We start from the raw sequence: 144179 nt of genomic DNA, 5'->3' as shown, positions 1-144179 counted from the left end.
AGGTTGTGCTTATAAGAGTTGCTAGGTTAACAGAAGTTTAGCAGAGTGTTTGTATTTCTTCTCCTCACCTCACCCTGAATGACTAAAAAACTTTTTTGTTCACAGGTATTTAAAGATGAGCTGGAAGGCCTGATTCAGGATCAGATGACGAAGGGCAACAACCCCACAGGTCTCCTGGCTCTTAGACAGATTGCTGACCTGGTCATGGCAAATACCATGGGAGGAGCTGGCCCCTTGACATCACCCATCAGTGAGTTTTAGAGTGTGTGTTTGTGTGCGTGTGAATGCCTCCATCTATCTCCCTTCAGTCCTGATTGTCATGCAGTGTGTATACTCTGTCTGTGTGCATTATGCAGGCTGAATATCTTTATTGCCAGAAGCTGAATTCTCAGGCTCTTGTGACTCCAAACAACCCTGAAACAGCAGAAAAGGCAGAAAGTTGTTGACAGCATTCTTCATTGTCAACGTTTCTATTAAGAGCCCCCATGACCAGTCTTGGTAATGAATTACAGCCGTTTGCAATGCTAATTATGTTAGCATAACCTCTATGCCTTATGTTTCCGGGGAGGTCACAAAGCAGCCTAGAGCAGAAAAGTTTGACTGTTGAAACTGTAAATGTTTGGAAAATGTCACTTTAGTAAAATGTCTGAGAAGTCACTGAGGCAGACATGCTCTTTTAAAAGGCTAAAGTGGCTGTAAAAGATAAAGCCTTTTATCATTAAATGGCCTTATATGGTATTACAGTCCAAAAATATCCTTCTGTTTCTTGATGGGAATTCTAAGAAAAGTCTTTTTTAAGCTTCAGCTGGACAGACTCCCTGGGATGTTTTAGCTTTACATGTTGTGGAAGCAAGCCATGTAAACATCCGTGTAGATGTTTTAAAAAAACCCAAAAAACAAGTTCTGTGTTTGTAATGCATAGCAAGTTACCAGTGATGTTATGTGTTGTGGCAGGTTTTGGGATGGTAACTCCAGTCAATGACTTGTACGGCATTGAGTCTCCATCGTTTGCTAAGGGGGAGAAGCAGAGTCGCTGCAGGCTGGCCAGCCTCTACAGGCTTGTTGATCTCTTCAGCTGGGCTCGTTTTACAAGCTCCTACATCACTGTGAGTACAACTTCACCATCACGCTCCATTGCACATCTGATTACATATGCCACGCAAGGCTTGTGTATCTTTGTGTGAGCTTTGTGCTCTCTAGCTGCTGGAAGGCCTGAAGGGGAGTACATCTGCATTTTCAGAATCCATATATTATTTATGGTTTAGAAAAGTCAGTTTTGTGGATGTGAGTTTCCCCAATAGTGAGAATTCTCACTGAAATAGGTGATGAACACCTGAGATAACAAGATGTAAAACACGTATTTTCCCTAAAGACAAGGCTTAGAAAGTCAGCTTTTGAAGCTTTCAGAGTGAAGGGATGTTTCCTCTGTGGTTGAGAGTTTCCTGTAACCTTGAACAGGTGAGATATGTCTCTCAGCTCTAAGTAACAGCTAACCCAATTTAAAGAGCTTTTTTTTAATGTAGAGATTAGGTCTCCTGTGGTCTTGGTCTTTTTTAAAGGTGCAGTATGTAGAATTTAGTGGCATTTAGTGGAACAGACTAGACAGAAATGGAATATAATATGTATAAGTATTAATATGTGTGTTAATAAGTGTTAATTAGTGTTTAATCACCTGAAAATAATAATTTTGTTTTTGTTACCTTTGAATGCTCCATGTATATCTATATAGGGAGCAGATCTTTTTACACAAAGTCATGTTTCACCAACATGTTTCTACAGTAGCCCAGGATAGACAAACCAAACACTGAGATAAACATTCTAGAGAGTTTTTCGACTGTCATGGCCACTGCAGATTCTCCTACACACTTGAAAGGAGAGGGGTATTCTGATGGTTGCTAGATGCCACTAAATCCTACACACTGGTCTTTAAGAGACATTTTGACCCTGGCAAGAATGTATTAATGGGGGAAAACACTGCAGCATTTCTCCAGTGGATTAACACTGTTTTTACATCACAAATGTTTCTTAATGTTGGATTTTTACTTATGTTATCCATGTTTTTACCTAGATATGTTTTGGATTTTATAATATGTTGCTTTTGTCTTAGGTGCGTGTCAGTAAGGAGCAGGATCATGTTCTCATTAATCCACGAGGTTTGTCTTTCGCTGAGGTGACGGCAGCAAATTTGGTAAGAACAATGTCTATCTGTGTGTGTGCCATCATTTTCCAATTTTCCAGTCATGAGTCAGAATGAATTGTCACAGTGTTTTGGTACTTATGCTCGGATCCGTTTTTTAAATTCATGTTGAAATGTCATGCATTGTCATTATAAATCCATTAAGTTAATACAATAATTTTCAAAATAGAAGTAAGGAATAGGTACTGGGGAATGTTTGTGACTTTTTACTGGAGATGGCTAGGCATCTGCAAGTGATAATGTATTGTTGTCAGCTATATCTGACACTGATAGATGTGAATCAGTTCGCTGAGGTTTCTAGATGGATTTAATAGTAAAGGCTAAAGTTTTCAAAGATGATATTTCTTGGCAGTTTCTCACTTACACAGACTACCATTCAACATACTCTAGCTCTCTGTTGTAAGTTGTCATTTGTCTCTATTCATGTACTCTGAGCACATTATAGTCTCTTCAGCAAAGACATTTTTTAATGAAGTGACAAGAACCACTAAAAATGAAACCATCTTAGCCTACACTGTATACTGTATGTCAAACATACACGTTTTCATAAAAACGTAGTATGCAGTGCCTCATTCAAGTGATGAAGATAAAGCTATTTTGATCTGAATCAAGGTAATTTCCAATAAAACAGCATCACTTGCAGATTTTTATTTGTATTTTTAAATATAAGATGTGAACAATGTTTGACTGGTAGTTTGGAGTTTGGATGTGGAGTGATGAAGACTGGAGCACATGGTTCTAGGTAGTCAGAACTTTTAATAAGGGGCTCCTCATGCTGCAATTTTGCTCATTAAAAAGTTTTAACAATAATGGTCTGTTCTAGACCTCATTAGTCCACATCCTGTCACAATTGTCCTGTCTGATGAGACACTGTTTTGAGATTTGAGTTGGCTGATGTGCAGAGATTCCTTAGTTTGGAGAATCAGTTTTTGTCTCTAAATGAATGGCATCAATATAGATGTGTGGTTTCATGTTTTTGTTTATTGATTCAGTCATATGTAAGCGTGTATAGGTTAATATTTAACATTTCTATTCTATGTTCTGAACTAATATTGAGTTGGTTCCTCGTTTTAGCGGCTGCTGCTTCACTACAGTAGCAACAACTACTACTGTAACAACAACTGTAGTAGACTGCCAGCTGACCTCCTTCTCTAACATTCTGTTTTATTTTCTAGGTGAAAGTAAACATGATTGGTAATGTTGTGGACCAGGGTGCTACTGATCTGGGTATTGACCATTTTGGATTTGCTCCTCATGCTGCCATTTACTCCATGCGCCCTGATGTGAGATGTATCATCCACATACATACCCCTGCCACAGCTGCTGTAAGTGTGCTCCAGGCTAATAATATACGAGCTTCGACTTAATCAAAGCATAAAAACTGCTGCTAAATGCTTATTTTGCACCAGAGGAAGAAGGCTGAATTAAAAGTAGCCCCCTGCATGCCTAGCTATTTTAGATGCAGACACCCTGTAACGCATTTTTTGCCCTTTCCTTTGAAGCTCGGCAGTAAAATGCACAGCACATGATGAACATCGCTGTGTTGAGTTTTTATTTGTGCCTGATAGCAAAAATGTGCCACCATTTAGATGTCAGTGAGTCACAGTTACTGTTGCTTTTATCCCATGTTAACAGGTGTCCTCGATGAAATGTGGAATCCTGCCCATTTCCCAGGAGGCTTTGCTTCTGGGAGACGTGAGCAGCTTTGGTTACCATGGCAGCCTAGATAATAAAGAGGAGAAGGTGGTGTTTCAGAAAGCTCTGGGCCCTACTGCCAAGGTACTGTCAAACCAATGGACTCCATTAGTGAAAGGCTCAATTTCACATGAGATGTACAGTAAATTATTCTGTATGCACAACAGGATGTATATGAGGCCGTTTGTAAACTGCTGGTTAATATAGATAAATTAATACTGTATACGTTCTTACATAGAATATATTATACAAATGTACTAAAATTGAATAACGTTCTTTTGCCAACTGAAGTCATTGAGGCACTGCACTAATTTTATAACTGATGTTTAATGACTACTCAGCATATAATGTATTAATGTATTTCAGACTCTAGAGGAAAGTTTCACAAGTCTGATAATGGTGATGTCACGGGGATGAAGGTTATTTGAGCTTTATGATAGAAAGCCTGTGTTACAGACAGAGGGTGTGGAGTTTTAAAGATATGCACCTTTATTAGGCAGGGATGTCATATCAGAGTTATTGTAATTACAAGTTTCTGACTTTAAAATAATGTATATGTTGATGTATGTATATGTTTGTAATTACAAACATATACATACTACTTAAATAATACTTACATTTGTGAAGCTCAAGTGTTTCCAATGTTTTGCAGGTGATGATCCTGAGGAACCATGGGCTGCTTGCTCTGGGAGAAACAGTGGAAGAAGCTTTTCATTATGTGTACCACTCCCAGCAAGCATGTGAAATCCAGGTATTAAAAGCTTGATTTGTACTATTGATATTACCTCTACTCAATTTTTCAATCTAATTACACCATTCAGGCTACAGCAATATGTAGACTTGAATGGGGCCTTGATACATATTTACACATTGATGGGTTAACTACATGTGTATAAATCATACATATAATTCTTCACGTTTTAAAAACATGTTTCCTGTTTAAACAAACCAGTAAGACCTGGTTGCAAATATCAAAGTGGAATCAAAGCTGATGTCTGACATACAGTATTGTTCAACAAAGTCAGATATGTGGTAAAGAGCTCTGTTCCCAGTTAGAACAGGTGGAACCCTGTGGTGTTACTGACACACACCTATTGTTTTGTGTCAGGGACTCGCTGTGGGTGCTTTTTCAACATCCAGCTGTGTCTGGATTGTGTTTGTTTTTGACACATATTGACAGCTCAGGTCACATATGATTACAATTCTTTAAAGTTGCCGAACCAAATGTGTGAGCAGAATTTGTGCTGCATGATCATTTTCTAATAACTTCAGCAGTATTAATCATTTTGTTATCAATTGCTGTTGTTTAGTTGAATGCTTTGAGGTGTGCCGGCAGCACGGACAACCTCGTGCTCCTGGACAGAGAGAAGTTTAAACCCCTGACCCAGGGAGTGGCTGCTGCCGGGGTGGTAATCGACAGTGAGGTCAAGTGGAAAGTGGGCGAGGCAGAGTTTGAGTCCCTTATGAGGATGCTGGACAACCTGGTGAGTGAACCCTAACCTGTGCCCTTTACCCATGATGCTCTGAGTTTCCTGTCTCTAAGGCGCTTCCTCGGGAAATGTCTGATTAGGGAACACAATGAAGCTATATGTGTGGGTTTAAAAAAATAATCTTACTTCAAAAATGTGTGATTGAATCATATTTTTGTATTGTACATGTCTCTGTGTTACAATTTTTCACTACAATAACAAACTCATGTAACTATTGTCAGACTGTGTCTGTGGCTAACATGTTGTCCAATGGTCTTGTTCTACCCTCAGGATTTCTGTGCTGTGCTGCATGTCAGTCAGTTAGAACTGTGCTTTTCTTACCACACTACTAATAACCAGGGCCTGACATGCTCTGTGGACACAGAAGATGTCAGATTATGTCTATATGAGTGTGCTTCTAGTTAACAACTGTGGCTGAAGAGGGCTGCAGCTGTTTCAGCTCTGTGTGATCATAGCCCTCCCACTCTCTCAATCATAGCTTCCAGATGGTAAGGCATGCTGTGGGCAGTTACAGCCACAGACCACACAATCACTTAGTGTAAAGACTCTAGTGCACTCAATTTTGATATCAGATTTGTTGTGTTCGCTAAGTGCAAATGCACACACACACACTACAGCGGGACGTCTGTCTGTCCATGCCAGAAGGTGGAGTTTGCTAGTTGTGCCGAACGCCATGATGTCCGAAATGATCGCAATCGTTGAAATCCAAAACACACAACAAGAGCCCTGGCTGCTCTAAAGGTCACAGCTAATAATACAAGAGGAAGAGGATGATTTGGAACAGGCCCTGTGTTTACAGCAGCAACAAGACAAACATTTAAAAAAGGACATGCTGTGTCACTTTTTTAAACCAAACGATGAGATTAAATGGAGAGATAATTATTTAAAAGCAGATGAGTGTCAAGTCAATGAGCTAACTAAAGTAACCACTTTCATTCATAAAGTAATGTTGCCCATTCATTATATTCAAAAAGCTGTCCAACACATTGAAAAAAACAATCAACAGCACCATAATCATTGCATCAGAAATGAGGTATTTCAATGGTTCAATTGATGTATTCTGTATTTTGTGTATGGGCCATGATTCAGACCCAAACACATAGTAATCAGGGGGTGTTTTGTTCTTTGATCAGAACAACCTACATGCAATAAGTGCAGCTACTCACATGACACTGCTAACCAATTAGCGATTGCACATTGGGGGCACTGAACAGTTCTGCTAAAAAAATCTCTGACAAGCTCTGCCTGTGACCATCAAAGCCCAATGCAGAGATTTCTTTTCAGTGTAAAACTTGTCATATGGCCTGTGAGAAAATGGCAGTTTTGGTTTTGATTGTAGTGCTGGACTGCCAGCTTCAGACTATACTCTGCTCTCACTGCGTGTTCCCATCAGTGGTTTTTGAGTTGTCTCTCCCTGTCTTTGATGTATTGTTAACAATGCACTCCTTCAAACCAAAGTTTTATCTTTTCCCTCTGAAACTGGTCAAGTCTGCAAAAATGATGTTTGTATATGCAGCATTGTTTAAATATTTAGAAGCACTGTGGAAGTGGATCTTGGGTGGCCCGTGCATCCTTTAAATTCTATATCTTAACAGTTGATACAGCAAGTTTATTATTGAAAAGTTTGTGAGGGAACAATGAATGACATTGCAGAATACTGCAGACACTTCTGGCAAAGGAAAATGTTGTTTTAGATAACTATTCCTCTCTGTGTGACCTTCTAGGGATACAGAACAGGCTACTCTTATAGGAACCCCATTGTCCGTGAAAAACCTCGGTCCAAGAACGATGTGGAGATCCCTGCCACAGTGTCCGCAGTGCCACTGGAGGACAGTGAGCTGGGTCTGCATAGCCCCTTTAAGTTTATGGTGCAGAAACAGCAGAGAGAAAGGACTCGGTGGCTTAATTCACCCAACAGCTACTTAAGGGTCAGTGTTCCTGAACAATCACCCAGCGGAGATGTCAGCCCCAGGACCAAGACAATGGTGCGTTGAATTTCTGTTACACTGTAGCATGAAATTTAATAATCTAACTCAAAGTGCTTTGGCCTCAGAAGGAAACTGTGAGCTCGGAAGCTGCTGTTACTTTATATTAGCCTGCCATCCTGTGGCCAGTTTGATAAATGCATGTTTTTAATGTTGAGTGTTGAAGTTTTCCTTATCAATCTATTTTTCTTTCCTCAGTGGATGAAGTCTTCACAGCCAGGAAACAAAATTGGCACACCAATAAAGATTGAGGACCCTAACCAGTTTGTCCCACTTAACACTGATCCCACAGAGGTTTTGGATAAGAGGAACCGGGTGAGTTATATCATCAACATGTTATAATCCTGGACAGCAGAGACTCAAAAAGATGTTTTACTCATTCTTACATACTTTCATCTCATGATTAATCATGATTGGAACTGTTATTTAAAAACATCACACATATTTTTGCACTTAAATACAGTATAGTGTATGCAGTATACTGATTAGAGACACAAATATGTTGCATTTCATACAGAATCACTCATACAGTTGAAGATTTAATCCATTGAAGAACTGTGCAGTTATTTGCTGAGTGTGTCTTAAAACAATAGTGAGGTGCCCGAATTAAAAAGAATTTTGCATGGAAGAGGGCTGTAGATTTGTCCCCTATCATTTACATGGGCATTATGATGGATCTATAGTTTCATATGAACAGGTTGATTAGATGATTACGGCAAGAACTCTCACTTTAACGTATCGAAACTGTAAACTGGACCTCTACTGTGCACTTTTTGTACCTCTGTTGTTGTTTTTATTATATTTTATTCTACTTCATTCTATTTCCCTCTGTGCATTAATAAAGTTATCTATCTATCTATCTATCTATCTATCTATCTATCTATCTATCTATCTATCTAAAGGACTGTATATAATGTCAAAGATATCTGAATCAGGTTTAATATGATTTTGATGAAATTATTTGTTCAGATAAAAGAACAGCACAGAGGTGACTTGATGACTTCCGGACCAAAGTCTCAGTTATTAGCAGGCATTGCAGTGGACACCATACCAGGCCCAGTGAGTATATTAACCATCACACTCTCAGCACTGCATCATACAGAATGCATCACTCTATTTTAGACATAAACGTTCTCCCTGACCTTATTGTTCCTTTGCTCTCCTCTCTGTCAGGCTTTCATCATTGAGGATGAAGAGCATACTCGCTCTCTTCCGCCCAACCCGTTCAACGAGTTCACAGAGAAGGTGCTTGAGGAATACAAGAACATGGTGGAAAAAAGACAGCAAGGCCAAGACGGTACTCATTGCAATCCCTCATACACTGTCTGCACAGAAAACCTCTTCTTAGTGTAATCCTACTTGGGCTTACACGGGGTCATATCTGATAGCATCCCATGTAGATGGTGTGCATCTGATGTTTTGAAGATAATCCTTTGCGGTCATGTAAGGTCATGAAAGAAATTGACATACAGAGACAAAGCAAATCTCGTGGGACATGATCTGACATCATGAAGCAAGGCCAGCATAAGAACAAAAATGGGAGTCTGGGACCCATTGCTGATTTCTGTAGGAGTGTGAATCAAAAACTGGTTTGCCCCAGCAGACATTATTGTATGGGAATATGAATTGAAATCTGGGGCTGATGCTATTATGTGATGGTTTTCATCCTTACAACTTGTAGTTGTATGTGCTCTACAAGTTTGCTGTACACACTTTATCCTCATAAAAACACTGTTGTCAGCTTGTAATCCAGGAAGTTAATTAGTTCAGTCAGAGTGCTTGGTTCCTGTCCGGAGGAAATGTGGGAACTAAGTTCACTACAATGAGGAGATTCCTGAATTCCTGCTGAGTTGTAAAGTCGGCTCTGATAATAAAGATTAATGAAATGTAAACTGGGCAATTGTTCAGTGCCTTCTGCAAACAGGAAATAAGTGCAGGTCTCAATGACACATTTTTCATCTAAGCATCACTTACCAGAACATACCGACTATGATGAATAACTGACCTCATTTTTACAGACGATGATGATGCCACTGATGCAGATGAGATGACAACATTTGATGGCTCTACTATCTCCCTTTCTCTGTCTCCCATCATGACGCCAGCTAAGCAAGGTAATAAGCTAATCAAGAGCTATTTAAAGGTTTCCGTGCAGTTGCTTGTTTATATGTTGTTTTTATGTCAATATGTACGTTCAAAGGACCTGAAATACCTTCAAATGTGATAGATCGCAGGCTACCTTCTCCACATCCCTCTCCGCTGACTTGGTTTAATCTGTTGACAGACGCAATACCCAATGGGAAAGACCACTTGGCGGAGCTGGAGGAGGATCTGAGCATCGAGGTATCCAAGCTGAGCGTGAGCACTTCGGAAACGGTGGAAATATCCATAACAACGAATGAGAAGACGGGAGATGCACAGACCCCAGAGAGCCAAAGCAAGTCCCCCAAGAAAAAGAAAAAGAAGTTTCGCACACCTTCATTCTTGAAAAAGAGCAAAAAGAAGGAGAAGGAAAAAACAGAAGCCTGAGTGCATTAACTGTAAGAACGATGTGTTTTGCTAGGAAAACAACTGAGTTGCCTTCTTAATTTTCAGTTTGTCGAAGGGAAGTTCATCATTTAGTCAGAAAGTCTCCCAGGACAGTGTTGTTTTTACATCCTGCACATCCTCCCTCATTCACAGCTATTATTTCATGTGAAAGTCTTTCCAAGATGTGCCAGCAGATGGTAATATGGATGTGTTTTCTTTTTCCCCTGTGAGAATATGTGATTGACTGCTCCTGAGGGCTCAGTGAAATGAAATCAAATGAAAGGTAAAGGGGGGGGGGGGGGGCGTATTTGTGGGTGTTTTTACCCATATTTTTTAATGGGGTTAAAAGTCATGGATACATTAGATTTGGGCCTGTTTAGTGTTTGTGATTTTCTTTTCTTTTTGCACAAATTCATTTTTGAATGTATACTGAAAGATTGTGAGATTTAACACCAGTAGTGTAACAGTGTCTGAACAAAACCAGTATTACACAACATTTAGCCTTCCAAGAAGTACGATTTGTATCTGAACATGTTCATAGTTATACTATCTTGTAATAATATGTCGGTTTATATTATAGATATTACATTATAGTGTTTGATGATTTGATAGTCTACATATTTACTTTACATACTAACCTTTATACTAAACATGCTGTGATTGATGATACAATAATCATTCATGTTGTTTTTACATTTATGTCAGTGGCATTGTTCCCATGGTTGCTGCTTTATTGTAATTGTGAGAAGGAATTGACTGTGACTGACAGAACGAGCTCAGCAAAGTGATGATCCTTGCTTATTGATGGTTTTGAATGAGAAGTTTCGACTTTTACAGAATATTTCAATTTCTGTTGGGATGGGAGCTGACAAGCCTGAATCACAGGAAGTTTAGTTGAACATGATGGATGTTTTTGACTAATTTTGTCCAAATATTCGGTTGATGGCAATATGCTGTGGAAAGCTTTTCTGTGTAGCCACTGTTATAGATTGATATAAAAATATATTAGAGGATCATATATTTACATCCCAGTCAATAATGTGAATGATTTGTTTTGACCCAACGGGAGTGAATTCTTTGCCTTTGTACATAATTTGTATGTGTGAAGTTATTTTGTTACGTTAAACCAAATGTTAGACAATGAAACATAGAAATGTGACAGTACAATCTAATAACATTTTAACACTCCTTTTTATCTTCTTTTTTTTATCCACCGTAATGAAGCTCCTTATTTACTGAACATGCACCACACAATGTGTTTACAAATGATGTAAGTTGTGTACCTAGTGCTCGTATTTCCTCTGTGTTTACATTGCTATTTGTATTGCCTGGGTTTATCCACAGTGCTTTACATTACAGTCACCTGGCCTCAAAGTCAGTCCTTTTAAAATTGCCTTCCAGTCTGCCTGATGTAATAAAAGCTGGGATATGTTTCCATAAGAGTTTTATTGCCCTCTTGCTTATTGACTGAACGATATTTGATCTTTAAACATGAACAAGCTGTTGGTTATTTATTCATTTATTCCACAACACGCAACATTTCATTGTTGTGTGAAAGTCCAGCCAATCATATCCAGCTCCAGGAGGCAAACCGACACCTCCGGTATGAAATAAAGCTTTTTTTAACGAAACTATCCATACAGCTTCCCTCTTTTTAAAAAACAGCAGCGTCCCCCTAAAACAATGCACTCCGTTCAGTGATAATTGAGCGTGTGAAGCTGTATAATCAGTCTTCAGCCATGATATGAATGGGTGTTGTCATGGTAATCCATTGAGAGGGGGCAGTGGAGACAAAGAGGGGATTTGGTGTCTCCAACAGGTGTTCATGTAGGGGGGGGAGTGACAGGATCAACACCTACACCACCCCCATCCTATACACCTCTGACCTAAGATGAAAAGGAAAAGCAGATTGGGTCAAAAGTTGTGCATTTGATTAAATGTAAAAATTAAAAATAATAACATTATATTTTTAATAATATATTAGGATTTGGTTTTAGAATTGTAAAGTAGGAAAATATATATTAAGATTAAATTGTGCATGGGAATTAGATTTTGATGAGTTGTCTGGTTTATTTTCTATGGAAATGATCTCAAAAGCAATGCCAGCACCAGGACCAGGCTCCAAACTTGTTACCTCTAACAATCCCTTACAATGTGTGGATGACAAAGCTTAGTGCTGAGCTCTTCCTTAGAACTGACAGTGCTAAGGAGAGGACGGAGCAGGTGACACACGTCTGGCCTGCTGGAGTGTCCTTCTGCTGTGACCTCGGGGCAAAGTGCAGCCATTGTTTTAAAACAACAGGGGACTACACAATGCTTAATCTGACACCCTCATCTTACAGACCACCAGCAAGTCAGACAATAGCATCAAGGCTATATCATGATGGATAGATGGATAGATAGATAGATAGATAGATAGATAGATAGATAGATAGATAGATGGATGGATAAACAGAGAAAAAGTCTTCGTACTCTCCCTTTCATTAAAACCAATAATGCCTTATACTCCCTGCTGTGTGAGACCCGGCGTGGGATGTTTGGCACATTCTTTCGTAAACACACACACACACACACAGACCAGCACCGTGTGACTTTGCCTCCTCTGTGACAGCCGAGCCACTGGTGTAATCCTCAGGCTTTTCAGATTACTCCAGTTGGGGTCACATTCTACACCAACCTACAGCGGGTCAGCTTTCAACACTGTCGCTATCAGTGTGCCGCACGCACAGCCACTCAGTCTGCACACAAGCCTCACAGCACAGATGAGCCTTTTCCTGGTGTAATACTGTCAGTTTCCATCCCTCCACTGAACTCTTTGTCCATGTCTGACTATCTATCTGCCCTATTGAGTGCATGGTTTGCATTGGCAGAAGATGATGTTTGACTGTACTCGAAAATTGTGGTTTTATGTGTTTGGGGATGCTCCAGTAATAAGAAACATGCATATTTTAAAAAATAGACTTCCTTTTTTAAGGTTTTGTAAAGCCCCATTTGCATTTGCACTAAAATTAGTGTCTCTGTTCCAGTGTCCAGATCAGGACCGTCTGTGTGTGTCAGGCCTTGCCAGGCGGCTGAAATAGACTCCATGGGAGGGTGTACTCTCTCACAGGCGTCCGTTACAGGCCTGGCCACATCTGCAGCGGGCCAGCCATCTGCACCCATTGTCTCAGAGGCACAACACAGCCCTGCACGCATGGCTGGCCTCGTAAAGGCAGGCCCTTTCCCCTCTGTCCTCCTCCACCCCTCACAGTCTGGGGGTGGGGTGGGGGGTGGGGGGGGTGGGGGGGTGACTTCTTAATCAGTCAAAGAGACATCAGAGGTGGACTTCAAGATAGCAGTAAAATCAATTTCAAGGTTAGTTTTTCTAATGGACAGATAACTTAAAAGTTTATAGCTACGGATGGGTAAATAAAGTGTGGTCACTTTCACTATTAATGAGCCGTTTCCATTCTGACAACATAATTCTAGTGGTTTCTTACTTTCTTGTTATCTCACAGTTTACGTGGGGAAATTTAAAAAATGCACAACGTACCCAGCGAGGTTTAAGTTAAATCAAAAGACTTGAAGAATGACACTGGGCTTAGTGGGGGCCAAAAAGAGCTCAAACTGCCTCTACAATCACCTGTATGTATTAGACTCACGTCCATGTGAAACCTCCTGAATAGCAAACAACATTATGCACAATTGAATCTGTGATTTACATTATTTACAGTAATTATCATCCTTGCACTGAATATTGCATTTGCATCCATTGGCAAATAATCCATCATAGTGACCTAGTGTAGTAATTCTGTGTAGTAGTTTGGTGGCTAGACAATCATTTCACTACTGTGTGTTATATTCCTTTATTCTTGTGTGTATTGGTGTTTTATTGTGCCATATGAGCTGCTGGATATCTAAATTTCACTCAGATCAGTAAATCTATCTATCTATCTATCTATCTATCTATCTATCTATCTATCTATCTGAAACACTACTGTATCTTTGGGATGCAGCACACAGTAAGCAAATCAACTTAAAGTACCACTTCAGACACCTGAATGCAGCATATTGAATCATTTTTTTCCCACTGGGACAATGACTGTGGAAAATTGTGATATCAAGAAGAATCTAATCACTCTAAACTCATCCAAATAACAGAAATGGACAAAATGTTACTTACAGATCAAAATACATAAGAGTAAAATCATTGTGCTTTCTAAATTAAAACACTGAGGCCCCTCAGCAACACACAAGCCTCAGGTGATTACATATTTATAACTGAGACAAACCCTGGCAGCTGTTCCTGATTATGCAGGTTGTACTATTGATCAGACCTGATACTGTTTACTACCATGTGGTCTAAATGACTTAGACTTTTTAAAGTCACACACATTGAGACATGGCCTCACTGTGCACAGATGTACAGCAGCTCATATTTGTCCCAATGAGTCAGTTTAAATCTCCACTGAAATAAAGCAGCATTGCTACAAATGAATCAGACATGATTCTTCTAATGTCACCGTGACATAAGTGTGTTATTTGTTGCTCTAGTGCAGTATTGATAATGAGGATTTATTATGGCACGGTTGACAATGAATGCAATGTGCATGCGTTAGTGGGAGGGATTATCCACCAAGTAGGGCAAGTGGCTGAGGCTAAGGACTGCAATTCCATCCAGCCTAGTTCATTTCAGTCATCCGCTCAGTGCACAGACGGGACAGGGAGAACAATTTCAGCGCTGCTTATTTTGTCTAACCCCCCAACACATAACAAAAACAGCCTAAAGTGAAAATGGTAAAGTACATGCGACAGCTGAAACCCGAAGAGGTCCTGTCGGAGTCTGATGCGTCCACGGACCAGCAGGATTTCGGAGAGATGTCCGACTATTCTTTCAGCGACGTTTTATACTCCAAATGTTCCGCAATGGACCAAATCGGCACTTTTATGAAGAACGTGCAAGTGCTGCTCGATGCAGCCAATTACATAGAAAATATCGAGAAGAACAACGGAAGTAAGTAAACAAGGGCTGTTGGGATATTAACACGTAATGCGCCGAGCAGACAACAATAGAGGCGAAGACGACAAAAGACGCGCAGCGGACAGAAGAACTGGCCCGACAGCAGCTGAAACTAACAGGCTGATGGAGCAAACACACATATAAAAAAACACCAACATTTGAAGAGAAGAAGGGATATTTGCTACATTTGGAAATCAGGAAGCAATGGCATCGCCTGAGACAGATTTTTTTTTTTTTTTTTTGCAACAATAGCCTGCAGCTAAATTATCTGCTCCCATTTAAACTGGTCTGTGCAGCCCAGAGACTTGCAGTGCATTGATTATTTTTATTGGGCCTGCATATGTGCACATATAGGACAACACATGCAGACATTTATGGATCATTTAGACTCCAAATTTCCCATTTAGCCTAATTTGCAATCGGTTTACTGCACCTCCTGTCAAAATTGTTCCTTTAAAATAACACATTCGCTCAAAATATCGCACTAAAGGACCCCGCTGCGTAATATATCAATCATGATTTAGAGGTTTTATTTTTATTGTTTCAAGATCGACATTTCTAATTCAAAGCCCAGCTATCGCTTTCAGAGGCAGCTGCGCTTCCTTGTGTGTGTTGTTCACATGGTTTCCACATGGAACAAATTGTAAAGTTCTCATTGGTCAGGACACATGTTCCCAGTGTTAGAGTCACTGCAGATAACCAATGAGACGCAGGTTCATGTCTGACGTCGTATGTTACTGGGAGGGAGGGTTCATGGGATTTGTAGGCTTTTTTTTTTATAAGCAACAGGAACAATACTTCTGAGTAGACTAGTTGACTTCAGAGGACTTAAAATGTGTTTTGATTAAACAATATCAACTAAAGACCCACTTAGAGACTTTTTATATTTAATACTGGCTGTTGTGAATAAGAACATAATGACATATGAACACAGGATACTACATATCAGCTACATCCTAAATGTTGATCATAGCAGAACAAAAATGCATGAATGTATTTGTATTAACATTTTCTGAGATGGGTAATCTGTCTGATACACTGAGTTTAAGTTCTTAAAATTTAATTCCTCGGATGTGTTGCTACTGATTAAGATGTCATTTTGAATTTAGGCCAAATGAGGTCACATCTATCATGCAAATCCAAGCCTGGGTGAAGCTGTTCACTTGTAGCATATGTTTAAAAACTTAATGTATGTAATCCTCTTTATCTTTTTCATCATCAGAATGTGAGCATGGGTATGCTTCAACATATCCTGCCAACCAGACTACACATTCACAGAAACAGCGAAAATTCAAGAACAGGAAACTGGACAATATTCATAACAGGTAGGTTAAATGTACAGCATTAAGATCCTTAACCAAAATGTTAACGTGATGGTGTAGTAGAGGTGAATAATGATCATATTTGTCTTTATTTATGCATGTATTAAAATCATTCTCCCAACATGTTTGGTGGACATTCTAGTGTGTGATTTATGTGTCAGTTTGATTATTAGTATCATATTATCAATACTGCAGCATGATTTTATATAACTGTTGTATTTGTAGATTGTATAATATGTTGTATTCTCCATTATTAAGATGTGCATTACAGTTTTCTTTGTATATGTATGATCTCAACAGGTCTGCACACAATGAACTGGAAAAAAATAGGTGAGTAAAACAAGATTCATGTATGTTTCTGACACATATGAACAGTATCTAAGTCATCTTAGATTTACACTTCAGTGCAAGTTTTCATGTTACATATTTTGTTCAAAAGGTAAAGTAATTCTTAATAGAAGAAAGAGAGATTTTCTCCTTTCTTTAATGTGCTGTGGCAAATGAGGTACACAGGGAGTTTATCTCAAGAGCCAGCTGTCTCAAAATTGAGCTTCAAGCTGATAAACCCAAAACTTTATCCATTCTGCTGTGTTTGCATATCTTGGTGCCATGCTAAATATGTTGACCATACTATTTCAAAACGAGATGCACCGTGGGCCTGTGAACCAGCTTATTGTCGTCACAGGACCTCTGAAAAAAGGACATTTTTATCAACAACTTGGAAATTCATCTGCTGTGTAAGATAGCAGTGTGCACTTTGCAAGGCAAATTCAAAGGGAGGTGTAATGCAGCCTCAGTTGCAGCAGTGTTCCAGGAGGACATGCAGACATTTCCCCAGTCAGCAAATGGGAACCGTCTGTTTCCAGACAACAGGGCTCCTTCCTGAAAGATTCTCAGCTGCAAATCTAAAAGCAGCTTGCGTCTACTGCCGCAGGATGAGGTAGTCTTTTGCTCTGGGCAGGAAACAAAAATGTCAGGATATATTTATCCAAACATTAAATGTTCAGGTAATAAAAAAATCTAACTGTGGTTGGGAGAATTTTGGTTTAAGGTAGGTAGTGATTGAAATTGAATCTTCAGGAAGACGGCTTATTTCATATTAGACAGTTTTTTTTCTTTATTACAAAATGGTGGCCAATGCAGAGAGAAGCGATGACATCACAACTTGACCTATATTTCACTCCATTATTTGAAAGGATAGTGAGTGTCCTTTGCCAGTTTCTGCATTCATTCAGACCACAGGCCCAGAGGCCTTGTTGAATCAGAAACAGTATCGGGCTGACGTCAGCAGCTTTTAAATCTGGGCCCAGACAGATCCATATGTAATTGCAAAGGAGTCAAATGGTGTTGTTAACCAGCAAAATTGATAAACAGATAAATCAGGTGCCCGAATACCTTGACTGTTACATTGCTCATCACAGATGGATTAAAGGTATCATAATAAGAATTGATCTGGGCCAATCAAATACTTGTTTGCCTGGTCTATTAGAGTGCTAATCAAATTGGATAAGTAGGAAATATAATCTGACTAAATCAGGATCAGCGCAGCAGACAAGAATACATTAGTCCGGGAATGTATCTTTCAGTTTTCTTTTGTGTACAAGTGCAGTCAATAAAGCCGTGCCACTTGAAGAATCTTGCATAGTGCACATTACTCCGTGTTGGAGAAATGACTCTTCTTGATTGCGTCTCTTCCCACAGACGAGCACATCTCCGCCTGTGTTTGGAGAGGTTGAAGTCCCTCATCCCTCTGGGACCAGACTGCAGTCGGCACACCACATTGGGACTACTCAACAAGGCCAAAGCACATATCAAGGTGTGGTAGTCTTTGAGACAGCCCCTGTAGTATGGTACCATCATGGAATTAAGGCATCATGTTTGTGCTCAAAAGTAATGATGTAATCCATTCAGCCATCGTTACTTTAGTTATTTACAACCTATTATTACATGTCCAAATGGCATCAGTGAAAGGGGCCTATTACTTTTGATGTCTCATAATTGTATTTGAAATGAAAACAGGCAAAAAGCAAAAGAAAATGTGTGTCACTGCATCTCTCAGAGATACCTTAAGATGGTAGAAATATGGCTGCTCCCTAGAGTAAAAACATATTGACAGCACATATAGATGTACAGGACTACACAGGATGACTTTGATACATAAAGGAGGGTCCTAGTCTCCATCTGAATCCTATGTGAGACCCAATGTGAATCCATAGTGAGGACTTATAAGGCTCACCAGTCAATAGACTGTGTTATAATTTTAGAACAAAATTGTATTTTAGTATCAAAGCTCTCATTCTTGGTGGCCCCACAGTCTCCGGTTTCTCCTCAAGGTACAAACTGCTGTGCTGCACTGATACTTTACTTTTCATCACTGCAGCTGCACATTCCACATAAAAAGCTTTAATAATATATTCACTTCAGCCTGAATGCATTTGAACTTTAGAAGTCTATACATTCTTAGGCGTGTTAGGATGAAAAGGTATGTTGATTAAAATTATAACATAATTTCTACTTATTCTATAACCATTGCTGACATGGTATAACGAGCAGAGAGAAGTCTGGATTTTCTTTTTTTTTTTACGTCTTTAAACTTTTTCCGTCAATTCCATGTATAATGTAAAGAGAGAAGACACGTAATTCATGGAAAACTACATCTAATTTGATGTTAAATCATCATAGGATTTGAGAGGTTAGATTAGTATTGTGATATTATGGTGGCTGCATGACAATTTCAATTTTGCACAGTTTTGAACAAATCTATAGTTGGATCTTACCAGTATTACCCTCAGCAAGATTTGTATGCAAGTCTTTGATTGGGTCCTTCACAGTTGTGGATCATGTGAGAATAGTACACTGACCACTAGTCTTAAGAGCACCAGATTTGTTTGACCTGATTGACCTGAATGTGTCAGAATTAAATGATAGGGGCAAAATAATCCTGTTGTGTCAAAGCATCCAGGATTCAACACATTGGTTCCCCTAATGGCTGCAATCGAAGCCAGAGAAGTTTTTTTTTTAAATACAGGTTTTTGTAGAGTCTAGTCTACAGGTTCCAGCATGTAAGTAGTTGGGGATGATTGAGGGCTGCAATATGAAAGCAATCCTGGCAACAGTCTGTGGGAGTTTATCACTCTGGGGGATAATGGATAAAGTACCTATGATGTCAACTGTTGACTTTGGACTTGGCTGTTTGAAGTCCAGGAAATGTGATCTGTGAATGCTGCTCTGTTGTAGTTTTGGAACTAGAGGTTGTTTAGTATGAGTAAAAGGGTGGAGAGATGCAGTCACAATGAAACTCACGACCGCAGGAAGGAAAAAAACACACCCTGTTTCAAGCTACAGGAAAAGCTGGGATAGGCGCTACTGTATTTGGATAGAGGAAACACTGACCAAAGCCCATTCAGAAAACAACCACTTTAATGTTATTTTTGATCATACAAACCTCCTCAAACAATCCTAAACACCTGCAGCTTTTTTCTAATCAGACAAAAACATCTTTAGTTATAGTTCAAGATGTCTGATTTCATTCAATTATCTCCCCAATGACACAGTTATTTAGAACCAACACTGGAGATGTTAAAGGTAATGAACCATGCTTTGCAACTTATGCAATACACCATATGTCAGTATGAAAAACTACAATTGTTTTTTTTTAATTGAATTATAAAAAGTTGTGTGTAATTTGACCTGCTGTTTCTAAACATTGTAATAAGTCTTTGCCTTTTAATATCCAGCTGCAAAGGCACCACAAGAGTTGCCTATCTTTTTTCCACCAGCAGTAAATCTTGTACAGCAATTGGCTTGCAAGCAAATTGCTAGGACGTATTGCTGAGCTACAGTTCAATTAATCAGCTATTTATGGCACAATCAGATGTGATGAGTGGTTTCAAGTGATTAGATCCTCTTATGATTATGGAGGTTCATAGTGCACGACACATACTTTTAATGAGAGGCTTGTGTATGTATGAGTTATACAAGCTGGAAAAGACAGGAACACCAACACATTGGATCCACACACGCTTATAGTCTTGATTTTCTTTCTACATACCAACACAACAAACTCTTATGCATTTCCCTCTTTTCAGAAACTTGAAGAGATGGATCGGAGGAGTCAGCACCAGCTGGACAACCTGGAGAGGGAGCAGAGGCACCTGCAGAGGCAGCTAGCTCAGCTGCAGACTATTGGAGAGAGGGAGAGAGTCCGTACAGACAGCCTGGGTTCCAGGATGGACTCTGACCGCTCAGAGTCTGACAGAGGTAAACTCAGAGCTGTTATCTTTTATCAAAACCAAATGTATTTGCTAAAAAATAATATTTTTAACATCTACACTTTGAGAAAGAGAAATAATGTTGAATATTTAGGCTGGCATGATTCAAAAAGGCTTTTGAAAGGATCTGGTTAATGACAGTTTGTCTTTGTGTTTGAACAGAGGAGATTGAAGTTGATGTGGAAAGCACTGAGTTCTCCCATGGAGAAATGGACAGTGTAAGCACCAGTGGTGCAAGTGACCTGGATGACCACAGCAGCCGGCTGAGCTCAGCCAGTGATGAGGGCTACTCCACTTGCAGTCTAAAACTGGCCTTCTCTGCTTAAAGCACCAGCCTATACTTTTACTTCAGCTGCAGTCTTTTATGGCTTTCAACTTTCAAAGTACCAGCCTACAGCTCCATTTACCCTCGCAGTTTAGGTTAACTGTCCTCTGAAGAACAACCAGCCTCAATCCCACCTTTACCTGAAAAACGAAACGTCTTCTCCACCCAAGAACCAGCCTTAAGTTCAACTCAGTCTAAAAGTTTAAAATTACCTGCTTCTAAAAGCATCAGAAATATTTTACACAGAAGCATCAAATTTAACTTCTCTGGCAATATACAGTTTCAACTTAAAACAGTCTCCTGAATGTCCTTTTTCCTGTTACCAGCTTGAATAAACCATACCTGCACTCAATACTGATCCTGTTCAGAACCTGTAGAGGATGATCACAACGGTGTCAAACACTGAAAGAGCAACTCTACCTTTAAACACGTTGATCCTCTGAAACCAGCAAAAAAAACAACAACAAACAAACAAACAAAAAAAAAAAACTACAGAATAACCCCCAATACCAGCTAGAAGCTCACCATGGTAAGGTTTGCTCCATTTGCCTTGTACAAACATTGCCCTTTTTTCTTTGGATAACATTTATTTATCCAGATGGCACTTCTTGTCTGTGTACAAGCCAGTGGCAAGGGCTACAATGTCTGCATTCCAAAATGTTTATTACACTTCTATGACTTCTGCTTTAGGACGCACCACCGTCATCGATCCACGTGGCGTCCCTTTTCTTGACTGAAATACAGTTGTATCCAAACAGGTGGTGTAGTCCACCCTTGTTATTCTAATTTATTTTGCATATAATTATAGTATTTATTTTTGGTATATTTAATTGTACTGTAGCTAGGTCTTGGTCATGCTTGAATGAAATAAATTACCCATAAATAATAACTTTCCCCCCCGTTTTTACGATGTTTACCAAAATGACTTGACATAATTGTACTCACCACTGACGCATATGCAGTGCTACATGTTTAATACATTACTCAATGGCGTTTTGTTGAAAGAAAGACACATCTCTTTCACACTGTGCGCAAATACAATGACAGTTTTATTTAGACAGTAATAAGCTATCTCACACTTGTCCAAGCACAAGGCTAAAGCAATAACGCGTCTAGTTTTATCATATCGTTAATGTTGGCTGTGTTTAGCACACCGGTCTGTCCGTCCAAACACCAAATTGTAGTTTGCTAGTTTTACACTTGCTACAGTAGTGATATGAGTTAATAATCAGCAGTAAAAATGTAATTCATTAAGAAAAAAAAAAACTTTTAAAAAAAACTATGGTGCATGTGTATTGAATGTAGCCTTTCTAATCATGTTGTAATGTGCTTTGGATTGACAAGTCTTAAAAAATGTCTGTAGCATGAACAAGATTAGCACTACAGAGTACTAATTTTGGTTTATACTTCAATGTTTAATACTGTATATTTTTTGTATTGTAGCAGAAAAAGTCCAAGTTTGAATCCTTGAAATTTGGAGACTTCCCATTATTAACTATAATGTCCGTTTGACACATAGGGTTGCACTGCTGACCTGTTCTAATCCATGAAACCAAATTAGACATTTCAATATGACCATTTATCTGCATTCTTCTGGTACAAGTCCTGAGTAGATCACCACCAAATTGTGTCTTAATATGGGTATATGACTCTTGCACAAGTTCCTTGTTACAGGTCTTTTTCCCCCCCCAACGTGCTTGGGAAATTATAAAATGCACTATGAAAAAGACTTTTGTTAAGGAAGTATGTCAAAGCACACCCCAGAATGTTTCCTCCTGTGCTTAATCAGCCATCCAAGGTGACTTTTTTGCAAAACATATGCTGCTGGTCCCCTGCTAATACTTTGTTACAGTTCCTGATAACTGTCCCTGGAATCTTAATAAACCTCTACCACCAAGACATAAACCAGTACTGTTTTTATTTGTGGAGCTTGTCAATATTTGTCATGTTTTTAACAGGTTTCTGGTAGTAAACTGACATAATGTAGTTGTTGTCCATCATTAATGTGGTAAGACTGTTCATTAAAGTATCCTGAGCTAACAGAGCTGAACATTTCCAACAAGAAAACTTCATGGTGGAACAGTTGCAAAGCGAATGCTCATGATATGGACTCATTGATTATACTACAAGTCTTCACTGCCACCTACAGGAACTGACAGAGCCACTGTGTAAATATCATGTAAAAACAGTCAAAATGAGGTGGAAGCAATTATTTATAAAACTGAAAACAAAACAATGTTTATTTTACTGTTATATATATATACAGAAATTAAAATGTAAATTCAGCCATTTCAAATTAACACCATTATTAATGTTCATACTCGCCAAGAACTGGTCAGCGTTTAAAATCCAGCCTCACATTTACACACCAAATCTCTAACTGTATAGTTATACACATTTTAGCAGGTATTTGGCCTCTGTGGAGTCTGGACACAAACAGCAAACTCTACAGCTTTTCTAAAGACCACTTCCTGTTTTTCGTACGTAACAGGTCACCTGGTTCCAAAGCAGGAAAAAAAATCCTGACTATTTGGATATTTTTGTTCTACCTACAATAATATTATAGGAAAACTACATCAACATTTCAAACGATAGTGTGCAAGCAATTCCTTTCAAAGCTTTCTTTACTTGACAAACTTAAATCATGTATAAACACAATGGAAAGCACTGATACAGCTGGTGTACAGTGGGGTTATTATATACAGAATATATTAGGTCACTGTGGCATTAGATGTCTGACGTTGTATTTTGACGTGTCATGGTATTGGGTCATTGGCTTGTCTGCAATACCACATGTGCCCACTCCCACCTTTCCATTTACGCTCTCTGGAGATGCAAATATGCTCCTCTTCACCTAAAAAAAAAAAAAAAAAAAAAAGCAAAAAAAAGTCATTAATACTGGTGACAAATATCAAACAACTGACTACTGGACTGCTTTTGTAGGCGTATATTACACGCAGACACATACATATTCTTCCAGCAGCAATTTACAGACAGTGTGGCACCAGTTTCAGGTTACACAGTCGTGCAGTCTTGTAGAACATGTCTGTATGTAATATAGCATGCAGCAGGAAGGACATGGAGCGAATGAGCTGGTGGGTTAAACACCTGCTCCTGCTTTGATGTCTGTCAACATTCCCAATCAAATGTGTGCAACTGTGTGAATTCACACTTTGGTTTGACTCCGTTTTATCCAGTGAACTTAATTTTAATGCTAGAAAGCCAAACTGCTACAAGTTCAGCTGGGTCTCACTTCAACACACTTGTTGAAATGAAACATGTGTTATCCACATCAGGAAACTGTTAACCATGCCGCAAAGGTCCCGAATCGCATTGTCAGTGGCTTTTTTAACTGCATTAAAGCCATGACATGCCATAAAACTAATTAAAAACCCAAACTGCAGGGTCTTTGCAGTAGTGAGCATATACCTTAATCAAAATAAATGTATCATATGTAACAAAATTGCTGCCAGTCTATCTTTCACTTGTGTATTTACAAATATATTGTGAAGTTGAGTTTTTACAAAAATGGCTTCTCAGACAGACTTTGTTTTAATGGATTTGGCTTTTTAACCATGTTTTTGCACAATGACTCCCCCCCCCCTCCCTCCCCCCGGAAGAAAAGGCACTCACCTGTCCTTTCTTGTTCTTTGAGTAGGCTTTGTTGTTGAACTGTTGCCACTTGGACTTTTGTTCCTCCCTCTCTTGCTCCAATTCCTTCATCCTCTGTACCTTTTTCTGGGCTTTTTTCTTCTTGTACTCTCTCTGCTCTGCTATCTGCTCTTTCCTAGACAGACAAACAATGCAGAGAAACATTTAATCCTGCCATGATGTACAGCCGTAGTCACAAAACATGAGAGAAATCATTATTGAATGCTTCCATCAGTAAAAGCTCTAGACTTCTGGGATCTGAGTAAAACTTTGGCCGTAAATCAAAAGATCTTAGTTCACTGTTAATAGGTCCAGCCAAAAAAAGTCTTCGATTTGTAACAATACAACACAGATTTGTACTGTCTATGCAATATTGGATCAAATGTTTTGATTTTAAAATGTTATTGACCAACCAAATATCAAATACATACACCTACAAAAATCCAGCAAGTGACTTAATCAAGCACTGATTTAATCAAGTGACTATTGTCCAACGAAAATGAACTCCATCAAATCGATGTTTTATTTTACATATAATGCTACTTCCAATTCTGTTCTCACTGATGCTAATTTCTAAGACTTGTGGATATAGATCATTCTAATTTGCGGTTTTTAAAGTCTGATTACACAGTGAAAGTAATTCCAGTAGAACATATAGAATTATCCTTAAAATGTTATAAAACTTCAGGCAGAAATGTGTATATATGCACATTAAATGAGTGAGAAAATATTTTCTTGTACATACTTTGATTTGGGCTTCCCATCGTCATCGGGACGTTTCCCCTCCTCTAGTACTTTGAGGTTCTGCAGAGGGATCACTTCAGCATTCCCGTAGCCAGTGAAGGTAACAGCTGCAGTGTCGTTTTCTCGGTCTATCTCCTCAATCTCAGCCTCATACACCCTGTCAAAGAATCACGTCTGTAAGCAGGTGAGTATGAGTCAAAGACTCAAGCTCTAATTCATAAGCAAAGTTTAACATAAATATTCAGTGATTAGTAATTCAGTGCAATAGGCCTATAATGGCGCTTTTCCATTATACAGTTCTAGCACTACTTGAATCTACTCGGTTTGGTACCAGGTACGTTATTTTCCATTACTTCATAGTACCTCCTCAACATGGACGGGGTCGTCCAGCTCTCACTGGACCCTCTCGTCTGCCACCACACACAAAAACCACGGTGTAACCATCTTAACTTGTGCGAAACTCACTGTGACTATTGTTACCGGTATTTAAAAATGGCGGGTTTTCATTCTTGTGTGGGACATCGAGCTCATGACTCAACACACTCTGACCAATCAGTGGCCGGCGGGCTGTCAGCGTCACATTGTAGTATCGGCTCGGCTCGCATGGAACCTCGCCAGAGCAGGTAGTAAAAAAGTACCAGGTACTATCCCTAATGGAAAAGCAAGAAAAACGAGTCGAGTAGCGCTAGAACTGTATAATGGAAAAAAGAACAGAAGCAGCTAGGCATGTAAGTTGGTTCATTTGTCCATACCGTACTGACTTGAAATAATTGAGAACAGTGTTAACCCTAACCCTTCTACAGTGACCAAATAAATCATGTTTTAGAGTGTGTAATGTTCCCAGAGCATCTTGGCAGCTCAGTTGACTAGAGCTACTATGTATTATTTAAACTTTATGACTGAATCCAGTCCTTCTAGTTAATCTCCACCAAGTTCTGTTTTGTCACATTTTGCCCTTTTTTAAAGGCCCAGGCAAGAAACAGGCCTTTCTATTTACACTTTGAGTAACACCCTAATACCTTAAAGGCTGATAACATTTTAGTGCATCAATATTTATAAAGGGGTACGAGAAGCATTCAGTGATTTAATTTGAATGCAAAGTTGTTATACTTTTGTTAAAATAAATTAAGTGGGGTGGTTCAGTCATATGTTTACTATCGACACAGTAGTAGATAACTCAAACATAGAGCATTATGAACGGATGTTGCTGCATGTAATATTTTCATAAGAGGCTGGTGACACTCACTGTCCGTCCTGACTCCACACAGCCAGACACCTGTCCCCCAATTTCCAGACGTGCTTCTGGGGGACAGTATCTGAGCCATTGGCACTGGAAGCACCCTCAGTGGGCTGTGAGGTCAGAAGGTCTTTTGTCAAATCTATGACTTCCTGCAAGGGGGGAATAACAATCACATGTTAGTTGTTCATACAGAGCATAAAAAAATCCCATCCCTTCCAGCACACACAACAAAAGATAACGCTTGTGAGGTCTCATTCAGACAAACCTGTAAGTCTTTTTGGAGTTTTAGGAGGTCTTCATTCTCTTGGTCGGTAGATAAAGCGACTTCTACTTGCTGCAGTTGTGCTTTGTAGCTATTAAGCTGTTTCATCAAGTCGTCCGACATCTGAGTAAAGACACGGGATGCAATTTAATATAACAATCATTAATATAACAATCAGCTCGTTGAATCAACACGTGTACGATCAATAAATAAACATCTTCAGGTAATGAACTGTGGTTAGCTTGGATTAGCATTAGCCTAGATACACACATACACTCGTATAGTTAAAATGAACAGCAAAAACTCACGACACCCGTGTCTATTAACACACATACAAACACAGCAGTTATGTGCTAATACAACCTTCTCGCTTACTTAAATCGCTCAGAAAGATCCCTCGGCCCTTTTTCGTCGACGTAATTTTCAACGTAAGCTAGCAACGGCGGCTAATGCTAGCTACTAGCGGGCCGGGGGCAACCATAAACACAAAGGGACAAGCTACAATCTAAACACACTAGTGTTCGTGTTTAATCTTACCTCGGTATGAATGTGTCTGATCGATAAATACTGTGATCATTCAAATCTGAACTCAATAATTCGCCAAAGCGTTTGCTGAGGAGAACAACAGTGCTCTCTCCTTCCCCCTCCGTACACAAATTGCTAAGCGGAAGTCCCGTACACGACTTTTCTCGCGATATCGTTGCTATCCGCATACCCAGCGGCCCTGTCATAGAGGTAGTATACTGTATGAGCCCTCTCTAAATACAGTCACGGTGCACCTGTGCAAAGTAATTTCATCCAATGTGATAGCTCTTCCATAAATTCTACTTTCTTTTTTTAAAGTTTAGACATTTTCAGTTTTTGTTGATATAGACAAAAAGGTGATAATTCTACTCTATCTTTATAACTGAAACTAATTATTAAAGTGTGCATTAATCTGTTTTTGTCGCTCAGAGAGCACAACGCTTGCAATGGTTACCCCTTTAAAACAGAATTAATATCTGTAACCTAAAGCTTAGTTTTAGTATTTCAAAGAAATAAACACAACCAGACTGGGCCGAGGTTGGTAAATGGGAACAACAACCTACTGTCCTGCGTGCCATGACAAACACGCATTATTCATGTATCAATATTTGTACATTTTTCTCTTTTTCTCTCTTTTTGTGAAATGATACTGTTTAGTTTTACATCCTCATGTGATTTATTTATTTATTTAAAGGTTTAATGATCAGGGACAATGCACATTAATAAAACATTTTAACAAATGTAAACATGCCAGAATTAGCCAAAAGGCTATTTTACATCTGCTGTCCCTGGACTGATGTTAAGTAGTCACCCTAAAATAATATAAAAAGATTTAGTTTTAAGCATGCATTAAAAAATAAGAAGACTAAATCTGAATAAAGATTAAAAAGCAGAAAACAATGCAAAAATCCATACATACACACGCAAGCTAACAAAGACTCGGCTCAAACATGAATGAATGGTGATGAATAATAGTGTGGTGAATAAATGTCATTAAGTCATTATATGTGTTCTGAGTGCTAAACATAACAAGCCATGCATGCTGCTCGGGATGCTTGTAACTACTTTATACTACTACTTCTCTTTGGTCCTGTTCTTACTGTATTCAGATATTAAAGCTATTTCTCTTTTAGGATAGATCTCAACATTTTGTCAATAAAAACAAAAAACATAACATATACAGCAGTGTGTTCTTTTAATCAACTGTAATCTAATAGACAGATATTACTTCTATAAATCAAAAATATTGTCAATGTCATAATCAGCCAGTGGTTTCAGGGTATGAGAGCAACACCAAATAGCTTTTTAATCTCAGTAGCAGATGAACCCCGCCCATTCCCATTCTCACTGAAGTGGAGCCAGCATCACAGATACGTCAAGCCCATATAAAAGACGTACTCTCCACTTCAGCCACAACAGATGAAAAGATCTGCCTGAGCCAGCACTGGTTTTAATGTAAGCCTGTTTTGTGATATGTCTACCAAGGACTTAACTGCAAGTTTTTTTCTTAAAGGTTGGTGAATGAACAATTATTTTTAAAGAATATATCGATATTTTAAATTATTTGACGTGAAACTGGGAATATATTTCCCTTGATTCCTTTCACTGTTTTTTATGTACAGAAACATTTCTTTCTAAATTTTCCAGCTGATGTCCATTTTTCTCATTGACAGAGAAGAAAGAAGTACAGATTTCTTCCAACAATATCTTACAGGGAACAAAATGAAAAGACTGATGCTGTTTTCTTGAATGGATGCAATTAAGAGACTGTTCAGACAATATCTTCAACACCACAGCTCATCCTGATGGGTTGTATTAACTTCACGAGCATAAATGAGACTTTGCCTGGCAGGCACCCTTATACTGCACTGACCTCTGTACCTCTGACGATCCTGGTGGGTATCCTCATTCTGCTAACTGTGTTTGGCAATGTCATGGTAGTAATTGCTGTGTTTACAAGACGAGCCTTGAGACCACCTCAGAACCTGTTTTTAGTCTCTTTGGCATGTGCAGATATCCTGGTTGCCACTTCAGTGATGCCTTTCTCTTTAGCTAATGAACTGATGGGTTACTGGTACTTTGGGAAAGTCTGGTGTGAAATCCACCTGGCTTTGGATGTGCTCTTCTGCACCTCATCAATCGTTCACCTGTGCGCCATAAGCCTGGACAGATATTGGTCTGTCACTCAAGCAATTGAGTACAACCAGAGAAGGACACCACGCAGGATTAAATGCACAATCTTCATAGTTTGGGTTCTCGCAGCCATAATTTCATTCCCTCCTCTGATCACTATGACGAAGGACGAGGGTAAAGAGGACAGCCCTGAATGTAATGTAAATGAGGAAAAATGGTACATCATATTCTCGAGCACCGCCTCCTTCTTTGCACCCTGTGTCATCATGATCATGGTGTATGTTAGAATCTACCAGGTTGCCAAGAAAATGACAAGAGCCCCTCCAGGTGAAAGGCAAAGAGAAAACGAGAACACTAAAAACACAAAGTGTAATTTGGACCCTGTAGAGAGAAAAAATGGAGAAGGGAGGAGTGTGGGAGCGGGGGAAGGTGGAGAGATCAACACCGTTGATGTGGATGAAGAGCCCTCCTCATCTGATGAGAATGAAATCACCCTATGTTCCCTGAAGAAGAAGAGAGTTATGCGAACGGCCAAAGTGACTCAGGTGAAGCCTGGAGAAATCTCTTCAAAGCCAGAGGCACAGCCCTGTGTGAGCGCGAGCAGGTGGAAAGGAAGGCAGAACAGAGAGAAACGCTTCACATTTGTTCTGGCTGTGGTCATGGGAGTGTTTGTTCTTTGCTGGTTCCCCTTTTTCTTCACATACACTCTCACTGCTGTGTGTGACACATGTTGTGTCCCAGAGACATTGTTCAAAATGTTTTTCTGGCTCGGTTACTGCAATAGCTCACTAAACCCTGTTATATACACTATTTTTAATAATGATTTCAGGAGGTCTTTTAAAATGATTCTTTGTAAAACAGACACAAGAGGTTTATAAATAAGATTTGTTTGTGTTCATTTGAAAGAAAAATCCATGGCCATCTATCATCATCATACCTGTATAACTAATAAATGAAAAACATATCTGAAGATATCTATTGAATACTTGTGTTTTGTGTATCTCCATGTCAGTAAATGGTTATTTTGAAATATTTAATCATGCAGAAATTGTTAACCAAATGTTATCTAATGAATAATCTTATAGTTTTATAGCATGATTGATGGTATGATTTAAACACAGAAAAGAGAAAGCTCACATCCTTTAAATAGAAAACCGTGACAGTGAAAATGTGATAATGTTGGTAATGTAAAGGCAGATGTTTAAGGCTCACATCACAGTATTTATCAGCTTTTCAAATTGACAGTGGATTATCTATTGGAATGCAAGAAAAGAGTCCCTAATGTTGTGTAATATGTTATAAACACTGTAAATCCACTGAAACTTCAATAGTGTGTAAACAAACATGGATAATAATTTCATTTTGACTGAAAACTACACAATGTGCTCTCTGTAACTTCCCTGAGAATAAAAGAAAGTACAGATTTAGACAAGCAGATAATTGTAAATGCTATTGCATGGCAGATTTAAAAAGATATTTATCTTTGTAAAACAATACAAACAAAAACAGGAGCACAAAAACCAACTGTATCTAAAAATGTGTTATCCCCATACCACCAACTATCCCCTTCTCTACTAACAAGCACAAGAACAAGGCAATTATATGAAAAGAAAATTATGCCTGGGAGGAATGGGTGGAACAACAATATTGAAAGCAGTTTATCATGAATTATAGCCCTTCATATCAGGATATCATTAAATCCTCCCCTGGAGTCAAACAGAAATTGTGTAGCACTAGAAATATGAGTGGCTGCTGCAAATTACACAGTGACTTTAATATCCACACAAGCTTATCAATGTGTTGTGTTCCTGGATCGGGTCTGTTAGCTTTTCTTTAACAAATAGAGATTAAGATACATATATATCAGTGTGTGACCCTGAAATACAGTAAAAGTACCATAAATAATTGATTTAACTTAGCAAACATTTCCACTAACCACTGTTCATATATTCCGTAAATAACAGAGTGATTCCCATGACTTGGTCTCTGGGACTCTCATGTTTTGAGATTCCTGTGGTACACATGTTTGGGTTCAACCATGTCTCTGAGTCTTAAAATACATCTATTACTTACCACAAATGGTAAATCATAGACCTAGTATATTGCTGATCGAGTTCCCACGAACAATCTGACACAAGAAATATTAGAAAACATTGGTATTTGAGGCTTTGTGGCACGGAGAATTTACTCAAGATAAATCTGTGTCCGCAAGGCTGTTAAATCATTGCATGGTTGTGTTAGAACACGGATACTGACATATAAACTGTACAGGAAAAGTCTGCTATAATAGCACTTGAAATGAGTGATTGCTGTAATTAAAAAAAAAAAAAAAACTCCAGCTGATTACTGCAGTGGTTGGACCAGTTTAGCAGAAGTACAGTAGGTGTTTTAATGCTGAGTAATCAACATTATATAACATTTAGAATAATTGGATTTCCTTCAAACATTTTGATCCACAGCACATCAATGTGTCTTGAAAGATTTAAGTTCATTGATTGCCAGCTGAATGCATTCTTTAACTACAATGACAACTGTAGTTAAGCTTGAGCAGCAGGGTGCAAAGCTAACAATGTTAAAGCAAATACAAAGATGGAAAGATTAAATAGAGTACCCATTGCATTACTTATCCTCAGAGAATAATGAAGCAGTAAAGATCAGCAGTCTTGGCGGGCAGTATCTCATATTTAGTTAGTTAAATGTAAACTGCAAAAACACTGGGACATATGGAATTAATCACGTTATATTGAATGTATGTTTCTGTGAATATAGTCTTTAATCTTTAGTGCGTCACTCCACATGGTTGTAAATTATGGTTGGTTGCGAAATGTAAACAGTTGGTTACTATTGCTATTCTCAGTGTGTCACACAAACACACACACACATGCACAAACTTTCTTGTCTGCTCACACAATGATTTATCTCTTCCTGTAGGGACCATTTTAGAGCAACACGATTTATACTTATGACACCACATCTTATAAAACCATAGCTTTATAAGCTGCTTCTGGCAGGAGTTCCCTCAACCTTCATACACCTCCATTCAGTCTTCTCCATTTCCTTCTAATTTCACCCACCTGCAACTCAATAAGTGCTTTTTAAAGCTGCTGGTCATGTATCTCAAAAAGGCTGGTGACCTAAAGCCAATTAAAGACCAAAGAAAGCAGTCTGCGTCCCAGACATACTGCAGTTGTCAAGGCAGGAGACCAGACAGAGGTATGTAGACCATACTAATAAGTTTAAATCATAGCTAGTGATGACTAGAGTGACTTTAATTGAATGTTGAGTCATTTATTAAGGATTGAATACAATGCATCATAAACACTGGGGTATAGAATACTTCCTCCCTCTTTAATTGATAAGGATGCTAGATAATCAAATTATATTCGGATTGATGTAAGCAGCAGGAAGATCCAGTTTAATGTGCCTCATGCAATCACACTCTCTTACTCTCTCTACTCTTTCTGCTTTGATACTCAATGAGAAATCCTAGTTAATCTCTAGATTTTGAAACAGCATTACATATTGAATTAGCATATTTCTAGCTGTCTTAGTATGCAGGCGATGTCTGCATTATTGCAAGACATAGTAATCTTGAAATGACCGACCAGGTTCTAGTTTCCCAACAGCATCTTAAGGCTAAAATGACTGTAAAAAACATTTTAAGAACCTTCTTAAGCTTAAGAGGTATTTACCAAAAGCATCAGAACTGAAGGCCCTCTTACAAATGATTGTAGATTCATCAATAGGAAGCTAAAGCCACCTTAACAAGCTCTGCAACTAGCAGAAGGAACCAAAAACTGATTTTTTTATTTAAGTTTTCATGGTTTTCATTACAGTTTTAAGTTCATACTTTTATCACGAACACTGATGTTCTTTGTTTTATGATGTTTGATGTAGAATGAACAGTTTTGGTGTTTAAATTAAGAAGAAACATAAAACCAACACAAAGGAAAATTAATTTAACAATTAATCTGCCAGTTTGTATCATCATCAACCTGTCCCTCTTCTTGCATAATATATTCATTTCTTCATAGCTGAAGTGCCATTTCCCCAGTGATGATGCAAATGTAAATAGGATAAGAAATTTAAGAACATTAGTGGAAACACTCTACTTCTAAGATGAATTGTTGTCTGGAAACAAGGCCATGTCAGGCCTATTATTACTGACCAATTAGAAGATATTTTGATTTCCAGCCTTTGAGACAAGGACTATTGTGATCTACGCTTCTGCTAGTAGGTTCTTTTATTGTTTTATCTCATCACAAAAACAGAACATGCTCTTCTGAAAAAGTCTCAAGACCCCAGGGGAACGAGGGCCTCACTGGGAGTTAAAGAAGCCAGAGCACATTGATGAAGTGGAATTTACCAAAGATAACAAACGTATCAACAAATGGAAGTTCATTCTCTGGGGATAAGCAGCATAGTCTCTGCTCATTCATGCTTTCTTTTAATTATATCTTTAACTTTGCTCTGTTTCTATATACCACAGAAAAAGATTGTTCAATTATTCATTACAGATTCCTTTCTTCAAGCTAATTAGTTGTGTTAGGAGAAAGCTTATTTAAAAAAACAATCATCAGATTAAGCTAACATGAATTTATTTCACAATGGCTACCACATTTACCTAATTAATATGACTTTAGCTCAGGCCCTGCTGTTTTGTTTCAGATTGCAAAAAATCTATCTATCTCTCTCTCTCTCTCTCTCTCTCTCTCCCTCTCTCTCTCTCTCTTACCAGGCACCCCATTTTTGTGCACAAGCCTGAAAATAATGTACCCAAAATGAGAAGGTTCTTCAACCCTTTTGATTATAACTATAACCCATGTCTCATTTAAATGGTAAATCTTTAAATTTTACAACCAACAAGTCAAAATGAGTCTAAGTGATCCTGACTTTAAGTGTGTGAGAGAGAGACACAAAATGAGAGATGGCAATGGGTTGAAAAGATTAGAAGTTGAACTATAAATAGTCCCAAAATATGAGTTTTAATATTTTCTTTTTAGAAATCAGTCAAAATATACTAAACATTTAATAAGAAGTTGGTGCTAGTATACATTCTAGCGCTAATGAGGCTAAAAACACTGATTCTTCTCATCTACAGTATGGATGCTCTGCCCTCTGTGAAACTGCATGCACCAACTGCAGCAATGCTTTCTATGCTCTGCAGTGAGTCCTTATTGATAATATATTAAGCTCATGCTCTGGACAGTATAATTCCTCCTCAGTCATCTTGTCCTGTCTGTGCTATCAAACTCCAGTCTGGCCTTTTCTTTTCCTCACTCACAAGCTCCCCCACAGTTGACCCTTTCACAGCAATAAGCTCCTGGATGACATCAGGTACACACACATGCTTGCACAAAGTAAACACAACATCAACTCTCGATCAAGCTAACCATTATTGTACTTTATCTTTCCTCACAAGCCAGCTGTTCTGGATAACAATCCATCCCTCAATAAGCTGTCAGTTAACACACATAGAGCAAGCTGTAACACAACTGCTATGTCTCTATGGGCTCGCCACTTCTCCTTTTCCTGCCTTTTCATCCCTGCCATCTATTGTGAGAGTGTCAACATTGTCTTTTTTTTATCTCTTTTTGACAGGGTCTCAGGCAATAAGGGAAATATAACGACATAGACACATTTGATTATATGAAGTGAGAATGCGACCTGATTACATCATGCACATCAGTTAAACTCAGTATTTTGAATTAAAAATCATTTCTAAGGGTGTCAGCAGGTTGCAAATGAACTTCTGTATATTTATAAATGAAATTCAATTTTCCAGTTGAGATAATAGCCTGTTTATTTGTACATAAAGGATGAACATTTCTAAAAAGATGAATTAAAGGAAATCTGAGCAATGTAAAGCACACTCTATGACTTTGTATTTACTTTTGACATTGTATTAAATACTACACTAAAATAACACTTGAATTTGAATTGAAACTTTAAGGGCATTTAAGTGACTTCATTTTTTATTTAATAGATATTTCCAAGTTTCTCAAGCATGTTGGTCGAGTGGTCCTGCCTGAGCACATCACTTCCAAAGATGAAGAGTAGTGGTTGTGGTATGTGGTATGTGGTACTACTACATACTTTAGTAATGCTATTTACAGCGTTTCCAAGTTCCTTTCTTGAGTGCATTTCTTATATTCATGCATTCCTCAGTGATTTCATGCAGATGTTAAAGTACAAATCTTCAAATGATCCAGTGTTACAATGTTAACCTCTGAGATCAAACTTTATCTCTATAATGATTTGTAAAACTCAGAGATGTAATTATTCATTCATCTCACATGCAAAATATTTGATTCCCCTGCCGCAATCTTTCAAACATTAATGTTTTATAGGTGTCATTAATCTGATTGATTCAATTATTGGTGTCCTCAAATTCTAATTGAACTCATGATCAAATATAGTTCACAAGGGCAACCTTTCTATTGGTTTCTAGAACACATTTAAACCATGTTGACCAGACAGACAACATATTATTAGCCAATCAGCATGTTTGACAACATATGAACAGACTGCAGCTGGTGTTTTTATGATATGAGTTTAAGCAATTTGCTGTGATGGATAATTGACTTACATAATTGAATAATGGTGTATAATGAGAAACAACATAAAGAAACACTGACATGGTTAACTTTAACATTTGACTGTTTTGACTGAAGCAATCATAACAGGATGTGCTATTTTAGTGGCAGTGATGAACTTGATAAAATGACATCAGCTCCTTTTGACAAAGGAGTTCAATGTTTTAAGTGAGTGAGGACAAATAGTGTTGTACTCTGTTTTAAGTGGATATATCTTTCACAGAGTACTTTTGGAGACTCTGTGAGGTATTGGAGGAAGTTTTTCCAGGGAAGGACATATGGCTGCTCTTCTTGATGGTAGCCTGCATGTGGACATGTGGACTGTACATCCTGTACAGTAACAATAAACATATTACCAGAGTCCAAAGACATTTTTAAAAGATTGAAGAGTGTTTTACTTTGCTCTTGTGAAACATCTACCACTGACCTGGCATAGGCATCATTTCATTCATTGGCTGTTCCATCATGTGGCTGATTACAAATGTAGAGATGAGCTTCCAGCTTGAATCTGGAGTGGATATCAGTCTTCCCTGTGTTTGTGTTAACACTGTTCACTCGTTGATAATAGATTTTCTTATTATTATTTTACCATTTTACATAATTAATTAGTAGTCTGTTTGGCATGGATGTCTTTTTTTCTTTTTTTCTGCCTTGAAGGCAATACCTCTGATCAGTGTAGATTATCTGTGATAATCAGGGATAGACTTCCAGATGTTCATTTCTGGTGTAATTTAATGGCCTGGAGGCGGGTGACTTCCTCCTTTTGGGCTTTGGTCCATTATAAATTATTAAAATGTAAATATTCTCTGTCACCATCCTACCAGTTTCTCCAAATCCTATTTATCTTAAACTAATTGTCTATCTACCAGTATTAGGTTTTTATATGGACAGATACACATTCTTCTTTTTCAAAGGTTTAATCTCTGATTTGATCATTTCCTTCGGATTCTGTGTAATAAAGCTTTGGGTTAAATCATACAGCATACACGGTGGCAGACATGAAATGGCAAATAGGATGATGTAACAATGTAGGGGTATTATAACACTGCACAATGCATTTATTGTAACACATATGCCATCTGTTGAAAGCATTTTTGTAATTAGGGTTGAGATGTGGAACAGAACAAAACATTCATAACATGTAATAAAATTATATTGTCCCCATCATACATTCAGACAGCACTACGTGGAAGTCTAAACAATTTACACCAACAGAATTTAATAATATTTGATATTACCTGTGACAAATATGTTATCGATTTTGGATTCATATATGTAATTTTAGCTGTTGTTGAATATCATACATGTATGCATTGTTGATTAAATCAACATGGTATTTTATTATTTTATCATACTACATTGAACAGTGTTGAACATAATACCTTCAGAAGGCTTGATAATAAGCATATTTGTTTGTAGAATATATAAAATCTATCTGGTATCTGTCTGGCTTATGATTGTGTTCCCAGGTGTTATACCAAGGATATATTTTTCTCCACTGCTGGAGTGAACTGCTTTTGTTTTCAACTTAATCAATGTGTATCTCTATCCTTCAGGCTATGGATGATTCGACTATTCTCTCAATCAACTTTGTGATCAAATAAAGACTCACTGTTCAGAGTAAGCACAATGTCAATACTCACCAATTGTTCAAAACAAACAGCATACAGAAAAATAGGACTGATTGTAAAACAGAACCCTGAAGCACAAAAGGTAATTTCGTTCATTTTTCTTATTTGTACTAGCTTGTTTATTAATGAGGATAACTGAAAAAATAACTTTTTTAAAATGTTTTACCAAAGTTGTTTATTTCAGTTTTTGAAATAATCAAGTAAGCTCCAAGTAAACCATGGTCTGCCAGGAAGGAGAACACATCCCAGAATAATAACCCACCTCAATTTTAGAAATAATTTAATTTTGCAAGAATAATCAGTCATACGAATCTCCATGGTTGTAAACATAATTAAATTTGTCGGCCTCACATTTGGAGTCACCTCCTCAAGAAAGCATGAACAATGAATGCATGTTTTATCTTGTCAAAACAGGGCACATTGTTAGTCAGTTGTGTAATAGGTGTAGCGCATTAAAAGAAGTCAACAGAAACAAGATTTTGCTTGGTTCATATCCAACTATGCTCCTTCGGTCAGAATGCAAACAAACTCTAAAATAACAAGTAAATACATAAAACATTCATTTATTTGTAAATAGCAAGACGGTGTTGGGCACTGATCAATACTCTGATCAATACAGCTAAGAGACCTAAAGAAATTTCAAGGAAGTGCATTGAAAAGATATAGTATATCACATTAACCACAGTACATTTAGGTAAAATGATATATTAATGTGCTTAATAACTAAGTCCTTAATACCATAGTATATTGTAAGTAGCTTACTCACCGACCACTTCATTAGGTACAACTGTGCCATCTAATTTAATCCAATACAACAACTCTGCCATAAATTCTACATTTATGAAGCTTATATATTTTCAGTTTTTGTTAACATTGTCAGAAAGGTGATAATCCTACTTTATGTGTATTATTGGGGTGGTGGTGGTGGTGGTGGTGGTGTACTGAGGTGCATTATATTGAATGTTGATTAGAATATTTTGTTCATTCCATTACTTTAGGGGGGCAAAATATTACAACATTAGCCTATATATTATAACACTTTTCAACATAATGCCCTCCAGTACACCTTATCACCTTTCTGACAGTGTCAACAAAAACTGAACATGTAGAAGCTTCATAAAAGTAGAATGTATGGCAAAGCTGATGTATTAGATTGCATTAGATTGCACAGGTGTTCCTTATATATTAGCTGTGTGAGTGAGTGTATATTCATTATCTATGCTCTGATCAATAGCAATTGAGAGAAGGGGGAGTGTGCAATGACTGCCATCTGCAGACAAGTGTGTAAAACTACTTCTATAAACTGTTTTATCATTGAGGATGCCTCTCCAGTGATAAAAGGGTTAGGAAGGTTAACTTGGAAATATAATAGATTACAGATTACTAGTTACTCTATTTAAAATGTAATACATAATGTAACTATTTCAATTACTTAATCAAAGTAAGGTAACTTATTACATTTGATTACTTTTCTTTTCTAGATAACAAATGTTTTTAGCTGTTAGGGTATGTGTACCCATTAAGCCCACCAAAATCAGTTCAGGTGTTTTTCATGGATACTGACATGATTTATAAGGGAAATCATTTCTTATAAAGCAAGATTGATCTCTGAATGAAAATGTATTAATTCATGTAGATTTTGAAAAATAAAGATATTTTATGTAAAAAGTCAAACGTCTGACATGGTAATTGGTACTGTGACACCACTGAAGCCAACGCGTGCTCCAAATAAGCCCACGTCATGATTTATTTACAAAATATTAAAAAAAATGTTTTCAAAGAATGAAACAGTAAACATGTTAAATATTTTGAGGAAAACACTGTCTTCCTGAGCAAAATCTTAAAGGTCTGACTTCAGATGTAACCCCCTTTGTAATCAACATTTTCATAAGTCACTGTAATTTAACTCCACATTGTTTCTCAACACTGGATGATAATTATAATGTTTTAACCTCTTCCTCCCCAGGCCTCTGGCTCAGGGTCCTGCTCAAAAATGACATCATCACAACATGAATATAGTAGGCTATATCTCTGCAACTACAAGGTCTATATGAATAATATTGATATCATAATAAAGGTAACACTTGTGAGATACCTGTAGAGGTGAAAGCATTAGCATATATGTTACTGGGTCAGACTAAATGAAGATTGAACACAGCATAAAATAAGTATTTGATTTTCGCCTGACTAAAATTTACATTTTTAGAGGGAATAACACCTTATGAATTATGTTGATATAGCCAAAAAAACCTGTTGAAACTGTAACATAAAACTAGTATGAGACTTGGCAAAACATGTTTATGATTATTGCTCAAGGTGCACGATGCGCGTGCACTCCCAGCCAATCAGCTTCGAGATAAACAAAATATTGCGTCATCGTTATTGTGGTAGCTCCAGCTGCTGACACAGATTTCGCCACCATTTCGTTTACATTCAGGCCTCTAAATATGCAAAAACGAGCGGACCAGCAAGAGTACACCGGTGAAATGTCGCTTCAGAAGGACTGTTCGTCTGACGAGAGTTTGCAAGGTGAAGTATAAACAACACAAGAGCTCACCAGTGTTGATGCTAGTGGCTAGTCGAGGGTAAAGAGGACACGTACTTAAACTAATGTTAAATCATCTAAGCTAACCCTATGGAAAGCTTGAGCTTGTGAGTCTTACTAGCTACATTAAAGCTTAACGTTACTACATTAGTTTATCGACCTACAAGACGTGAGGAGCATAAGAGGACAGCCCATTGTCCTAGTTATAACGAGGCTTATGCAACGTTACAACATGTAAATGCCTTCAAGCCTGGCACAGTCTGTGTCTGTTGTTGTCCTAGTCTAATTAGGCCAGCGATGTCGTACCTCATACACATCAAGTTTCCTGTGTGAAGATTATGTGTTTGATTTAAGGTTCCTGGGTTGAGCTGCACTTCAGTAGCACTGGTTCTCAAAGTAATAGTCACCATGGCAGCCAGGAGCAGATCCCCACGTCCAGCCAGGAGGGAGACCTGCTGGAGAAACTGCTTCTGGATGCACAGCACGAGTCAGGAAGATCCAGCTCCAAAGGAAGCTCTCAGTGCAACAGGTCTGTGAGGGGAAGGAAGCACAGTTTGTGTCTCTTTTGTGCGTTGTGTAATACAAACTGTCAAGAAGTTGTGTTGTCAAATATTGAGTGGCCAAAGTTTGCCTTAAATGTTGCCATGCCTTGTTCTTCACAACAGCCCACTCAGAGCACAGACCCCCCTTCTTGTGTGGAGAGGCTCGGAGGGAAACAGCTCACAGGTACATTTTCTGAAGTCACAAACCTTTAACAAACTCTATTTATCAAAGTGGAATTCATTAAAAGTGTAGCTGTTGTGTAGTGTAAGGTTGTTTTGATTTGGTGCTTTTAGTCAGATGAAGACTTCCAAGAAAGAAGACGGGAAGTGGAGATGATGATGAAGAAAAATGCTGACTGGATCTGGGACTGGTCTAGCCGACCTGAGAACAATCCACCAAAGTATGTAGCAACCAATAATATGGTAACTCTTAGTATTTGGTAGTAATTTATTTTATAATTTCAGTAGGGTTATTTTAATCAATATCATTGGGGTAATATTTAAGTTAAATGATATAACAAACAGTAGATGACTATATACCATGTGACAACAAGCCTAAATCTTAACCCTACTGCCTAAATCTTTTACAAATATTAGCCTCAATATATTTATTTTATGCAGTGATTGAAATTATTTATAGAAATTAGAGTATGGAGTCTGTGTGAACAGAGGTGCCAGTATGACATTAAACTGCTGGCACTCATTGAGTTTAATGTATTCAGAACAATGAAAAATAAATGTGTTCCTCTGTAGGGAGTTCCTGCTGAAGTACCCTAAGCGCTCGACCTCCCTCAGCATTAGGAACACCAGCGTCATGAAGAACGGAGGTGTTCTCTCTGCTGACTTTCTGAAGCTTTTCCTTCCCTCATTAATCATTTCTCACATACTTGCTGTTGGCCTAGGGTAAGCAACATGATTTAATCTCTAACTTTGGCAATTTGACAGTGTATCAAAAACTTAAACCACTTACAGGAACCTCTTGACACAGCTGCCATACATACATAAACCCATACATTTTGACTATATAAAATGTATGTATGTTTACGTTCATAAGTTAAAAAAATGTTTTTTATTTCTTAAAAAATCTTGCTTGAAAATGTAGACCTGCTTAGAAACATCACTGATGTAAACAGACCTTTAATTGCAGCAACACAATATGAATAATTAAGTGGTTATCGAGTGTTAGTTCCTGTATTAAAATATCTATCAGTCAATTTGAGAGGGATGGCAATTCACATCTTGTGTTTGTATTTGTGGTGATGGGGTGAAGCTTTTATTTTTAACAAGATCATATATTGTTCTGTTAATAATCTTTGATGGTACATCCATCAAACAGAAAAGCTGATAAAGTTTATAAAAAAAATCAAGTTAAAAAATCCCCAAAACAAACCATGAAAATGATGATTGCTCAATGGATTGGTGGGATAAGGAACTGGACAGGAAACCATTGGAAAATTAGTTAATTACTAGTATGCTCAGAATTATTCTTAGTGATTTGTGGCCAAAGCACATAATCATATTTAATACCAGTAATATTTCTAGAGCACTACTCCAACACCATGTCTTTTCATCTGTGATTGTTATTTCCAGTTAATAACCTAATGTTGTGATGTAGGTATCACAGCCCAGCTTCATTATTCAATATTTGTATTGAAGAATTCTCTAATTTACAGCTTTTTGTTCTTCATCTTGATTCCTACACCATTTAACTGTACACATTTGTCTCTCCCTTTAGGATATATATCGGGAAGCGCCTAACCTCCCACAACACCTACTAGTAGGATGGTGATGTGTTGTGACACCATCTTACATTCACCATCTTGGCATGCCTTAAAATGTGACTTTCTATACATCAAGGGAGATGTTGTGATGCCACACAGTCCAGTTTGACTGAGTGTCCCACACCAGCACAGAGCATTATCAGTCACTGTTGGTTCATAGCGCCTCCTCTTGAACACAACAGTGACCTGTCCTCTGCTCCGTGCTCTCATCCCTACTGTTCGCTGCTTCCTGCTCCTTAAATCTGCACGTTTGGGAACTGGTATTTTTATTGCCTTTTTCTTTTTGCAATGAGAAATCACTTTTGATTTTAAATGATAGTCAGTTGATGTTTTTCCTGTTTTTTAGATCAGGTAATTGTCTTGACTTGTATTTTTAATTTTATGCTCAAGGGATCATTATCTTATGTCAATAGTGACTGCTCTGTTACCAATTGCTCAGTGTGTGACATTGTAAATTGTGATTATGTGAAAATCAAACGTTAGCTTTCACAGATGTGGTCCATTTTATTCGTCCTGAACAAAATAAAGTTTGAAGCATGTGTGTGGCCTTGATGAATTCACAAACCAGTAAAGAATACGCAAAAATATAGAACTGACAATTTATCAAAGGAAAAGACAACATGCAGATGAACACAATTCAAATTTTATTGAACTTTGGTCAAAATAATAAACAAGTGAATACATTGCCACCATGTTAGGAATCAATGGACAAAGACAATGCATTATTATGTGTTTTAATGTCATCAGTATATGTTTTGTGTAGTCAACCTTCATTTCTGCATTCACAACTACGGAGATAAGGTCCACATTTGCAATACGCGGTTCAAATTTGAGTGACATCCCTAATAAATGAATAAGGGCACATGTATGAGGCCTGTCTGAATTTCCTACTTACTACATGATTCGGAGGCACTATATCACATAAACTGTATGTGTGCAATTTTTCCTCCTTAATGTGTTTTCATAGACAGCCACATATAGCAGCAGTATATGAGGACATAACTCTATAAAATAGGATTTACAAATAATGCACATGAGGTTTGTAAAACGTTTGGGGACATAACTTGTAGCTGTCACTGATAGAAGTAGGTATTAAGGCTGCAGATTCCCTTTGTCGTGGGCCCCATTTTGTGCCATGTGGTTTCCAGTCTGCATTCTAAAACATGGTCAAAAACTAGAAGTTAATGTCTTGACACAAACACATTATCAGTTGTCTCCAACAGTGGTTCAGGAACTGGTAGCCCCAAATGGTATTTCCATAAACAAGTTTGCTTGAGATCTGCTCAAAAGACAGTGGTGTGACTGGACATTTTCCACCTCTCTACAACATAAAAACATGCAAAGCAATAAACATGTTTTAATACATACTTCTAAATTTAAAAACACATCTGTAGTTTTAGTTTCTTTTATTATGTGGATGACAAGGTGTACTTGAGTAGATACAGTCAGTGAAATTATGTCACCGTATTGACTGGGATAAAGTAATAGGAGGGAGGGGAAGAAAAGAAACAAGTCCACTTTCCAAATTCATGGCCTCACCCACCAGTAGTTTGGCCTGAATACATGGCCAATGGGGGAATGTTACAGTTAGGCTTATTGGCCATTAATCCGTGCTTCAGAGGGCCCAAAATCTTTCAAATGGTGTTAACAACTTTGACAAGACGTCATTTTTAGGGCTTCCAAGAGTTCTGTCGTTAAATCATGAAATGAAGGCTTAAAATGTCAACACAAACACCAACGTTCAAGAGTTTGACCTCTAGGGAGTGCCATTCCGTCAATTAGACCCAAATTGGGCTTTCTGGGTCATGGGGGCATGTTGATTGCCCTGATGCCAAAGGCAAAAACAACCTAAGCTCAGACTCAAAATAAAACAGGCCTATGGATCAACCTCCTGTGGCAAAAAAAGTAGACACGTGCTTTCGAATTCTTCACCAGGAGGACAACGAGGCTGTTTCTTCTTATACAGATAGACAAGTAGTAGGCTTAACTACACAGGTACGGTAAAAGCCCTATCCTCTGGAACCCCAAATCTTCTAGTTGATTTTGTCCTGGAAAATGTACAAGTTGTTGGTGGCTGCCACAGCTATCACGTTATCTTTGGGGTGCCAGGCAGTGTGGAGGATCTTCTTGTTGAAGTCTAGGCTGTCCACGCTGATTTCATCTTTCTTCCTTTTGCCACCGGTGGACACTTTGCGTGGTTTGAGGGTAGCCCGTGGTTTGCTGCTCTCCCGGGACGCCTCCAGTGTGATGTCCCGCCTGGTGTTGCGGTCGAACATTCGGAAGAAGTTGTTGTAGGAGCCGGTCATGATGGCACTAACGGACAAAAGGAAAATAAAACAGATTGTCAACACGTACTTGCCATAAAACCCACAATGTCACCAGTGATTGATGTATTGATTCTATAATCCAGGAACACTATCCCAAAAACTATAAAATACATGATAAAAGAAACTGCCCACAGGCCCGTAGCATGTGAAATGCAATCCTATGCTGGAGCAAAGATGCTTACCTGTCACTGCCATTCCAGCAGCACTCGAACTTGTCAAAGATGCAGTCATTTTCATACAGGGAGCAGAGTTTGCTGCGCAGGTATTCATGGACCTGAAACAAAAAGTATTATGTAACATAAATATTCACTTGAGCCTAATTTGTTCATTTCTATTTATATCATAAAAAGGCAAAAAACTGTAAAAGCTAACACAACACTTGGCCTGAATATTTCACTTGTATGTAGTAATCTTATTACAGTGAATTGCAGGCCAAGTCACAACCAATGAGACTGCTATTTGTTTAACCATTAATTACAAGGATCTGATCTGTCTGTGTATTTTGTATTTCATTACTAATTCACCATGGAAATGTTCATATAAGCCTGATGTGAATATTATGAATTGAAACTAAATTGGATAATAGGAAGACAAATATACATCTGCAGGTGAGGCGTAGACCTCTGCACAAAATATAGCGTAACTTCTCATTATGACTGTATTCTTTATGGAAAGTCCTGACATAGTGGAAATTGTGGACTGTAAAGATCCCAAAGACAAACACATGGTTAATAATTGAAGTCGTTACATAACAGAAGTGTGTTTATGCACCTGATACGTCTCCACTGGCCTGTTCTCCATGTTGAGGTCCCAAACTTTGACGGAGAGGTAGTCACGTGTCATCATATAGCGTCCGCTGTGACTGAACTTCACGTCCGAGATGGAGGAGATGATCTCAGAGAAAAAGGATCGGCTGCTTGGATCCTCAGGCTCCTCAAAGACTGACAAAAGAAACATTCTCACATTTGTTAATTCTAAAAATCAGGAGTTTGTTGAACTACAATCATTTAGAATAACAAAATCTTAACAAGAACATTACTGTGCAAAATGTATCAGGTCAAAAAGTGTCACAACCCTATGTTTTTTAACTACATGCCGTTTTTTCCACATACATTACAAAGACTATCAAAACAATGATCGATTAATTCTCCACTAGTAGACAAATTAATTGAATTTACATTGCGGCGCCACACTAAAGGTACTTACACTTTGAGTGCCTATCGCAGAGTGCCGCTGCTCGCATGTCACAGAGGCGGATGGTGCCTTTGCTACTGCTGTACACAAATACATTGCATTGGTGTGGATGGCACTCAGCAGCTGTGATTACTTCTGTCAGTTCCTCCATGTTGGCGGGCTTGATGTCTACAATATCTGGGAACACACTGTTAAGGAACTAGCAGTCTAATGTTTCAGGGTGATACAATACAGAGACAATTAGCCTTTAAGCCATAACATTTCTGCTTGCTGATGAAGAAAAAGGATACTAAAACTTCTGTCTGTGATTTCCAAGTGCCATAGATTTATTCTTAGGTCATCTGCGGAGAGGTACGTTTCGTGATCACTATTTACAGAAATGGAATTAATGTGATAGGTGTGCGCATTTGCAAAGATCCTCCGTGGGCTTGCTTCTACCATGAGATCCATTGGCATCAGTACTGGTACCTGAAACCCACAACATGCACCTTTTTAGATAGGATTTTAAAAGACATCTTCAAAAGCCATGATCAAAAATGAGAGCAGTCCTACATAAAATTAAACATACCCGTAAAGAGGTGATTCTAAAGGGGTCTCTGAGTCGTCCATCTTCATCTTTCAGGTTGTAACCTTCTGCTCGTTTATCTCTTTCACTTATCTTCCACAATTTGATAGTTTTATCTGACCAAAGACAAATAAAAAGGTTGTTCAATTTCTGATAAAAACCATATGATCAAAATTTATTAAAAAAAAGAAAAAAAGAGTAAGGTCTTACCATTTGTCGAAAGTAGAAAGTGAGCAGCATTTTGTTGGGGAAGCCATCTTATTTTATTTATTTTTTCCTCGATTTCTAAACTTTTCAAATAGTCAAATTCTGGCTCATGACTCTGAAAAGTGCTATAGACGTTGTACTCCCCGCGCAGGTGTGGACGATTCTTAGACTGAAAAAAAAAGAAGTGTGAAAATGTTAAGACAAAAAACATAAAACATCTGTCAGTGCACCGTTGATGAAGATGCTCGTCCATCGCTCCTTATGAACCGTACCTCCTGTTCATGTTGAAATATCACTACTCTGCCTCCTTTATCGCCAGTTGCAAGCAGTTCTCCAGAATAGTTGAATTCAACTGTTGAGATTATGTCAGCTGAAAATAGACACAATCATCAGTGAATCAGTCCCAATAGCTCAGCTCTCACATTGATAGTTCAGATCACAGCTAGAAGCAGTGCCAGCTGTGTTACACTGCAGACTCAATCTGAGGCTGAGACACCAGACACGGTCACAGCCAAGCACGTACAACCCATTTTTATATGAATGAATGAAAACAAGCATGATGTCACCCGACAATTTATGGACGCAGCACATTGACGTCATGGACACGGTCGCTCCCCTTTAATAGCTTAGCCACCACCTAGCATGTAGCTACCTAGCAACATGCAGTCATTAATTGGTGGGGGAAGGACGTTTGAGGTGCGGTTCCACAAACAGGCTTGCATTAATTACGATAGCTGCCCTACACATTGAGACCAGTTCGAGCACCTAGCTACCGTGCATCTTATACGAAGCCCACAGAGCAGCATCATTACACCGTTTTAGCCTAGCCGCCTAGCAGCTAATGTTAGCCACATACCTTCCGCAACATCTTCATCTATCGCTCCTTTCACTTGAGAGAAACACCACTGAAAATCATTTCCTCCTGCAACTCCTGTCAAATAGGAAAAAACACAACACAGCGTTAGTTTGTGAATCATAGGCGTATCTCGTAGAGATAATAAATGACCCGACAGTTTGACAACTAGCATCTTAGCTCGCAGATTCAGGCCATCACACACAGCAAGTGAGGTGGATCCTTCTCCTCCCTTCACAAGCAGCTTACCCGCCATTGCTTCATTTAGCAGCTCTTTGCTGTACACAGCTTCCAATATCTAATCAACCCAAACGCGGCTCGCTCAGAGAAACAGATAGCATCCACAATCAGTGTGAAGACTCGGGCTCCAGATCTGTCAAGACAAACGGAAATTATCCGTGATTTTTTTTTCTTGCAAAATGGCGCACAGTACATGGAGAAATGACGTCATGCACACATGCCACATCCTGGCTCCATCCATCCCCGAGCATCATGTAGGTAAATGTGCAATTAGTATGTGTTTTTTAAAATGTATTTTCCATGCACTCAATTGTATTTCATGACAACATAAAAGAAGATTTAAGAGCCGCTTCCTGCCATGTTTTAAAATGCATACAACATGTTCTGCATTGCATAATACATTTGTGTCTGTTAGCCAAGGCCATGATTTATTCCACATAAAAAGTTAAATTATCTTGTTAAAATCCTTACAATTATTTCTAGTTCTCCTTCCTCATTAAAGATTACACAAACAATAAATATGCAAATATTGAAGCTACTCTTCACACATGTTTTAAGCAGGGTTGTGAAGGTTAATTTGATTAAAGTAATATAACTTATTACATTTGATCACTTTTTGATTACTTTTCTAATTTTCTAACAAATGTTTTCCACTGTTAGGGTGTGTAGGCTACCCATTAAGCCCACCAAAATCTAAGTTCAGGTGGATACTGACATGATTTGTAAGGGAGATAATTTCTTATAAAGCAAGATTTATCTCTCGTTTGAAAATGTATTCATTAGTTCATGTAGATTTTGGAATATAAAGATATTTTATGAATAAAGTCCAAAGTCTGGCATGGGCTTAATTACTGTGACACCATTTAAGCCCATGTTATGATGCATTTATGAAATATAAAATGTTGTTTTCAAAGAATTAAAAACAGCAATACATGTATCTGATAAAATAAAAAGTCACTAGTTACTTTTTATTTACTGTAATTTAAATACACATTGTTTCTCAGTAACTGTAATGGATTACAGTTACATTGACTTTATAATTAAATTACTTAACGCTGTTTCATGTTACTAGTTACTCCCCAATACATTTTTTCACAAAATGTTCAATTACCTAGTAAGAAATTCCTCAAATGGCATCCACTCCATTTCCCTCTTTAAAAAATACAGAATCTATGAATTTGCTAAGGCCTATTTTTATTTTTTTTAACTCCCACTCCATTCTTATTGTTGTTGTATATTGGAGACTTCATATATCCTCATACGGTCATACCAATTGTGTAAGCTGAATATTGGACCAGGATTGGCTTACGAACATAATTTGTCAGGTCACAAATTATGCTTCTAAGCCCACCCCTAAAATTGGGTTTTCAATGAGCACAGAGAAACTTTCAACTTTCAGCAGATGAATATGAAAAGCATCTTTCTAGTGTCAAACTTATACATCATTCATCATTCTACATAGTGAAACTCAAACATCCAACTGTAGGAACAAGAGGAAAAGCACATCATTGAGTGGAGGAAGACTTTGAATTCAGCTGGGACAAATGACATTTTCACACCAGGATAGGCAATGTTCATTTCAATTGTAGCAAACTGATTTAAATAGACAGCCGTGCAGCATCAACATTCTTTTCTTTTCTTGAGTGTATGTTATAATTGTAATTTTAATAAGTAATTGCCAATGTTCTTGCAGAGATACAAGTAAGACAAATAGATGGTTATTTACAAATACTTTTTATGATACAAATGTTTTTCTTGTTTGTTTATTTAAACTCAAAATTGACACCTTACAAGTTCTCTTGCTTGTATTGCATGGTCAATGGGTGACATCTAGTGGAGAAATGATGAAACTTCAGTTGGTTTGTGTTGGGTACCGCACTGTACAGTTTGTTGCACCTCTAACAATAAAAAATATGAATTGAAATACTTTAGTAATTTTCAGCCCTATTTCACAAACCACAAAACAAGGCCTTTTTATTTTTTCAGACCTTCATAACTTCTTGGTTTGTAGCTGCCTGACTAATTAATCAATTCAAACACACACAATAGTAAAATTAAAAAGCAAAATTGCAGCATCAGAGTTTTTTTATTTATTTTTGAGCTGTGAGAATCAGAAATCAGGTGACAAGGTCATGGTTTTTGTAACCATAACCCTGATCTCTTCAGCACTTAATGTAGTCCTACAGCATATAGCTGACACACAGATGTCTTACATATGAATAATAATTTAATAACTATAATAAGATCTGTGTGATTTGGTCAAACGTATTGCCTCTACATTTGGTGTGCCCCAAACCCCATGGATGTTCATCAACAACATTTTGAAGGTATCATGGTGGCATTGGTGGCCATAGTTTAGACTCCTTAAAGTGTCTTTAAAGTGCTGTTTAAAAAGCTCTCACCACCTGCCTATATTAGCTTCCCGACTGACCTGTGTGTTTGTGTGTCTTAGGAACAAATATTCAATTTCTGCATTGCACAATGTCGTAAAAGAGAAAAAAAAGTCAGCACACCATTGCTCCCAATGCAGATGTTGGTTACATTACATGTCTAAATAGCACTTTCAAGCATCTTTTATTTGGTTTAAGAGCCCCACATTAATTTCAGTACTAAAGCAGTTCTTTGAGTAGATTTTCTTTTAATTTTCAGAATGCAAACTATAAATTAAATTTGGTTCACCTTTCATTATTACTTTAAGTGTTTTTTCTTCTCATTCCTTCAGTTGGATGTTTGATCTTCACTGCACAGAAGGATTTGTGCATGAGTTTGATGCGAGAAGCCTCACATTCACATTGATCTGCTGAAGAGGGAGTTTCTCTGTGCTCTCCTTAAATCTGAGTTAAAGGAAGGATTTGTGAAACTCATTTAGAAGCCAATCATGGTTTAATATGTAACATCTGTGATTTGCAAACTTGAATTCACAGAAGTTAAACTTTTAAAATAAAATATAAGATTCTGTGATTTTAGAAGTGGTAGAAAGAGTAGATGTCATTTGAAAAATGTCTTGCTAGGTAATTGAATGTTTTTCTCGAAAAATCGAGGCAGACACAAATGATTATTCAGGCAAGGTATTTTTATATGTCTTAAAACATGTCTGAAGGGAATCTATGGAAAATTCAGTCCGTCAACCAGTCAATATCATGCTAGACTATCAGTAATTTTTGTCCAAGGCGGTATTGTTTTCTTCAAATAGATATTTCATTAGGGAACAAACTTTTCATATGTTCTTCTCAGAATCAGTCAAAAGTATGATATCTCTTTTTTTGTGTGCATATGCTCAAAATCACAGGACTAAATATATAGATACAATTTTATGTCAGTGCTGTGGTGGTTGTTTTTATTTTAGGCTTATTTTTCTGTAAACAGCACTCTGATGGGTGGGAGTTGTCAAGAATTGGGAGGAGAAAGATAGCCCATAGGGGCTGATTGTGCAATAAAAAAAGTCACATTCCAAAAAATAAGAAAAAATGGCAAATGTTGATGAAGTGTTGGAATATGTGATATCTGGGCCACATTTCAGTGGAAAAAATAGGATACCAAGAGAGATGCCTTCATATTCGTATTTTACTCTTTATCTTAAAATGGACAAAAAATCATCAAAATGTTTGTTTTTTAACCAAATGTTATTGGTCGTAAGTGTTTTGATGACAGTTAATCACCTGCACTGACTCCGATGAACTGTGAACATGTACTGTACCTACTACTGTACCTAGTAGTGGGTAGTAGTAATAATATTGTGCCCACAGTGTTTTTGAGCTTTATTTGTTTTCTGTATCTGCAGACTGTCCTGAAGGTGGCAAGTGAATTAACAGGGACGCCCCCTGAAAGACCTGGACTAAATCTCACCAAAACCTTCTTCACAGTATTCCCGACCTGCACATCCCTCTCATCACTCACACAGAATCCCTTGGGAAGAAGTTGAGCAAAGGCCTGGAGGTTAGTATTGTCTGTGTGTAGATATATCTATCTATCTATATATATATATATATATATATATATATATATATATATATATATATATATATATATATATGTGTATACACACACACACACACACACACACACACACACACATATGTATACACACACACACACACACACATATATATATATATCATATTAATTAAAAGTATATGGTGCACCAGTGTAGTTGTAAAGCAATTATTATTTTAGGAACCGCTTGAACCTCTAAACATCCATGACTTGTATACGAGGAGCCCTGTGTAGTTATACACAGCACCAAATGGGTTTGCAATGTTCTTTTTAAAAAGAAACTTTGATAGCTTGTGTCTAATGAGGCAGTATTTGTATTATTTGCAGGATACAGCAAGTACAAACACGTGATTTCAGCGTATTAAATACAACTTTGTTGTGTAGGCATGTGTAGTGTATACTATACTAATGGGCTAATCAGAGTAAAAAATATGAAATACACCATTAAAACTTTTGTTTTTGAATTTTACATGCATTCTAAAATGCATCTTTTGTAAAAGCCTAATTAAAGCTGTCTTATACTGAACATTATACTTATAAATTAGAGTGAAGAAATTTGCTGTCTTGACTAATAGTGCACATATTAAAAACAAAAGAAACTCTTTGTATTCACCACAGTGTGAAGGAGAAACATTTGACTCCAGCCTAATTTGTGATTTAATAAACAGCACAGCTTAATTGCTGTGTACATTGTATGTTTCACACAAGTTCAGTGTTGTGGCAGTGACTGTTTGTGCGTGTGTGTGTGTGCGTGCGTGCGTGCGTGTGTGTGTGTGTGTGTGCTGCCGTGCCGTAGCTTCATCAGGTATAAGGAGAGGTGTTGACTTTATTCCGAGCCTCCAGTAACACCACTGACTCTGATAGTTCCCCATCCCTGTGGGAATTCATTATAAGACAGCTAGAGGCTGCTTGTGGATGGTTACTGTGCTGCCCGTATGTTAACTTGTCGCTATCGCGCAAGGCAAACATGTGGTGCAGCTGCTTTCTCTGGCTGTGGGCAACCTGGAGAGATTGATTGGTGAGCCTTCTGTTTTATCCAGGATCAGGGCCACATTCAGTAGACATGGTGCCTCCGGAGAAGCAGCCATTTTCCCCAGAAAATATGGCTCATTACCAGCACAGACAAAATGAAGGTATATTGACTTTTTAACATCTTACAACATACCTATTCCTGAGCCATTTAACAACATGCGTTTGCGCTATCCTGGAAATCTTTACTTCATTGTATTGTCATGTAACTGAATACAAAAACACATCTGATTTTAACATGAGCTCATAATGTTCAAGTTTCTTTTGACAAAAACAAACACTCCTATTGTCTTCATCTATTTCAGTTTTCACACAGAGGCATGCACGTAAACATACACATGCATTTGTACACCGCACACACAAACATACCCTTCCCCCATATTTGGTTCATCAGACAGTTTTTAACACAAACCATTGGCCAGTGGATGTGTCTGTTCTGCTCAGGGGCATAAGCTCTGTCCAGACCCTCAGTCTTTACTCTCTCTCTCTCTCTCTCTCTCTCACACACACACACACTCACTCACTCACTCACTCTCTCTCACGCACACACTCACTCACACACACACACACACACACACACACACACACACACACACTCACTCACTCACTCACACACACACACACACACACTCACACACACACACACACACACACACACACACACACACACACACACACACACACACACACACAGACCCTCACACACAAAAAGCAAAGACAAACACAATCAATTATTCAAGACTCTTGTTTTGGCTCATGTGTTTTTTTTTCTTATTATTTCTGTTCTGTTGTTTCTATAGCGTCCTCTGGCAAGCTAACAGCTTGGAGGCCCGATGAGTGAGATATGAGGCCTGATGACTTCAGGTCTCACAGTGTATGTCTTTGTAATTTAGATGGCACCGTATAATTTGCATGCACAGCCTACAACATTGTCTCATTGTCTGAAAAAGATTATCCTTGCGGCTCTCCACAACTGAGGGTCGTCACAGACCTGGCTTGCGAAGACATGCCTTTGTCTCCTCCATTATTTCCCCCATGAGTGGAAATTTTCAGTGTGGTCATTCAGAGTTAAAGCCCACACTGAGACACACGAGATGTGTAATATTACACTTGATTTACTTATTTACTATTTATTTTTCAGTTGTACCTCTTTGTCAAGGCTCCACACCAACACATCTATAACATGTAGTGTATATTTTACATACAGGGACCATCATTCTTCAGTGTGCAAATTTGTGCACTAGATGGCACTATGGCACTTATTATTCAAGGCCAATAGATGATTTCCAGTTTGGAGAATAAGTGTGAGCTGCTGACACAAGTGATTATCACAAAATGCTTGTTTTCCCCGTGCTGAAACCATGTTATAAATATCAAGAATTCAATATTCAGTTATATTCATTAATTAAATGACTGTGTTGACTTTTAATCAAAAAGCACTTTTCTGACTTGGACTGCAAAAAGTGAAGTCTATATGAAAATACTGAATTGGAATAGTGCAGATTACTTAAGTTTTCTCAAGTATACTTTGAGTGGAGATTTTTTAAAGGCTCAAGTGAACATCAAACAAAATATACTCTCTCAAATCAATGAAAGCAGAAAAGAATCACATGGAGGAGAAATATTATACGTGAATCCTTGCAGCAATGATGTCCTTGTAACAGATCATATTGTAAATAAGATGGGTTAAATTGCACTTGTAGCTTCCCTTCAAACAGTCAGGCTATTCTCTCGGGGGGACAAGAGAGTGCTGCAGACTCTTCCTCTAATAACGCTAGACAATGAGATCCCAGCTCATAACATAGGCCTCCACTATATAGAACAAGTATTGGGGGCTTAGCAGCTAATAAAGTGGCAAGTCTTCAAATCCATGTCAGAAGAGCAGAGTGCCACAGGGACCTTTCATAACACTTGTATGTGCAGGTTCAACTGCAGTGTAAAGGTTACACATCCACATTGTACTATGAGTTGCCTTAAGCCCCACAAATTTCAAGGCTGTGTTTCTTATTTAAAGAAGCAGAACTGAATAATTCTTCATCTCTCCGAAAGATGACAGGCAAAGACTAGAGTGTGGAATGAATGTTTTAGATGCAATGTAAAAAAAACTACTGTGTATCCTCTTTTCTATTAAGTGTGCATAAAACAGTGAGAAAATGTAAATCTCTCCCCTTGAATTTAATTTGATTTTGATTTTGTTTTATATCTGATAAGCTTGTTTTACCACAGACTTTGCAACAGTCATTTTATTTTTCAAAATGAGCTGAATTTATGATACATGTCAGTTTTTGTTAATTGAATTATGCTACAGTTTGAGTTCACAAAACACCAGTCTCAGTAATTAGCCTTGATTGCTTGGTCTGTGTTTCATAAATGGTCTCTCCCGCTTTCTCTCTAGTGAACCTGTCCTTCACTTGAGCACGGACACTCCTCCAGCATTTCCACCCACTTTGTTTGTGAGTCTTTGATCCACAGTATTCCAGTTAAAGTTACACCCATGTGCTGCAAGTTGAAACTTTCAGCATTGTTGCTCAGGGGAACCTTATACCCGTGGCGCCTTCTGCTTTTGTCCTTCCCTTTAGCAACAGAACTCTCCTATGGTCCCGGACAAAAGACTACTCACGACACCATTTTATGATCTCTGTGATGATACCGTTTCCTTCTCCTGCTGGCATGTTACCTCGGTCTGCTCATCTTGTCCAAAATGTTACCGTCAAAAAAAAACATCATTAAAGGTTCTCTCTTGAGACAATTGTTGATTTGGAGCAAAGGACCTTTATCCTGAACTGTATTTTAACTGCAAACACAAAAACTCATTTAAATCAGTTCTCATACAGACTTTTGACTTTTTTCTATATGGTGCATAATAACATAAAAGTGTAAGAACATATGTCATCAGGTTGATAATTGAATCATAAAAACTAAATTATAATTTGTTTTTTTCCAATTATATAGATGTGCACAATCAGCTGGACTACACTTGTAACACTCATTGTGTACAGTGGATGATTGTGTTTGTGCATGAAGTGCATATTTGCATGTTAATTTGCCTGCATGTTAAATCTAATTGAAGTAACATTTAAAAAAAAACTGTTTTCTAAAACAACAGTATAATTTGGTGTGTAAAACACTTACAGGCAAGAACAACAAATACAGTATATTAAAGTAGAGTGTAGAGTGGTGCAATGTCTTGCCTCTCCAGTCTGTCTAATCACTATGTGAGTGAAACATTCATGGTACACTAGATCAGTTCAATTTTTAATTTCTCAACAAAGACTACATGATGGAACAGATGCTCAAACTTTGTATGTTTCTCGGGAGAGCAAAACTCACTTTAATGGAAGCTATTGGGTACAGAGATTCTCATTGTGTACAAGCCTCATGTTGACTTCTTTAGGCTCCTCACCTATGCACTAAACGTACAGTCGTGGATAAAAAGATGTTCAAACATACAGTGTGTGCATTGTGAGTCAGTGCTCAAACCATGGACTGAATACATCAATTGTTTACATCCAGGGGCACTGAAAACTCAAGTGTGGAACCACATTAGTGATGCACCAAGGTTGCCCTTTGCCTCCATGTCACATTTCAAGTGAAAATTTGACTTGGCATGTTTACATAGGATTTCTTCATCTCCTTTTTAAACCCCTATGGGCAAGCTGAAGGTGAGGGGAACTAAGATTATTATCCCCCATTTCTCTGTGGAGCTTTTCTTTATGCACACCCTCACAGATGTCGACATTTGGTTAGGCGGTGTACATAGAAGCCCCAGATTATCTAGCGCTTCAGGAAGTCTGTTTAGCTAAAGTTAGGAGTGGTTACTTTCCTGCACCTTCCTAATGTGCCCTTGTGTTTTGTAACCTGGGGACCCCAGCGCTTAGTCATACATCTGGGTTAAAGAGTGAATAAAATTAAATTATTGGTGATTGAATATTGCTGTCCTTTCAAAAACCATAGGTCCTGTAGTTGTAATGATGTTCACATCAATAGGCCCCACTTGTGCAGACACAGACCTAGTCACAGGAAACGTAACAGATGGTGTACTATATGTCATAATGCTCTAAAATCCAACAGGAATTGACAATTGAAATCCCACCCTGGAGTTTGCCTCTTTTAGCTTTGGCATAATCTTCTCAGGATTTCAATTGCAAAGTCAAAGAGAATAGTCTAGCACATGGGGACTAGTTATCTGGGGCAAATGCGGTCTAAGGTTGACAATGCAAAGGCTATGTTTATGTGCATCACACTTGCTATACTGAATGTTTCCCAGAGTGCAAGAACATCCTCCCCTGAATTCTATTCCTCTTCCCACGTCCCAGCGCTGCCGTGGAAAGTAGGCCAAGTGAGCACCAGGGCGTTGCTTTTTTAAGATGATCAGTTTGTCAGTGTGTTTTTGTGTGTGCTCAGGACGGCTATTCATGTGGCTTGACTCTGTAGAACAAAGACCAGCATTATACAATTTGCAGCACTTCCAATAGCAAGGAAGAGGGGAGAGGTTGGAAAATAGGGACAGGACAAGTGCGGATGAAACAAAGACAAAATCTGGCTTGTACTCTAATTCATTTACTTCCTCTCTTTTCCACCTCTTTGTTGCAGCAAAAAGGTCCCCTGCCAGTAACACTCCTCTGCAGGATCATACTGTACTCTGGCTGGCATGGATTATTTTTAGCTATTGCTGTGCAGCTTTCACCTTGACTCTCTCTGTCTTGACATCATAATTAACATTTCTGTTAATAGTAACATAGTTCAATATTAATAAGGATCTCTGACTAAAATCAAAATTCAGTAGTGGGGTGTTAATGAATTGTTCAGCATTGCTGATATACAGTGTGAAACACATTGTTAATCACCATCTCTGTAATGATGGTATCCTTCATGTAGAAGTCAAATTTGAGTTATTGCTGCAACATGTTGAAAATATACATTTGGGTGTGAGTGACTGTAGAATTATTTGGCTCCTGCAGGTGTGGGCCAGTATCACTAAAGGCTGGCAATAGCTTCATCCCAGAGGTCAGCGGGCAAATTAAAGTTCTCATGAGTGCTGAGGCAAAGGCTGCAGCTTGTTTGGTCATGCACACAGCACATGCGCTCTAAAACACACACAGACACACACAAGGTTAAAGCTGATGCCTCCCGTTTTGGAGGCCACATTGCCCGATGCAACATGTGCCCTTATCATACTTACTGATGAGATATTTAAATGGCCTTTTAAAGTCAGATTTTTACTTTTTTTCCTGAGTGGCACAGTCCGTTTGGCATTAAATTATAAGTTAATATGTTCCGATTTAGGGCTGAATAATCAAATTTTCCTCACTGCCATCAACGCCACTGAGAAATGTGTGTCGGCGTGATAACTTTTTTTTTTTTTTTTTTTTTTTTAAATAAAGAATTTCAGATAGGTCCACAAAACAGTGATGGACACAATGAAGCCGGGGCTGCATGAGAGCGATGGTATCCTGGGTATTTGGTCATGTGTATTTTGGTCTAAATTTCCAGGGGATATTTTAGATGTTAATAGCCCTGAAGTGGTCTCGGTTTCTTATTTAATTTCTCTCGCCTTCTTTAAATGTAATTCGCCCACAGACTGCGCCGCGAGGCTCTAAACCGCGCAGAAACTCTCTCATCATTTCCACAGCAGAATGGAAATGCAAATTGTGCGCACGGGCAATGCCCTTGACAGAACTCACCACTGCACACAATTAACATGAGCACGCTGACAGAAGTTAGTGACGAAATGTGAGGTCACACCAGCTGTGTGTCTGACACTAATATGGTTGTGTTGATTGTCAGGCAATCCTACATGAAACGAATTCAAAAAGATAGTGGACTGTCCAATAATGAATAATAATAACAATAATAAAATTCCATCTTATGCCGTAAATTAAATCAAATTCATCGCACATGGAAAACAATGACGCGCTCTGCTCTCCACTAACCCTCAGCTTCACAATTATGCATTTTGTTTTATTTCATTTGATCTTTTATTGGACGAAGGGTAGCAAATATTTTAGAGTTTTCTTACCAAATGTTATTGCGAGAATGATTGGGAAATAATTTGGCCTGCACAAAAACAACCATTTTTGGACTCCCGGGGGGTTTACTGGGGGAGGGAGGGTTGGAGGGGGGGTTAGATAAACCTATGTTGAGATTTAGCTATCTTGTCACAGAAGAACACAGCTGCCTCATATCGACACAATGATCTCAAGTGTAACCAACGAGGGGCGCTGTCCGTCTATCAGCCATAACTACTTGACACGAACAGCCTACATGATTGATCTCGCCACTCTTGGCAATTTGTTTTTACCCCTATAATTAAAAATAACGCGTAAACTGCATTTTAATATGATGTTTGGATTTGTCACATCAAATTTCCGACGTGCGTTTGTGCCAAACATTAAATATCTTCTGGAAACAAAGTTTGCACGGAAGCGTTCATTGTAAATTAAAAGATAATGTCGATTCATGAATTTTTCTAATTTAATTCTCCAAATTAAAAAAAACTCTATTAATGTTTCATTTTTATCACTAATGAGAAAAAATGTCTGTACACAAATGTAGATTTAAGCTGTTAAAAAAAATAAATCTACAAGTGACAGAAATGTTGAAATAAAGGCTACAGGCCTACATCTCCAACTACATTTGTTTTGCGTAAAAGCTTGCACATGTCCCAAGAACATGAATAAATCATGCATATTCCAACATATTTTAAAGTCCCACCATGTTAAACTAAATAGTATGGGTCTAAACAATAGAAAAAAATGAATAAACAATGTGAGATGCGTTGCTGTAAACAAACATCATGTGGGCCGATTGCTTATTTGTGGCTCATATAGAATTTGGACTGGTGCGTAACTGTAGGCGTGATTAATAATTAATCGAAAAAAGACCACTTTAAAACGACCCCTGTGTTAAAGCCATGAGCGAACTTGCCTGGTGGGTGCTAATAAGATTTATTTTTTTCCTCCTTTTGCCTATCAATCCATTAGGAAACAATGCAGGTGAGCACAGTGAAAAGTGTTGTCCCAATAAAGTGCATCGATGGACAGCTGGGCAGCGGCCGGCTGATTGACTTTGCCTTGACATCTGGGAGGCCCGCTGGCCCCTGGCACGCGTATAGGCTGATGTCGCCATTTACATGCAAATTTAAGGAGATCATGAGGGCCTCGCCCCGTAAATTCACACACAAAAAAGAAGACGTCACCCTCAATACGGAGGAGGCTCATCCCGTCGAGACGGGAGGTCTTCGAAGTCACCATGTACATTTTTATTGGGAGCCACGCGTCCCGAGGAGTTAGGTTTTATATCAATGGTCAGGATCCAAATCTTTGGGGGTTCATTCATTGAGACCACTGAATGGAAGAATGAGATATCAGGCTCCCGTGTCATCAACTGGTCATTTAGACGAGCATTCAGCCTGGCTCAATGCGGCCAAGATGCTGCACTTGTTTCTCTACTTGTCACCCATCACTTACCTCCTGTGTGCTGTTGAGAAACAGGCTTTTTTCTTTTTGGGGGTGGGGGTGGGGTAGGGTGGGGTGATTCTGCGCTTGGGCAAAGTTTGCACACATGCAGTCACTACATTTCCTTTATTTTGATGTGTGCTGTATATGATATTTATTTTATTTTTGATCATTACTAACATTTTCACCTAATGATGGAGAGCGCATTTTCCACGGTGTAAGCCCACCACGCAGATGATCCCACAGAATGAGCTGAGACGGATTCAGGCTCCGCGCCTCAGTGTGTGGAGCAGCTGACTCCCTCTCTCCACGTCCAGATGGCTCCTGCACACAGATTTGCATTCATTTTCCTCTAATATCTTCTGAAATAGCGGGGCAGCTGCATTTGTTGTCAAATACGGTTTAAAACTCCCTTTCAGGACAGCATCGTTACCTACGTGACGGGTGTGGAGATCCATTTTCCCTCTCCAGTCAACAGTATCAGATCTAAGAGGATTTGTCTCAAAGTCTCCTAATTTGATAATCAGATTTAAATCGCCTTGGTGCGTGTAATCAGGGGTTAAGTTCTAATAAGCGACTTGAAACTGTGCAAAAAAGCACAGTGAGTTCTGTGCAAAAAAGATATTTGCAATCTCAGTAGAACAGACAAAACATTTATACACAATGCGTCTCGGTTTGTTTCATGTAAGAGAAAAAAAGATAAAATTTTAACAAAGAGGTCTCCTTTGAGTTCTCCTTGATATTTTTTTCCACAAATTGAAACTTTGATTCCTCTTAAATAATATAAAAGGTAAAAAATCCACACCCTCATTTTGTGACTGGGCAATTTGGCAATAGATTGTGTAGAGGTGAAAGCAACAGCTTATAATTCACTTATCTTTGGCAGCAGCTATTAACCCTCAGCACCAGCTAGATAGATTGCTCAGGATATAGCACACATCTCTCTTCCTCGCACCCTCCCCTCTCTCTCCCTCCATCCTCTCCTCCTTTTCACCACTAATGAACCGAATTGCATGCTTGCCCCTCTCGGACAGAGTCGGACATGTAGGCAGTTGTCTCTTTAAAAAATGATTAAGATGTTTCTGATTATAACTGATTTTTACGGGATGTGCGTGAAATAAAGAAGACACAGGACCATGGATTTCCTGAAGTTTGTTTTAATGTCATGAGACAGTGTGGCTCTGATTATTTTAGCCCATTGAAAGAGGTCACAAGATCTGACTTTATCTTCCGCAAATGGCACAGCGTTGTGATTTTTTATGACATAAATAATATGGATGCTGAACAACTCTGTCTGATTTTTAAACTTTGCTCATACTTTATGTTTACCGTGATAAATAAAATAAATTATCTGCTTTACGACACACAGCCAAGCAGAAAAAAAATCAATAAAACTTCATTTAAATGAATACATTCATAATCATGTCTGATTCTCTGAAATCTGTTATATTAATTACATTTTAATTACAATAAAAATAACCCGCAGCCGTAGAGTTAAAAAAAAAATCACAATCAAAATATATGCCAGTTATATGAAGACACATGATCTGCCATTAATGAAATATGATTTATGGCCTGTATTCATATAGAGATGCTTTCGATCGCTGCATTACTGAACTAACCATCTCATCAAGTCAATTTGTAATAATCATAATGAAATTTAAACGAATAACAATATCAAATACTATTCATCCTAAACTTATATAATTAAACCTTTCACGGAAATTGCATCATTAGGCCGGCTAAAATTAATAAGCTCCGAGATAAAGCTGAACTCTGAGTTATTATTATAAGTATGTATTATTATTATTATTTTTTTTTCTCCTCATTATGTGTGATGGTTACACCCGGATGAATTTTCCATATCATTAAAAAAATCAAACTCACCACATATAGGGGCCTAAGCAAGAGGAAAAGTGGAGCGAGTGAGTGTTCTCAGGCTGATGCACTACAGGGCTGCAGCCGTACAGTGGAGCGCCACTGCTCGACAGGAACCGTCAGAGCTCCATATATGGTCATAACCACGCCCCTTCAGCGTCATATTCTGACAGCGCCTCTCCCGTGGGTTTAGAGTTTTGGCTCCCGGGAAAGATTTCAGTCCTCGGGGAAAGAGGGCTTAGTTTTGCATGTTCCCATCCATCCTGCACGACGCGAAAGGGCCCCTTATCCACCTCTCCTGTGTACTAGGAACACCTCCACTGGTGATCAGCCTTTGCCGGTGTTTGTCTTGTGGAGAAGCAGCAGCACCTTTTTACAGGAGTGGGTTTTTTATTCAACAAGAAGTCCTGAAGGTTTTGGATGCGGTGCTTCAGGGATGTGGGCACTTTGAGAGCAGCATCACCCACAAACACAAACAACTGCCATCGATTTTTCTGTGAATAGCACACAAAAAAAAGAGAGAAAAAAAAGAAAAAACAAAGAGGAACAATAGCAACACAAAAAAATCTTGTCTATTGAACAATTCACTTTTCCAGTCTGTGGATACCGCTCTAACTAAGTACAGCACTTTGAGAATTGTTCACATCGGACGGACTGAAGAGGGAGGCAAGACCTGTGGACCGGGTTTTCCCTCGCAAGCCTGAATCGGCTGTCGCTACTTATCCCGTGAAAAAAAACCAACAACCCTGAAGGATAACACGCTTGGACGTTTATTTCCCTAATTTCGCAGGAGGCTCTTTTTCACGCAAATTGTCCTAAATGTTTGGGATTCAGGAAACTATACCGCGGGGTGGGACGACGATGAAGGAGGAACCGCTGGGTGGACTGAACTCGGTCCGCTCCTGGATGCACACAGCTGGGGTGGTGGATGCAAACACAGCCGCCCAAAGGTACGCATGCCAAAAGCATCTGATTTTTCTCACGCATTCCCTCCTCATCATATCGACCCCTCAATCCCCTGAATACTCTGTATCAATTACGGTCTCCCAATAAATGCCCCCCCTTCGGCTTTCCCTTCTTTCATTACATCAGATTACCCATTATTGTGACAAATCAAGAAATCTCCCCCGTTCTCAGGCGTGCTTCTGCATCTCCAATGTTTTCCATCAGCTTCTCCATCATCTAGTATCCCCGGTGTCCGGTGCTTAACCGAGATGGTCTCTTGTTTTCTCCCCGCAGCGGTGTCGGCTTGGCACGGGCACATTATGAAAAGCAGCCCCCTTCCAACCTCAGAAAATCCAATTTTTTCCATTTCGTCCTGGCGCTGTATGACAGACAGGGTCAGCCCGTGGAGATCGAAAGGACAGCTTTTGTGGACTTTGTGGAGAAAGAAAAAGTAAGCAGCGTATTTTAGAAATACACGCACCCCTGTACATAATCAGCATCGAAATTATGTTCTGTGAAATGGCAATGGGTTACTAAGGGGAAGCCACGTGTAATATTGATTTTTGGAAAAACTCAATTCGTTGATGACAGACAGTCGTTTTTAAGAACTAAAGCTGTTTCTCTTCTTTTGTACAGAAACTATATAAATACACATATATATATATTTCCAACACAGAGACATGTGGCAATGATAGGCGTGTGTTTTGTTAATACTGATTTTTCACAAACTGTTGTCTCCTGCAGGAACCAACCAGTGAAAAAACTAACAATGGGATACATTACAAACTACAGTTATTGTACAGCAATGGTGAGTTCAACTATTTATTTTTCTTCTGCAAACATGTGCAAATATATCAAACACAAGTTGGTCTGCATGCATAAAACTAATGATGGCAATAATAATAAATAGTCCATATTGTAATTTTATAAATGCAATCAGAGTCTAAACTCTTTATATTTTTATGGCATGCACTTAACTTTTTTTTCTATATATTTTATTTTGCTGGATTTCTTTTTTTTTTTAAATTTAAAGCCAACAGTTCCTTAAATTTCACAAGTGCTCCTCTTTCTCTCTCCCCAGGTGTCAGAACAGAACAGGATCTTTACATACGGTTAATCGATTCCATGACGAAGCAGGTAAGCTGCTGTTACACTTGTTTTTACGCACAGTCTAACTCAGCTCATATCTCATAACAAAAAAAAAAGAAAAGAAAAGGAAATAAAAAAAGAAAAGAAAAAACCTTAACACGCCGTGCAAATTGTCACCCCTGAGATATGCACCAAAAAAGAAAAAAAAAATCTGTTCACAAAATGCAGTTGTGGCACAAAATAAAATCATATTACCGGTGTAACAAGAAGAGACAGCTTCCATCTTGACTGTTTACGTTTGGCCATATCATATTGCAAGACTCTAAAGTCAATTTTACTCAGCCAGAGTTGAGCTTTTTTGCAGGCTCAGTTTGTCCAGCATTAAAATTTAAACACGACGTCTGCTCCATATGATCTGATTTGACTCTCCTGCAAAGAGTCAGAGGTGAAACACATTTTTAAAAATTTGCATTAAGTATTATATTAATAAACATAAATATTAATATTTTTGCGGAGGTGCGGTTCATTCATCTTCCTCACATATATTTTGAGTGACTTTTGACCTATGAAGCCCCTGCGCGCAAAATTATTAAACCCTCACATACATTTTTATCCAAACGCACAGGTTTCTAAACTTAATTATAATTAGGGAAATAAAACCAGGCACCGTTATTTCAGCTCTCCACCTCATGTTTTGTTATTAAACGGAGGATTTAGGTGGAGCCTTCTGAATAGAGCCGTGAAGCCTGGGCCACTGGTCACAGACAACATTCCTGTGCGAATGATCCGAGTCAATGACGCAGAACAAGCAATTTATGGATTTCTGTTTCTACAGCTGCAAATAGCGACATAAATCAAACCAATATAGATAATCGCCGGCTTCCCAGAAAAAACAGAAAAAGAAGAAAGAAAAAAAAAACATCAGGTCAAGTAGGACAGCTTTTAAAAAGCGAGAGAGTGATGCGACCTGGTTCAGATATGTCACTTTTTCAAAGTCACACTGTCATATTGGCCTGAAGCGTGCCAGGAAAAAAAACAAAAAAACAAGATTGGATTAATTGATGGCAGAAAATACATATAATTCAGATTTTTAATTGTATTTTATTGTTATTGTTGTTGTTTTTGTTCTTTAAAAAAAAAAGTCAATAATGTTGTGCTTTGCTTGCGTTTGCACTTGGTGCCGGTTCAGTATGAGGGAGTAAAGTGTCTATCCTTAGAAATGGAAGAAGGAGGGAGGGATCGAGGAGGGAGAGAAGAGCGGCAGAACTGATAGCTCCACGCCATCTGTTTCAGCCAATGCTCAAAAATTACCCAACCGTACCGCCAGACACCGCTTTTTATCCACAGAAAGATCATTGTTAGCGGCTCAAAATAAACAACAGATTGCCCATTAACACTTTCCCCCAAATATCCCCAGATTATAAGCATATTGATGACACTTCTATTGGATCTCTCCTTATGAAAATCTCTTTCTGTGTCTGTCTGTCTGAGCCCCAGGATATTATCTAGATTAATACATAAAATACAATTCATTATTGTTATTATATTATCATTACCAGTAATTTTTTTCATTATATTTTTTCATTAGCTGCCACAAAAAATATTGTTGCAATTATTATTAGCAATAGTTATTTTTGTAATTGTTTTTTTTTGTGTAGATGTCTTTGATATTGATATTAATTAATATAATTTATACTGGGGGATTGCTTTGATTATTTTAACCATGTTTCTTACCTAACCTTTGCACTCCTCTAATATATTCTGTTGTCCTAACATCATGTGTATTCATGCCCTGGTTTATTTTATTAAGTGCAAAAGTGGCAGACACATCAGTGTAATTATTTGTGAATTTGTGAGAATGATGTGTGCTTTAGGGATGACTTATTTCCATCTCATTTCCTTTCAAAGGCCATAGTTTATGAGGGCCAAGACAAGAATCCAGAAATGTGCAGAGTTCTTCTCACTCATGAAATAATGTGCAGGTAAGCACTATTATACTATTATTATTATGTTGTGGTTGTATTTTTGTTTGTTGTTGTTTTTTTGCTCTGTCCATTTTGCAGATATAGGCAAAAAGTAATTCCCTCCTCTCAATAAGTTTTGACACTCATGATGTGATGCAGCAATCCAGACTGTCCTGTGGTCGTTCAGCAACCACAGAGAGCTGCTGTCATTTCTAACTTTGATATGATGTGATTCAACTTTGATATGCATATGACAGTGAATATTTACTGACAGTCTTTTTTAGTGAAGGGAGAGTGAATGTATAATAAACAGTCATTGACACAGTGGATATGTTTTTTAAAATATATATTTAATGTATTTATTTTTCTGTTGTAAGAATCCTATATAAGCCTGCCAGAGACAATGTGTTTTCTGTTAAGTTATGCATACACACTGCATGCCATGCATCAGTTTTTTTTCTCTCTCTCTTTTGAGTCAGTTCTCGGTTGATCCCACCTGTCAACAATGATCAGCGAGCCTTTTAGCGTCATTTAACCACATAAATCTCCACTTCTCATATTCCGCTGCTATTCAGCGGTGTCATTGATACTAAAAGGAAAAACGCCTTTTGTTGTTATTGTTGAGCTCAGCATGAGCTTTGTGAACATTGAATTCGGATACTGTCGGTTAACCTCTCCTTTGTTACATCGGGGCATTGTTCAAGTTACTGGTTGAGAGCAAGTGCAGCATGAGAGCTGAGAATGATTTGTCTTTTTCCATGCATAAACTCATCACTCACGCTCAATTTATACATGCATCCATCACTTATTTGTGACACACTGAATATGCTCCTGCTCTAGAGGTAATATTTTTTTTGTTATGAGGAAGTGTGTTTTGCTGCTGAATAAAGAACAGCTCTAACTGCTGCCTATTATCAGATAAGAAGATATATATTATAAGAACTGTTTTAATCAGAATAATCCTTTAATATCTTGTCTTATTATATCTTATTTTAGTCCTGCAATACACTGCTTTTTGAATTATATTTTTGCATATACCTTGCAGCGCTTAGCTATAAAACACATCATTATTATTGCTGCTGTAAAGTCATGTAAATCAGACATATTTAAATAGTGTGTGGTTGACTGACAGTAGCTTTGCACAAAATCTTTGTTTTTCCTTCTGCACCATATGGCATAAATCAATCTAATTCACATATGTTTATATGTTTTCATTTCAAATGCGAGCTGGGATGATGTATTTGTTTATTTTTGCAGTTTTGATTCAAGTCCCAATCAAAGAACTGAAAGGCAGCTAGCTATATAGGCTTAGGGAGAAGATGGCTGAAACATGTGGTGGAAGATAGATTAGTGCTTTTGAGGCCATAATTGATAAATGCCCCGCAGAAATATTGGTTGAGGGTGGCACCTTGCATCTCCCTCAGAAATAGCAGCTTGGCAATTAGAGGTAAACAAAAGCTGAAGCTGTGAAAAGTGACTCCCCTGCCTCCTGGCCCAATCCCCACTCCCCTCCCCTCCAACACTAAGCCAAACAACACAACATGTTGTTTTCACCATTTTTTATCAGCCATCAGCATCAATTGAATGGATAGATTGAGTGAAGGAAATGTCATGGCATTTTTTTTTTACAATATCAGAACCATTCCAACCCACTCAATAAATGTATGTGGTTTCGTGTGCATTATTTACTTATTTTTATTTATTCAGCGAAGTATTGCCTGCTCTCAAACATATCGTCTATGTTCCTACAGCCGATGCTGTGACAAGAAAAGCTGTGGAAACAGGAACGAGACTCCATCAGACCCAGTGATCATTGACAGGTAGGCTTGCTCTGCTTGCAGCTTTTTCTGTGTTTTGTGAACGGGGAATGACTAAGTGAATGAGTGTGTATCTGAGTGACTAAATGGATGAGTGACTGAGTGGATGAGCAGGAGCATGGATGAGATAGTGAACAAATGAGTTCCCTCCCGGTGTGCCAGACAGCCCAGTTGGGCTGACTTGCATCTTATAGCTCACAGTGTGGGAACTGTGGGTGAATCTGTGTGAGTGGCTGAGGGGTGTCTTTCCCAGGTACCTGTGCACTGAGGGGCGGTCACCACCTGGATAGGGTTTGTTCAATCACAGGTGGTTCAATCACTAGAGGATCATGCTGGGAATACACCTAATTAGCTTAGGCAACTTCATATTTATTTGGCTGGCTTCCCCTCTTTGTTTACGACAGTGATGCTTACACTGTCAATAGTTGTTTTTCATTGACTGTTTCCTTCTCTCAAGTTAGCTGTGAGCTAGATGCCATTAAAGTTCTGTTTTAGAAGGGATAAACATTTTATGTCGGCTGTTTTGTTCTACACCTTGAGGGAAGTTACATCTGCCACATTTATATTACCTTCTTCACTTTCTAAAGAGGTAGAATAAATGGTCTTCTTTCAGGCATTGACATTTTTCTCACACTGTGAAAGTATATGTCCTGGTCAATCTGAATATGTTTAGGTAGCTGCGTGCGTGTGTGTGTGTGCGTGTGTATGTGTGTGGTGGATATAAGGGTGAGGTAGGGGGTGTAGTTTGAGCGTCAATCTCAATGTAACTCTCACCACGTAGTAGGGAGAGACAGCAATGCTAATGTTTGACTAGCCGGAATCACTGTTTGCTTAGTGGAGAATGCCTGGTATCTGACAGAGGGGACAACTCTCTTATTAGTAATCAAATAGGGCTGAGCAGTTGTTGCTGCCACTCCACTCCAGCGGCTTCTCATGCATCAGGAAGTAGGAGCTGGCTGCCCTGGGAGCCTGGATGGATTACCAGAGCTACTGCTGTCTGAACTCAAACTCACACAGACACACACGTAGATAAACGCAGATGCACACACACAGACGAGGACAAAAACACGCAGACGGACAGACACCTACACACATGTACTGTATGCACATCCTCATGCGCACACATGCTGCCTGTATGTTGTTTATGCTGTTGCTCATGTTTGGATGAATGTTTTATGTTCTTTTTGACAGTTACAGTGTACCATACACAAGAAAAGTACTGATGTGTTTAGGACAATGTAAGGATTGAGACCCCCCCCCACCCCCCACCTCCCCCTCGTATCTGGTACCAAGTGGATTGCTTAATTTATTCGTCAGGTGCATTTGTTAGCATAGGGACTATGGTGCAAACATTAACATATAACTTGAGACATCTACTTTGCCTAATTTCCGCAGCTTTCATGTTTGCTTTGTGTCGCTTCGCTGCCTTGTACTGCTTAGAGTTTCGCACACCATTGTTCTTCAATCTGCGGGACAAAACATGTAACATAAGTACAATAAGCAAAATGAATGCATGGAGAATTAAAGTCAAGAAGAGGGGTGGGAAAAAAGAACAGGGAAAAAAGAAGCGGATGGATATTGTAAGCTCAACTGGCTCAGGGAGGACTCGGATTTTCATTGTGACGAGTCTGAATAGGAGTAGAGTATCCCTTTCCTTGCACAATGAGCGGCTCTGTTGAAACACAAAAGCATATGTTCCTCATTAGACCCTCCCATTGTCTCCATGTCGTAACTATGAGCCCGTCAGCTCACCCTAACAGACCCACACAGGTTCCCAGTGACTGAGGGAGGCTTGCAGAGAGGGGTGCTTGTGAAAGGTTGCAGGGTTTAGCAAGAGTTACGGACATGACCAGAGCACAGTGTAGGCTCGCTACATAACATTATTTACTGCAATTACTTGACAAGTCCTGCGGTGCATATGGTTGAGCTTTTAGTTAAAGCCTAACCCATGTTTTACAGCCATTTCTGTTACATCTGTCATTTTCTCATGCACATCATTACAGGCACCTGTGCTGCGGTTGCTGCTGGCAGAAACTGATTATTTCCAATTGAGTAGAACATAGTTGAGTGACATAAACCTAGAGGAGAGGTTTGATTGTTGTATCAGGCATGTCTCATCTGTCTACAATTACAGTATGAAAACCGGCTAGCACTGCCACATTTCCTAGAGAAACAGTAGCATGGCCGAACCTTAAGAAACAGATTCGGAATGAATCATTGATGGCGTTCATTCGCTGTAACATTTTCCCAGATGGTAAGAGGGGAAAGCGCACACAGCTAGCTGGCATCTAGCAAGACATTAACTGGCGTTCCCATGGATCTGGCATATCCAGTGGAGTTTGGGAAACTTATCATTCCAAATGTGTCCTATTTTCCTGCGGTCAAGCCAGACATCTGTTTACCCTATTTTCTCTCAGAGTTTTGATACAGATTTTCACTCCGATTTTTGAAGAGGAAGGATTCTCTTTAAAAAAAAAAAAAAGTTGGTTAGATATAGGCCCAACAGCTGCCACATAGTTTCAGCACTGCTTGGTCTTTAAATATTTCAACACTTACATTTGATGCCCTTACATTATTCATAGTAATTTTTGGATGAAGAAAGGTCCTATTTTTGTTGCATTTGGGTGGGTTTATATGTGTTGTGACTCAAATTTCAATATCTTTCAGGAAAGTCAGTGCATATTATTCTCCGCAGAATGAAAAGTCTATTGTCTTTCAATTGTGAGAGCGCACTTTTTTTTTTTTTTGCTTTCCACATCAGATGTAGAAGATAAAAATCTCACACACAGTCGGCGCTTACATAAAATAAAAGAAACAGTAATTTTATGTAGTGACAAACTGTGGTACTGTTGCTATGACCGCAGCACTTTGCAGTTTGGTATAATTATCTCACCCCCTTATAAATCCAGCAGTGCTACAGATGTCACATTTATAAGTTAATGGTGCCTTAAAGTAAGTGGGGGTGTAGGTTTATTCAGTCAGTAATTTGAGTCTTTAGAATTATAGTGATGAGCTACCCAATATCTGATTAGATGGTTTACCCATTTACAGTGCATGTAGTGTATAGCCAAACATAACTCAATTTGCGATGACTCTCCTGGTCTGGTATCTGTCTTCACTCTCTTGTATATTGACTTTGTCTTCTCTTGTGTGAAAGATTAGATACATTGTTCAGGCTTACACATGGATTTTGTAATAAGATGGCACATGTTGTTGAAAGAGGAGAGAAAATGACTCATTCTGTGTGTCAGGGTTCAAAGGTCGCATTTTACTCTGAGAAGAAGCTACAGAAATGTATGCAAGTGGACTAGACAGAGAGGAGAGTGTGCTATCAATGTGGATTCTAGCCGTGTATGAATTTTGAATTTGATGTATGTTCATACAACTTAACATCCTGTGTCAATTTACGCTGCCATTCAGAAACGGATTCTGGGCCAGATCTAAACATGTCAGCTTCATTTATTCCAGCAGCTATGGCACTCCCTTTCACTTCCTGTCACAAAGGTCAAAGAGCAATGACCTTTGGAGTGCAGCCCAGCCACTGAATAATTCATGACATTGACTTGTTTTTCCCCTTATTTTTCCCCTTGTCTCTTTTTTTGGTCAGCACACATGGTTGTGCTGTGGGAGGCTTTTATTCATTTAGCTCATTTATAAAGGCCTCACCGCACCTGTTCGTGTGTTAATGCAATTAAATTTTGGCCTAATGTAAATTTTGCTTAGCTTTCTGTTATGTCCCTCATTAGTGAGCCTGTATTTTCTAAATGACTTTGCGTTATCGTTCATTTGTGGAACACCTACGAGGTCATTTCCCAGAGTGCACTTGACTTGTTGTCAAGTTGTTTACCAGAAACAAAAGACCACAGCCTTAGAACGTCTCACATGTGGTTCCCTCGGCCTTCTAAGAAACAAATCGGAAAATTTGCGTGCTCCCATCTGGTTTTTGCAAAACTGTGATTACCTCCAAAAGCTGAACAAATGCCAGTATTTATAAGGTCAGCCCTTTATGTGGAAATGTGATGTAAATGAGAATCAGCGAAAGGGGACATTAAACAAAATTAAATTCATTGTCTCCTTTAATGTCATTTACATTTTTGGCTAAGCCCTGGACTGTCAAAGAGGATTTCTAAAACCATTTTAATTGCACATCAGCATTGGAAAAGAGGGTGTGTTTTCACTGAGCGGCTGTCTTGATAACCTGCAAAGAGAAGTCTGTTTATGAAGTACCTAAATGACATTTTTTCACTGCATCTGCAGAGGGGCAATTAAGATGGCACTCAGTAGGTAGTGTTAATCTAGTATTGTGCTCTCACCATCCATAATGAAAATCACGCCGTGAAAGGGTCACTGTTGTTGTGATTGAGAGTTGATTGCTGCAGGTGTTCCTTCTGGATATTTTGCTTTATACCAGTGAGCTGTGGGACCTGCACTGCAATGTTTTTTTTGTGAGTCATTAAAGCTGTTAACTTGTATGGGAAATGCTCACTTTCTATATTTACACACATGCACACAAACACCTGCACACACCTTTTATATGTGGCTTAACAATATATCCATCTCAGCGCTTTATTTATGGCAGTGTTCGGTGTAATTCATGTGGCAGATGTGGGTTTTTTGACGCCCGTTGAGAAATGGAAGAATAAACTGGCCAGCACTGCCTAAGTCGACGTGATGTTTGAGTGAAGCCTGTCTCCTCCCGAGCCAGAGTAGGAAGAGCAGGAAGTGTTGAGAGCGAAAGCTGTACTTGGCAGCTCTCTTTTGGCTTGCACTTGCCGAAAAATGAAACCCAGACCCTCTCTGCAGCCCCAGAGCCAGAACCTCCTTCCCAGTGCTCCAACATCCAGGATTGGGTAATACTGTTCACTAAGCAAAACATTACCTCAAATTATTCTCGCCCTGTTTTCTATTCCCTCCTCCCTCATGTCAGTTTTATCGCAGTTTGTAAATGTCAAGACACGTACAAAGACGCACAGTATAAATGATATTTTCCAAATTATGCTCACATGTTTGGGTTCACATGAGTGGCGGCTGAACGTAACGTGGTGCCTGACGTTCCCAAGGGAGACCCACCTCACTAGGGTAGGATTCCCCAGTGGCATCAGCTAATGGCAAGACTTGACAACAGCAGAGAAGCTGGGGGTGTTGTGTTTTACTAGCGCTGAGCAGGGGTGATGACTTTAACATGTGTGCAGAGAAAGACAGAGATGTTTGTGTGGTATGTGTGTGTGTACTTTGTGTGTGTGTGTTTCTGTACACGCACACATTTGTATGTATGTGTGTATTTGTGTGTGTGTGTGCGTGCGTGTGTGCGTGTGTGTGTGTGTGTGTGTGCGCGCGCTTTGCTAAAGAGAGAGGTGTGCAGTACGAAAGAGTGGCGCGGGCCAACAGAGCGACGGATCCGGCTCCAGCTTGACGGCAGTGAAAGACGAAACATGGTTCCACATGTGTTGAGAAAGAGCAGTCCATCTGTCCATGGAGACAACCCCTCCCCCCTTCACCACCCCCTACTCTTTCCCTCTTTCCTTCTCCTCCTCTCCTTCTCTTGCTCTCCCTCTCCTCTCCCCCCACTCTTTACTCCCCTGGTTCACTGCTGACAGAAACAAGGCCAGAGCTGGGGTGATGGGATGAATGCTGGGCCAAGAGCAACACTGGACCTTGTATATACACAAAGATACATACACACACATGTTGAAGAGAAATAAGAAAAGGTTATCAAAGATTTTTGTTATATGCTGCTTAAGTTTACGACCTTCAGTTGAATTCACTGACTTGGTATAGCGCTGCGTTAATGTGATTTAAACTCGGCTGTGGAGCAATGTAAGTGATTTATTTTGATATTATGAAAGAAAACAATCTATTAAGATTTATTCACTTTTCCCTGACACACAGCTGCAATAAGCCGCCATGGTGAAAATCTTACATTATTGAAATTAAATCTGAAGTAAATAAAACATGCCACTCTTTTTCAAATATTTAGCAGCTCTCCTTTATAATTAAACTTTGTAGCTGTTTTGAAGATGTTGTTTGGTTTCTTAAAGCATTAATGACGCAAGAGCTTTGTCAAACAGCTCCTGATTCTGTGAATCACATATAGGTCACTCAGACCAGTGTTTTTTTTAGCCATTTTTTCTTTTGAAAAAGAGTCTCCTTTCTTTCTTTTGGCATGTTCTCACTCCCATTCAATCCTTATTAGGTTTCCCCTAATTGTCAAACAAACTGTTGGGTCAACCTCAGTCGTATCTGGCCGTAAAACAGCACATTAGGCCCTGGTGAGGGATATATGTGGTATTTCATCGGAGACGGAGTAATGCTGGGGTTTTATGGTTAAGTACCAGTTCACGCCCACGCCATTTGTTTCGCATTAGAGTGGAGGTTTTGTAAATCAGATCAATATGTTCGCTGAGATGTGATTCCTTGTCGGGATCTCCCGAGTCGTTCTTTCCTCAAGTATTTTTCTTAGGGGACTGGTTGTCGATGCACACTCCCCCACTACCCCCCCACCCCCTCCCCTCCTCTCCTTCCCCTTTTCGCTGCCTCTGTCAGTCCCTCTCTCCATCTTCACCTCAATCTATTTCCATTTTCTGAATGTAGCAATTTGTAGTGTGACACAGGCAAGATTAGGATGGGAAGCAGTCTGAAGATTTCATCGGACATGGTCCTGCTCCTGCTGGTGTGAGGTCACAGGACAAAAATGGGGGAATTCAGGGATAGGGTCATCAGTTACCTCGGGGAAACGAGCTGGTCTGCTGGCTGCTCTGTTGGCCCCAGGGGTGCCTGGGATGTATCGGAGGAGAAGCCCCAGAGAAAGAGCCCTGAACCAGTGTCATTTATTAAAAGTGACAAGTTATTTCTAACTATAGCTCTGTTTTTATTGTTTTACAATGCTGTCATTTGGAACAGTGCCCCTCTGTTCAGGAATCACAAACACGTGATGAATGAACGTGGTGACCTGTTTTTTTAACATATGCACATGTTTGATGCACTTTGGCGACATATGTGTATTGTTAAATTATATTATGTATTTTGTTGTGGCGCTTACATTAAACAAATGTGCTAGTTTAATAAAGATCGACCGTGTGATAAGTGCAATAAAAATATTTCACCATTCACCAGTTTTCTCCAGAACATTTGTTCAGTAAATGAATAACAGCTTACAGTATGAATCTCAGGCTGACCTTCACATAATCAGTACCAGAAGTTCCACAGAACATGACCACACTACAGTGGATGTGTGCATAGAGAGCAGAGATCAGCTTCTATTTTAGTGTTTGAGTTGTTTGGACTTTCTTTTCAATCTGGAGTTTCTATATAAAATAACATAAAATTCATGCTAATAATGGAGTATTTATTTAATGTTTGACCAATGCGCTTCATTGAGGGTCAGCGAGGTACTTTGCTCCCCCTCTTTTTTTTATTGCCTGCCCCAACTGCGTTAATGATATATGACAGAAATTTCCTTGTGCTGGTTCAGTGGCAAGAAAGGTCCTGGCTAGTCTATATCAATCCATCTGACTTATGTTCCCATGTCTTGAATTACCGCTTGATGGAAACCTGCTGCGGGCTTCTCTTGCCAATTGAAATCAGATCTCCTCCACAGCCCGGTGTGATATTGATCCATATTCAACACCCAGGCTGCCGATCGATCAGTATTGATTTACAATAAAAAACACTCCTCTGCTTGTTCAGCAGTGCGATCGATACTTTAAAGCAAAAGGAGGAAAAAAAATTAAAAGAAGAAAAACAGGACTGTGCTTTTTTTACCATGCAGTGACCAGCAAAATATATAAAAATGTGAGGAGATGTTTCATTTCATTAAAGGAGTATGAGTTAAAGTGACCAAACCTTGACCACACTGGCAACCAGCAACATCAACCGCACTGAACAATAATCCTCTCCCGCCATGTGAGACAAACCAATAAAAATGGTTTAACAGGATGACACTTCTATAAGGACTCATTTATTGAAGGAGGTGTGTCTGTGTCTGAATTAGTGGCACATCTGCACTGCAATGGGGAGTGCTAAAACTGTCATATCAAATCTATCTGAAAATTGAAATGGAATGCTAAAAGTGGTGGATCAAGCCCGAGCACTTTAGCTTGATTTTGGCGTGTTAACACGATGACATGATTTCCTGTGGTTTTGATATTAATTTGTGTCTCATTTTCTCTCCCGCCTGCACACACACGCACACGCACACACACACACACACACACACACACACACACACACACACACACACATACACATATTTCAAGGGTCTCTGCCTCCCACACGGTCATCATTAGCGCCCGGTACAATTCTGAACACTGGAACAGACTAAAGCAACCCATTCAGCTCTAGTCCAGATCCACTTTTCTCCCTGTCACATCTTAGTCCTAATCTCTCGGACTTCCTCCTCCCTGCCAAATAACCATTCCCATCCAGCAGGTCCCAGCATTGGCCTGGGCTGCCAACATCTGAAAGTTATTATCCCCAATCTCTGACATCCAGGAGTTTACAGTTATATAATGATGGGGAAAACCACATGTCCCCAGAGGCAGAGAACATTTTTGAGATGCCTCCCCATCTGTTTTGGGGGAGCTGCCCATTTTGGGCCAAACTCAGAATGGCAGGCAGGCAGATTTTTTTTTTGTAATCTTTTATTTTCTACCACTGGAACAGGCCAGTCTGGGAGTCATTATATGGGGTGATAAAGCAAATCCAATTGGGTCAGGTTCCCCTCCACACAGTGCTGGTGGCACCAGCTCTCCCTGCCTCACTGCTCGTCCCTGACTGTGTAAGTGGTGGTTGTTTGTTTGTCCTAGAGAGGCTGGGCTAGGGGACTAATGCAAGCCCGGGGGCCAGCCAGGTCGGAGGCGACGGTAAACCCGAGCTGCCTGGTGTAGCAGTGCTCCCTCGCTGCTGGCTCGGCCTTGTTTGGACTGCAGCTCCGGTTTGCTTTCTTAGAGGGAAGCTGAGCCTCCGTAATCATTGAACCTTTCGCTCGGGTGGGGAGCACAGCCGAGACCAGAGGGAGTGATGACATAGGTCCGTAGAGGCCTGGCCCAGTCCACCCCTGCTGCTCTTAGCATATTTATTTTCTCTTCTCATTGTATGGTTTAAGTCACACCATATTATGTTCAGACCTTATGCACGTGCATAGGCACTCAGATGTGATGATGTGCATGGCGTAAAGCTGTAGGCTTTGTTTTTACTAATAACGCCGGGGATTAGTGACTTGCTGACCTCAGTGTAATCTTTATTAGTCTGTTAACCATATACTCTAGTTATGAAGTAGCCTTAACTGATGTTGGAGCAGTGATACAGACATGCAGTTCATGACAAGACAAAGGGGGATACTTACAGAATTGCATGCTTTTATTAAATCAAAATGCAGCTGATTATTTTGTTATGTCTATGTTTCTGCTAAAGCGTTCCAAAATCTCACAGATTTCGATAATTTAAGACCCCCATCTTGGCCCCTGAGCACTCCTCAAAAATGTTTAATTCAACATCACTACTCTGTTCTGTTTTGTTACGTTATTGAAATGGGTTGTCGATTCGAATAGAGTCAACCTGGTGGGCCAATCTCATTGTAGCCAGTGGAGAGTGAAAGCCATCTCTGCAGCATAGGCTCACCAGAACACACACAGAGATTGGACGAGGGGGGCAGTGAGAGCAAGAGTGCCTTCTCCAGATGGAGATCCCAGATATGGGGGAAAATGTCCGGGCCATTTTCCAGGGTTTCCATAATGGGAATCTACCCCTTGCTTGCTTATTAAGTTGTGCACACAAGGAGGAGTGAGGAGAGAGATGGAGAGCAGAGGAGATAAGGGCAGGCGAGGCAAGAGATGGACAACCTGCGCGCCGTCACCTCTCTGTTGTAAGTGTCAAGCAGACCCTGTCGGAGAAATCACAGGTCATGTGGATAGATGATTGTCAAAGCACCACATTGATATAAGGGCTTTTTTTTCCTTCCTTGAGCCGCGGAGGCGCATGATAAGATTTGTTTTTGTTTTGTGTAGGAGAGGGAGAAAGTATGACGTTCAGGTCAGGGAGGTCGGCTCTGGGGGTCACAAGGTCGCAGCCTCTTTGGTACCTGAGTAACCTCACATGGCTAAGCCATTTCTCAGGCTCCCTGAAATGATGGTGGGGTGTAGAGGGGAGGGGGTAGGTTGAAGGGGTGGGCAGGAGAGTGATCTATCAGCGGCAGCAGCAGACATGCAGACAGCATGGCAGCTACTGCAGCTAAACAGAGTGAGACAGATAGGCAGAAGTCTCTCATACGTAACACCAGGAGCTTTAAGAAGACAGCGCTGAGTGTTATGGATGCTTGACATTGACCTCTTATACAGAGATGGTGTATTTATCAAGGTTGTAGGACAATAGCGTATTTGTTTGTAAATTATTTAGTTCACTGGGTGAAATGCTACTTTCCTCACATAACAGTTGCCACTTTTGTAAGATAAGAACTATCTGTTTCTATTCTCCTTTTTATGCCTCTTGTCAGCTGTTTTCTACAAGGCTTAGAATTTAGGTGATCATATTCTGAACACTGTCAGTTCTATCAAGCCGCATCCACTTTAGAAAGAGAAGAGGAAAAAAGCTCTGAAGCTTACATTTTTCTCGAAGAGAAATATTTGTGTACAGATAGGCCTGTCATTCTGTGAAACAACATTCATGATTCTTTTATTGGTGCTCAGCCATCACCCCCTCTCTTCCTCTGTGGAAAAAAGGGCTAGTCTACAAAGTGGCTTTTTGTCGTTTGAGAGAAGTAAACTTCATCAGGTCGACGGCGAGGTGTGCTTCACATGTCACTCAGTCGAGCTCTCTCCTAATGAAATGCTGCATACAGATTTCTGCCTGCGGGCTCAGGGGGATAAGACCGTGGTAACAGAATGAAACAAACCCCTTCCCATTCCCTTCACTCACACACACAAACACACACACACACATACATGCAACACACTCTTGCTGGAGAGCATCCATGTGAGGAGATCCAAATCTGCAATTTATTCAAATATTGATATTTCTACTTGTCAGGAGAAAGGTGCCTTGAAATTTCCTCTGAGTACTCCTGTCAAAAAAATAGCAGGAAATATGTCAGATAATTCATAAATGGAGTTCAGCGCTGCAAAGTCAGTTGGGAACAGCAAAAAATATATATGCTTGTCAATGAAGAATAGGAGCAATATTACAGAGCCTGCTGCTCATTCTTCCATCATGTCAAGCAAACGGCGTTTGCAGGCCCATAAGTGTATAGACAGTCTGTGTGTGTATTTGTGTATATGCATGTATATTTGTAAATGTCTCCGTGTATGTACATGTGTATGTATATTTATGCATGTGAATGTGTGTGTACTTTGGCTATGTTGTGACTCCTACTTAAATGTGTTTGTTATCTTTTTTCCATCAAGACACCCCATTTCCCACCCCGAAGCAGCCAATGGGAATGTGTCCTTTTTTTGCAGAGGTCCGTAACCGGACGCTGGCCTCCATGTGGTTTGAATTAGGGCCCCTGAAACTGTGAAGGACGCCTCAAATGACGTGAGGCACTTGCAGACCAAATTCCATTCTGCTGAATGGTGGAGAAAAGAGCTCTCCGGAATCCTTCGAGATTTTTTGGCTTGGGCCCGCCAGCGATTAAAACAGGGCGGAAACCAATAACTCAATGAATCATGGGGCAACGTCCCATGAAATCTCTTGTTGCTCTGTTACACCCTCATGCAAACCCAAATCAACTTGAACTCTGCTGATGAGTCTTTTTCCAAAGTGAAAAAAAAAGAAATTGGACAAAAGTCTTGTTCTGTTCTCGTGTTTATTGAACAGAACTTTCAACACTTTGAGCAGCAAAGGCACTCGTCTCCTGCCTCTCTCTCTCTTAGTTACCTCCATTTTGACAAAGTGTGGGCTTTCCTGATGATGCATCGCTTGACCATGTTGTGCCAAGGCTAGACAGAATAGGACTCCACATATCTCCTGCGGTCATGTGATGCCATAGTTCATAGCAGTTGATGAGATGCAGTTTGGCACAGCTTGGGACCCATCTGGGAGATGCAGATACGCAGACAGGAGAAGTATTTTACAGCAATGCATCTGTGTGCTTGAAGAGCTATTTAGCATATGCTGCTATACGAGAGAATTTGCTTTGCTGTTGCCAGCTGCAGATTAGTCTTCATTTCTCGAAAATCCAACAGAGCAGCTGATCCATAGTGGAAGATGGTTAGCAATGCCTGAAATAATGTTTTACATTAATGCCACATGTTATTTAATATTTTTCTTAATTATTTCTGCATTACACTGAATTATTTTTGTTTCAATAATACAGGCTGAATAAAATCTATTTCCCTTTTTTCACTTGTATCAACAATAACAATGTCAAGCAGTGCAGTAATGCTGCTGCCAGCACTGGCCGGTTTGTTTCTGTTAGCTCTAGCAGAAGTCAAAGCCCATGCTGCTGCTCTAACTCAAGTGGCTGATATGTTAGGCCATCTAGGGCATGGCAGGCGGTTGACAGTCCATGCAGCCTGTCTACCCACAGGACATCTCCACATAGTGTGTCCACAGTGGGGCCAGTGCTGTCATCTGGGCCCACTATGGACCACTGCTCTGCTGACAGTGAGAGGGTAAACGTTTACCACCTCAATCCCCCATTAACTCGGTGAAGGCGCTTCGATCCTCTGTGAAAATAATGATATTGATTGGAGCTTGGCTCTACAAACGAAACGGTTGCAACTAAAAGAGGGATGGGCCCTTGCATTAGAATATGGGATTTTCGAGGATAAAAGAGTGTTTGGATCTTGTTATATTTTTCCTCTCCTCCATCTCCCTCTAGCTTTCCCCCACCTCCTTGCCTCCTCTCTTTCTGCATTTTTATGTGTGTGCATGTAGTGTGAGAGCCCGCGTCTCCTAAGATTACCCTCCGCTATCCCCGCAATCAAACAACAAATGACAACATCATTGCTCAGGCCTTTCAAAATACGACACAAAAAAGTGTGTTGTAGCTACATTAACTTGCAACAACCCCCTAATAGACCCTTGTGGGTTTTGTATCTCTCCCCCTTCTCGCTCTTCTCTTCTCTCTGCAAGGCTGTCACATATCCACCCCCCTCACAGTGCGAGCCTCCGAGCCTCGGTGGAGATCAGGAGCTCCCTGTCGGAGGTGCTTTGTCACGTAGCCCAGGGAGCGTGGAACTCACCCAGAGCTGTTGAACAAACACAAGCACAGGGGCTGTCAATAGCAGCTCCGCAAACTAATTGCCTGTCAAATGAACCACCCTCGTTAAGCTGCCCTCGCACACACACACACACACAGATACACACACACACGTGCATGCATTGTGACATTCATACGCTCAGGCACATACACGCACAGAGCCGATTTGATTCAAAGAGTAGTGATACCTTGTTAGAAGAAAAGACACACGAGTGGCACTTCTCTGTTTGCTGTCTTGTTTTTGCAATCGTTACCGGCGTGTGTAGTGCAGTCACTGTGAGATTGCCTTTTTGTCATTATTAAGGGGAACGTAGCATTGTAAAGTATAGCTGATGTAATCCAAACACATCCCACACACCCTACAGAATATCAGCTGGTGTAATATTTCAGTTTTTAAAACCACTCATTAGATGGTAGCAGAGCTCCATACGCCAAATGTTATTGTTTTTGTGTTTGTTTTGCTTTTTTTTTTTTTTTTTTTCTGTAGTCATTAGGCGGTAGCAGTGGAGTGCCCAGCGCCTTGTCTGGGTGCCTGTAACAGTGCTGTCGGATTGACACAGCTGGGGAGAGCAGCTTGAGGCTGCACGCTCAGGAATACACAGGGGTGTTCAAAGCCCCTCTCTGAATCCTGATCAGAGCGCTGCCCCGGCCAACTGATGGCCTATTAAATATACATGCGCAGAGGTCAGAGCTGGAGGTCCCGGCTTCCTCCCAGCCATGTGCACTTAAGCGGAAGGGCTGGGCAACAATAAAACCTCCTCTCACTCCAGCGAGCTCTCCCCTGACACCCTCACCTCCACTGTGTAGGCTACGTCAAGTACAGTGCTCACCTAGCGCTATATTACAACTGCCTTTGTGAAAAGGCCAAATGATGCATTTTTTACATGGTTATTATATATTTATATTCAATAACACCAAGGACCACTCTTGCGTCTGTCTGTCTCCTGTTTTTTTTTTCTATTGTCACCGGTAAATAGCCTTGCTCGATACAAGGGTACCCAGAGTTTGAAGTGAGTCCACATCCCTCATCTTTGTAGTTTACCAGAGACTGAGACAAGAAGGTAGAGAGGAGAGCCCAATAATGGCCAGTCATGATTAACATATTCAGAGTGACACTCTCTCTGTGTTCGTTCGTTAAGCCTGGTCTGTCTGACTAATGAAGTGGAGCGGCAGTTTATCAATTAACCCAGCACTGAGCCATTTGTGCTGGGGATAACGCTCTCTCTGGGTGTCACAGTGATCCAGTTTGGTGCCCTTTAACCTCTGTGAATGTCCAACAAGGCAGGACTGTGTGACAATGACAAGACACACAAATCCACAAATGGAGATCCTCTAAACAGGATTTGCGCCTGCTGTTCACTGGCAAAATGCAGAGAAAAGGGTGTGGATTGATTGGGTAATGGGCTCATGAAAAAAGATCTCTACAAACTAACATTGGGGGTTTTCAGCATTCTCGGATTTCGCATAGATCATAGCCAACAACTTAGTGCTGTCTCTATTAAAACAAGCCCTCCCCTGCCATTATCTTTCCCCCCACTGCTCCTTCCTCCATTTCACATTGTTTGTGTTCATTAAGACATGGGCGACCTGCCTTATCCACACATCAGACCTAGCTCTCAAGAGTAATTGCGATGGTCTTGCAGAGGATAATGTGGTTTAAACTCAGTATAGCCTGTCTATTAGGAGAGACATGATGGCAACCACAAATAATAAAGAACTATTTATTCCTCTCTCTGTGACGCTAACTAGGTAACATATCAAGCCAGCACCGCTAAGGGTCTCTCTTACTGTCAGATATGGCACCCTTCATCCATTCCCTATGGCCCTTGCCTCGACATCTCTGCTCTTCATTTTCTACATGAGCCTGGTCATAAATGCACACACACCTCATATATATTTGATAGTTAATATTTATCCTCGCTAGGGAAGTGCACTTTACATGTGGTAACATACGATTACCTGCAATTCTTATAGCAAAGAAACAAAATCGATATGGATATATAATTCATGACGGAGGGGCTATCAGTTTTTATGGCTCTCTATCCAGGCTCATTAAAGTTTTATCGTAATTGACTGCAAGCAAGAGTTTTTAAGGCATGTTTCTCCCTCACTTTCTACCTTTAATAATTAAGTAAAGTTTAATTGGTTGTATTTTGAAGCACCTAGTGGATGATAGGTGTCTCCCAAATTCAGAGCCATGAATTATAGACTGATATGTTATGCATTAACCTGTCAGTTTGTTCATTTGTTAAGGCAGAAAAGTATAGTCCCAACCCCCAAATCACATCCAGAAATTGAATAACTGGCCGGACCCTTCAAAAAATTCCTTTTTATGTCTTTCATTGCTGTGTTAATGTAGTGACATGACGCTGTCACTCAGAATGCTCCCATCAACCGCCAGCCCCGAATCGACTCCACTGATTGGTGGTCAACTTGTTCTCTTGAAGGGAGATTGACAGACGGAAAATTGCACTCTCAGATTTCACCCTTCATTCGTTGCAGTTGTTCTTCCACTCGTCAACTCTCCGCCATGCCTGAGACAGACAGAGGCTTTATCCATTAGCTGTTGGCTTGGCGGGTGGGTGGGCAGATTGAGGCGGGATGGAGGAGGAGATGGGGGTAGGAAGACAATCCTACATTTGAGCACTCTGAGGGAAAATCAATCATGTCATCATAAGTGAGAAGTATGGATGAATTTCATCAGCTGGTTCCTGTCCTGTTCACGCCGCTGGCTTTCTGACTGGCCTGTCCCTCTGATTGGCTTTCTCAATGACCCATAAATCCAAAAAGGGAGAAGATTTTGAAAACACTTTAATAAGAGAAATCGGACAGTAGTTTCAGGGTTACACTTTCCCTCTTTGCCTGCTGCTACACTGTGGGAAACCTCAAGTGGTTTCTCTTGACAAAGTGGTAATAGATTTACCATATGATTTTGTGCCAAACCAGCATTAGGCAGTTTTGTAAGAAAATGTTTCTCAACTATTTTCTGTCTACAGCAGATATGATGAAGTGTTATAAAGGGCAGAGCACTTTGCCACTGAACATTTATTTTTATAATTTTCCCCATCATCTCACAAGGTCACAGATGAGCACTAAAAGCATCATAGGTATAGGGTGTGAAGCAATCAAAAATGGATGAAAAGTGAAGACATGGAAATCACAGATGAGAAATTGACAGCCGTTTACAGCCTTGTTGTTGATGTGAGTGACAGAGTGAGGGAGAGAAAGTGAGAGGGAACGAGTGAGAAGGAGAGGGAAAAAAGGGGAGAGTTAAAGTGGTGATAAATTTAATGGAAAAATCAAATACAAAACAAATTCATTCCTCTAAACTTGATGCTTCAGTCGTTCTTTTCTTGGCCTGTGCTAAGCCTTAGAATAAACTGTCACTCCTTATCGATCGCATCTGAATTGTTACCGAGATTTCTGAAAAGTAGTCTTGACACACACCCTGCGAATAGTAATCTTGGGAGATGAGAACATCCAGACTGAACGGCTAACACCCCTGACTTAAAATAAAAGAGGCTTTTCTTTTCTCCCTTTTTCAAATCCAAGCTAATACACTTTGGTGAATTACAAATTCAGTGATAAATATGTTGCGTTGAAAAGATGAACCCTTGTTGGATTTTATTGTCTTTGCTTAGAAGTGTGAATGAAAGGAGTGGAGAGGTGGGGAGGGGGGCTTGAGATTTTGTCATGAGGGATGTTTATAAACAGCAACTGAGCATGAAATGTTTGTACATGATTTGTTTGCCATTTGTGATGGAGATGACATGATCAAAAAATCAATTCACTTCACATTTGATTTCCAGCAAGCAGTTAAATGACTGCTGTCGACAGCACCCACTGAAATTCATGTATCATGGTATGGTTCATTATATCCCAATGGTGTATTAATTATGGCTATAGATAGAGAGCTCTGCTGTGAGCTGTAGCCTAGCTGCTCTGTACCAGGGGGAGCTAGCCTGAGGAGGAAAGCTCTGCTTGTATCCACTCATCCCTCAGCTGACAGGCCTGCTCCAGGAGAAAAGGATTTCTCCGGATTGAGTGCCATTTTCTCTTCTTTAACAAGGAAATTAGTGTGTAAAGGAGATCTGTCAGGATAAAGTGCAGCTTGACTGCTGCCGCCCTCCCCTCCTCTCTGTCTTTCTTTCCCGCCCTTCCCTCCCTTCCCCATCCTGTAACTCGCTCTCTACCTCTCTCTTGCTTTCTCTCCTTCTATCTGCCTCTCTCCTTCCTCTCTCTTTCTTTTCCCTTCTCCCCCACTCTATGGCTCCCTCAGGGGATCTTTCTTGAGCATTAGCAGAACACATCCAATGTCCCAGCTACATGATTTCATGATATGATTTGTACCGGGGATTTGCAATAATCCGCAAATAAAGTTGAAAGTGAATGACTCTCAATAAGAGACGCAGACAAGCAAAACGAAACCTTTTAAGATTTTCTTTATCTTTAATAGCATGAAAAATGAATTTGTTTTGCATTAGATCACAACAATTTAGCACTGGTCTGAGTACGTTGTTTTGTCTTTGGCTTTTATGATCATGATTAATTCCTGCACAGGAACCTCAGTGATATACATAATGCATCATTCGCTCATTTAAATGTTCAGTTCCTCTGCAGTTGCAGAGAGCCTGGTAGCTCATTACACATTACCCATGTGTGCCTGGGAGTTGGAGTGTGCCAGCTACTCACTTGTAGTCAAAGATACAGTATCTGCTGCTTTAGCAGGATGTCACGAATTGATGATGCGATTAAACTCAGGTGTCACCTCCACCACTCCAGCTTCATTCACTTCATGTTAGTCTCTTTATTTTGCTTCAAGATTACTGAGAACTAACTTTTCACCTCGAGTAGATGGACAGGGATAAGCCCCACTGGCACATTTTAATAAGTCTGCTTCAAAGGTGTAGGGTGAGGGGGAAAAAAATCAAAACATCCTGGGTTAATTTGAAATGTACTCTGCATCTGTGATGGGAAACAGCCTCACAGGTAAGTAAGGGAGACAATTAGGGAATATCCGTAAGTGCAGGAGCTGCATACTAAAAAACGCAAATCACTATTTCCCCATCTGGCCCCTACTGTGCCGAGAACTGCAGCTGAGGTCCGATTTCACCCGTCAATCACGGCCGCCTCGCTGTGGGGTGTGTGTCCTGGTGAGAGAGCCTACCCCCAAGTCATTAGCACACACAGTCAAACTGTACTGAGAACTGCCCTGCATCGCTCTGCTCTGCGCCACGGTTTAAATATCCCCAGCCTGTGACAGGATCAGTTTAGCGATCTGTAGGATTGATCTCCTCTTTAAAGTTTTGCCTGAGGCGACTCTAATTGGGAACGAGGCTGCCTCCCACTCCCCTCACTCCCTTAACTGTCAGTCTTGGCTTTGTTTACTGAGGACATGCCCAAACCTATTTACTCAATAATGAGGAGACGTGGTGGGGATGCTGCTGATCACATTGAGGCCCCCAGCGGGACTTCTGCATGCTGGGAAGGGTGGGAACATCATTTTAGACTTTTTGAGCTGGTGAAAGTTAGCCTACGCCGTTGCTATAATGTAGAGTGGATATTTTTCCTCCTTGTTTTCTCATATGGCTCTCATTCCTTGATTTGCAGAGCACTTGTCTACCTCAGGGAATTTATAGTTTTTTTTCTCTTTCATACCATGCATTTAGCTAAAATGGAACAGCATTTAAAAGACAAAGCAGCTAAGTAGTACTGTTCTACACTTTGTAAAATGCCCTCCATATGTTTTATGCCTCCTAGAAAGAATTAAAGTGGACCAAAAGCTATCCAAACATGTGAGGTATCGCCAATGCCTTGCTGTGGAGTGGACTATTCATGACTGGAGTGCTTTGGCTTATTGGGCCATTTCCTTGTCACTTGTGGTGAATTCCTCAGATTCTCGCTCTCATTTAGGTTGTTTTCATTTGCACTGAGTGACAAAGCCTTTGGTGTGGATGGCAAGGCTATAGAGTCCATTGATGCCCATTGGGATTATGAATGATGAAGTGGAGGAGCCGCCGCTATCAGAGGGACACAACACTGCTCTTAATAGAAAAGCATTTAGAAAGGCAGCAGAGAGGAGGTGGTGGTGCTGGGGGCTTTCTGACACTCGACTGATAAGAGGCAGCTCTTCAGAGGTGGTAGTGTGTACAATGAAACACGCTGATGGGGATACAATGACACACATGTTGCGTCTGACAGACGGTGATTTAGACGTGGGGTTAAAAAAACCCTCCAAAAAACCCAGAAAACAACAGAGAGTTTTATGATGTGATATCTTCGATACAGAATTTTCCTGTGAGGATTTCTGTGCATGTTTCTACTTATTGGTTTGATTTGAGGGAAAATGCATTGTCATTACTCATATCCGGCCTTGACAGACTGAAGAGGGACAGGGTAAAGGGAGAGAGAGAAGTTAGTGCTGTGGTGGCACGGGAGTGAAAGAGAGATATGCAGAAAGGGAGAGCTGTCAGTTTGAGGAATGAGCCTGATAAGAGGAAGGGACTCGGCAGATGGGCAGAAGAAACCGGCAGCACACTTCTCAATTAAACATGTAAATACCAAAAGCAGGGAGCGATGGAGATGAGGAAGTTAAATCAACACAGCACCGTGCTGTGATTACAAGCTCAAAACATCACCACCTTTGCCACTTTTAAAAAAAATCCTACAATTCCAAGGAACACTTTTAATCCAGCTAAACTTCTACTTTATTAAATATTTCTTTCACTTTTTCACCATCTCCTGTCCCTAAATTCATTCATGCAGTCAGATTCTTTGAGAAGTTGCACGCCCAGCAGGAAACCCTGATATAAATTTAATTGAGCCGTTCATCCATTCACTGTGTCCTTTGTTGTAATTTCCTTATTTTAATATTTTTTCTAATAATTGTTGTCCATCATTTTTACATATGTGTCCCCTCCCCTCCTTCCTCCCTCAAGTGCACCCTGCTGTGAACTACAAGGAGTATCTTAAATACTTCTGTAGGCAGTGTCCCTGACATTAATAACAATGCGCTTGGCATAACCACAGTACATTCTTAGGGAAGATTCACAGTTTGACATTCAGCCCAGATGCTATCATGGAGCCACAGTGTTTAAAACCGCTGAGAAGACAGACATCTGTCACTTGTTACCTTTGAAGTGAATAAGAGAGGGACGCAGAAAAACACAGTGGACAAAAGGCCATTCTGACCACAGACCCTTAGTGTTTACAAACGGAAAGGGAGAGTGACAGGAGAAACTCAAGATGAATGGATCACTGCTGTTGATCTCTCCTCCTCATTCCATGTGCTAAGTTATTCCGTGGCTGCTACCCCAGTGGGGGGTGTAGGGAAACAGGAAGTTGAGAGAGGCATGCAGAGGCAGACAGAACGCCTCAAGGACTCAGGAGGAGCAGAGCACTGCAGCCTGCATGGGGAAAAAAACTCCTTAACAACTTACTGTACACTTCTCTAACCTGAGGAACCAAACATTACAAATGTGAACATAATCCACATTTTAATGAGTGGATGATGCTATATTAAGGCAATATTTGCAATAGTGTTGATTTCCCATGTTGAAATAACAGCATCTATTGCAGTAGCTATCAGTGAGATTAGGAGTAAGTGTAAAGAAGCGTATTTTGATATAATTATTAGAACAATGGCCGTATTCATTTATCTCCTGTCATGTCTCTTCAGACCTGTTTCTATTTCAGGTTGCACGTCAAGTGAGAGCAGCTATATCTGGCTGGCAATTAAGCTGGTCCTGCCTCCCCTTGATGCTTGATTAGTCCGATTGATGGAGGAGGCCATATGTGGCGGTGTCAAAACTTGGCAGCCAGGCTCCATCCTCTCAAATGAGAGGCAGGCAATAAAGAGGCAGGCTGCCCAGAGTGGGTGCACGTATGCAAGGCCTGCAGCGCCATGATTTGGGGCCCCTGATATGTTGCATTTTCTCTCGGGGTCTTGAGGGCACTGACCACTCCAGCCAAGTTCTCGTCAGGGCAGAGGTGGCCACCGGCTAGGGGTGTCACTGTACTGAGCCCTCTGGGGCACAAGCTCCAGGCAAGGCGTAGGGTGTGTATTGAGGTGGTGGTGGGGGGGGAGTGGTAGATGGGGGGTTGGGAGGTTTAGAAAGCTGAAAGATATGGCCCCCTTCCCAATCTCACTCGGAGACAACAAAAAGGGAATGCTTGAGAAGGGGAAGCAGCGGGAGGAGAGCACAAAGACAAAGGCGCGGGCAAGGTCAGTCTAGCTAATGGGCCTGAGCCGTAGGCTGCCTGGGGCTAGGCACACTTCTGTTCTCTCTCACACACTGGGCCTTCAAAGACCCTTCAGTCCACCCCTCTCCTTCTCTCCTCTCCTCTTTCTCCATCTCTTCCACTCCTCTTTTCCTCTTTTCCCCACTTCCATTGGTGACACTTCCTCTTTTCAAAAGCTTCTACACAGGTGCCTTTAAAAACACATTTTCCCCAAAACCCCTCCCAAATACTCACTTTCGTTCACTGTATCAACAATTGTTATGTTAATGAATTACATTTCTCCAACAGAAATCATTTAAAAACAGCATTTCCAAAAAGGACTTAGAAGATGTTTTCTTTCTTAAACTGAGAGGATGCAGGTTTATCTGCTGTCATGGCCATCATTAGGTCCAAGGTCCATCATTAGGTCCCTGGAAGTGCTAAGAGGAACTGTTGGAAATGAGGAGGAGGTGGAGTGTTGTTGTCTGGTTGGCTGGCTGGCGTTGCTTGGCTCCACTCGAGGGCTCCTTTAATGTGCAGCGGAGTAGAATAAGTGAGTGGCTGTGGGCACCAGCTGAGCTCACTCTCGTCTTCGCCTGGTAGCTGAGGGGTGAGCCGCTGCCACCTGACACTGGGCACACGGCTCAGGGCTCCTCTTGGCAACGTGGCACAGCACACATGTCCCCTCATTTGGATGGAGATTCAGACACAACACACAAAAGCTTTACCCCCCCCCCCTCCCCACCACCACCACCCCCACACAGCCCTCCTCCTCCCTTCCCTCCCTCACTCACTCAGTCTCTCTTTTTCCCCTCCTGTTTTTATCCCCCTTCCTTTAGTTTTTGACGGCATCATAATAATCTGAGTATCTTCTTGATCATGCCCTGTGTTTTTTTTTTTCTTTTCTTCCTCATCTTCTCGGAGACGAGTTTGAAATTGCCTGCGTCAGGACTTTGCTAATTAAAGTCATACTTTCAAAAATGCCATAATAACTGTTAATTAGCTTGATGCTATTTTCAGCATAATTTGCTAATTAGTGGAAAACCTGTACAGCGTTTCTCTCTAATTACAGTATGGCTCTGCACGGCGCATCTGTGCCTTGACTCCAAATGATACCATTACAAAGTCCCATATTACGCATTCTCTCAAAACAGTTAATTGCCTCCACAGATAGTGAGATACTTCAGTCAGCTGATTTTTATGGTAATAAATGGACAGGCACAGACACAAACCTCCCTGGTTCATATTTATGAAATATGAAAAAGGAAAACAACCTCCTTATGAGATGCATGGAGTTAGTTTGGAATATAATCTGGTTGGTTCTGTGATGATTTTGTGTGCTCATGCGTTGAGTTGCTGAGACTTTTAATGAAGTTTGATTTATTCTATGTTATAACCTTGCGAGTGAGTAAGCTATAACATTATAATTATAAAAGCAAAAGATATGAGACAACAACAGCATCCACCTTATGTAAGGTAAAGGCAAAGCACTGAAAGATTGAACTTTCAGATGGGGTTACCATGTAAATACAAGTAACAACATAATGTAACCGTGCCACAGCTTATTACCGAGAATGTATACCTTGTTGCCCCACCAGTTATTTTCATGTAGTCTAGCAAGGAGAGAGAATTATGGACATGACCACAGGTTGACCCGAATACATGTGTATACTAGACACAAATTATGACTCATTAAGTGTGGTGAGGAACATGATTGGCATGACCTCTGACCTCAGTATGTCAGCTGTGCCCATCCTCCGCTTTGCCCTGCTTTTGACAGCCACCAGTCTGACAGGGCTAGCATCGACGCTGGCTAATTAATGCACCACTTCAGAGACCCTTTCATTTATGGCTTCTGAAAGGCATTATTAAATTAATTAAACCACCAAGAGTTAGTCATTATGAAATCAGGAGGTTTACATGGATGACAGCGTTTATGAATTAAACATCCCCAAAGTTCCTCGCAGGAGATACCCCGAGCTGCGTGCGGGTACCTAGCGCGACAGATGTTTGCCCCCCCTTCCTCAAGCTAACCTGTATTGCAAGCGATTTAGGTCTCATTTGGGGGTTTGAAAACTGAAAGCAGGAGAGAAAGAGGTTCAGGATAGCTAATGAGCAGAGAAAGAGAGGGGAAAAGGAGGTCACTAGCTCTGTTCATCTGTAGACGGTACAGATGGTTCTGTTTTATACAATACAACAATGGCGTACATCAATTTGTTGATCGTTAATAGATAGCTACTCTCAGATGAATTGCAGACTGGGATCAGTTGTCTGTGGGTTTTAGCTGAGAACTCTACATTTATAGCCTCGAAACATTTAGAAAAGCTGTGTGCTGTTTTTAACTCATCATGTGATGTGAAAACTACAAATGGTCCATGAGATAAATCCCATAAACTTGGGCTTAGCTGGAGAGCAGAGGGCAGAGATGAGTAGCTCACTCAGGAGCCTTGACGATAGACTCCTTTTCATCTGTGGACTGAGATTCACAGATTATCTCAAGAGGCTCTCTATCTCTGTCCTCGTCTCTATTTCTCTTTTTCTGTTTCTCCACCCTCCCTTTCTCGCCCCTCGATTCAGGAAGTTTGCCAGCTACTGTCTTTGTTTACAATGCCAAGGGAAAATGTCAGAGCCGTTGAGAAAAATATCCTTAGAATCTTTTTTTTTTCATCTTCTTAATCTAACAGTTTACTGAACTTGATAAGTGTCCTATCAACATGCTAATCAAATTACTTCGGAACCAAAATTGACAGTTTTCATTAATTATACAAGATTATTCTAATTGCAATTCAAATTTATTCATTCTGAACAGAAGGTATTCAGTAATATTTTACAAAATTTGCATATTAAATGGAGGGAGTTGTGCATTATGCATGGTAATGTATGCACAGTTTCTTATTTTTAACTTCACGGCCATATGTGGTGTCGTTGTAGGAGCAGGTGAAAAGTCTAAGTGTGTTTAATTTGCTTGACAAACATTCGGCTGGAGCTTGTCAAGGGGAGTATTGTGAATGCCAATCTTTATTCCCTCTTTATTGATTACCCCAAACTCTAAACATCTGGAGGTAAATGGCACTGAGAGAGATGAACTGAATCATGGGATTAGTACCTTCAATGGCTGAATCACTATCAATTACTTCAATAGCATAATTCAAGTGTACTGCATAAAAGCTACAGTACCTTGGTTTGAGCCAGGATTAATATTGCAATTTAACGTAACAATGGAAGCATGGGAATGATATGGATGGCATCCAACTTTTTCACATTGATGTCATAAAGCTAATGCCGTTATCTAAATACGAATGTATTTAATTCCTAATTTAGGCTTTGTTTGTAAAATGAAAAGGCTCAACGCATTAGGCACATGTTTTAAAAGGTAATGGATTCTGTGAGTAAAACAACCTTATTTATTCACTGAGACGCCAAACCCCCAATTTGCTCTTTGTTTTTATTTCCTAGAGCGGGCAGTGAAGTGCAAACAGCTTACTGGGAAGCTGTTTACTACTGTATATGACAAAGAGTGTGCGTGCATGCGTGTGTGTGTGTGTTTGTGTGTGTGTGTGTGTGTGTGTGTGTGTGTGTGTGTGTGTGTGTGTGTGTGTGTGTGTGTTGAAGGGGAAGGGGGCGGCTCTTCCAGCTCCACAGGCAAGGTCTTGTGTTGTAATGTAAGCGTAATAATTATCAAACAGCATCGGGGGCTCTGGGTATGGGCTTTAACAGGGGGGAAGCATGTTTGATATGTAGAATCAGCCCATAGTGCATCCATAGAGGGTGACTAAATCGCACGGTTCATGGATCACATTAGTATTGCTCTGCATCCACCCTCGCACTATAGGTGATTTCCATTTAGACACACATTTCCACATGAAGATAAATATGACTTGAATCGTAATTTCCCTGAAGTAAATATAATACAAATACAACATAATACAGTGTCAGGCCAGGCAGGCTAATAGATTACTAGCGTGTTTTCCATTTGTATGGTAAGTGGTGAACCTAGGTGGTGGTCTGGCGAGTAACAAATTGAATGTTTAATCCATCTCAGTGCAGATTGAGGGTATCAGAAAGATCGGTAGTTGTATGAGTTCTCTTGTGACTGGTAGTATATAAGATATTTTTACTCTACAGGGGTTTGAGGAATGTTGTTGGATTAACAAGAGGTGCAAAGTGGTAGATAAATGCAATTTCTTATCTTCTTTGAAGTTGTCTGTTATTTTTCAAATAGGCATTTGGATTTGACATGTAGTATTTCCAGTCACTCAGTGCTGTAATCTCTGATGTCGGATTACAATAACATAAACTGTGTTTTAATAAGATATTCATACTCAATATTCAATATTTTATGATATATTAATTACAGAAAAGTATATATTATTCTACACTATAGAAATTAATTATTAATATAGCATTTCTCACCAGTTCCATATATGTGAGTTATTAATTTCATAATATTTTTACATTCTTTCTGAGGCTTCCCTCTTATATGTTGGAGAGATCATTGTGGAGAAACCATGACAAATTTGCAAATGATATGCCTCCTTAATGTTACCAAACATTCTCTAAGTACATATTTAATTCTTTAATAAATGTTTGCTCTGGCATTTTGGAGAAGCAAGATTAGCGTCAACAGCACAGCATCTCATATAAAGTGTGACAAATTGATATTTTTATATAGCTTAATCTGTTTACTATGATGTTTATGCGAGGAATTATTACAAACTAATTAAAGAAATCACTTTGATATAATTAGTCAGATTTCAGGAAGCTCATTAGTAGTAATTTGCATGAAAAATAAGCCCTGTAGTGATGCTTAGACCCAGCTATTCGATCTGTGTTTTATCTGGTTACACATCAACCCCCATTGTTTGTTGTTTGAGGCTGTCTGAAGTGGCCCACAATATTTTCAGTCATTGCCCTGAGAAGCGGTGGGGTGTCTTTCAACAATTTCCTCCCCTAAAGCAAGTCAACCTGTATGTGGAAGCACACACACGCCTCTGTATACATAAGGCAGGAGGAGTGAGCGGCAAAACACTGTCTATTTATCTGTCAGGTTCCTGACAAAGAACTGAGCTGACAAGTAAGGGGTTCCCTCAGCAGAGCAGGGGGGCTTTATTCACCGTACTTACATGCCCAGTCTATGCCCAGAGACTCATGTTATTTGCAAATCACACTCTTTGAAAACTCACAAACGGGGCGAGACATGCCACGCTATGGGTTTGTCAGCTGCCTTCACAACAGCTAGCTATATCGCTAACAGTGTGCGGTTCGGTAAGGAAGCAGCTTTCTCTTAGCATTTGCCTCGCTGTCACTTTTTCCAACACATGCGATCTGTGTCTTCATGCTTGGGGTCTCTCCTCCCTCAGAGGGTTGCCATCTTCCCTTTGGACTGACAAATAAAACGCCCACACTCCCGCTGAAATAAAAAAGGAAAAAAAAGACTCTCCTGGAATTACATCATTCTCTACTGAAGCATTTATTCCAGAGGTCGATGTATTATATTCACATAAATTAATAAAAGTAATGTGAATGATTTAAAATGAAGTAAAATAAGTTATTTAAGTGCATTTTAAGAAAAACTAACTGTCTTAGTCAGAGGGGCACAAAAACAGGTCCTGTTTATTCTCTATACCCTTTTCCCACCACAGACGAAATCCTTCCCTAAACATCCGCACAGAGAAGCACTTGTGTGGCGCTGATGTCACAGACCTACCTGGCCTCTCTCTCACAAAAGCTAAGGTATCATTAGCTAGGCCCACACAATGGCCATTCAACCAAGCCACTGCGCTCCTCAGGACTAGTGAACAATGTTATTTTTTGTCTCAGAATTATAAAGACAGAGTTTTGCAGGAAACCTGACAGACAAAACCCTTTAGAGGTAAATGCTCCAGGCGGCTTTTGGGTTTAATCTTTTCCCATTAGCATTTTGCCCCCCCCCCTCTTGCTCACACACAAAGACCATATTTACAGGGTCAAAAGTAAAGGGTCTGAGTCTCAGGAGACTGCTGTTTGTGTAGATCTTTACTACATATTGGAAACACTTTTTGCTTTCATTTGTTGTAAATGAATTTGGTAAAGGATAAAAGATGCTTTACTTTACTGAAATAAGAAACAGGTCTATTAGCTTGTGGTGGTTAATACATTTTTTTCACAACAGAGAAACAAAACTGAACAAAATAACAACACATCTAACACACTCCTATACCCACAACCAAATATTGTAAGAAATCACATGTGCAAGCATATTAAGAATTATTAACCTACAATGCAGGGGGTTTATATAATATAATAGTTATATTGTCAACAATACAACAGCTATGCTATGGGTTCATGTGCTACCTTTGTGTGTGCGTTTGGATGCATGTGTGTTTGCGTGTGTGTTTGCGTGTGTGTACACATTCACTTATACTTGTGTGTGTTAGTGTGTATGTGTGTGTGACTCCATGTGTGTGATTCATTCCAGGGCAGTTTTAGTCCTTATAAAATATTCATTTTGGTTGTGCAGGGCCCTGTAATTGCCATCTCTCACCCTGAATTATTTATACCTCGCACAGACTGACAAAGCTTTGCCATACGGCCCCAGATGAATCAGAAAGCAGCCATCTCTGCTGCCAACAGCACTGGGCTTTCACACAAATATGGCAGCCACGTCTCTCTGCCTGGCCTCTCTTAATTTGACATTTTCTTTTTCCCCCTGCCTTTGTCCTAGGTGCACAGAAAGGTTACCTGTTAGCTTTAAGCACCGACCCGCTCTCTGTCTTTCTGTCTTTATCCCCCCTGCCTACATGACAGTCCACAGTGGGTGTTTTTTTCTACTTCTGAGAACACGTTAATGTGGTGGCGATGTCAGAGTGGCTGCCTCATGTTTTATGATGACTGACCAGTCCTGACAGCCACTTTAGATGTATGTATTATACATTAGTAATAATATGATGTAGAAATACACTCGCATGCATTTGAGCATGCATGGACAGACAGCAAAACCACTGACTCACAGACCTATATGTAGCACACACACATATACACACACGCATGCAAATAAGCCCCCACTGTCCCTCTGGATCCAGCATGGCTGTCGGTAAATGGTCAAAGCCCCCCTGCTGGTCTTCCCTGTACAGCTGCGTTCCTCTGCGTCTTGCCTGGGTCTGATCACTCCAAGGTGCCACAGGAGAGATGGCGGTGTATGGCTCTCATTGTAGACTGGCTCTGGGGCCTTCCAGGACCCCACGTCCAACACCCTAAATACTACTATTCACCCAGGCCAGTTACTCCAACATATGCTTATCTTCCATCTCGCTAGTGCGGGGAGGTGGTGACTGGTATTTCCTCAAGGCCCCGAGCACCAATGCTGACCAGTAATCAAAGCACCATATTTCTCCTCCTTCGCAAAAATAACCTGAAGATACAACTCAGCCATGCAGCTGGTGAACAGAATAAATATTCCTGAGAACTGTATTGTTGATGTACGTGATTATTTTTGTAATGTCAGCAACCTCATGATTGACATTGTTGAGACAGTCACAGTCATTATCAGTTATCATCATCATATGGTTTTTATGGTGCCACTGATGATTTATGAATTCCAGTTCGGATGTAAATGATGTTGGCTCTATCGTGGCAACCAGTGTTTGATTCATTTTTACAGAAGACAAAAAAAACAACGCAGAATTATTTATGTTTTGTGTCTTATTATATTGTGTTCAAAGTCCTGGTAGAGAAAAGCCATATTCAGAGTAAAACAAAGAACAGCGTGCAACAGTACACAGCCTCAGCACTATCTTGATGTGAGGGGATGGTAGAGGCAGAGAGAGAGCTTGGGGCTAAACATGCAGTATGTGGCGGGCTGGAGCTAAAAGCTGCATAAAGCACACAGCCTTAGTCCACTGTTAGCAAGTGATGGATAGTTAGCAGGAGCTCCGAGTCTTCGTCTAATCTGTTACAGTAAACCTGTGCCAAAGCCTGAAGGGAATCAGTGGGGGCTAGCTAGGAGTGGGTTTGACGTGCAACCATTTGTGAAGACGAGCGATTCTCTTAAGTAAGAAACTAACAGTGTCCAGAGAGAGAGAGAGAGTGAGAGTGAGAGAGAGAGAGAGAGAGAGAGTGAGAGCGAGTGAGCTATACAGGAGGTGAGGAGAATGAGTGAGAGTACGGGAGAGGGAGAAGGAGGAAGAGATACCATAATGAGTCCTGTAGCCATGGAGTAAATGAAGAGGGATTGACAGAGTGAGGGATCCTCAAGTGAAATAATGTCAATGCCACTCTGCCCATTAGAGAGAAAGGGGGATGGTGGAGGAGAGGATAAAGAGGGATGAATGGAGGAACACAGCTACATCTTAGGGTGCAGAGGAAGCACATTAATTATTTGTGACACCCCCGCAATACACACACCACTAACAAAAATATGAAATATAAAACAACAAAATGAACTGACAATTGCAAAAAAAAAAAAAAAATAGGCCTTGGAAATATCCAATAAATTCTGCAAGACATGTAGTTGGGATATTTGATGCTGAACAATAATAATCACAGTGACATCTGCCTTGCTGCTCTCAGAGGAGATGGGCAGAGCCCGTGAGTGGAAAGGGTTAATCTCCCAAACCCAATAAGGTTGGATAGTGAGGCACTTGTTCCCTGATAAAGAAGTGATAGGATCTGTGGGTCTGGTCCCTCGGCGCTTGTACAGGGGTAGAGCAAATATTGTTAATGTGCTGTGGTTTACTTCGGCTAAGGCGAGAAAAACAGCTCTGCTTGACGAGAGAAGACAGCAGTGAACCAGAATACGACAGAAATGGCCATGCAGCTCTGCTCGGCCTCCCAGGGACTTAACAGGCATATATATCAAGCCCACTCAGTTGCATAAATAAGTGTTCGGGAAGATTAAGATCTATAAGTGTCTCTATTTCTTGTTTTACTTGCGCCACCTTGTCACAACAGGGATCTGAATGCAGTTCAGTGGAGTGCCTAATAACTGGAGCAGTAGGTAGGAAAGGCAGGAGGCTTGACATTAAGACCCCGGCGTTTTGGAAATCCGATACGCTATTGACCCGTGTACTACTATCTCAGCGTAGAGATCTGGTGTCAGCAGATTGTAGTCTGGTGTTGGGAGCCGTTTCTTACAGGGCTCCTGTAACAGGGGCCCATTGAGTCTGGGAGGCAGCTGGGGCCTGATGGGCTGGAGCTGGGTGGTGATCGATACTCACCGCACTGCAACGGATGACCTCACTGTCATGGCTGCCGGCTGTGGACACTGCATGCTAGTCATTAGTGCCGGGGCACCAATCAGGAGCTTAGAGTTGTCAATACCTGACTCTTACAGATACTATGGCCATCTGTCAGTGTATTGTGTAACGGCCTAAACAAATACGGGGGAGCTCTTTTGTACAATAAGAACAAGGTGTACAATTAGAAGGAAAGATCTGTCAAATATCTAATTTAAGAGGCCTGTGAGTGAAAATAATTTCAAATAGCTCTGACTGAACTTTCAATTTTTACAAGTCATTAAATATAATAAAAATCTAAAAATGAATGGTTAAAAAGATGAATGAAATTGACAGTACAGCTAGCCTCCACTGACGATGGAGCCTCCTTAATAATACAACATTATCCTTATTTGCCCTCTTCACTCAAATCAAAGAGATGGACATTTATGCATGAATGACATCAACCCAGCAATTAAGTTTGCCATTTAAATGAGAGAAGGCCTTCTTCACCTCGTCTGTTTGTTTTTTTTTCCCTCTCTCTTCTTTTTTTTCCCTCTATTCCCCCTCTGTTTGATGATGGTAGAGGGTGAGCTAGAATTAGGGCGACGGGTCTTCCTTTGAGTGTCAGCCTAAAATGATCAGAGTAAAGATAAGAGGGTCTAGCAGCCCTCAAATCAGTCAAAGTGCCAAAGTCGGCCTTTTTCTCCTCAATTACCGGGTCTGTGAAGCCAGGGAGTGGAAGGCGCAGAGCCTGCTGCATTACTAAAGAGACAATCTATTTCCCCTTTGACCAGAGGGAGAGAAATCATTATGGCATGATTAGTAGCTTCGGCAGTGGGCAAGCATGGAGGTACTACAGGAGAATCGTATTAATTGCCTTAGACCAAGTCATGAGCAGGATTGTTTTAACGTTGATTTGTGGACCTGTATGACTAGCTGTCAGAGATAAAAGCTGATGTCAGGTCTTAGTTATACTGGCAGACTTCGGGCACGCACACAGAGAGGGTTGATGTCAAAATGAGCTTCCGTGGCTGCCCTGGAAGTCTTTCTCTATATGCCTGTCGATGTCTTCCTCTTTGTCTTTCTTCACACTTCATAGTTTTGCTTTACGCCTCCCACTATCCCACTATCCCTCCCTCTACCCCCCCCCCCCCCCCCCTCTCTCTCAGATGGACTACACCCCACCCCTTCCCGCACTCCCTTTCTCTCTCTCCTCCAACTGATAGCTGCCTTGGCCGATTATTTCATCCAGTGTGGTCCACTGAGAGCCTCCTCTCCCGGCTTTGGAAGAGCTTTAATTAGCCATGTTAATATCCCCTTCATTGGCCTTAATATCACTCAACACCTTCCTCCATCTCAGCGGCCACCAGGGTCCCCCTGTCCTGTCAGAACAGCTGATTATTGAGAAGGATAGCTTTAATCAAACCTAATTGCAGTTCATTCTTTCTCTCTATCCCCCTTTGCCCTCCATTGCCAACATCTAATGGCAGCGACGACTTGATATCCCATTAAAAAACAATTAAACAACCTCCTTTTGTCTCTGTGCGTGCCAAAACACCAGCACAAACTTCTGTAGATATTTAAGAAGTAAAAGAGAGAGAGAGGGGCCTTGTCTTAATTGCTCTCCTTTTCACCAAGGACCAATTTGCGCTGTGCTCATGGAGAATCTTAACCAACTCAAATGTAATGGATGCTATCGCACTGCCACTTCTGTGGACTATGAAAATTAAGCTTATCTTTTTAGCAGAGAAATTGTACTTAATTGCCTTCATAACAGTAAACATAAAGAGCTTCTTTATGATAGCGTGGGCACTCAATTTCTTGTGTTTATTGTTTCTTAACTTTTGGTTTTGCTGTAGTAGAAACAGTATGTAAAAGCATTAAAGTATCCAAGAAAAGAGACAAGACTAACTCTGAAAGTAATGTATTTCTTTTATGAAGTCAGTGCATTGCCTAGCAAATGTATTCTATCTCTTGCTCTGACATAAATTGTCTACCAACGGGTGATGCACATGCTCACACACACATATTTGTGTAAATGTGCACATGTACACATTCACACACTACACAAACACACACACTCTGGCCGTACCCAATCTGTATGAGAGGCGACAGACAAATAAAAGTCGTATTTCAGGTCTGCTTTCCGCAGATGTCTGCTGCTCTACATTATGACTCTTTGGGGAAATAAAAACAGGGTCAGGGAATTAGAGTACATAATGGTCATTTTGATGATCAGCCAACAGATGCAACCCGAAAACATAGTGAACACAATCAAGCGAAATGCACTAATGACAAGTCAGGTTTTTTATGGCCTCACCACACACCGACAGGCAATCAGCATTCTGGCATGGGTTAAAACGTCTTTTATTGATGTCCAAGCCAAAGCTCCTTGGATGTGGAGTGAAAATATTTTCTCACCTCTCCTCTCCCTCCTGGGCCCTCAGTGAAGCCCAAGTATAGGAGTCTATCGAAGAACGCTTCTAAATGACCAGTGCATGTGTTAATGTGGCTAGGGTTAGAAGGGTCATTTCAGACTCTGATTTATGGCCTGGCCAGGATCCCACTGGGCGAACGCAAAGTCTTAAGTGTTGTGAAAGCGTCCTCACAGGCCACACAAGCCACTGTATTTAGCTGAATGAAATGGCCATGCAATCTATGGTGCAATCTATGGTAATCCAATGAGTTGCTGTGATTCTGTGAGCCAAGTTAGTATTACAATAGAAACCACAGTATTGCATATAGTAATGCTAGTGCAATGCGATGAAAAATAAATATCACAGCACAGTATTTATAATGAATCGGAGAAAGCAAAGGCACAATCAGTCATGATTCTGTGGGGAGAATTTGCAAAAACAACAAGTCAATTTCATTGTTTATTCTGTGTGGTTGTGTAAGATTTTACACAATAGACAACATCTGAGACCATTTTTCTTATTGGCCTTTTTGTTAATATTCCCTGCTCGCTATTTTATGTCTGTGAGGCCACATCTGAAATACAGCTTTCAATACGTGGCTTTATCAATACATTCTGCGAGACCTGTGAGAAAGCAGCAGAGGAAGGCAGCTTACAAACTAACCAAGCCCAGATCTCACTCAGACGTGACATTTGTTCAGAGACGATTAGCCAGGTTGTAATTTGTGGCATAATTGCCTCACCCACCCACAAGTGCATGGGTGTGTGTATGCGTTATGCGTGTGTCTGTGTGTGTGTGGCATACGGTGGTCCCAGGAGTGTCCGCCTAATTGCCTGACAGGACTATAAGTTTTGTGGCGCGCTCTCACCTTGTTAGGTCCTTTATCCCTGATGCTCTTCAAACAAGACCTGGTCACAGGTGGGCCTCATTTGCTTCCCTATTGAACAGGAGAACTTTAATTGCACAGGGGGTGTCCTGGGATTAAAGAGGTGGGTGGAATATCAAGTGACTTCCTGTATGTTAGTGGCAGATGGGTGTTTGGAAAGACCCATGAACTCAGGTGAGCAGATGAGATGAAAAAGAGACTGATGGTCTTGATTGCGAGGGAATAATAAATACTGCAACTTCCCAAATCGAAACAGTGTTGTGTCACATTTGTTTCTGACTGAATGAATGGGCCGGATGTGTTTGAGAAATCTTATTTAAATATTCTATGACTTTGCTGTTTAACAATGTAGCCTGAGAAGTATAATTCACAGGTTTTGCTTTTTGTTTTTTGCTCTCTTTCAGATTCTTCCTAAAGTTCTTTCTCAAGTGCAATCAGAACTGTCTGAAGAATGCAGGGAATCCACGAGACATGCGCAGATTCCAGGTGAATGAAATCTATCTATCTATCACACATGTGTTCTCTCTATTTCTGTGTCTCACTGTCTGCTTCTCTTTTGTCTCACGCAGAAACACACACAGGTGTACAAATGCATCAACACACATTCACATATGAATACAATTCTATTATTGGCACTGGAGGAGGCAAAAACCAGAGAAAAAGAGAGTGGGGGATTTTGTGTCCTGTGCACTCTGGATGGAATATTTATTAGGGAATACCATCTGACACAAATAAGGATATAGGATTTAAGAGTGTCATCAATTGTGTTCCTGACAGCTTTCTGAGCCTCAGCACAGAGGGGAGGACGTTCCAACCACATGTAACAACAGTGTTAACTCAGGATCTGTCTGGCAGCGGAAACGCATACCTTCTTATACACACATATGCACAAGCACGCAGCCATACACACATATGGATGCATGCACATACAGGCTGGGAGTGCATATGTTTGCTTTCTGTATGGCTTGCTCATTCTTACTCACATATGCATACACTTAAACTTACACATATGCAGTTCTCTGCATAGCCAATGAAAACCACTTTAAGGCATCTGAAAACCATCATTATTGTAGCCTGACAAAAGGCTGTGATTTACAATAAAAGGACATGACCACTGAGCACTTTTACTGCTTCTTTAACCCTCTCGCTTCTAATGTGTCAAGTAGTTGAGCCTTGAAATTATCGACCCCCCTTGCTGATCCATTTATCCAACTATCCATCCATCGTACCCAGACATTTTCACCACAAGCAGCCCACTAGGTCAAGGTGAGAGAGTGAGAGTTTAGTGTGATTTGTCCTATCAGGATAACGACAAACTACAGGAGGGCGTCTGTCACTGACAGCAGTGCTCTGTGATAGACACAAAGGCCAGAATCCTCTAGGAGGAAGCCCAGACATGAAACAGACAAGACAGGGTGTCCCCTCCTGATGTCACCACCACCAGACCTCCCCTGCCTCCTCAAATCTTCCCCTAAGGCTGAATGTGGACTGATGCATGACAGCCACCAAGGGCTTTCTCCTCTCACTTCTGTGTGTCAGAAGGAATGCAAGAACTAAGTTGCTGCATCATTCTTTTTGTGAAACTAAAATGTATACGTTACATAAAAAACAAAGAGATTTACGGATTTTTCTTAGTGATCATTCCTTGTCTTCTTCCAACATTTAGTATGCCATTTTTCCCCAAATAGATTTCCCAGATGCTTCACGATAGGTGTTTCTCTGGCCAAAGTTGTGTATTCTGCATGCCTTCCACTCCACTTATTACCCCCAAAAACCAGCTGGAGGCCAGAGAGGGCCCAATCCATCATCCTCAGCTTGGCCCAGCTCTGAACCTGCTCACAAGAATGGAGCTCTTTCACTTCCCCTTCTCTCCCCTCCTCCCCCTGCACCCCCACCCTTTCCAAAACCAACCAAAAAAAGCGCCCCCCCTAAATTCCGCTGCTACAGCGAGGTCACTTACCGGCGAAGCAAACCTGAGAGGGGCTCTCTGTTTCCGGCTCAAAAACACTTTGGCCATTCACATGTGGCTCACTGTTTGGAGATGTGGTAGCCAAAAAACAACAACAAAAATAAGCATTATGAAATATGGAGTGTGGCTTGGAATCGGATCCTAGTAAAATGTTTGTTGAGTGATGGGATGGAGTACGGTTCAGCTGCTAATGACTCCAGTAATATTTTAAAAGGGAGGCCTTCCATCCTCAAATAGATGGACAAGCTGATCAATAATTCTGAGCCTCAGCTATGATGACAGTTGGTAGTGGAGTGGGTAAACGGAAATGGTATTTTAGTGATTGAAAAGTCAATTAGCTCTACACAAATGCAAGACACTAAAAAGCAAGAACAAAATGGCTGAGAAGCAGGGTAACTGTAATGCGATATGTCCAAAGACAACAACCGCTTAAAATGGTTTGACAATAGTAATCAATAGCACAAAGGCATGTACCTGGACACAGCAGAAATGCTTTGCCTATATTCTACAACATCAGCAATGTGGGGAAAAGTATGTTTTTCAGTCTGTATTTGTACGTGCAAGTATACTCACATTACATGTTCAACTTTCATTCCTATTGCAGGTTGTCGTATCGACGACCGTCAATGTGGATGGCCATGTCTTGGCTGTCTCTGACAACATGTTCGTACACAACAATTCCAAGCATGGGCGAAGGGCTCGCAGACTCGACCCTTCAGAAGGTACGCCTCCTTATCTGGAGAATGGTAGGCACATTTTTACATCTTATAATTTGCTACGCTTTTTTTCATTAGTTTTTTTCAGACATCCTCCCATTTTCCAAATCACCGAACTAGTGGCCTCTAGTTCTTTAGAATCTTTTATTTCTTCATCACTTTCATTTTTACTTTTTTAAGTTGCTTTTTTGCCTCCCTCACACCTATTGTTTTTTTCCTGGTTGGAAGGATGATGGTCACACTCAGTCTTATTTATGATTTCAAAATGTTATACTACTTCCAGTCTCCAAGCGCACCTACATTGTTCGGAAAGCCTACATGAAACATGATCAAATTGCGTAAGAATTTGGCTGTGAGGTCAATTTCCTGTCATTGGGTTCTGCAGATTTTAGCTGTGAGAGAGCTGAAACAGGGGGAGGAAAGAGAAAGAGAAAAAGAGGGGGGAGGGAAGGGGAGGTTGATGGTGTGTGTGTGTGTGTGTGTGTGTGGAGGGGGGGGGGGGCTGCCTATGAGAAAAACAGAACTTACTGTTTTTCTTCCAACTGATTCCATATGATAGACTGATTGCCTGCTCAGCCAAAAGAGAGAGAAGAGGGACCACCAAACCATGGGAAATCCAAAAAGTAAAACGCACTAAACATAACCTTATGACCCTCATGGCCTCCACTCGCAGATGGGAGCACACACGGCTGAAAAATTGTAAGAAAAAAAAAAAGGAAAGAACTGACTTGGGCCAATTGTGCAAATTGCTTATCTTCAGATTTCAAGAGCCAATTATGGCTGGGCAAACAGTTTATATACACCACTGACTAAAACAAGCTTCTCTACACATTAATGGGCATTAATGGTTCTATCACCAAAAGCAAATGTAATGTTTAATACAACAACGACTAATAAAAAAAAGACTAGACAATTAATATATCTCAGTGCACTCCAGTCCTAGTGGGGGAAAAAGCTAATCTATTTGTTTTTGTCTTTATTAATGACTCCTCTACTGGAGAACAAAATCAAATAATTAAAGTCCTGCCCGGAGCACCAAAGTCATTATGTTCGCTGACGTTCTGTTTGTGTGTTTCACGTTTATGACACGATAGGTGTGGATCGCCTAGCAACCAGTTTCTTAATGAGGAGAGCAATTAAAGAGGTTGAGCCCTCGCCTCCATGTTCCCCCGCTCCCATGGGACTCCCTGTGTTGTGTGTGTATGTGTGTGCTTGTGTTCTTTACAGGTTACCCCCAACCCATCCTTTTTTTTCCCTCTCTTCACCACACTCTTCAAAGCAGCAGAGTGACGCCCCGTAAAACAAGAAAAGAAGCTATTGTCAACCGCCCAGTTGAACATGTCTTTGTCTAATAACTTTAATACATCTTCCCTCTGCTTAACCGCGTGTGCTCTCACAAGTTGAGATCTTTTTTTTACTCTTCCTCTCAGGCTCAGCTCCATAATAAACTAATTTAACATGCATCAACAGTGATTGCTCGCTTTGTTTGAGTCACCTTTAACAAACAGAGATGTGATAAAGGAGAGCCGGTCATAAAATGTAATTCCAGCCATGTCCTCCATAGTGCTCTGACAACTTAAGGGCAGACAGACAGCGTGCTTTAAATTAGCAACACATTCTTTCTTGCAAGTTCACTGGGCGAGAAGCCTCAGATATGTGGCTGGCTGGGTGACTGACTGTGTGGCTGAAACAGTGAGGCATCCTTCCTCCCAGCTCACACTGCACTTGCACCTCGCATTGATCAAGAGGTGCTGCCCCCTATTGGCACAGAGGTGGGATAGCCAATGGATGACAGACTGAATTTCACCATGTGACATTTGTGTTCACTTGTGTGTACTGTCACACAACTAGCCTATGCATTCAGACACGGATGTGCTTTGTGGCTGCCTGTCACTCAAACATGTATAGATTCAGGCTCAAAGGTGCATAAACATGCTCACAAATAACCGAGCCTTTCACACACAGCATCGCCCCCACGCATGCAGACACACACAAACAACACAGCACTGACACATACAGACCCCCTCTCTCTCACTCTGTCATGCACACACGCACACACACACACACTCACACGTTCCTTAGCTCAGTTCCACCATTACAGAGCCCCAGACAATATAGGAGACTCAGCATAGAGCCTGCATTGCCTGCCTCATTTGCATGCCAAGTGGCTGTAATGCTGTTAGGGTTTATGCAATAAAGACAAGTGAATCCAGACTGCTGGGCCTAAGAGGAAGAAAGAGAGGGAGAAAAAGAAGGAGAGAAAATGAGAAGAGGAAAGGAGAAAGAGGAGGAGAGAGTATGAGAGAGAGAGAGAGAGAGCGAGAGAGAGAGGTTGAGAGTAAGAGAGGCAGAGAGAGAGAGAGAGAGTGAGAGAGTCAAAGGGAACAGATGGCCCAGGGAGAGGTAAAAGGTATAATCCCATCAGCTGCACTATCAACCGACCATCTGGACATCCCACAGCACAATTACAACACATTTCAGCAGGCAGAACAAAGGACGGCTTCGCGGGGCCACATCAGACCTGTTTGAGTGTCATAATACTAGAGCTGGAACCTCCTCTGCTCAGATCTCAGATCAGTTTTGACGTCCTCCACAGCTCACACTAAGCAGAGAAGAAAAGATTAGGACAGATCACAGATCGACTGCCTGGGGTCATTTCAGAGTGTGGGGGATCTTGAAATAATTTCAAGCAGACAAACAAAATTGACAGGGTAACAGTTAAAAAGATAAAAAATCCCAAAAATGAATGAATAAATAAATAAATAAATCATGACATACAAATTCAAATTGAGGGAATCTGCTGTACTGAAAAACCAAAATTAGCAAAGACTTAGTGATGCAACACCCAGACTGGCAGACTGGCTCTTTGCATCCTCATCCGTCCACTCCTCGTGATGCCTATCATCTGCTGAGGGGGCATTGTGCGTGTCTGTCATCAGATAGCCTGCGCTGACTGTGTAATCCACTTCGCCACGGTCCCCATTCAGCACATGCTCCCCTCTCTGTCTGTGCATTGAGACATATGCAAATTTTTTCGGCAGAAGGGTGGACGGCTTAGGGCCTCAGTCGCTGCCTCTCCATGGGTCCTTCTGTGTGTGGGAGGGGGCACTGGGATTTCCGAGGTGGTGCGTCTGTGTTTGTGTGTGTGTGCGTGCGTGCGTGATTGTATATGCCTGTCGTAGGTTTCAGGCTGCAGCTGCCCCCCAACAGTCACCGTCACCATCACCATCAGGCCCTTTCTTTGCCTCCTCCTCTTTCCTGCCCCCCTCTCTCTCATCCCCAAAGTCAATTTGTTTACAGTAATTTTGAAGGGTGAATTATTTGCTGTAATCGTCCGCACTGATGAAGGTCAGGCCCTTAGAGGGGGCCCAGCATGCCCATAGAGGGTTGGTCCTCTTTCAGACGCTCCGCTTCGCAATTAAGGAAAGCAAATGTCACTCCTCCAGGCCTCACAAATGAAAATCTGTACGAGGTGATTAGCATGAAGTCAACAGCGCCTGTTAAAGTCAGATTCCCTGTAGTACCAATGTGTGTGTGTGCACTTTATGGGCAGGGAGAGAGCGCAAACATAACCTGAACAGACCCAACAGCAAGGCAAACAAAGGGAGATGTCTTGTCTGAGGTGATCCATACAACAATGGCTGACTGTGATTTACTTACTGGATAGAAAGGATAATAGAGGTTTAGAACTGAGCTTGTAAAGAGAAAGGAAGTTGCTGAAATAGTTGCTCACATTTGGAGCATTCGGGAAAAAAACAACAACAAAAACATGCACAATTCATAGTGTATTAAAAGATATTGATGGGAATAGATTAAATTTGATATTGCTACTTTATGGCTAGCTGTCATGCTATTTCTGTTGTAAACATGGTGTTGTGCTGAACACCATATTAAGGTAATGCATCAAATGACAGTGAATGTGAGGCACCAGATCACTCAAATTAGATTATAATAACAACCCAGACTGTTGATGAATGGCAGAGCTATATAGCAGAAGTCATGCCAGATGAAAAGCATTGTAATAAACAATATGAAATGGATTGAATCGATCACAAAAAGCAAGAAAAAAAAACATCATCTGAATAATTCATGAGTGCATTTCACGTTATGAAACCTGAAACTACACTTGGTGTGCCTGCACTGTACTTCATATGCAGAACAAAGGTAATGAAATAACATGAACCAGCAAAGCTTTAGCTTGTCATTTCCACTTTAACAGCCTGTATTCTTGACTCATTTAAGATGTGTTCAACTTTGAAATTTTACTGTACATGCGGGTGCATGCTTAATCAATTCTGATAGCTACATTTGCCCTGACACATAATTTGCTCCATCAAATCATTTTCCTGGCGAGCCCGGCGTTTAGCCTTTGTGAAGTGGACCATTTGAAGGGTCTGCTTAACTACACCACTCCAGCGCGCTGATAAATGATTTTGATTCTCATGCCTTAAAGGACAAATCCATCATTTTTTTTCCGGAGGCAATTTCCATGATATGTCTTTGTGAGAGAGACATGGAGGGTTGAATGTAGAGGTGATGCAGTAATATGTCTGTGTGGAAAGATACATGGGCCCGAATGTTGAATCCTAGGTGCTGAATTTGCTCTTCTCTTTGTCTTGGATAAGCAGCCACCCCGTGCATTAAGGCTATCAGTCCCAGTGAGGGATGGACCACTGGAGGAGCCACTGTCATCATCATAGGGGACAACTTCTTTGATGGCCTACAAGTCGTGTTCGGCACCATGCTCGTATGGAGTGAGGTATGATGTTGAATTTCACATTTCTGTCTTAGAGATCTGACTGAAGTTCAGGGAAAATATTAGAAATTCAGCTCTTTTTATGTAGAAAAATCTATTTTATTCAAAACTGTTAAGACAGACTTTCTTGCCAGCAGTGATAACAGTGCGTACTCTCTAGCTTGTTATTGCAGAGGACTCATTATATCTTTTCTTTTCCTCTGTAATCCAGCTGATAACTCCCCATGCCATCCGCGTCCAGACTCCACCTCGGCACATCCCCGGTGTTGTGGAAGTCACGCTGTCCTACAAGTCCAAGCAGTTCTGCAAAGGTGCCCCTGGGAGATTTGTCTATACTGGTGAGTCAAAAGCTTCTCTTCCTCTTTCCTCTTATTTCTACAGGCTTCTCCTGTGTCCCCCCTTCCTCTCTTCCCTCTGTCTGGATGGAGTCCTCAGCCCCGAGTCCGGCCGCTAATCATGAACTAACCTAGGCCCTGCTTGCTGAATGTTAAATGTGTGAGATCTGCACTGCTAGGGGAAAGGTGTTTTGTGGAGGGGCTCCTACAAGTGCAACTCGATCCCTCTCTGACCTGTCATCATACAAGAGTGCTGCCAAGCTCTGTTAAACTCAAGCTGTCAGGATAACTCATTCTGCCAATTCTCTTTATCTGCCCTGTTGTGAGACAGATAATACTTTCTGCTAATTTGCTGATTTCGTAAGGCAAAATGTGATTTCATTTTTTATGAATCAGATTAGAGAAGGAATATCTACGTTAAGTACATGAGTGTGTCTGAAGTTATTTTTGAATGTGTGTGTGTGTAAGTATTCATATGAGTTCAGTACCAATTCACTGGAGAGAAAGTGTGCAAGAGGCGAGAGAGAGGTGTGTGTGTGTCACACTATAAGTAAGGGATCTGATTATCTTGGCTAACAGAAGGAAGTGGCGGTCTTATCTGTCATCATTGGTGAGGAGACAGAGGTTGCAGAGGTCAGAGCCTGTCTGACCTGGAAGCCTCTGTCTGTTCTAACTCTGATGGGCAGAATGAAACAGGGGCGCGTCAAAGCACTCTTACTTCCCCCAGCACCCCAGGCCTCAAGCACAACCCTGGCCTTGAGCACAGCAGAATTGCAAAGTGGGGGCTGCCCCCTCATCCCCCCCTCCATCCAGACCCCTCCATCCTGGGGCAGCTGTTTCTCATCAAGTCCCCCCTCTCTCGCTCCCCAAACCTCCACCAACACTACCACCCCCAGTCATGCGTCCCCTTCTCCTCCAACCGTGCAGTCTGGCCCAGCTCTCCTGCATTTAACCTCCCTAGCAGGAGCGGAGCAGAGGCCAACAAGGCACCGGGATAATGAAACAGGAGTGTAGTGTGGCTGCGTAAGTGTATGTGTGTCTGTTTGTGTGAGCGTGTGAGAGCAAGCAGGAGAAAGAAAGTGTGTACGTGCTAGTGTGTGACTGTGTGCACATGTGTTACTGCACAGCGCAGAGAAGGTGTATAAGTTAAGACATTAATGGCTTCTATAGTACCCTGGTGAAAGTGCCAGGTCCCTTAAGAACAGACCCCATTAGTCACAGAGGCTAAGCGGATTGGGATGATTACCATCAGGTTTTACTGGGGAAATGTGTCCCCTTCTCTCTATCTTTGTTGATTTTTTCCCCTCCATTCTTCCTCTGTCTTCCCTGGGTTCCTACTCACTTCCAGTTAGTATAAAGATACAATTACCCCTGGAGGCAACGGTGGTACAATTGATTAGTGCGGTGAATTAAAAGAGAAAGTCACCAATAGACAGGTCCAGCTTCCCTGCTCTGCTATTCCCTGTGTGGCTCACCCCGATTGTAGGATTGACGCTTGAGAGAATGAAACTGTTAAAGAGAGCAGAAAGCATAACGCTAGAATTAGATATCACTGATTCCATATGTACAGTAATTGCCAGGTGAAATGATGTTAGCTACTCCTCTCACACATTAAAATGTGAATACATTGAATACAAGAGAGTGAATCATGTATTTAAGAGTGAAACGGGTCATTTCAAACTGTAGCTTTTCTTTCAGTGTTACAGTAGTTGAACAAATGGCAACCTAAAAAGGGCATGTAGTGACACAGCGCTGTCTAAAAGGCGCAAAATGTTCCAGTGTCATATTTGAGAGCAACATGTGCATATCAAAGGTCTAGTTATCAAAGCATATGGCTTCAAGCGTGACTTGAGAGCACGGCTTGAGAGGAGTGCCTTTTTAGACTTTTTTTTTCATGTTGACTCTTCTTGCACCACCACCCTAATTGTGGAGATTTAAGTCGCTCAATTTAAGAAATTATCACAAATTACCAAGAGTCAACATAGAGGAGACTGCAGTCGATTCGAACAGCAGAGGGACACGTCCTCACTCGGGTTAGTACCCTGGAACGGCTCCAAAACTCACAATCCATTCTCAGAAAGAGAGCACCGTGTAGTGTATGTCAAATAATCCTGCTGGCATTGACTATCGAATGTTTAAAACACTAATGAGACAAACAGACATACTATATAAAACTTTAGTAGGATGTAGTTTTCTGACTGCTTCAAGGAGCTTATATCTGTACTTCAATGGACACATTTAAAAAGGAATGACAGGAATGAAAGGAATTGTTGCTATTTTACAGTCTCTACCTTTTACCTTCTAACAAAGTGTTGTCCCTTGGAGCTTGCTAGCTTGTCCTCTGTCTAATCCATGTATTGGTTATCCATTGGTCAGGACAAGACTGGTAGAACCAACTGTCAGCAAGGTTGTAGAAAATCAAAAGGAGAAAGTCCTAGCTGTGCCTGAGTCAATACTTTATTATACTTTACTCTTTATTAAGCACAGCAAAGAGTACATGCTGGTTTTGTCAGATATTTCTCAAACGAAAAGTCTAAATTTTCTCTCATTTGCAGCATCGTAACCTTTTTACTGCATAGTTACAGTACTGTGTGAAAGAGTAAATCATAAATAAAAACTTTGAACGTACAATGTATCCAATTTAAGCTCCTAATTGCATCAGAGCTTTTGGTTTTCTATCTTGGCCAAGTTTCCATGAGAGCTCCCCTCCAGGGGCAACGTACAGGCCCTTGGTAATATGGTTCTGCAAGCAGTCCTAACACACTCAGCCACTATTTATCCTAATCAGTGACATCCACATAACCAGGATTGCTTAAAATGAACCCCTTCCGCGCCCCAGAAAACGCACATTTACCGGGACCCCATTTGTCATGGGTAAATTGAGGGTCAGTAAACTTCGCCTGTATCCTCCAGTGGGGATCCAGGACATGCATCATAACGTTAGGAGAGAATGATTGGCGAAGGCGAGCTGTCACACATTTGTCAGGGGGAAGGGAACATTATTTGCTAATTTCCCAAGCTGGGCACTGACAGGGTGCTTCGTCTTCAGACCTTTGGTGACCAGCATAGCTTCTCAGCTATTAGTACAAGTCAAGTGTTTTTTCTTCTTCTTTTCTTTTTTTTCTCACTCTAAAGCAGCAGTAATAAGAGCCATTCATTCGACCTCACATGATCGCAGCACACTGGGTGAAGGATTTTGGATGGAGCAGATGCCCCATACAGTGAGCTGCTCTTGCCAGGCCTTAGTTGAGGCCAGACAGCCTTGAGGGCTGATGGATCACAAACTTTCCTTGTCAAGGTGACGCTATCGACTCCACTGCACCAAAATCTGACAAAATGGGTATGAGGCAGTCATTCATCAACATAAGGACAAAGGGGTCATGTGTGCTTCACTCAATACTGGTGAAGAGCAAGAAATGTCAGCTCTGTAAGGGATGGAAAAGGACGATGTTGAAGTAAGGCCTCTTTTTAGTTCAGCTTCAACTAAAGTCTTTTACTTTAATTGTTTACTATACTATCACCCAAACTAAACCGGCAATGTTTTTGTGCAGCAAAGAGATATAGTGATATCCAGCTCTTAAAGCCAATTTAAACTTCCTGTTCCACTTTTAGAAAGAGGGACAAAATGTTATAGGCTCTTGGACCCTCCTCTCCAAAAAGAATTAAGTAAACAAACACAGACGTCTTTATCAGAGCACATCAGATAGGGCCCTGTGCTGTTCAGTCTGTGAATCGGGCCTATCCTTACGTCTCCTCTCCACCCTGCCGTCACTTTGAAGTCCCAGACTCAGAAGCTGATCAGATGAAAAGCTTCCTTTCCATTTCCTGTCCTAAAGGGTTGGGTTTGGTACGCCGGTGGTTGCTGGTCAGTTCTGGGGTGTGGCCTACAGCAAAGATATGCTATAATCAAAGGCATTCAGGGAGGTATGTAAACAGATCAGCTTTAGAGGAGAACTGGCCAACACAACACCAAATAGTGCATGTAAGCATTGTATATTTAAAATTACAAATCTCTCACACATAGCATTTCAAATACACATACTATTTTAAATTTATGTGCAGATTAAAACATTCAAAATCATCTTGCACTGTGACACTTCTGGGATGAGAAAAGATGAAATAGGCATTTATAAATGTCATTGCAACAATCAAGTGGGTTGTGACCAGTTGGCACAACAGTTTTAGCATGTGTCAAAGCATGTTATCCGCTAGCCGTGTCCCCATACCTGCCTGTCTCATTACAACTCTGGTATTTAGCATTAGCTCCACAGGAGTGGAGCAGACACTCGTTGCCAAGTTAGATGGGCTTGGTTTGAAGGCCTTGTGAGCTTGTGTGGAGCACGACAAGGTTCCACGGAGGAAGGTCCTTGTGTCCAATTAGAGGGCTGACGTGACACGTGCTTGCACTCCCCCACTGTCAGGCAGCTTGTCAGGTAGGCTTTGAGAAGCACACTGTGGCATTATTCCACAGCGTGTTATCAGCAAGTGACCTGTGAAATCCAGCTCCAGGAAATTGATTGAAATAAGTACTTGCAGTTGAACATGTATTTTTCCCCCATTACATCTCTCTGTGAAATATACTGTGGGTGTCTTTCAAGAGAAAAATGAAAGTATGGGTGTGTTTTCTCCCACTGTAAGGATGGTATTCATTGATTTAATTTTAATTGGACCCACTTTTTGTCCCACAGTGTCGTTAGAGGTCTGTTTTGTAATGGCTCTTAAAATGGATTGTCCTCACCAAGTCACAGCATCAGTCCTCTGCCACAGGAAAGATAGACGGAGGAGGCAGGGAGGGGGGCTCTTGATAGACGAGGATCTTTCCCCTCCTCCTCCTCGCTCTACCTCCTCTTCTTGCCCCATTTTCAGCATGATCCACACCCAACGGGCTTTAAAAGAACTCCACCTCTCATTCCCCCCTCCTCTATCCCTCCTCAGCTGCCGCATTTTGATTGAAATTCATCGGCAAGTTTATTGAGAAATGAATGAGGGAGGCAGCACGGTATTGACTTTGAGAGGAAAACACAACTCATCTTGAATGAGGGGGAAAACGCGGCCGTAATTTAGCCATCATCGATCTGTACCCCGTCCATGTATTGATCTTCATTTTACAATATTAATTTGCGCTTGCAATCAGCTGTGAAGGGAACCCATTTGATTTCTGTTGGCCAGTAATGTGTGAAAGTCCGCCGACGTCCTTAGAGAAGTGGCACACATACTTTAGATGTAATCTAAGAGGATTGAACAGGTGTCGTTGGCCCTTTCTAATAATACAACCAATATGAGGGGAGTCTGAAATTATGGATGTGCAATCTGTAACATTGCTCCCTTTTAACCGTGTTAATTACATTTTATCTGTTGCAGGAGCAATATCTGCTGGAGACTGTAACTGTCTAGGTTTTTTCATCTGTATTGGCTCAAAGTTCATGAAATTTCAATGAACATTGATCTGTCTCCATTGATTTATCTTAACTGCAGATCTTTGAAATTTTAATTTCCTGTTCATCTTGAGACTGCTGGAGATGGAATCACTCAGTGATAACTGGCTGCAGTGGATGGAGATGATATGGTCAGTGTTAAAACAGATGAGGTTTGCTTTGCGTGGGTTTGCTGTGAAAATTCCAATTTGGCTTGGTTTGGTTTTTTAGGACGGACTCTACATCTGCATGCGTGTTTCCTCTTCCCTCAGCACTGGAATATACTGTGTCTTTACTGTGAAGCAGCAGCATGACCTCTGAGTATCTTATCTTCTTTGTATGTACAATATTCAATTTTAACTCCTCACAATGACACTGGGATATTTATTCTTACTATGTCTCCAGTAAACTCTGAGATGAGGTCATTATGTGTGGCGATGTTGTTCTGACCTGCATCAATCTAACAGACTGCAGGTGCCTAGAAGGCTTCAGTTAGACTGTTTGACAAGTCACAAATGCAATAACACTTGAATGAACTTCTGCCTGTGCTGTTTATCTGTCTCCCCCTTTCCAACTCCCACTCCACCTCTAATTTGTGTTAAGGGGAAAGAAAAAAATAACTGCTCAATGGTGTAGGAGGAGTGGAGATAAGCTCGAAGCAGTTAAGTATAATTAGCGAAAGTAATAGCTGGCAAATGGCAACAAGGCTAGGTTTTTATCTCCTGGAAAGATAGAGTTATCGTAATAAGCTGTAATGGCTGGCAGGAATGCTAGTACTCTGTGCAAGCTTCCATTCAGCCTCATAGACTTAACAAGGAACAATTTCCCTTAAATTTACTGCTTTGCTCAAACATTTCCCTATGTTTATGCCCTGATACTGTAAGCCAATACATGTGTTCAATCCACTTCCATATAGACCGAGGGCACATAGTGGTGATTTGCCATGTAAGCACTTCTGGCTGCCAACGTTGGCCATGTTACACTGTTTCTGTAGTGCGGTTACTCATGTCCTATTTCTAGAGAACATGGAGAAGGAGCAGCAGACCACACTCAGATGCCATGTACACGCTATCCACTCTACATTTTAAGTAAAGTGGCGAGACTGAGGCGGATAAAGGAGCTCTCAGAAAATGTGCTGGTGGCATGAAAGGACGAGCAGATTAAGGCGTCAAGATGAAAATAAGATTGGGAAGTGCACATTCCAGGCAGAGGAATTCCACTGAAGCCCGGCCATGAATGCTTGTACGCATGCGTGATATTCAAAATTGGAAATGATATGGTCACAGCTGCACAGCGAGTCATGCATTCCATTTCTTCATATTCTGAAACATGATCTTTCACTCTTTAAAGTGAGAAAACTACAATATTTATTAAAATTCCTTGAAGAAAGAGCAGGTCTTTCTCTTTGTCCAAAAATCTGTTACTATGTTAAATTTACTCAATAATCTGTTTTTGTTATATCAGCTGTTTAATTTGAAATATATTAGCTTTCACTTTGTTGTCTCATTACTTTTGTTAAATTCTAATCATTTTTGAAATTAAACCGTGGAAAAAAATCTATGAACAATTATATCTCCTTATATGTAACACAAGCAGGGAAAAAGACATGAGCGATGTAATTGGACAAAACATGTTGCCTGTCTAAATCTGAACAGAAGATGAGAGAAAATGAAAATTCTATTAGTCCATAATGTTCCCACTGCTGCACCTCTCCCCCCTCCCATGTGCTCTTCATCTCTCCTGCAAAGTATTCAAATGCAAACCCTGCCTTACCTCCCCGTGTCTCTTTTTCTCTAATTATCCATGAGGTCAGTAAGCAAAATGGGGAAGAAGCCAGGAGATCAATACAAATTATCCCTGAGCAAACCAGTGCTGACAGTTTGAATTGCAGCATATGTTTACCCAAAATCAGGCAATTTATCTTAATATCAGGCGAGTAATGCAGCAGGGGTGAGAGGTCACACAATCTCTCCACCTCATAATTACCCGCCTCTAAAACAGGAAAGTGGTATTGATTGGCCGCGGGCCGGGAAGCGGGCGTGACTGGAACGTGCCAGCGACCCCCCCACAGCACCCCTATCATACCCCCCACCCATTTCCCCCCGCCTTCCTGTGTCCCTCCTCCCCTCGGCTAGACTCCCCACCCAGTGCAGGATTTATGGGATGTGTATGGAGGGTTTCCTTACAGCGACTGAGAACCCTTACAGAAGGAGTAAAAGGGGTGGGGGGGTGAGATTGCTTCTTCCACACTCTCACCCACCCTTCTTTCACCATATTGTGTTGGAAGGACGAGGAGGGCCAAACTAATTTTGGCATGCATGGAGTCATGCAAGGGCAACGCAGAGCTAGATTTGCCTGTTATGTCTTTGGAAGAGAGTAAAGTTTACGACAGAGTGTGAAGTTAGAACATAATGATGTGCCAAGGATTAAAAAAGACACAGGGTTAAGGGGTGGGAGTGAAAGGGGAGGGGGAAAAGCTGCTGTCTATGTGTGTGGTATAAGAGAAAGTAAGAGGAGCAGTCCCAATGATTCTTGTAAAAGCTCAGTAGATGAAAGAAAATCTTTGCAAGGAAGAAAAAATGTGCCGAGCAGTGCGATGAATACACACATAACACATTTATTGTCTGGATTGAATATAAGTGCTCAGTATATATCATCAGCAGCTCTTACAGGATTATTGACATTGTCTGTATCTGTCTGCACCAGTGTACATGCTATGACTACAAAACTGTCAACTCATCAACTGACAGCACCGTTTAGCGCTAATGCAAGTCTCCATCAGCTGTCAAAAGCATTTGCATGAAATCAATAGCAGATGGCGGTCTGTGTCACCAATTTCATTACGCCGGGGTTGTTACAAAGATCATCTCCATGATAGATGAGATGGCGACATGTCGACATGTGGAGATCATGCTTGACGCTCGGGCTGCGACTGCATGAGACTGGGCCTTGTTTAAAACCTAGGCTTAGCACTTTTTTTTGTTCCATTTGGTATATATAATTCCCCACTAAACACTGTATATAAACTGTAAAAACCCCTGGTAAAATTCACTTTAAACAGTTTAAGGCTACATGGTATCCTACCCTCCAAATCACATTCATCATAATTCTTAGGTTTGCTTTTACAGTAGGGCATCATTATCATTGGAGAGGCAGATCAAACAGAACACCTCTCCCAACCTAGGTCTCGTCCTGTACTGTACGTCTATCCGGCTGTGTTCCCAGCATGCCTGGCGGGTTGTGTAGGCCCCAGCTGAGGCAGAGGACAGGAGAGCGTGATGTATCACCCTGAGAGAGCCCACTGACAGCCTCTGATGATGGATGGCCTGATTATGGAGTGCTTTTTACACATACACAATTTACATCACACTGAGCAGCGCGGTCTGGCAGGGCTGCCATGCACATTCGCTCTCTCAACCGGGCACGTGCGCACACACAAACACACACGCTCACAAACACACATATGCATGCTCATGTGCGTACACATGTACACATGTATGGGACAGCCAGAGTGCATAGATAAGACGGGGGGTGGAAATAACAAAAGAAAGGGGGCAAATTCCTTGCTACAGCCTTGTCATGTACGATCAATACGGCAGATCAATCCTTTATTAAGGAGAAGATGGCGTTCCCCCACATTGCGAAGCAGACCTTTGTCATTTTGGAACGCATGATGACATGTCAAATCAGATTTCCAGCAGTGTATGTTGTTATGGCACGGGGTTTATTCAGGTGTGCCTGGCCAATAGGACTGAACACCACTGTATTTGCAAGCTAGATCCCTTCTATCGATTAGCACCCTGCATTGTCCATGCTTGAACACATAATTGCTCCATTTGATCACAGTCGAGCTGGCAATTACTGTATTCAGGTTTTTGCAGAAGTGGTGCATGTTTTCGATTATGCGTGTGTAAGTACACGTGTACTGTATGTATGCGTGAGTAGGTACGGTATGTGTGTGTGTCTGCAGCTGTGTGTGAGCATGCTTGCACATGTATTTAGATGAAGGGGAACAAAAGAAAGAGTGAGAGACATAAATGTTCGTTTTGCTGCCGTGACTCCCTAGTTTGTGCTTCAGTGGCCCTGCCTGGCTGTGTGTGTGTGTGTGTGTGGTGGGGGGGTTCTCTTGCTTTCACTTTCTCTGGTGTTCAGCAGGTTCAGCGAGCTGTGCGGTGTTAATGCTGAAATTACATGCTGAGTAATGAGTGATGGGCCAAATTACAGGCTGAACAATGAATAGAGGCAGGCAGCTCTTATTAGTCTCCATAGAAAGCCATTGATTTATGAAGCGCCTTGCTCGGCGGAGTTACTCTCCTGAAAATGATATCTACATTGGGAAGTGATGTTCTCTATTAAGTCGTTCCTTCCCCCTTTACACCACTCTCCTCCTTTTCCTCCCCTCCCTCCCCTCCTTTTCTCCTCTGCCCTCCCTCCCTCGCCTTGTCCTGCCTATGAGTGTACACATGATTGTTTAGAATCAGGCGGAGCTGTAAGGAAGCCTTCAATTACCCATTAGGACTGTCAGACATAAAACGCCCTGCTCTCACCAAAGTCTGGGTTATGATTCATTTACTTTGTGCCTCTGATTCATCGCCCAATATGCCTCATGCCCCAGATTACTATTTGAGGGGTGGGAGAGATTAATGGCTCCATGGGATTTGCTGCCGTATTTCACGGGCCCAGTGTTGCAGTACAGTTGGTGCAGAAGGGTGAAATGACAGCAACTTACACTAGATCAATGTGTGGACAGCCTTTCACAGATTATTAAAGCTCTGTTAGATTAAAAGACCCCCGCTATGTAGTTTTCTGTAGTCAATATTCTCAAGCAGATAAAAAGGGGGAGGGTCCCTCTGAAGGATTCTCAGACTCTCAGACTGATGTAGGTCATCACGGCTGTTAATGGAATAACACTTGGTGACACAAGTGTCAGAGGAACCCGTGTCATTTTCCGTCGCTTGCTCCCCCCACCCCTCAACCCCGGAGCTGCTGATGTTTCATAAAACATTGTCTCACCCCTGAGGTTTCTTTGAAATTAGGCATTCTGAAATGACTTTTGTACTGTAAACTCTAACGGATTTCTCAATTAGTTTCCTCCTGTCTCTGGCAGAATTGGCCCTGAAATGGTTCTAATTTTCATTTTCGCTCTCTTTCAGCCCTGAATGAGCCTACCATCGACTATGGTTTCCAGAGGCTGCAGAAGGTCATCCCCAGACACCCCGGCGATCCTGAGAGGTTACCAAAGGTCAGTACAGTGTCTCTGCTACGTAGAAAATCACCAAACGGCAATAAGATTGAGCTGTCTGCATTACAATGTCTCAGTACTCTAAATGTGACAAATAAACAAAACAACATTACCATCAGCGCAGAGCACTGTGACCCTAAACTGTAACAGCTTTGCTTCACATATGCGGCTTACCCACTAACCAGCGTGGTAATGGTATTGGTTTTGTGTGAGGAAGAGAGGCGTAAACTCTCTGTGTGGTAAAATAGCTCAATCAGGCGTTTTCCTCTCCAGTAGTCTGTGGAGATGGTAATCTGGTCAGAAACGACGTCTGCACCCTCATTACCCCACTCATGTTTTCCTTTCATTTTCTGCAGCTCGATTTGGTTTAATCTTTTGTTTACAGAACGCTGTGCCGTAAACCCCCTAGTCTTACTGCAGCTAATAGACAAAGACTGTATGTTATTATGCTTTGGCTTTCTTATTGTTTTCTTTTGAACCTGGGTGAAGGAGTTGAAAGCCACATCAGTTTTAGACACACTGGTGTGGCACATAAATAGGCTGCCGTATTGATAGAGCTGAGGTACGGAAGTTTTTTAATTTTTTCCCCCCCTTTGCCTCCTCTGCAGAAACTCTTTGATTATTATTTTATTATTTTCCTTTCCCTTGATTCTCTTAGTATTTCTGTTTACTATGGATAAAATCTTACTGTGTTTTCACTAATTGCCACCCTGCCAGTAACCATTTTGGTGACTGACGTTACAGATGTGTCAAGTGTAATAATATGACTGATTAGCGCGTTCAAAACCCCTCGGCATGTAGTAAAGTGGTGGCCACCTCAGAGTTTTAATAATACTGTAAAACCTTTAAAGACCTTATCTATTAAATCCCAGCATGCAACACAGCAATATCATTAACGTCCAACGGACAATTTAATAAAGAACAGACTGTGTGGTAGCTATCGATGTTTGACCAAGGCAATGCGGAGAAATAGAACATCACAGCTAGTCCCTGGTTCAGTATATGAAGTGTTTCAATTAGACTCGGTCCCTGTGGAGACAGGAAACAACACCTAGACATGAAATGTTACTCTAATTTCAACTGTAAACGTAGACCAAAAGGTAAAGCATACTTACCTCTGATATCCACATGACTTTCTCTATCTCTGCAGGCATCACCGGTCAATCTAGTTGTGCTGTTTCAATTTTATAAAGTCACAGTGTCTTTGCGAAATCCACATCTTTTGAACAAAGGGAGCAACATTGTTAAACAGCTTTATTATAGAGAAACCTTACTTCTTTTCCTTGAATACAAAATGTTGTTGCCTGCAAGACAGATTTTGACACCGAACCCAAGATTAGTTTCCTGGGTGCGCGTATACTTAATATAGCACGCTCTCCCAGCCTTTGCATGAAACAATCACAGAGTGAGATGAAACCCTGCACTTCCAATAAACAACATAAATATTTGATTTGCTCTCTAATGGACCCAAATATGGGGTTCAGGGGGCATGTAAATGATCCCACCAAGTGATTCGTCATTGTTAAGCTTGCCATCTGAGGGTCAGCTCTCGGGGTCAAAAGCACATTCCCAATAAAACAGCCTGCGGCAGGCTGAGGTTTGCATGTACATTTGGAATGAGAACAGAAACAGCATATAGAGAACAGCCATTACAGGGTGCAGGTGAGGTAGGGAGACTCTATAAAAAGAAGATAAAGCTGGAGGACGCGCGGTGTGCATTAGCGGAAAGGCAAATCGACACCAAGCCTACTCACCGCCTCTACCCCCCCTCCCATGACTTCACCCTCCAGTTGATAATATTACTGCGCTATTGATTTCCACCAGCCTTCTCCCTGGGACCAGTAAGACACGTGGTAATTGTAAGGAGACAGAAAGCCAATATGGGAGTGCTCATGGATAGCAAGGGATGCACGCTAATATTGTTGCTACACAGAGAAAAAAAGGGGGGAAGCTGCCTCTGATTGAAGTTTACCTCGTAATTCTAAGACAACATCGTAGATGACAGTCTGACCCTGTGGGAGGAGTGGAGATATAAAAATTCAATGCAAAGTCCAGGGTGAATATGAAAGTAATAAGTGTGAGCAGTCAAGTGATGAGAAAGGAGATTGGTTTGCGGGCATCGCGTTAAGTGAAGAGAGACTTTGGAATTCACCCTCCTTTTTAAGATCTTGTTATAAAACAATTTTCTATTCATAATATAAAAAAGACAATTTATAATACCATTTTGTGCCCTCTGGCAGTAATGGACAAATAGACTGGATATCACATTATATCACACTCAATTTCTCTCTTCTGTAACAAATTAGATTCATTATGAAATTAAAAGTGGAAACTCAATATTGTTTTATTATTAAGCTGATTGCTTTGGATTCTTTTCTTTCCTCCCAAAATGAGCATAAGCCCATTCTTTTCCAATTCTTTGTGTAATCCACAAGGAGAAAATATTACAAATGTGTTCATGTCAAGCAATTACCCATGTATTTAAATGAATCTCTCTTCCTGTGCTCTTTGAAGTACCTTCATCTAATGGCCCTATGCTTCTAAATGCATTCATTACCTCAGGCTAGAGCTAACAGAGTAATTGCCTTACAGTTTTATAATGGCATTAGCACTCCAAGCTACATAACCTAGGCCCTATTTTATTAACTGTGATAATATAAATACAACATCCATGTTAATCTACTGCTTCAAGAATTACCACGTCTCCTTATTGTTAGATATTTTTTATAACATGTCATTTGTTCAAGCCTCCCCTCATTTTTTTCCCGGCAATAATATAAAACCGCCTCTAAATCTTAGGTGATCTGTCATCTGAACCGCCCCATTTAAACAGTTGTTGAGCACGAGACCTTTATGCAAAGCATGACAAACAAAAGCAGAAATCTGTCACGCATTTGTCACAGAACAACAGAAATCATTTGAAGCCTTTAATTGTTTCAATTTAACATGGTGTGTTCTGATATGTCTCCATGACAAGAAAGCCAATTACACTTATGCTGGAGTAGTATTGAGATTTACATGGAAATGCCCTCAGAACACTATTCCGTGTTAATCGTATTCACAGCGTGAGCTGATACGCATGAAAGCGTCTCGTCAGAAGAAAACAAACTTCTTCCTTGATTGGGTGCAGCACTTCTCATCATCCTCGGATATGACTAGGTTGCCACTTAAGCATAGCCTTGCGAGTCAGCTTGGTTAGTTAAGACACCACGCGGTAAACGACAGATTAAGGATGAGAGGCAATATCGTTTTCTCTCCTCCTTTTTCCAAGCTGTCCTTATGTCACTGCTGCAAAGTACCATATGGACAAGGAGGGAGAGGACGTTTTACAGAGAATGAAACATGGCTTGTGAACGTGACAGTCTTAATTGCTTTAATTGTTGTTTAAAATTGAGAGCCATGTAGAAGATCTTGAAATATGATAGAATAGATTATTGGTAATTATTAACTGCAGACAAAAAGAAAGAAAACCACTTTATCTCATTCAGCAAGAGAGAGAGAAATCTGTTATGCCTGATGAGAACACATCAAGACAGCTGGTCCTCTCATTTAGTCTACCTGCCTCACGACAACCATAATTCTTTATTTGTATGCAAACTAGATGCATGCAACGTTGAGCATACACACCAATTTCAGAGGTAAATGCCCATTCTAAGAGCCACCCATCCGGTAACTTGGGGTGGATTAAGCGATATGTTTCTATAAGAGAGCATGGCATATGCTGGAAGTGGCTTCTACAGTGATTCATCTTGATAAATCAAGGACTGTGGTAGATATGCTCCTCAGGATGAAAGGGCCCATACACACACTCCGTACACACTACGTACGCTGTGCCTTGGAAATGCAGGCCAAGTCTTGGAGGCCGCTGTTTGAAGGCGCGAAGGCTGTGTTTACATTCATTTACGGCAGCTGCCGTCTTAATCCCACACTGCTATTGCCAAGTGATGGAACACTTCAGACAAATTACTGAGGCCCGCAAAAGAAAACACAGCGAATGTGGGAAGAAAACAAGCACCATCTGAGATGTTTCTGGTGACAGATTTGCATTGCTTTTAACCAGGGTTCTAACAGCACAGTTGACAAATCTCTGCTCTACAGCAGGTGACAACAAGCGAGCATTTAAAAAAGAAAAAACACACGCAAGAGCCATGTCTGCAACTTGCCTTTGTCAGATTAAATGCACTCTAAAAGGAGGAGAGGGTTTTCATAGAGCATATTGCCTTCTGTATTATAGAAAACAAAGAGAGCAGTCTGGTTGCTTGAGAGGGATTTAATTGTAAGTGCTGAATTCAAAGAGCAGATAAAGACACACAAACAGGCCAAACCCCACCTAGCTGAATGCCCGAAACAGAGTGGGGGGAACAGGATCCAGGGCCAACTCATTTTCAGTGTTAAGAGCCAAAGCAACACAGCTAATCCGCATTGTCAAGCGGGGGCAAGCATGCAGACATGGATAAGACCACATCCTGAGCATCCGTGTCCCCAAGGCACAAGCACCCAGCTCGTGCTGGATGGGAAGTCATTTGTGAAGTCCTTTGCAACAGCCAGTCAAAGAGGTTAATTGAAAAATTCCTTAATGTCATTACAACAGAACTAGATTAACCCAGAGCTAATTCACTTTATTGTTCTGAAGAGAGGGGACTCAGCGCTGAACTCTGGAGCAAACGTGGAGCCCAGAATCAGGGGTGAGGTGTTGTTTTTAAGGGACTATGCCAGTTTAATTAAGATAGGGAACATTATTCACTGCTCTGCATGGTTGGAAGGAGCAAAGTAGTAGCACGGTATAAATGTAGCACTTGTGCCTTTTAAATCAGGGTGGCTTTTATTTAGTCTGGTGAATATGTAAACAATTCTAAAGCTCTCCGAGACCCGGCAGTGTGATGTTGTTTTTGATATTGTTTATTACTGTACGGACCACTGGGGTCACAAACATAATCTGTTTCGGTCTTAACATGTACTCTTCCTGTTTTCTTCATCAGGAGGTGTTACTGAAGAGGGCAGCTGATCTCGTTGAAGCCCTGTATGGAATGCCCCACAACAATCAGGTTTGTATTCACACAGCTGCTTAGGCGTGCTTACTGTATACCGCCAGTCCACTGATACATAAGAAACCATTGAAAATGTACTGATAGTATCACCAAAGGGTATTTTTCACCACTATATCTGGAACAATGTAGGCTACATGCAATGTGAGTTAACCATATATCCATGAACCATGCATCAAAGCAAATGCGCAGCTATAAAAAAAACATAAATCACAAAACCTCTGCTTTCTCTGTGCTTCTCAGGAGATCATTTTGAAGAGGGCAGCTGACATTGCCGAGGCCCTGTACAGCGTTCCCCGCAACCACAACCAGATCCCCTCTCTCGCTAACACAGCCTCCCACGGCATGATGGGAGTCAACTCCTTCAGCAGCCAGCTAGCAGTCAATGTGTCTGAGTCACAAGGGAATGACCAAGGTATGTGATTTAGGGTATGGCTCCATAACTCAGCGGTTCTCAAAAGTGGGGTCCAGGGACCTGCAGGGGCCCTTGAGGGGATTCCAGGGGGCAGCAGAGTGAAATGAGAAATAGTTAAATTTCACTCTATTTGTAACTCATTAAAATGAAAAAATTGATATAGACATTACTTTTTTTGAACACAAGCTTCAGGCCCATCCCCACATAAAAACTGGCATCTACAGTATGTGATGATATAAAAACATTTGATTGCAGCAGTAAATTCCTCTTACTATTATTATAATCAGTGAACATTTCCCTGGTAAATACTGTACAGTGGGAAAGAAATGAATGGATTTTTCTTCCTTTCTCCCACCCGTGTTATTCAGTGGGTTACAGCCGGAACACCAGCAGCGTGTCCCCCCGGGGCTACATCTCCAGCAGCACCCCGCAGCAGTCGAGCTACAACACCGTCAGCAACAGCATGAATGGCTACGGCAATGCCGGTATGAACCTGGGAGTGCCAAGCTCCCCTGGGTTCCTCAACGGATCCTCTGCCAACTCTCCATATGGAAGTGAGTAGCTTGCCACTATCGCACGCTGTAGTAGCACTAAGCTGCTGCTGATTTAATTCCAGTTCCCACATTCGTTTTCACTTCTATGAATCACTTCTGACAGGGTTATAACATTATTGATGGTGATAATATATTACTATTCATTCACAGGGGCTTGCTTGGTTTTAGTGTTTTGGAGAACACACAAGTAGCTCAGACTAGAAGCAATATTCATTTTTATGTGTATTTCACCATATGCCACCTGTATTTGTTCAACCGGACAAGATGTTGATGGTAGGGGCCTGTGAGTACTGATCATGTATCCCCCCTGGCAGTAATACTATCCCAGCCTTACCTTAACTGCCCTCTCCCTCTCTAGCACTACTCACAGCACGTTCTCACTCTCACCCTCCCTCCCTCCTTCCCTTTCCTTCCCTATCGTCTCCGCAGTTAAACAAAAGAGCGCCTTCGCCCCTGTGGTCCGACCCCAGGCCTCCCCACCCCCCTCCTGCACCAGCGCCAACGGCAACGGACTGCAAGGTGAGCCCCCCTCACCCCCTCATCCCTTCCCTACGGACTACTGGTCAGATACCGCTGCTCAGGCCTCTGTCCGGTTTGGTGAGGGATTAATCATTACAAATATATGCATTTTGACAGGCCAATTTACACCTTTCAGTTCACACTCAGACATCCACTCACACAGAGCATGTCTTTACACACACAAGTACGAGGACTGCAAGTGTCGCCTCTCGTCTGTGCAAATGTACACACAAACGTACATCCTCGTTGCCCTTTCATACAAATGATCCCCTTCTGATGTCGCAGGAAAAGACCTTGCCAGAATTGTTTTAGTAATTATGTTTATTAGGTTTTGTGCATGTGTCATGACCAACATGATTGCTTTGAAAACAAGCTTAGCCGTAGTGTGTGCCCCAAGATTAATAACACTGGGCTTAATGAAGTGGGAAATTAAAGTTCATCTTGCTACACGTTCATACTTATTAATACATGTTGTGCAGAAATTAATGAGCAATGCCTTGCCATCATCTGCGCTGGCAAACTTAAAAGCATTTCAACCATGACTCTACAAATATACTCAGAGCAATATAATAATATATCATCCCAGCACTTCACTAGTTGCCTAATTGTTAAAACGTGTGAAAATACTGAATATATAAACTCTCTGGGTGAGGTACAGTTGCTAATGATATCCTAAGCAGATGGTCTTGGTAAAATAACGGAAGCTACCTTTGATCTTGCCTAATCTCTCTTGGATAATGACGCAGAGGCACAACTTGGGGAATGTGTAAATGTAGGACTGATACGTTGTACAGTGTCGGAGAGTGTAGGATAAAGAGATGAGGGGAGGAAAAGGGAGCGATAGAAGGAATCTGAGGGGAGTCTGAGGAGTGTCTCGTACTGTAGCGTTGTGGCATTGTGGGAAGTGACCGTGTTGTTGCTCTGCCGTCACCACGGCCGCGTCTCCTGGGAGTCTGGGCCACTGTTTGCCATTACCCCAACGCCAGGAGAAATATCACACATAGCAAGAGTGGAGTGCTGGGGGCTGAAATGTCAGAGCAGGAGGGAGGTTTTCAAACTCTCCCCGTCAGGAGGACGTGCAGCAGCAGGCTGGCGGACACGGCAAACACTCACAGGCACATACGCAAACAGGCACATTCAGGCATACATTCACGCACTTTTGCACAGTCAGATGGCTGGACACATGCGTCCGCACACACACACACACATACACACACACACACACACACATACATACACACACTAATTTACAATATTTTAATAATATAATATCCACATATGTTTTAGTCAAATAAGCTAATCTCCTTTCTCTCTCTGTCTTTTTCCCTCCAGCCATGTCCGGACTGGTTGTCCCTCCAATGTAAATGCACTTTCGTCATCTCAAGCACCAGTCCACACACTACCACTTCACAGGACACCCCATCAGCACACAGCAAAATGCTGGTGTAATGTATAGTCAACCGCTTGTTCTGTTTTTAAAGATGAAGAAAAAAAAGAAAAGAAATGATTTTTTTTTCTTTTGAAATGACTCGCAAACTTGCAGAAAAAAGGATTTCACGAGGAACAATATTTTTTTCTCTGTGGGATTTTTTTTTTTGTTTGTTAATTTTTCCCCCACCATTTTATCACCCTTGAAGAGGACACAGGATGATGGAAGGGTTTATTTTGTATACCTGTCGGGTTGTGCTTTGGCCTTGGAAATGTCCAATCAACCACACATTCAATACTGGAAGGGACTCTGTGGACTCACCATCTGGTTGTAAAGTAAAAACACTGATGTACAGTACATTTGCCAATGAACTTATTTGCCTCAGAAATTGTTTTTTTCTGTTTCAACTCTCTTTTAATAGATTCACAACAGTTGTGTGTCTTTATAATGTGACTTTTTGTATTTTTATGTGTGAGAAAAATACACAGGGGCCAAGAAAGTTTGAATTTCAACTGGAAAATATATGAGATATATAATGTAGAAAATTGATCATAAAAGTACAACAAATACGAGTAAAAGGGGAGGGGCTGGGTGGGTAAGGTTGTATCATGTTTCATTCCTGCATTTTAACTTAAATTTTGTAATTTATTGTAGCTAGAAATCATCTTCAAAAGTAAAAAAAAAAATCCTCTTTGATTCAACAAGCACACTGACGTGTACAAAACACTGCTCTGTTGATGAATATGATGTACTTCCATGTCTAGAGCTTCCTTTTAAGCAAGTGTGTTTTGCCATGTTTTTCAACTTTTTTGCTAGCACTGTATATTAATGCATTCCTAGGCTACTGTGAAGTCTGTTTCTTGTTGATGAGGAGCAGTCTCCCCCTTCTAGCTCCAACTCCCTTATGTGTTTTATATGTGGTTAAAAATTGTAGACTATTGTGATATTGCCAAACTTGTGCTAAATATTTATACATCTGTCTTTTTCATGTTCTTTTAGATCGACAAAAAACATTTAAAAAACAAAATTAAAATCCATTGAAAATGTAGGAGTATAGTAGTTCATTGTCATATTTCTGTTCAAACACACACTTGCGCTCACTGAGGGAAATTTTGTAACATATCAACTATAAATAATGTATTTATCTCTGAAATTTTGTATATTGCTTTTCATTATGTATGTATTAATCGTCATGCCCTTAATATAGTGATGCAGCACAGATAATTCAGCCAAGAACTGTTGCCTTCATTTGTTTTCTTTTTGTATTTGATGAAATGCAATGTGCATATATTTCATGTGTATCCTCAAAAATTTGTGTTACTCCGTCAAGACTCTCTGTCCATTTTTTTAAAGGGGAAGTCAAACTTCATTGTTTATTTTTATATTGATTTTAAATTATCTATACAGACCATTTTGGAGAAAACTTTGTTGGTTGTATTGTCAAATAAATTGTTTGTGACCCATATGATAGTTGTTAAGATCCAATAGAGACTAATGTGCATGAGGGACAACCTTGGAGATAAAAAAAACACTCCATTTGTGGTTGTATTTTTTTCTGTTTTGTAGAATGTATAGAAGTCATTTTTACTCACCACTTATGACTCTGCCGCATAGCTTACATGTGTTTACAGGGAAGAAAATTTAAAAATGTCAACATTTGGAATGGAAACAGAAATGTTTTATTAAAATTTTCAGTAAAAACACAATAGCTCCTCAACTGTGGACTTCTTCAGTTTTAAGTACAGTTTGGCTGGCAGACAAACTGACAATCAGAAGAAAGGAAAAAAAAAAAAAAAGACAGTCATAACTTCTGAGGACAAACCTGTGATACACGTCTGTAAGTTGTAGTGTTTAGACTTTGCCATAGAGATACTTGTTTGAAACCTGTGGAAAAGTGTAACAACCATAAAAATGAAAACTGCTCTTTACTCATATTCTTTCAGCAAAGCACTCTGACATTGTGACATATTCCTACTGGTCTTTGTATCAGCATATCCTGCATCTGTGGTGCTTCAAAGGTTCATTGTAGTCATTCATAAACAGTGCAAGCTTTTTATTCAAAGCACCCCAAATGGGGCTCATTCAAATCCCTCATTTCATTGCATTAAGCCACCTAGTTAATAAAGAATCAATACATTGAAAGAGCAAGGTTATCCTTTGTCTATAAGGGCTGGTATCGTTTTGAACCTCTTATAGTTTGAGAGCTGAAAGGGGGGGCCACTGTGAAATCTATACTCATCAAGTGGGTCAAACAGAAGGATAGAAGTGTTTGAGGCAAGAATAGTGGTTCTCCTTAAAAACAACTGAGCATCTTATCTGGCACCCGGAGTGGTCATGGAGAGCAGGTCACAAAATGTCAATTTCTCATCAAGGCAACATTGTCCAGGGCCACCTCTCCCTTTAATGCACAATTAAACGCCGGCAACCTGAGTGGCAATCAGCATATCACAGCTTATTATGTCAAGCGCCATGCGTGGACCTCTCGGCACAGGCAGATAGTCCAGGAGCTGCTGATAATGCAAAGGACAGATACACTCAAAAAGAGTGATTTAATTTTCAGCTGTGATCGCTTCGTGCTTCAAATCATTCCCTCGATAATCCAATGTGTCCGATAACAATAGCCACACATCTGCTTCCTGGCGCTGCATTATCTGTTTCAATACACATACACAAGTTTGGATATATCGCTTTGCTTGCTGCTGTCTCTATTATTCAGTAACAAAATCTTGCTTAAGCAGGGACGTGCACAAACTGCATATTTATTTCTTCTTAACTGCTCTTTAAATTAAACAAAAGGGGAACTGCCAGAAACAACAGCCAACTGAGCAAAAAAAAAAAAAGAAAAAGAAAAAGAAAAAAGTTATGAGGGTAAAAGTACAATCAAAAAAATGACAGGTTTGCTCAGTTGTTGCCAATTTTAAGCGCTCTGAAGCCTGGCAGGCAGGCTAGAGGTACAGTATATTGTCTCAGCAGGTTTCTCTGTACCCAACGACCAGCCACTCGCTCTGCCACACCACTCAATCATTGTGAGAGCCTCTTTATTGGAGAACTCTAATGGCCACCCTCCACCATGATCTTAATGTGTGCATTAAATATTTATAAATCCTGGGTCAATAATGCCCCATAACCAGAGCCTGACAGACCCCCACCCATACCATGTGGCTGCCTCCCTCTCAAACACAGGCAAAGGTCACGGGGTCACGCAATCAAAAGAGAGCGAGGCTCGCCACATCCATATGTTGCCACTCTTATCAAGACTTTCCTCAGTACTGGTTATCTGTCAAAGGAAAGAAATATTGAAAGCAATATCGATCTTAACTAGCCTTGTGTTGCCGAGGGCCACGCTTCAAACATCTGCTCGTGGATTGTTATATTTCAAAAAAAAAAGAAAAGAAAAAAAAAACTCCTCTCAATAATATAAGGCTGAGCGGTAATATTGACCATCTCTGTCTGATGCCTGAGAATGACTAATAACCCTGTTATTAAGAAGCATCACCAGAGATTTTCAAGAGTTTTATGCGTAATAAATATTTCTTCATTAGTGCTGCTGGGTTAATTGTGCAGGCTGGCATCTCCGTGGTTTGAGTTTTACGTGACCATATCCAGGCTTCGCTCCTGTGCTGTTCAGGTGAAAGATTGTGCTCCGGTGATAGCGCACACAAAAGGGCGGCCGGACAATGAGCCAGTCAATGGAGAGCTCCAGTTGAAAGAGCCACAATGGCCATGCATGCTGGGAATTGGGCTGGATGATATAAAGGAATGAAACCTTCATTGAGGCCATGGAGGACACGCATTCAGAAAAGAGGTTTTGTTTGCTCTTTATCAATCGGCCGTTTCCCATGAGAAAAAACAATTCAAACTGACCTTAAAAAGAGAATATTACCTTACGCATCCACTCCCTATGTAACTCTTATTGAGGGGCTTATACGTTCACTTTTAATGGATGTCGATGTGGTAATACCTTTGTACCAATATGTGTACCGTATGAAGACAGGGCAGACCGTAAAACTAAAAGGTGGACAATAGTTTTATCTTCTCTACGCCATGGGCAGTGCTGAGAAGTACTTTTTAAGGATTTGCTCTTGGACTGACAGGATTTGTGTAACCGCTGAGTGATGCGTTTTGTGTGGGGGAAAAAGTGGTCGGCAACACTCGTGAAGTTGGGAGTTTATACACGAGTGGGATATGGCTGCTGTGACTCATAAAAACTGCACGAGTCGAGATCATAACTTTGAGACGACAATGAATCAAAAACATGGAGTCTGACCTTTTTTTGAGCAATTTCCACATTTTGAATCCAAACAGGGAATTTGACCTTTTTTTTTTTTTTTTTTTTACAAAATAGTCCCACATTAGCACACTCGACTGTCTGTGAATCGGCACATCTGATAAGACACTGCTCCCCTGCTACTGTATGCTGGGATGCAGCTTTGCAGGAAAAACTCTAGATCCTCGGAAAGATTTCCACTTCACTCACTGCAGTCAAGAAGGATGAGCAAAGTATCCCAGTGCTTCAAAATCCATTAAACTTGTATTTGGGTGTCATTTGATACTTCATCAATGTTTCAGTGCATTTCAAACCCAAAAATGCAGGATTTACTCCTGGTAGAAATACAATATTCACCATATTTTCCTTCTATGAACTTCACTTAGTCCAAAAATTACACTGTAAGAATTGCCTGGTCAGGGAGTGTTAGGCTACAGTGATAAAATAATATCACTTGAACTGTATTTTCTGCCACAGTCTCCACCACATAGAGCTCCTTTCATAGTACCCCTCTGTAGTGCTTTGTCCAGTAGTTCTGGATATGATATCATCTATTAATAATGTATTGGCAATGGATTACATAAAAAGGGAGCAGAAATAACATCCAATATTCATGCCCCCTGAGCTTGACTGTGTCCAATCCGTTTGGCCCATAAAACCTTAGCCCCATTTCCATATCCGCTGTGGGTCACGACAGGTCTGCCGCACAAAGGCTCACAGAGCAGCTTAACTCAGGAAAAGGGCAGTAAAAATCGGGTGGATTTCTGAACCCTTATGAAACAGCCCCCCTTGGAAAAAAGTGGAAAAAGCCCTTTTCCGATTTCAGCGCCTGTGAAAAACCTGGTACTGTATTTCCCTCTTTAATTGTGCCACTTGAGAAATTGACGTGCCTCTGAAACATGGCATGAATCTCACAGTTATTGCAGTCCCCTTGGCAGGGAATGTTGATACAACATCTGCATGCTATAGAAAGTAATGGAAGTAGCAGAGGTGGCAGCTGCAACTCTACAGGAAGTGTGCCATTTTCAGGCAGCGCTGCTGTGAGAACCACTAACTGCCAGCCTGGTCTTGCAGGCAGCTCTGATTGCCAGGACACTATGACAAACACGCAGGGGCTGGGAGTGTTGCATCCTGGGGGATGACAGCTTCTGTTTGATTGTCAATAAGGCTCATTAGCAGAAAAAATGGAGAATGCGAAAAGAGATTAAATGGCTTGAGACAGGGTCCCCCTCATGTTCCATTACAGAGGATTTATCAGAGCCTTTATTTCATCAATTCCACAAAAAAATCACCTATTGCCTCCACCCAAAAGGTAAAGCTGCAGAAAAATTTAGATTTAAAAAACTGTATACATTCCTGAAATTGTAATGAACTACATGCTATTCCATCGAATGTTCCTCAAACCTTTTAAACATCCTCGGCACCTAACATAAACCTCTCTCCTCCTGCTCTGAGCTACTCTCATTTTAAGAACAGTGGCGGATGTTTCCCTCCATCTTAGGGAGGAACGGCCAACAAAGCAGCGTGTAAGGGCCTTTCCCTGAAGAGTCCTTGTCACGCCGCGCCAAACCTCTGTGATTATCGTTGTTTTTGCAGAGAGTGTCCATGCCTGCCAATACCGCTGTTCCATAAATGAATTTGGCCCCTCGTCAACGAATTACCTAACACGCAGAACTGTGTATGTGTCACATCCAATTCCAACTCACCGGCTTTGGTGGTGTGTGTCAGCTGGAGGACTTAATCATCAATCGTCAATCATAATAAGCGAAGCACATTGATAGGGCTTCTTTTTTTTTTCTTCTTCATTTTTTTCCTTTTTCTCTTGCACAGTTAAATAAAGTGTAAAGGGAGAAGTTAAAACTGACCTTGTTAAATTGGGACCACAATTTATATTCCTAATTTAGTGTATAGATTAATTAGTCTTGGCAAGTGTGTGTATCAGTTTCCATGTGGCGGAGCTTAGGAGCTATATCCACTTGATCAAATCATAGCTTAAGGAAAATCTCTGGAATGATATCTGTAAGTTTAATCTTTAACCATCATGTTTTTTTGCTCAGAATGGGCTTTGCATATTTTTAGCTGCACACTTTTAATTAATGCTTAATTGGACAATTTATAGAGAGGACTTTTCCAACATTAGTCGCTAATCAATAGCCTCCATCTCACATCATACAAAATTAATCACTATGACCTGTTATCAGGCCTTAATGCAAGCGTACACACACACACACACACACACACACACACACACACACACCTAACATGCTAACTGGCAAAGCATGCATTTTGCACAAGGCTGAGGAATCTGGCTCATATTTTCCCTCTCCCTGATCCAATCCACTCCTCTCCCCCGTCATATAGATCGGAGTCTGTGGGGGCCAGAGGCGCTGACAGAGCCCAGATGCTCCCAGTCTGTCTGGGGGACTGGGGAGACTGGTGCCATGGGGTCCTGGAGCCTGTGAAGTGCCGCCCCTCCGTCAACATGACCAAGGCTAGACCTGCACTTTCTCCAGGCTGAGACACTCTCCTTACCACACTGACAACCGCGCTGTATAGTCACAGATTGATACATGCAGGGATACACACTCACAGGCACGTAATGTATGGCCGCTCATCAGCCGTTCCTAATTAGAGACCCCCAGTCCTACACTCAAGTTCATAAGGTTACAATGACACACTGATGCAGGGTTACTCACACACACACACACACACACACACACACACACAGGCATGCTGATACCTCTCAGGGTTTCTTTTACTTTCTCATTTAATCCTGCTCTATCTCACCACCACTGTCCTAAACTTGCTTGTGTGGAGGGGGGTTCTCTTTGTTCTAAAGAAACAACAAAAAAAAACAAAAAAAAGGCTTCATACGAATCCTCCATCCTCCCGCTTTCCCCTCTCAAAACACAAAGATCATTACACGAGCATCAAAGTATGCCATGTTTCAAATGATATTTCTCTTTGTAGTTGTGGCGTAGCGTGGAGTGTGTTGGTATTAGATGCTGCTGTGGCAGCTGTCGTGGCTGGCTGCGTGGTGCCTCGGTGTCAGGGCCTCCGAGGCCAGGCTGTCCCGGCAGACAGACAGAGGGGGAGGAAACCTGATAGTGCAGCCAAGCCCCAGTCTAATGTCTGTCTATCCAGCTATCTATCCCTGTGTCTATCTGTCTGACTGACTGTTGGACAGTGCCTATCTGCATGGCGGATACTCCCCTGGCTTCCCAGCAGCAGTGCACTGCTTACAGCTGAGTTAATATGTTCCAAAAAAGTTTCACTCTTTTATTTTTTTTTAAGTGCACAATCTTCTTAGGAAGAATAAAGGCAGCTATTTATGAATCACTGTAGCTGCAGGATTAACTTCTGCAGGGTCCTAAACTTGCGACTTCTACCAAGGGGTGCAAGTTGTGATAACATTAGAGTTATGAGCTGACATGTATGAGAAGCAAGAGATGGAAGCACAGAGTGTGTTTGTATTTGATGTGGGGGCAGAAAATTGTTCTATAATGAGGGGTGCCAGGATATGAGATGGGAAGTGGGGAGTTGGAGACAGTATATAAGTTATGAGAAGGAAACTAGTATTAGCAAATGCAGAGGTTGTTGTTGTTGTTGTTGTGCCTGTTTAAGCTAAAATGTATCTTACTACTATTGGCCATGATTAATACAACCTGGCCAGGTCAGAACCTTGCACTGATGCTACGAGTGCCACCAACTGTATTCTTTCTGGGGCTCAAATGAGTGTGTGTCGTATGTTAGAGCGAGTGTGTGTGTGTGTGAGGGGGTTAATAAATGTTGAATCAAACGCCGCACGAGACACTCACACTCCTTAAGGGTTGCCCATTAGCGGTGTGTGGGTGCATGGGGAGTTTATCAGTGTCTGGGTGATTTATGAAGTCAGACTCAATATCATCCACTTCACCCACACACATATGGACATACACATGTGCACACACCAACACGCATTGGCCACATGCTCACACACACTCACGCACGCACACATGCACGCACGCACGCAAGAACATGCACTCGTGTACTCTCCCTCTCTCTGAAATGGAGGCAGATATGAGGCCAAAATTAAAGGTTTCGCAGAGATTAACAGTGCGGATGATGAGATCGTCTCAGCCCCTTTTAATCTAATTCCTTTTTATCTCGGAGCCAGCATGATACGGAAATGGTACACATGGTGAACATACAACCACAAAATAATATAGACATAATAAAATTGCTGCTACTAAAAGAGCTAAATAATAACAAATCTTGAAATTGCAAAAAACTAGAGAAAAAAAAAGGTGCAAATTATTTTAAAGGGATTCATTGGATATCTAAGCAATTTACACGACCAATTACTGGCAGCATGTCTGAGTCTTTGATGCTGGACTCGCTTTTCAGCATCAACTGAACAACTCTACATACATCAGTATCTCTGGGTGCTAAATTCATAGCATTCCATAGAATTTACTTAGCCACAAGCAAAAAGGAGGGTGCTTACAGTGCACTTCAGAGCGCGCCTGGCTTAAATGGGACCCCTTGTGGCTGTGTCACAGCTCCCTTCGTTAGGGGGCTGACTGTAGCCTGTAGTCACCACAGGCATCATTAGCCTTCTGTGAAACCACAGACTGAGTCTCATTCTTCATCTGCCTGTCTGCTGCCTCAACATCTATGCTGCGATGGCGCTCCAATGGCAGAGTAAGTGAGTCCAGCAGCACGACAGCCGCACAGAGCTGATCGGATAAGGAATTCAAAAATACAGCAAAGTTCAAATGTATGCAGTGAGTGGGCCACTTGAATTGGCTCTGGAAAGGTTAAAGCTGAGGTTATTTTTGCAGGGTGGATTATTAGGCTACCTGGGCTGAACAGAAGAGGAATAACAATGGTAAAAGTAAGGGTCACTCTGGAACTGCACTAGACAGTGAGGGGAATCAAGAATTTGTGAAATAAAAACCTAAACTGTCAATATTACAACAGATCATCATGAGGGAATGTAGACAGGACAGGACATATTCGGATGTTTTCTAAACTCACGCCGTCACTGCTGCCCTTCCATATGGTCGGTCTTTCTAAAACAGAATAATTCATCCCAACTGGATTAAATGTGGTTGTGATGAAAATAAATTAAAATATAAACATTATAAGTTACAGATTAAATGTGCAGGATGAATTCAAGGTTGAAATGTTGATTTCAGTTTCCCGTTCTGTACTGCCCTCTAATGGAAAACACTACTCAGAAATAAAAGAAGGAGCTCTGACATACAGTGCTGCAGCGAAGAGAGAAGACACACAGCATAATTAATTATGAGCTGAACTGACTGAACGCTACATGAAATCAATTTTTAAATTACATACAATTAAAATGATGAAAAGGTAGTGTTTGACATTTTAAGATGTATTTATTTTAACATGTCTAATGTAACAAAAGTGCAGTATATAATGCATAAGACACCTCCACTCTAGGTGGATTGTAAGGCGAGAGCAAACAATGAGATCTAAATGAAGACAAAACAAATGCTTCACTACAAAGCTTTGTAGCAGTAAAATTCAGATCCTTTATCACTGGATGTTGAACAAAGCATTCACTTGGCAGGAAATTAAAAAACCAACGAGAGGTACAAAGACTAATTCTGCTTAGGAAAAAAACAACAACAACAACAACAATGCAAGAGACATATTTTTAAGGGAATAATAATTCTTTAGAAAAACCATTCCAGCACTATCTGGCAAACGCAACGGAGACCCACGGGAGCATATGTTTGTAATTCCTACTGTTCTCTGTTTAAGTTATTTTTGTACATTCTAATTCTGCAACAACTCTGTATCACATTAACTATGCAGCATCTCTATTCTTAGATTTAAAAAACTGAGTATAAACTGAATATTTACAAGTAGCTGCAGTTGTTTCACAGTGTGTGCCAAACACGCTAAACTTTATGGCCCTGTTTTGTGTTTTAAAAATAAAAAAAAGGCCTGTGTGTGTGTGTGTGTGTGCGTTTGTTTGTGTGTACTGAATGAAGGACAGTTGGGCTCTGTCATGCTTTAGTCTTCCCCTCTTGGCCTCTCATGGGTGAGCAGCCATTGTTTGAGATGGTCGCCCTTGCCGCTCATGTACGGCCCACTCTGTCCACTGCTAGAAATGACTCTGTGACAGGGGATGAGGAGAGGAACCTGGCACACAGACAGAGAGAGAGGAATTCAACTTTGAGGGGAGAAAAACACAAAAAAAATATTATGCAAACATGTTTACACACAGAGACACTTTAAAATATTTACTTTTTACTTTAAATGATCCATCATTTTCCACTTCATAAATTCAGTAAGGACAAGTTTTAAACTTGAAGAATAATAACTCCAGAAAGAATCAATACTGTTGCCACAAAACTATAATGTGTTAAAAAAACGAATAATTGAATAAAAACAGAAATACAGATAGAGGCTTTAAAAATCGACTGCCTTCTTATTCTCAGGTTGACATTTATTGTCATAGCAACACAACAGTTCGAAGTCTTGATAGTAGATATGTATTATGTATGAAAGAATCTCTGATTTACCACATAAACGGTGTGACTTAAAAGTAACCAACGTGCAGAAAATATGAATCTGCACTTTTTTATGTTCATGCACTGCATGAAAACAAAGTGCCACACCAGAAGTGTCTGGTTTGATCCTGCACAAATCCACATTCAGGGTGATGGCTCAGTCTTTGGGTATAAATGTTTTTTACTCTTTAATAGTGTAAAGCAAAGAAGCAATCAAAAATTAATGGGCAAAAACACCAGCAGGATGAATATTCAATCGAGAGGGTGTCAACATTAAGATCTGATAACCCTGTGATCATTAAAAAGAGGAAGTCGGTGGAGCGTTTACTCTTGTTGCAGACGACTGCCAGGGGGGTCCCGAGTTCTTTGTAAACTAAATGGCTGGAGAAAGATTAAACAAGCAAGCCTAAAACACTTCGATCATTGTGAATTCAGAACAAGGAGAGTGGCAATGGTTGCAGTGAATCAAAGCAATTATTTCTTTTAAAATATTCTTAATGTTGCCCTCATTTTGTTCTTGTTACACCAAAAACATCACAACCGCTGCTGCATTGTGACTCTATTTTTCCAGTTTAACCAAGCTATCCTGACTTGATGGCTGCTCCGCCAGCTTTTCATATAAAAGTTGTACATGCAGTGTGTTTCAGTTCAAATCCATCATTAAACCCGCTCCCATATCAACAGCAATAAAACTTTCCGAGCCCCAGATTAACCTTGCAGACAGAGAAATACTGCTCGAGTATTCGGATCAATACTGTTCCCCGGGTTTGGAGGGAGAGCAGGGTACCCTCAAGGCCTTCGGATCTGCCTCTTCACTTGGGGAAGGGGGGGGAAAGAGCACTACACCAGGCTTATCAATACTCAAATCCTGGTGAAGAAGAAGTGCCACAGAGAGGCGAGGATCGATTGAGCACACTGAGCTTTTCACAGCTGAAGCCCGAGTGGAGCAGCGCTACTGACAAGTAATTGACACTGACAATCTGACTCTGGATCTGTATCAGGAGCTGAGGGCTCAGGCTCCCAGCCTCCCTGACGAAAGGAGGGAAATGTCTGTAAAACATGAGTCTGAGAACTATTATGCAGCCATCCAGAAGCAATGCCATTGGCTAATGCAATATTTAAAAGTATATAGAGAAACCGCTCCATAGCACTGAAAATACTAAAATGCTTTTTAAAAAATCATTTATTTGCAGTTATTTTATTACAAATTATTTTTCTTTCTTACTTAAAACAAAAAAACTATTGGAGGAAAAACACACTGCTGAGATGAGGATGTACACAAGCTATTTCACATCACATACTGTATGAGGGAGACCATCTCACTGGCTGCATTTCAGTAGAAGTGTTCTTTGCCTCACAGAGCACACCGGTGGTGCCCACAGCACTACATGGGCAGAGCTAAACGGGCTTTGATCAAAGGGTTTGATCAAAAGAAGACACAGCACTTGCCCTCTAGCCCTTCATTTTGTACACAGTGGATTCATGGGCAAAATGATGCAGACCAGGTTTCCTACAAGAATGGGAGATTTGCAGCGTACATCTACAGTAAAGACTTGAGAAAACAGGAACAAAAGGTGTGGGCTTAAAATCGTGCTGTAGGTAGACTTTTACTTCTCAGCCGTTATCCGAGGGAGGCGTTTATTTTGCCATTGCACATATACGCACCTACGGTTAAGATTACATATCCTCTAACAGGGAAGTCTTTATAAAAAATGTTTTATTGGAAAAAACTCAACTCCAAAACTACTTTTCTGTAGGTAGTCAATTTTCAAAGGATTGAAAAGAAGCAGATGGAAGCTGCAAACTATTTTATAATCACTTTTTATGCATTTTACATATTTAAGTGGTTATCTCATCATATACGTATAAATGTACCCATAGTATAGATTACAAATCATATATATTTATTCATTTTCTTCTGGGCTTTTTTATTTATTCATTCATCATTTAACTTTTTTCTGAACTTTTTTAACAGCCAACTGCAATTGGATTATAAACCATTGATGTAAAACCTTTAAATCTATTGCAACTTGTATGGTTGTTCCACATAATCCTACTTACATTTAATTACAGCCAAAACTAATTATTATTTTCATTATCCATAAACCTGCTGAATATTTTCTCGATTCATCAATGAAATAGTGTGTAAATCAGTTTGCCTGATTCCAAGGGGACGTTTCCAAATGTGTTGTGTTGTTTAACTAAAAGTCCAAAATCAAAAGATATTCAGTTTACAAAGATATAAAACAGAGAAAAGCTGAAAATCCTCACATTTGACAAGCTTAAAAACAATTAAAAGATAAATCATTTATTACATTTTTTTCTTTTAATCTTCTGTTGATCTACTAATCAATTAATCATTACAGGTCTATATTTAGTAGTATAAGTAATGTCATGATGTCTCCAGCACTAATTGTCAAATTTCAAATTTCTTAACTTTTGACTGTAGGTGGCTTTACTGTTTATCCACACACACACACACAACATGCAGTTATTAAAGCAAAATAACTCTATTAAAAAAAGGTCACGTTCTTTATCTGATGAAATAAAGTCAGCAAGAGAGAAGCCTGTCAATCAGTGTCAGCCACACTCACTGGGTTCCTCCTCATCGCCCCTCCCACCGCTCGCGCCGCTTTGGGGTTTCCCGCCATCTCAGCAAGACGTTTGTAAGAGACCGTCTGTCCAAACTTCACTTCTCTCAGAAGTACCTGCAGCACGTGGCTGGTGAACGCATCTATGCCACAAAGCAGAGGACAGAGAGAAAGAGACAGATAGGAGACAACAGAGGAAGGAAGAGCTCATCATTTAATCAATCAAACTCAGACAGCTGACTGAAAAGCTGATAAAAAAAAATCATTTGGTACAACATGTATTAAACTACTTTGAAATAAAAGTGTTTTGAATTAAAATCAACAGTTTAACACTCAGCTACAATTGATCCACATAATCAAGTGTTTTTAATATTGTCCAATCACGTGTTTGAGGTCAGATTTTCCATCGGAGGTACTCTGTATGACTCCTTCTTTTTTCTTCACAATACTGATTAAACAACTAAATACATAGAAGTCCCTCAATTTGACCTTAGAACTAGTATTAACATGCTACAGTAGCTGATGTGAGAAAATTATTTCTATGAGCAGAAAAATCTAGGTTATGCTTTGAAAGGTCACAGCTAAAATTAAAAAAGTTCGCTCCTTCATTTAAAAGGATTAAGAGAGGCCAAAAAGACTGCAAATCTGCTCCAGATTTTTAATAATAATAATTTGAATGTTGCACACCATTTGTGGCAGTGGGATGACTTTGAGGTTAATCAGACCAATTTGTCCTTTTAATTGCTTTCTATTCAGAGTAGATTCATTATATCATCTTCACTTAAATGGCGGAATTCTTCAAATCATCCGCAGCTTAACCGACCACATTAACGGCTTTGATTTCATTAACACTTTAGCAGTAGCATTATCTTTTTTCTGGATTACCAGGCAGTGACTGAGAGGCGTGTTTGTCTAGCTCTGATTGGGAAAGAAAAAAGAGGAAAAAAAAGTATTTGAAGCATCTCGAAACCTTAAGACATTGATGCACTGAGCTTGTGTAGCAAGTGAACAACACTCTGCACAGAGAACAAGATGAGGAACAATAGTCTCGTTATCAAGAGGGGGTGAAATTCTTCTAGTATATACATGTACTCAGTCATGAAAATTCAATTAGTGATCTCCCATTCTCTCTCATTTATATGGTCTAAGAGAGCACATGACAAGTGATCTATGTGAAATCCCTCTAAATTGGCATTGTGTGAAAACATGTCACACCCCTGTCTCTCTTCTACAGAGTGAACATCCTTTACTCCCCAGGCTCCCTCACTACCTTATAGTCACTCTCCGCTACACAAAGCCACGCGAACAAGGCAATTTGCCTAAACTGGGGGGAATAAGTGTAAAACCTAAAGGGGATACATTTGATTGATGCATACCCATGTGAGTTCTTTGTCTTGAACAAGGCCCGTAGGTACTGTTTAATAATTTTTCAGGTAATAATCACGCTGTCAACGAGATGACGGGCTCTTACGCAGACAGACTTAATGTTATGAGGAGATAAGATACACCGCTGAAATTTCTTTTATGCATTATTCTCCCTCATAATGCTCGGATTTGGCCACATGATGTGTGTGGTACATAGTGATATCGTTTTGTCACTGGTGTGTAGATGACAACTCGCCCAGACTATGGCTATGACAAATCTCTGTTGATGCAAATATTATTGACAAACAACCAAAATCAGTGTCACGCCAGCACATGCTGAGCACTTTTGCCTACAAACAGGCTGAGCAACAAGCTTCGGCGCTGTGTTTACACCTTTTACAAATCCTGAGCAACTGTTTCTCCTGGAGGACTGCACATCTCCAACAGTTCAGGACAAAAACAAGTGTCTGTGCTTTTATCTGCCAGTACAGAGGTTAAAGAACTTTGCCCTCATCAGTGTTAGTGACAGAGACTTCATGCGGGTCAGTCGAGGTGACCAGCAATGATTTGGAGAGCAGTCCCCTAGCCCCATACTTCATAAAGAGCCTAATACGGTGTGTCTGAGGTCAGGACCCTCTTTAGATCGGGGTGCAGTGATGTCAATTGTTTAAATAAAAGTTGAGAGGAACCACTTACATGTTTACAGACATCCCATAATTATGTCACAGGTCATTACCTACCATGAGGCCAGGTGATAGGGCCACTGCAGAGGCAGAGAAAAATTGACCCAGAGTAAAATCGAACACATCTAGTGATTATGAAGATAATGACATATATGATTGATTTGCTCATTATTTTGTATATGAAAGCAATTTGAGGAAAAAAGAGAAAACAATAAAAGGGAATTCCATCAGCCCTGCTACTGATAGATTTAGAGAGATGACTTCCAGCTGACAGTCACCTTATACATGGTTGTGAGAATAAAAAGACAATAGTGGAAATGCAGCTACCTCATTATCCTTTGTGTCTAATGGGAGGGAAGACTTTGACTCCCAGTCAAAGTGTCTCTTGAGTCTTGAGGGATCCATACTTTTGAAGGCTG

General features: G+C 40.6%; 8 protein-coding genes across 19 annotated transcripts in view; 5 read left to right on the top strand and 3 right to left on the bottom strand.

The window, feature by feature from the left end:
* Positions 1 to 11337, top strand: part of add3b (adducin 3 (gamma) b) — a 12401-nt gene extending 1064 nt beyond the window's left edge. Inside the window, exons 2-14 of the mRNA XM_053332780.1 lie at positions 106 to 250; positions 955 to 1106; positions 2108 to 2188; positions 3373 to 3522; positions 3833 to 3976; positions 4545 to 4643; positions 5203 to 5376; positions 7107 to 7367; positions 7566 to 7682; positions 8337 to 8426; positions 8541 to 8664; positions 9386 to 9481; positions 9652 to 11337. Of these exons, the coding sequence (XP_053188755.1) occupies positions 106 to 250; positions 955 to 1106; positions 2108 to 2188; positions 3373 to 3522; positions 3833 to 3976; positions 4545 to 4643; positions 5203 to 5376; positions 7107 to 7367; positions 7566 to 7682; positions 8337 to 8426; positions 8541 to 8664; positions 9386 to 9481; positions 9652 to 9896 (1878 nt within the window). The 3' untranslated portion in view covers positions 9897 to 11337. The remainder of the gene's footprint in view (positions 1 to 105; positions 251 to 954; positions 1107 to 2107; positions 2189 to 3372; positions 3523 to 3832; positions 3977 to 4544; positions 4644 to 5202; positions 5377 to 7106; positions 7368 to 7565; positions 7683 to 8336; positions 8427 to 8540; positions 8665 to 9385; positions 9482 to 9651) is intronic.
* A 3274-nt stretch (positions 11338 to 14611) lies between these two features.
* Positions 14612 to 21144, top strand: LOC128372664 (max-interacting protein 1-like). Its single transcript, XM_053332781.1, has 6 exons — positions 14612 to 14889; positions 16118 to 16220; positions 16518 to 16547; positions 17919 to 18033; positions 20306 to 20477; positions 20651 to 21144. The coding sequence occupies exons 1-6, from the start codon at positions 14670 to 14672 to the stop codon at positions 20812 to 20814; spliced, it is 804 nt and encodes a 267-aa protein (XP_053188756.1). The 5' UTR covers positions 14612 to 14669; the 3' UTR covers positions 20815 to 21144.
* Positions 21145 to 23022: 1878 nt separating this feature from the next.
* Positions 23023 to 27385, bottom strand: smndc1 (survival motor neuron domain containing 1). The gene is made up of 6 exons (XM_053332814.1): positions 27248 to 27385; positions 26714 to 26833; positions 26455 to 26597; positions 25210 to 25365; positions 24447 to 24600; positions 23023 to 23667 (listed from the first exon to the last, which is right to left on the bottom strand). Exons 2-6 carry the CDS (start codon positions 26831 to 26833, stop codon positions 23530 to 23532), a joined length of 711 nt encoding a protein of 236 aa, XP_053188789.1. The 5' UTR covers positions 27248 to 27385; the 3' UTR covers positions 23023 to 23529.
* A 1655-nt stretch (positions 27386 to 29040) lies between these two features.
* LOC128372876 (alpha-2A adrenergic receptor-like) lies at positions 29041 to 30246 on the top strand. The gene has a single exon (XM_053333073.1). It carries the CDS (start codon positions 29041 to 29043, stop codon positions 30244 to 30246), a length of 1206 nt encoding a protein of 401 aa, XP_053189048.1.
* Positions 30247 to 39987: 9741 nt separating this feature from the next.
* Positions 39988 to 43002, top strand: bnip4 (BCL2 interacting protein 4). Its single transcript, XM_053332590.1, has 6 exons — positions 39988 to 40124; positions 40495 to 40669; positions 40806 to 40866; positions 40977 to 41083; positions 41436 to 41585; positions 42418 to 43002. Exons 1-6 carry the CDS (start codon positions 40043 to 40045, stop codon positions 42458 to 42460), a joined length of 618 nt encoding a protein of 205 aa, XP_053188565.1. The 5' UTR covers positions 39988 to 40042; the 3' UTR covers positions 42461 to 43002.
* Positions 43003 to 43092: 90 nt separating this feature from the next.
* On the bottom strand, positions 43093 to 48033 carry ppp2r2d (protein phosphatase 2, regulatory subunit B, delta). Its single transcript, XM_053332589.1, has 10 exons — positions 47859 to 48033; positions 47613 to 47687; positions 47029 to 47126; positions 46760 to 46925; positions 46553 to 46665; positions 46275 to 46452; positions 45997 to 46161; positions 45562 to 45731; positions 44973 to 45064; positions 43093 to 44776 (listed from the first exon to the last, which is right to left on the bottom strand). Exons 1-10 carry the CDS (start codon positions 47863 to 47865, stop codon positions 44497 to 44499), a joined length of 1344 nt encoding a protein of 447 aa, XP_053188564.1. The 5' UTR covers positions 47866 to 48033; the 3' UTR covers positions 43093 to 44496.
* Positions 48034 to 63025: 14992 nt separating this feature from the next.
* ebf3b (EBF transcription factor 3b) lies at positions 63026 to 128262 on the top strand. Of its 10 annotated transcripts, none has more exons than XM_053332494.1 (16): positions 63026 to 63156; positions 63446 to 63602; positions 63896 to 63959; positions 64233 to 64288; positions 66149 to 66222; positions 67956 to 68024; positions 102338 to 102419; positions 104507 to 104624; positions 109247 to 109377; positions 109586 to 109712; positions 120277 to 120365; positions 125345 to 125410; positions 125654 to 125825; positions 126194 to 126379; positions 126809 to 126898; positions 128231 to 128262. In XM_053332494.1, the coding sequence occupies exons 1-16, from the start codon at positions 63026 to 63028 to the stop codon at positions 128260 to 128262; spliced, it is 1644 nt and encodes a 547-aa protein (XP_053188469.1). The 10 variants fall into 10 exon arrangements, with proteins under 10 accessions (XP_053188469.1, XP_053188465.1, XP_053188468.1 ...); XM_053332490.1 differs by having other exon boundaries at positions 126194 to 126383; positions 126738 to 126898; XM_053332493.1 differs by having other exon boundaries at positions 109244 to 109377.
* Positions 128263 to 137966: 9704 nt separating this feature from the next.
* Positions 137967 to 144179, bottom strand: part of mgmt (O-6-methylguanine-DNA methyltransferase) — a 19582-nt gene continuing 13369 nt past the window's right edge. For all 3 annotated transcript variants that reach the window (XM_053332949.1, XM_053332950.1, XM_053332948.1), the window contains exons 4-5: positions 141716 to 141855; positions 137967 to 138750 (exon numbers count right to left, since the gene is read on the bottom strand). In XM_053332949.1, coding sequence (XP_053188924.1) covers positions 138622 to 138750; positions 141716 to 141855 — 269 coding nt within the window. In that variant the 3' untranslated portion in view covers positions 137967 to 138621. The remainder of the gene's footprint in view (positions 138751 to 141715; positions 141856 to 144179) is intronic.

This window comes from Scomber japonicus, chromosome 14, assembly GCF_027409825.1.
Source record: "Scomber japonicus isolate fScoJap1 chromosome 14, fScoJap1.pri, whole genome shotgun sequence".
NCBI classification, from domain to species: Eukaryota; Metazoa; Chordata; class Actinopteri; order Scombriformes; family Scombridae; genus Scomber; species Scomber japonicus.
The sequence above is the reverse complement of the archived record's forward strand: the minus strand, read 5'-3'. Positions and strand labels throughout refer to the sequence as shown.

Bases quoted from the DNA above. Each gene is read 5' to 3' on its own strand.
- LOC128372664 (XM_053332781.1), top strand. From the start codon at position 14,670: ATGGTAAAGTACATGCGACAGCTGAAACCCGAAGAGGTCCTGTCGGAG. The intron at 18,034-20,305 runs GTGTGGTAGTCT...CCCTCTTTTCAG, and splicing joins AGGCCAAAGCACATATCAAG to AAACTTGAAGAGATGGATCG. The intron at 20,478-20,650 runs GTAAACTCAGAG...GTGTTTGAACAG, and splicing joins CCGCTCAGAGTCTGACAGAG to AGGAGATTGAAGTTGATGTG.
- smndc1 (XM_053332814.1), bottom strand. From the start codon at position 26,833: ATGTCGGACGACTTGATGAAACAGCTTAATAGCTACAAAGCACAACTG. The intron at 25,366-26,454 runs GTGAGTGTCACC...ATTCTTTGACAG, and splicing joins GTGTGGAGTCAGGACGGACA to GGTGTATGAGGCTGAGATTG. The intron at 24,601-25,209 runs GTATGTACAAGA...TTGTCTGTCTAG, and splicing joins GATGGGAAGCCCAAATCAAA to GAAAGAGCAGATAGCAGAGC.
- LOC128372876 (XM_053333073.1), top strand. From the start codon at position 29,041: ATGGGTTGTATTAACTTCACGAGCATAAATGAGACTTTGCCTGGCAGG.
- bnip4 (XM_053332590.1), top strand. From the start codon at position 40,043: ATGCAAAAACGAGCGGACCAGCAAGAGTACACCGGTGAAATGTCGCTT. The intron at 40,125-40,494 runs GTGAAGTATAAA...GTTTGATTTAAG, and splicing joins GTCTGACGAGAGTTTGCAAG to GTTCCTGGGTTGAGCTGCAC. The intron at 41,084-41,435 runs GTATGTAGCAAC...GTTCCTCTGTAG, and splicing joins CCTGAGAACAATCCACCAAA to GGAGTTCCTGCTGAAGTACC.
- ppp2r2d (XM_053332589.1), bottom strand. The intron at 46,162-46,274 runs GTATCCTTTTTC...GTGTGTTCCCAG, and splicing joins AATCACAGACAGAAGTTTTA to ATATTGTAGACATCAAGCCC. The intron at 45,065-45,561 runs GTGCATAAACAC...TTTTTGTTTCAG, and splicing joins GGCCAGTGGAGACGTATCAG to GTCCATGAATACCTGCGCAG.
- ebf3b (XM_053332485.1), top strand. From the start codon at position 63,026: ATGTTTGGGATTCAGGAAACTATACCGCGGGGTGGGACGACGATGAAG. The intron at 63,603-63,895 runs GTAAGCAGCGTA...TGTCTCCTGCAG, and splicing joins ACTTTGTGGAGAAAGAAAAA to GAACCAACCAGTGAAAAAAC. The intron at 126,977-128,230 runs GTGAGGGATTAA...TTTTCCCTCCAG, and splicing joins TCAGGCCTCTGTCCGGTTTG to CCATGTCCGGACTGGTTGTC.